General features: G+C 39.6%; 3 protein-coding genes and 2 long non-coding RNA genes across 9 annotated transcripts; 2 read left to right on the top strand and 3 right to left on the bottom strand.

Annotated features, from left to right (window-relative positions):
• Positions 1-18,649: 18,649 nt before the first annotated feature.
• LOC119897249 lies at positions 18,650-26,220 on the bottom strand. Of its 2 annotated transcripts, none has more exons than XR_005443383.1 (3): positions 26,098-26,220; positions 21,146-21,254; positions 18,650-19,757 (listed from the first exon to the last, which is right to left on the bottom strand). It is a non-coding gene; the product is annotated as an uncharacterized LOC119897249 (long non-coding RNA). The 2 variants fall into 2 exon arrangements; XR_005443384.1 differs by lacking the exon at positions 26,098-26,220 and adding an exon at positions 22,308-22,551.
• A 3,763-nt stretch (positions 26,221-29,983) lies between these two features.
• Positions 29,984-33,726, bottom strand: LOC119897248. Its single transcript, XR_005443382.1, has 6 exons — positions 33,551-33,726; positions 32,272-32,289; positions 32,019-32,048; positions 31,643-31,687; positions 31,328-31,384; positions 29,984-30,629 (listed from the first exon to the last, which is right to left on the bottom strand). It is a non-coding gene; the product is annotated as an uncharacterized LOC119897248 (long non-coding RNA).
• A 1,338-nt stretch (positions 33,727-35,064) lies between these two features.
• On the bottom strand, positions 35,065-42,980 carry dhdds (dehydrodolichyl diphosphate synthase). Of its 3 annotated transcripts, none has more exons than XM_038710837.1 (9): positions 42,913-42,980; positions 42,441-42,520; positions 41,100-41,216; positions 40,864-41,006; positions 37,759-37,875; positions 37,517-37,618; positions 37,301-37,415; positions 36,588-36,695; positions 35,065-35,794 (listed from the first exon to the last, which is right to left on the bottom strand). In XM_038710837.1, exons 2-9 carry the CDS (start codon positions 42,501-42,503, stop codon positions 35,552-35,554), a joined length of 1,008 nt encoding a protein of 335 aa, XP_038566765.1. In that variant the 5' UTR covers positions 42,504-42,520; positions 42,913-42,980; the 3' UTR covers positions 35,065-35,551. The 3 variants fall into 3 exon arrangements, with proteins under 3 accessions (XP_038566765.1, XP_038566767.1, XP_038566766.1); XM_038710839.1 differs by having other exon boundaries at positions 42,780-42,921; XM_038710838.1 differs by lacking the exon at positions 42,913-42,980 and adding an exon at positions 42,687-42,904.
• Positions 42,981-44,943: 1,963 nt separating this feature from the next.
• ago1 (argonaute RISC component 1) lies at positions 44,944-68,880 on the top strand. The gene is made up of 19 exons (XM_038710836.1): positions 44,944-45,399; positions 48,478-48,664; positions 51,043-51,163; positions 53,009-53,190; positions 53,799-53,935; positions 54,285-54,419; positions 54,724-54,811; positions 56,567-56,714; positions 56,861-56,980; positions 57,076-57,198; positions 57,374-57,507; positions 57,860-58,044; positions 58,279-58,438; positions 59,308-59,398; positions 64,753-64,947; positions 65,156-65,290; positions 65,391-65,492; positions 65,687-65,886; positions 66,220-68,880. Exons 1-19 carry the CDS (start codon positions 45,375-45,377, stop codon positions 66,326-66,328), a joined length of 2,577 nt encoding a protein of 858 aa, XP_038566764.1. The 5' UTR covers positions 44,944-45,374; the 3' UTR covers positions 66,329-68,880.
• A 609-nt stretch (positions 68,881-69,489) lies between these two features.
• On the top strand, positions 69,490-108,281 carry LOC119897244 (protein argonaute-3). Of its 2 annotated transcripts, none has more exons than XM_038710834.1 (19): positions 69,490-70,432; positions 84,591-84,762; positions 85,110-85,230; positions 85,456-85,664; positions 86,692-86,828; positions 90,364-90,498; positions 90,660-90,747; positions 91,249-91,396; positions 91,614-91,733; positions 93,618-93,761; positions 95,252-95,385; positions 96,084-96,268; positions 96,570-96,729; positions 97,521-97,611; positions 97,734-97,928; positions 98,279-98,413; positions 99,016-99,117; positions 100,049-100,248; positions 100,460-108,281. In XM_038710834.1, exons 1-19 carry the CDS (start codon positions 70,414-70,416, stop codon positions 100,566-100,568), a joined length of 2,604 nt encoding a protein of 867 aa, XP_038566762.1. In that variant the 5' UTR covers positions 69,490-70,413; the 3' UTR covers positions 100,569-108,281. The 2 variants fall into 2 exon arrangements, with proteins under 2 accessions (XP_038566762.1, XP_038566763.1); XM_038710835.1 differs by having other exon boundaries at positions 69,492-70,432; positions 93,618-93,740.
• The last annotated feature ends 1,578 nt before the right edge of the window (positions 108,282-109,859 follow it).

Below are 109,859 nucleotides of genomic sequence, written 5' to 3'. Positions count from 1 at the left end.
GGCATTAAACATACAATAATGTGTATATATTTCCCTCTCAAATCTAGTAGAAGAGTAGAAGTATGAATTAGCAAGAAATGATAATGGTGATGTAAAGTAAAAGTGCTTCAATCATGTTTTTATGTACAGTACTTCAAAAATGTTCAGTACTTGAGTGAATGCACTTCACTTACTTTCCATCACTACTTTACAAGGTGTGTGAATGATCGTGGACATAGTATGTGAGATATTTACACAAGCCAAATTCTATCTCTAATTTAAATGGTGTCCATCGAAATATCCGTAGATACTTGACAAAATTCTTGTCATCGGAGGGAGTTTTCTTCATGTGAAATAAAAGCTCAGATGTGGCTGTAAGCTTCATAAAAATAAGTGGACTTTCAGATAATTTTTTTTAATAAACCAAACTGCTGTTTTCAATGTTAAGAATTAACCTTCGAGCTCAGTATAAATTGCAGAAAAGGTCATGTTCACAATATGTGAGCATATTTTAAAATCTGTTATACCAAAACAGTTTTTTGCCATGTTATACAAACAGAACTGACATTACGTTTCTGCTCAGTTAGAAGTATTTGATACATAATATTATCAGAGAGTAGAACTACTACATTGGAGGGTAGCACTTTATAATAACTACACACTATAAAGCATTAGTAAATAAGGAATTCATCATTTATAAAGCATTATTCATACATTAATACACATTAGTAAGTCATTCATAAACACAGTTATAAATGTTTAATTCTTTATTAATAGGCTCATCTATCATACTTTATACATGATCGGTTCACTATTTATAAATTAAGTATTATTTTAATGACAAACCATTTATATATGAGTTGTTAATGGTTAATAAGATCATTTGGAAAGTGTAAGAAAAAGAACAGTGCGTGTTCATAGATGTTTTATGACACTTAATAATACTGCAATTCATGATTAATTCTGGTAGTTACTAATGGTTAGTAAAGTATTTTGCATGAGCTCATCTAAAGATCTATGACTATGACTCATTAACAATTTACCAATGAAATTTAAAGGCAATAGATATTCTCTAAACATTTGTTAATAAAGTATTTCATGATTAATTAGGTATTTACAAAGCATTTACTAGTTGTTAATAAGTACTTTGTGTGAGCTCATCTAAAGTGAGGACTATCTATGCCTTACAAAGCATTTACAAATTATATTGTAACACTCAAGAATCAGTTTTCTTCTGAACAGAAAAAGGAAATGACACAACACAAAGGGATCCAGAACATATTATTTATTACATAATGCCTTTCACCCATTCATTCACAAAAAAACACAACAACACGAGAGACTATTGCTGCATAAACTGTACAACTGTTGATATAAAATTAACAATCTACAACCCAAACCGTTCTCAATCCCAAGTCGTCACATATGGACCAATGGTCAAGACCCCTTGTTGTCACTCTATAACACACTTGGGAGCCCCTTAGCATCATAGTTCAGCGTACTGGGGAAAGCCCTGTGGCATAGTTTTTGAATGCTAAAGAAAGGTCTAGAATATTTAACACTAGTGTAGCACTTTAGCTAACTTACCAACCTAGGTTCAGAGGAGTAGTGTTGGGGATTAAAGAACAGTGGGTAGGTTTATTACAGAGACTTTAACACTCTCATAGTGCACCAACCATGTTTGAAACAATCCCCAGAATAAGAAGAGCTCTTTCATAAAAAATACAATTTTAAAAAGTGTCCAGTGTCTTTCAGTTATTTGTACCTCTACCTGGGCAGGATAATGAACGTGTGGTGGATCTTTCTTATCTGCCACTGTCCTGTAATCTGATGTGTCAGTCCTGTTGAATGGGATCTGAAGCAGCTGGGTGCATCATCTCTGGGACTCGCTCGCCATCTGCATCCAGCGAAGAGTTGACCTCTAAGCTACAATCCGGGGTCTCAAAAACCAGTCTGCACGTATAGTGCAGAATAAATCAGATAAATCATCACAGTCAATGTTCTTCAAATAAGATCTCATCCCGTTTGTCAAAACTCAATATCATCACCCTGTTGTCTAGGGACTCTTCTTAAGTTTTACATTGTTATAACGTTACCAAAGATTTATAACTTTACCAGGTAGCATTTAAGCAAGACATCACCAACTTTACTATGAATTAATTAAATTTCTCCATATCTTTACATTATATTACATTAAATTAAAACCAAAAAATACTGAACAGAGTTTACACATTTTAGTCAAGGAAATTATCTTTAACATGTATTATCATAAATACTGTAAATAAAAATACCTCTGAAGGTACTACATGTGCTTACACATCCAAAAGTACCTCCAGAGATTAGTCTGAAACCACGACACCACAAAATACTATAAATAAATAAAAACAGTTCACGACATCGTGTTCACAACATCCTCCGACTGCTTTAACTTACAGTAATATGGTTTTAACCCATTTAAGCTGCATCACGCTGCACTTTTAATAGCTCTTCCCTAAAGGTTAAAAACTTTAGTCACCGGAGTTTCCAGGGGGGAAAACTCCTTCGGCAAATGACGGCATTCAAAAATTCCGAGTGATGGTGTCTTTACACTTAAGACCCGCTTCTGGGCCCGTGTGATCGCGTTTTTCCAACTGCGTCTTCGCCCGCTTCTCTCTGTTCTTCCTCTGTCTGCGCTAAAGGGTTTTCCCTGTCTAAAGTGAGCGCACACGGCAGAGACTACTGGATGCGCCAAGGGTCAAAACAGAGCTGCTTTAAGGCCCATATTTTTTAAGTGGGCTACCGTCTATGGTAAGGAGGAGACATGGTTGAGAAGGGCGGCTTGACCAGAAACCATCCTTTCACTTTTTTCCTGTGTTAAACACAAAGTCAATATTGAGTTTTTTCTTCGGTTGCGTATGGAACGCAAGTAAAGTTCTGTTTCAAAACGTTAGTCACTAGTTTTATTTTGAAATTTATTGTTGCTAACTTGCCCCCCGAGACGTCCAAAAACGACACTATAAGGGTGTTGAGGTGTTAACCCAGGCCGTAATAAAGCTGAGACTTAAGAGGCCTAACTGAGACTTTTTTCAATCTCATTTGTAATGTTTTGTATGGCCTAGATAGTCCTTACTTTAGAGAGAAAATACTTATTAAATAATTTCCTTAAATGTTCTACACGATCGTATGAACCATATATGTTTTTTTTTTTAATGAAATACAATCATTAAGCACATCATTGATGAGCTGGTAGTGATAGATGATCTGTCTTAGAGAAACGGTACTAGGCCTGTAACGGTGAGGCTTTTACCCAGTAACGTTAGCTGGGGCATCTTTCAGGTAGTCTCAGTAGCATCCTTTGGGCTTTGCCACTGGTAGATTTACGAGTTATGCTGAGATTGTTTATATTCTTTCCCGGGAAGTATCAAAAAACAGGCAGTTAACCTATGTCATAATTTTTTTAAACTTTCCAAATGATCTTATGAACCATTAACAACTGATATATAAATGGTTTGTCATTAAAATAATACAACATGTATAACTATGTTTATAAATGACTTACTAATGTGTATTAACGTAAGAACAATGGTTTATAAATGATGAATTAAAAATGTACTAATACTTAACAACTGCTTCATAGTGTGTAGATAATAAAGAATAAAACATTTATGTTATGTTATGTTTATTCATGTGTTTATGAATGACTTACTAATGTGTATTGAAGTGTGAACAATGCTTTATAAATGATGAATTCCTTATTTACTAATGCTTTATAGTGTGTAGTTATTATAAAGTGCTACCCATCAGAGCATATTATTTTATTACCTTTTTCACTTCATACTTCTGCGTTCAAACTAATTGTCCAACCTTGAGGCTGCCATCACTTACTTGTTTATATCATTATTCACATTGTGCTCTTTTTAATGAAAAAATTCAGTAAATTGATGTATTTTTAAATCTTTGCTAAAAGTGCATCTGAATCTGGATGTGACAGAAACAGCAGCAAGCTGCATTGCACCTCACAAAGGCAGTGTCAGTGCTCAAATAAAGATCATGTACCAGTGAATCCTTCTTTCCTGGATCCTGTTCACTTTCACTGGTATTTGCTCATTGGTTGCTTGCTGGATGTTTTCCAGATAAAAAGACAAACATTTACCATTACAGGTCATAGCCTTAGATTACCACAAGGTGGCTCAAGGGTCAACATCCGGTTTTGGACAATGCAAGCATGTCATGTCTAATATTTCAAATGTGCAGTGATTATTAATTAAGATTATTTTTATTATCACGTTGCAATCTGCTAATGGCGATACAAAGTAGTGTGGTAAAGATGTCATCATTTAAATAATCAATGACACAACACAATATCAACAAAATGGTACATTGGTCCATTGTAGCAAACAGATAAGAAATAAAACAGTGGTCTTTGAGTGCTTAACTGATCATATAGGTGTCACCGTAAATTAAATTTGAAAATGTATTATTATATAATGTATTATACATGTAGCTGCTGAAGTAATCTGAATTGTGACTACTTCGTTTGACCTGATTATCTGATTATAAACATCACTGCAGATCCATATCACCCCGGACACAACAGTTCCAGCTCCTCCCCTCTGGTGGCGCTATAGAGCACAAAAACCAACAGACTTATGAACAACTTCTTCTCACAAGCCATCACTCTGATGAACAGCTGATTTATGACTCAGGGTGTCAGGAACAATTGTTGTGCAATAACCCAGTAACTCTGCCTCTAATCAGCCACCTGTTTACTGTTTTTTTATTCACCATTATTTATTTCAGTGCTGCTCATACTATATTGTCATATTGTAGATACTGTATACCAATCCACCTACCTCAAGTCATAACTCCTGCAAAAAATACTTATACATCCACCTCCCACATGTAGGCCTACTCCTGCATATATATATATATATATATTGTTTTTATTTCATAGTGTGTATATTTGTGTTGTCTACACAGTCTGTGTCTGATTTTATTTTATTTTTATTATTGTGATTTTGTATTTTTGTATAAGTAAGCACATCGTGAGCAATGTACAATCCTGAGTCAAATTTCTCGTATGTGTACACATGACTGGCAATAAAAGCTGATTCTGATTAGTTTTTTTGAAAGCTAATTATTATTTTTTTTGCCACAGTTGTCTTCTGTCTGACAGTCCGACTGTTTTAGTTTTGTTTTACAGTATCCAGCAAAGATGTGTCATTGTTTAAATCCAAAAGGTTTCTGTGACTGTTGGTCAATGTCTTCATAATATTTATAAATGAGCAAACTATTTCCATGAGTACTTTCATATGTACCTTTTTTGCTTGTCCTCCTCAACGGGGGTCAAAGTGGCACTCCAGGAATGCAGACAGCACACACTGAAGCACCCTGCCGCATTATTATCAGCCAAGGAAGGTTTGATTGCAGTTTCTTGGCTATGGTTTCCAATGCTTGCCCTGCATGACTGTTAATGACACCTGGTGAGACAAAAACATGATTTCATTACAACCAAGAAGGATTTATCTTTAGTGCTTACTTATGTGAAGCTGAACAAACCATTCCCTATTTTTCCACTATTAGTATTATACAAATGAGAAAGGCCATGCTTATGTCTCTGGGTGTTCAAGTCCATATATGTGCATTGTTCTTTTTTGGTGTTGTTTTATTACCCATGCCTCCCTTTCTTGACCACTAGGGGTTGATAGTGAAACAGCCAGCTCTGTGCTTGACAGATATGGAACATATTGTACAGAACACAGTGTACTAATGCATCACTCCACGGTGTTTATCATATACATGCACACCTGCCACAGTGCCAACATGCAGACCTGTTGAAAGTCATTGGAGAGATCGAGAGCTGCTGAACATTCTCTGAGGCGCACCTGTGTTACATGATTTGAATGTAAAGGCATTTGTGGTTTTTGAGCAGATTCTGTTGTGCTGCATTTTCCTTTGCCAGGAATATGATCACTCCAAACAGAAATAAGGAAGATTTTGGTTAAGTAAAAGCTAATCCTTTGGACAAAAGGCAAGTGTCTCACACAAGAAGGTTGAAGCAAACATAGACTGTATATAAAAAGCAAATCAATTTAACCTCTATGAGCTATGTGGGAGATATGGATGGAGGGGAGAAGATCTTTGCTGACCTTTCTTTTGGGAGGTGGTGTCTCCTCGCCAATAAATTTAGACTAGCAGCCAGGAATATAGGAATGTAGATAAACCAGGACATTGTCACCATGAATGTTAAACAGACGAGTCATCAGTAATTGAATTGAGCTTTGGCTGCTGATCAGCAAAGGCTGAGATCCATGTGAAATGCTGAATCATACACAGATACTTTTTACATTCAAAGTACATTCTCAACGGAAACCTGTTGTCAATAATATTTTGATCTTTTGTAGAAGAAACAAAATAGTGTAGCGATGCTGCATTACAAGTAAGTCCTGCAATCCTAATTTTACTTGAAAAAATATGTAACTGTTATCAGCAAAATATACTTTAAGCATGAAAAAGTATGTAAATATTTCTATGCACTTATGGTGCATAGAAATATTATTACATATTATTTTAGCCTGTGTTAGGCCTACTTTTGTTTTTTTTTATTGATGTATTTCTATGGCGGGTGAAGTGTTTATATAAATTACATAAGCTAATTGACAATACCAAAGTGTAAGTAAAATTCTGGCATTGTAAATAAAATCTTAATATAAAAATAAAAAGTAACTGCTGTTAACAAATTGTAGTGGAGTAAAAAGTACAATATTTCCCCTCTGAATTGCAGTGGAGTAGAACTACAAAGCAACATGAAATGGAAATATTAAAATTATACTTAATTACTGTAATACATTTACAGTAAATGTACTCAGTTACTTTCCACCATTACAGTGCATTTACAATCTGTGGAAGTAGCATTTTATTGTTGTTGGTCAAAGCAAAGCTAATTTTAACTTCTTGTGTGTTGGGTAATTTAATGTGTAACAATGCATTTTATTTTATTAGTTCATCATTGGTTGTGTGTGTAAAATAGTGGATTTATGTTAGAATTAGTGGAGTACAAGTATAAAGTAGCACAGAATGGAGATACTCAAGTAAGGTACAAGTAGCTCATAACTGTACTTGTAAATGTCGTTACATTCCACCATTGCCTGGGTGTAGTGTAAGCCTGATTTACTACAGGAACTCAGAGGTCAGCGGACGAGAACCAGGTGATCCTCCTTCAAAAAGCATTACACTCTTTGCTAATTTGGAGTCAAAGACCTTTGCAGTAAGCAACAACTCATATCTGTGAACATCCTATTTCTCAGCTCCCGATCCATAGTATCTTATAACCCCCCCCCTGCACCACCAGCTCATGTCCACTGGTGTCCACGTAACACTTGTCCATTTAAGAACCTGTTGTTCAACCTCCTGTGGCGACTTGGATTGGATGGTGAAATTCCACTGGTGTGTGTGGGCCTGACTTTATAAGGCTGATGCACGTGTATTGCTCACCTGTCAGAATGTTTCCATCCCTAAATAGACCAGAATGTAAAGACAGAACCATGGGAAGATGATCTTCAAACACAGCATGGGCAACTGAACTGGTAAAGGGGTTTGACATGGAGCCTGCTGAACTTTGCTTTATTTACTCTGCAGTGTGTAGTGTCAGAAAAACCTGAGTGAAATAATTTTGTGTTGAAGGTCAAGGCAAACATGACACCTCTGCTCGCTAATGAAGGTAAAATATCATGTCATTCTCACCATATATAATATTCAGTACATAGTGGAACGATATTACGTTTCTTCAGTGCTAGGGTTTAAAAAAGACATAAGACAAGTATAAGGTAGGCTACAGTAAAGTGCAAGTAGCATTAAATTAATTAAAGTGCAATGAATGCAAAGAACTAATGGTAATCTCATTTGTTAAAAAAAAATGTATAAATGGCAGGTTGTGGTTTGAGAAGTGGTTGTGCTGCACTATTTCAGGGCCAATTGCATTTTGTTGAGGACAGAGCCAGGCTACCTGTTAAAAGGTAAAACTTTCCAGTATTACAGCACATAAGAAATAAGAAAATATTAGACAAAAGTCAAACTTTTTTTAAATTAAAGGAGCATGGAATAATTTCCTTCTTTCTAACAACTATTTCACCTTTTCATTTTTTTGTTAAAATTACATCATGTCTTAAAATGTAAGTCAGGTGAAAGTTGAACCAGATGCAGTTTGTTTATGTAAATAAAAACAATGCCTAAATGTAAATGCATTTTGGTAAGGTGAGGTGATCTGCATCAATTTAAAAAGAAAAGAATAAACAATAGTCCCACTCAAAAAGTAAACACATTTTAATCACCACAGACTTATAAAGACATTAGATCTGTGGATTTTCGTGAACCCATATTTGACTCATGTGTTGATCCCCTTTATTCCATCCATCCATACATCGTCAGCCGCTTATCCTGCGTACAGGGTCACGGGGGGGCTGGAGCCTATCCCAGCTGACATTGGGCGAAAGGCGGGGTACACCCTGGACAGGTCGCCGGTCCATCGCAGGGCCACACATAGACAGACAACCACTCACATCTAAGACACGGGGACACGGGGAGAACTAGCAAACTCCACACAGAGAGGCCGGGGGTTCGAACCCATGACCTTCTTGCTGTGAGGCAACAGTGCTAAACGCACCACCCGATCCCCTTTATTGTGCCGGAAAAACAGTTCGATAAAGTCACCCATAAAATGAATAATACACACATGACTTTTGAAAAATGTCAGATTAGTAGGACAACAGAGGTACATTTGTACTTATGTAAATGCATGTGGCATGCACATATCACACGTGTTGGGTTCTTCCATGTATAAAAGTTCTTCTCATGTTTTACAAGGCCCTGCAGAGGTGTGAGTTTTGGCACAAGCACTTCTTATCATACCAGCGGTTATGTAATGCACAATAAAATTCCCATTCACAGTTCCTCTTACCTTCCAAACTGGATTTTACAGTTGTTATGTTTCCATCAGCATCTTGGCTTCAGAGGTTTTACATAAGAACTCTCAAACTTATTAGTCCTCATCCAGTTTGCATCTATGCACTCATACTGGGGAAAACATTACCAATCATTCACTCATAATAACAGCACTTGAAGTGTGGAAACAGTGAACACTTTGTGGAGCACAATGTAGAACACAGCAACTCCAATAACAATGCAGGAACACAAATAATACTAGACTTATGTCCTTATCTATCCATCCATTACACATCTGCTTAAGATCTCATTGTCGTGTTGAGGCACGGCAAGGTAAGTTTATTTGTATAGCACATTTCAACAACAAAGTAATTCAAAGTACTTTACATAAAGCATAAAAGCAACAGGGAAATATAAAAAATAAAAACAGGCAGGTCTCTCACCTTTGCTTATTTTACTCCTTTGATTCCCCATCTCTCACTCTAAGGGGACTCTAACCCTTATTACTTAGATACAGTCGTCACTGTAAATCCAGATTGTCCACGCTACAAACTCTGGTAAAAGCGGTTGACAGCGGGCCCTGTCAACAAGTTAACAGTGGAAAAAACAGGGACTCTAACCTTTGTAATTCTACTTGGCCCTGTTAACTGAGGATCAGCCGTGTGAAATGGTAAATCAAAAGAGCACTCAAGGCTTTTTAAATAGTGTTCTAAAAACAAAGAAAAAGAAAACAGGTCATTTAAAGTTACAGTACAGTGAAAGTTATCAATCTACAGCTTTAAATTTGATTAATTAAAGGTAGTGGTAAAAAAGTAAAGTCTTAAATATTTAATTAAAAGTCTTCAGTCTTGATTTAAAAGAACTGAAAGTTTCAGCACACCAGCAGTTTTCTGGGAGTTTGTTCCAGATAAAGTATATGGAGCATTAAAACTGAATGCTGCTTCATGTTTAGTTTTGACTCTGGGGACAGAAAGCAGACGTGTCCCAGACGACCTGAGAGGTCTAGTTGGTTCATAACGAAGCAGAAGATCAGAAATGTATTTTGGCCCTAAACCATTCAGTGCTTTATAAACCACCAGCAGTACTTTGAAATCAATTCTTTGACATACAGGAAGCCAATGTAAAGACCTCAGAACTGGAGTGACGTGGGCCACTTTTTTGGTCTTAGTGAGGACTCGAGCAGCAGCATTCTGAATCAGCTGCAGCTGTTTGATCGATTTTTTAGTGAGAGAAATTTAGTGAGTTTTCAAGTTTGTCTAGTAATATGTTGTGGTCGACCATGTCGAATGCAGCACTGAGATCCAATAATACCAAGACTGAAATTCTGTCAGGTTGAAAACCTGACTGGAAAAAATCAAAACAGTTATTTAGTGCCAAGAAAGCACTAAGCTGTTGAAAAACAGCTTTTTCAATGATTTTACTTTAAAACGATTTGATATGGGCCTGTAACTGCTCATTAGTGACGTGTCTAAATTGCTTTTTTAAGAGTGGTTTTCAGGGCACCTGAGAGCAGAGACATGTTGACAATTTGTAGTAGATCTGAGGCCATGCACATCTACATTTTTGAAAAAACCTGTTGGCAGAATATCAAGGCAGCATGAGGAGGATTTCAGATATTGTATTATGTCCACCAGGTTGTAATGGTTAATAAAATCAAATTGTGTCATGCTATATGAATTGTTTTTAAGTGGACACAGGGACAACATATATCCTGTACCTGACATGGAGGCACTGATTGCTTGTCCAATTGTTTGAAATCAGTCTGTGAAGAAGGAGGCAAATTCATTGCAGGCCCTGGTGGATAGAAGTTTCAGAGGCTACAGACAAAGGAGGGTTGGTTAGCCTGTCGACAGTAGCAAACAGGACACGTGCATTATTAGTGTTTTTGGTGATGATGACAGAATAAGAAAGGCCTTGCAAGTTATAAATGCAAAGTCTCATAATGAAACTGGCCTCAATATGTCTTTTGTATCATTTCCCCAAGAACACTATGACAAGATAATTGTTTCACAAACACATGCTAATACACGTGTTTATTATGATCAATGGACATCAGCCAAGCTGTAATTTTATACATGCAGATTACTATATAGTTACTGGGAAACACTAGTAACCGCAAGCATCACTTCAGTCTTTGTTTTGAGCTACAGAGTTTCTTTACCTCTGTGATGTGTTTGAACTCTCATGTTATCCTTTCAAAACAGGCCATGACAAAAGGTTGATCTCCCAATAAGTAGTGAAATGTTCCAATGACTGACTGGAGACACCGAGGTCTAAGACAGGTTAAAAGAAAGACCACTGACCAGTTGAACTCAGCCAAAAGGTTTTTAACAGTAGGGTGAAACATAAATGGCTGTCTGCTAGCAATGTGGCTCTAGGGATGGCAATGTTCACCACTTTGGTGAACTTCAGACTGAAACATCTCAACAACTACTGGATGGATGCTATGAAATTCTATAGTCTACATTCATGTTCCCGAGAAGATGAATCTTACTGCTTTTGCTGATCCCCTGACTTTTCCTCTAGTGCCACCATAAGGTTCACTTTTTAGGTTTGGACTGAAATGTTTCGACAACTATTGGATGAATAGTGAAATTTGGTGCACATAGTCATTCGTAAGATCAACATTTTAATTTGTTCAATATTTTGGTAATGACCAAATACATGCAAAGTCAATGACATTCCCATTGATCTAAGCTGTACTTTGTGTTTAGTGCTAATTAGCTAATGTTATCATGCTAACCTGCCAAACTCAGATGGTGAATATAGTAAACATTATACCTGCTAAAAAATTAGCATGTTGCAAATCAACATATTAGCATTGTCACTGTAAGAACTGTCACGGTTTTGTGGTGAAGGCAGGGTTGAGCAGGTTGGAGGACCCAAACGCAGGACACGAAGGCTAGCAGGTGCAGTTCAGTGAATGGTTTTAATATGACAAAAAGGCGAGTACACTTACAAACAGAGTGGCTGATGGACAGCTTTTGTTTTTGGACTCAGTCTAACAGAAATCCAAAAGGGTGAAAACCAGAATCCAAAACTGAGCAGGGTAACAGGAAGACACGAGAACAAACTGCAACACTGAGTGACAATAAACAATGACCCGACAAAGACAAGACAGAAACACCAAGTATATATACACAGGGACTAACGAGCAGGGCGGGAGCAACACAGGTAAAAGACATGAGGCTAACGAGGCACAGGTAGGGAGAGAGAGAGAGAGAGAGAGCAGGGGAAAACAGAGACAGACATGCAGAGGGATCACTAGGGTAACAGACATGACAAGGGTTACCGAACACTAGACAAAAGACAAGACAGACCCCCAAAACCCAACAGACCAAAATAACGCTAACTAAACACAAAAGTGCAAAACACCGCATGGCAGACAGGCAAGAACGTTAGCCTGCTGACGTTAGCTGCCTAAGTACAGCCTGACAGATATACTAGCATGGCTGTATACATGCTGTGATACAAAAGCTGTGTTGATCTGTGATTGTGATCTGTTTTGACTGCATTCAAATAAGAAAAGGTCTACTGCCTTGCTTTCTCGGACCAAGCTATGTCTGAGAACAGAAAGCAGCATGGTGTCAGCGTCTACGTGCCAGGACAGTTCTATTGCAATATAATACTTGCATTTGGGTGGGAACATTTTAACAACATGACAGAAGGGAGTTATTTTGGTGGGGAGAATGGGTCACACAGGTTTACAGGTAAGCAAGAAATTCTTACTAAAGCTGCTTGTTGGACAATACAAGAGACAAATAATGCATTTGCATTCACGTGTGTTGCCTATGTTTGGTTGCAGTTTGTATAATTACAGAGTCACAAGGTTCACTGAGGACTCTACGAACTTCTTTTTAAGGAGATGCCCCTTCCCAACCTCCAAATCAAGATCCAAATCCCAACCCCCTTCCGTAAACTCTATATGTGGTTGTGCGCTCTTTCTTGTGTGCATTTTCTTTTCTGGATATAACCAGTTCAAACTGGCTGTGAAGCAATAAGCTGGTTTTTACTAAGAGCTCGAGGCAGTTCCCAAACAGGCCTCCTGTTTCACTCAAAAGGAATTTAAAGTTCACAGAAAAGAGTTTAAAGATTTCAAGCAGATATGAATCTCAAATGAAACACACACATCTCCATATAAACAGATTGCAAAACAATCTAGGAAAGAGTGCACAGAAGCATATGTACAGTCAACACAGGTAAATGTTATAGTACCTGCACTAAAAAGTTACCAATGTGGGGTTTTGGTTATGATCAAGTCGGTGCCGACTGTTTTAAAGCTCATTAAAAAAACATGAACTCCAAGAAAGAAATTGTCTTCATTCTTATTCTATAAACAACACAGACCTTGTGGTGTTGACTTTGACTCTCTTGTGGTGTCGACTTTCTAAAAAACCCAGAATAATGTACCATAAAACACCACACTGAGCATAATCCGCAACAGCACAATGCAAAGACTAAGAATAACAGAGAAAGAAAGACAAGTATAACACACAATCTACATCATAGATGAGCATACTCTGTGTCATGTCATACATGTATGTAAAGTATCTGTACTTAGCAGGCTAACATGTGAAGTCTACGTGTCAGAGCCGTGCATCATGTTATGCAACAGAGCCAAATGACCCTCAGTCGTCCAATCACAATCTTGCCTTCCTGCTTTGTAGCATCAACTGTTGCTGCCATTATGGCGGGTTTACAACTACTTCCCCTCATCCTTGCCAATCCTCGAGGTTTGACCTTAATATATCAGTTAAATGACAATTGTTTTGACCAACTAGGAGCCACTTTGGCTAGAACAACATTTACAAGCCTGGCTTTTTTTTTTCTGGTGCTCAAAGTCCTGCCGGTTCCAACTGGACCTGTTTACGATCAGCATCCATATGAAGCACCACGTGCCTCAGCAGCCTCTCTTGCAAAACAGTCTCTCAGATATCCATCCACACCTGTCTTCAAATGTTCCCTCCAAAATTAACCTGCACCGTCCTGATTTGTATCAGTGGAGAACAGAAAGGGATGCTGCCAAGGGAAGATTAGATGGATGCATTCAGGGGGACGGATGGATGAGATGAGAGGATCAAAAGTATCATTGAGCTCTGCATTCTCTCTAAAGCAGTCTGGGGTGTGGAGCTCTGGAACAGCTTCTGGTGTTAAGTGAAACATTATCAGGTGCCAGACGAGTTTTACATACAGCATTGACAGCAGTGGAAAAGCAAATAGGAAAGGGGTGTAGATAGAGAGAGTACATTTCATGTGGACACCAGCAACATACGTAGCAAGACATTTGTTTAACGTAAGCCAATTTACAGCTTGTTTTTGAATTTGCAATTAAGGTAACTGCAAATGTTTCTTGTTTTTGACAGCTTGTAACAGATGTCCTATGCTACATGAGGTAATAACATTTAATTGAATATCGGGACAATAATATCTGAGAAGATAACTTGCAGGAGCAATCAAAGTATATCTTAGCTATTATATCTAAATTATATGTGCTAGCCTAGTGATAAGATTAAAGGTATTTCAGTTAGGTCTAGTTTTGACCTGAGAAAAATTTATTAGTCAGGTTGGCTTGAATGAGTGAAGACTGTGTCACCGGTCACCAGTTACAGGGTGGGAAAACAGTATACCTGTATAGGTGAGTGTACGTGAGTACTGTGTCAAGTCACAACTTATTTAAGATCCTGTTTACTGCTGTAAAGTAGGCCACCTGGCCCACAGGCAAACCCATGGAGTTAGATATGTCAAGGCCTGACAATGACATTTAGCTGGGAAAGGTGATCTATTCCCAACAAGGTGGTGCTTCGTTCAAAAATGTTTAGGTCAGATATCTTCTAACTGAGCAAAGTAGTGATTACTGCACTGCAGTGGAAGAAGAGGCAAAGGTGTGTGTGAATACTGGGGACGTAAAGTAAAATGCAAAGAAGAGACAAAACTGAACAGAGATTAAAAAAGAGGAGACCAACAGAATCAATGAATGTCAACACTTGAAGCTCTCAAACAGACCGAGGCATGAATCTTGAAGTAACTCTACAGTAACAGTGAAAATAGGCAAAAAACTGAAGGACAGAGACTCTGTTATTCCAAAACCACTGCCTATTTCCAGCTCTGGCTCCCACAGCCGCTGCTATTCTCACAAACATTCCCCATCAATATAGACAGGAAATCCGCAGCTCTCTGCCCCTGCTCCTCTCATACAGCTGCTCAGCAAAATCATGTGAGGTGTTGAAACAACATTCTCAGGATGATTTGCAAAAACAATGGTCTGAACTCAGATTGAGTGATTTTAAAAAGAAATAAATGAATGCAGGAAATATACTGAGATCACTTTTAATCTTTTATGTAAAATTATGTAGACTGGTGACTGTTGTTCCACCACTATACCACTTGTTGGGGGTTTACTATTTTTAACAGCTGAAGGTGATTTCTTCAGATAGCTGAATTACACTGGAAAGAACTGAAACTACTGTACCCAATCAACAAGTTTGTTAACTTATTGTTAAATAAAAAGCACATTTCAAGACAAAATTTGAGACAAAATGATGCTCCCATACAATCTAGCAGTCAAAACACTCAACATCTGCCCTGAAATGAAATGTAGTATGGACAGCCTAGAGTCTTGCATCATATTTTTTCATGACAATGCAGGCACTAACTTGCATGACAATAACCAATAGTTGTGGTTTACCAAGTTACTGCTTCCTCCTCCACTGATTTCCATTTTGCAACAGGTTCTGCAAATAATTCCCTTATGTGTTTCCTCATGGCACGCAGAAAGATGAACCAAAGGCGGTTTTAGGTTGTGCGACAGAGCAGGAATTGTTGTAAGACTTGACATTAAACTACTTTCAGCTTAACGCTAATGTCAGCATGCTAACATGCTCACAATGTTGATGTTCACCATTTCAGATTAACTTGTTGCTAAACTAAAATGCATTTTAATTGTGTAATTTTGTTTATGTCTGGAGTGGCAATACATTATTTTGAGAATATTCATAAAATAACTGATTCTACATTGTTCTTACATTAAACTGTTTGTTACAATAGTTAACATTCTATCTAAGAGACAAGCAGTCAAAGTTTAAAACATGTTAAAAAAATAATTGATGATTTATATCATCCCACACTTTTTCTGTTAGCCCTGAAAGAATGATGTCAACTAGCAACAGTCACAAAGCAAAACACTCACCAAACCTTTGGGGGGAAAACATTTGAGCCCATAAATAAAGAAATAAACAGCCTCCCAGTCGAGAGATAAGCCGCTTTTCAGTAAATCCTAATGAAAGGGGAGCCATTGGGAGATAGAAAAAAAAATCTGAGATTAGGAGAAAGAACAGGCCGTCCTACATCATTGACATGGCAGGTTAAAGGGCTGAGATATAGAAGTGCAACAAGCTGTAAGCTATCAAACCTATAAACTACCGCTCTTCAATTGTCAGGCTAACATATATAGTATAACTTATATAGCAGATTGGAGGCTTTGATGCAGCAAATAAAGGCAGATGCTGCTGATTGTGCTGCAGGGCAGGGATGTCTGGGATCTGAGAGACATTGTGTTCTCTGCAGTCTGCACGTTGGACGCCAGTCACAACAGCAGCTCCCCAGGCAGAGGCCACCACAGAGTGAACCTCCATTCAGCACATGCTCCAGCCATGGGCACGTGCACGCTGCCGTCTCCTCAGTGTGACTCTGCCAGGCATCCTAAGACGTGACCTGATGTGGTCTGTGCACATGAACAGGACTGTGATCTGCTGGTGCTTGTACATTTTGTGTGTTTAAGACATTTCTGGAGGATGACTGAACTAATTTGTGAATTTTCAGCAGTATGCTCATGTCAAGATAATAGTTCATAAAAATACACAAAGAAAATATGATATGTTTAAGTCTTTATTGAATACAAGACAGCAGCAAAACATGTTCACAGGTGGGAGGGAATGCCTTATGAGGCTCAAACACTACACCCCCTGCATGAAAAGGGTTACATACAGCTACTTCATAAGTTGTACAGCCCATGAAATATGCAAGTATGCTTCTAATGGAGTTTTTAAATCAGTTCAAATGTCCAAAACAACATTTTTTGTTATTATAAAACCTGTCCAGAATAAGATCATATTTCTCCCAATGCCATAAATATTTTTCATGCACACACAAGTTTGCAGATATCTTATAATTGCTCTTGTTGTGAACTCAGTGATTGGAAAATTAAAGGTGACAGTCAGAGAGTCAGAGAATGAGCCTCAGTCTTGTTTGTATCTCTTGTTCACACCTGCAGCTCCAAATTCCACCCATTCCTGAATATATATATATATTTCTTTAAAGAAACCCATCTCATCTACAGAACTTTACTCATTTCTCTCTCTCTGAATGTAATATCATGCCCCTCTGTGGGAATTGATTAGATGTTAAAACTAATAGAAAGGGAATGGAGATGTCCAAAATAATAATCATCTCACCCACATTCCCCACCAATGACCTTATCCCCATCCTTTTGTTTCTGGGGCTCACAACCAGGCTGATTTTGGTGACGCATCACCGGTTAGCCAATGGGCGCCCTTCGTTAAGGGTTATGTTCTTGGCTTAGCATCACTGAGACGGCAAAGTGAGATTTTTGCCCAGTGATGTGCGAGGGGGACGGGATGGGAAGGGCGATGGGGAGGAGCTTGTGGCGAAGGCAACGGGGCACGTGGCGCCCAACGAGGTCTCAGCCTGTCACAGGGCATCGCATCAGACAGTGAGCAGGCATGCGCACTTTCTAAACTCCACGCCCTGCAAAAGAAAGGCAGAACGTGCAGAAAGGCAGTCCCCAATCTGCCTCAAACCAGTATCTGCAGCAGAAGAAGATGGGAATCAAGTGTGCAAACATCAGGGAATCAGTTTTGGCTGGCAAACATGAAGTTCTCTCACACCTAATAGTGTACCCAATGTTACTGAAGAAATACATATCTATAAAACATGAAGAATGCTCCAAGAATATTCTGAGGAAAATGGCTGCCACTTAATAATCAACTCTTCGCAAGAACTACGTTTTTGTTCCTTCACATGCCATAAATCACATTAAGGCATGTTATCTAGCTAGCCAACCGACCCCTGAGCTCTTCTAACATCCGTTTTGCTTGAGTCATCCTCATCTCATTATTTGCTTAAAGATCTTTTATGTGGAACATTTGTCATCAACGATCCCTTTGAACACAGCTTCCATCCAAGGGTTTTCCTCAAAGCACACAGAATCTATAATCTAAGCTCCAGTATAGAAGACAACATGTTTACAGAAAACTTGACATTTAAGGTCTGCTAAGGAACTAAGAAGTAAAAGACTCTAGCAGCCTTACACTTTAATGTTAAATAAAATCAAATACCTATTGCCATAAGAAAAGGTCAAATGCCTTTTTTGCATGGGCTCCCTACTCTGACATTCAAGCAAAGCCATCCTTCCACAACTACATCTTGCAAATTCACTATAAATTTGGGTTTGCGTGTGCAGAGGGTACACTAGTGTAGAAAAAAACAAAAAAAAACAAATAAAACACTGCCTCACTCTCAAGAACCATAACGTGTGCCTCAGCCTGACCACTTCCTATTGCATGCAGATGAGACAACAGATTCTCTGATACAGGAAACACTGTAGCTCTGCAGCTTCCAGTGCCAACTAAGGAACTATTCTTCAAACTCTGCTCAAGAAAGTTTCTCCACAAATTAAAACCAGAGTTTTTGACTTGGAGTCATCTTTTAAAGTTTAACAATATGACTAAACATCCACTGTATATCTCATTTAATATTCACAGCTTTATTAAATCATTACAAAAATACATTCATCAATAAAAACATGATTTTGCTTTGATTAAAAGTCTGCACACTCATGCAATGTTTGGTGAAATGTTTGCATTAACACGTAGTAGATACTGCAGGAAAGGTTCTTAACCAAGATGCTTATCAAGTTAGTCACATCTTATTACAGGACATTGATTAATATTAAAACAGTGTCAAATCACAGAAAATAGCCATTATTTTTTTTGTTTTAAGTCCCTTTGTAGTATCTCTGCTCTTTTGTGCAAATATTCACTGAATGGCTGACAGATACATTTCACAAGTGTATATATTGACAGTTTGTGAATACGGCTCCCGATCTGTTCACAAGGCTCTGCAAGGTTCTCTCATGAAGGAGAAAAAAAGACAAATACAGAAAAGGGTTGAGCTAACTTTTCATCCCCATGTTTTGGGCCTGCCATCACTTTGTTACAAGGCACATCTCAAATTGCAGTCAGCATTCCCTTAAAAGGGGTATTACTGTTCATGTTATTTAATACTATTTTCTGCAATAGCAAATTTCACAGTTTAGAGCTCCTCACCCCAGTAGCTCAGAACAGTATTGACAGCATCTTGCAAGCATGTACCTTTGTAACAACTAACGGTAAGACCCAGTTGGCAGACGGCTAGTTTTGATCGCCCACCCAAACCAGCTCATAAAACCAATCCTATCCATGACCCCAAGTAAGTGATCCCCACAAGACACTCAAGGTCCAGACAACAGAAAGTATAGTAAACACTTTGCAGCAGCCCTGAAACCTCCGGGCATGGTGAGGGAGGGATCACAGAAATCCAGTGTCTAGTGTGACTGTGGTGAGAAAAGTGCGGCCCTGCGTCTGCCTTCTTGCTCCACCTCCTTCATTTCTCATTGGTTCATCCATTATCTCCATGATCAGAGTAGTCAACTTTCTTCAGGGTGCAGGCGGGGCCTGGACCTTCTCTGTCATCTGTTTGGCACTGTAGTAGGACAAACTCAGGCCCATGATGGCCAGCATCATGGCTATCTGGTTGACGGTACGGTCTTGTGGTTGCGTCTGCACCTCACCGGCAACTTGCCTCTGCAGAGACAAAAAAAAAAAAAAAAAGTCAAACGTCAACCAACAGTGGAAACAATGAGCCATTCAAAACATGTTTCTTGTCAACAAGGATTTTAAAGTCCGACTTGTAAAAATAAAAAATAGCAAACAATGACTAAATATTTTGTCCTTAGAGGCTTCTTCCTTCAAGGGTAAGTTTGATCTTTTGCAACCTGGACGTATTTTTCAGGTTTTTGCGTCATCCATTAAAGTTCTTGTTTTTGGCCTGTACATTGACAGGGCACAGTTACGTTGCAACCCTGTTTCACTGCTGCCAGCTGCAGCGCGCTCGCTCAATACTGGACCAACTTTAATAAATGTTGTCCCCATTAGTCACAAAAACATGGGAAAACGGGGTCAAGCTTGAAAAATACCAAACTTAGCCTTTAAAAGATTTAACATCTGCAACTTTAGTTCTACCATATGACCAAACCTTTGGCCAGAACAGTTATTAAGACATTTAGGAAGGGGGAGAGACTTTAGCAAAAGGGGAACACAATGTTCTAGGCACAAAGCAGACAATAATGTGCACCCATAACCAGTTTGTGTTGTATAGAATAACTGTGTACATTAGACACCAACAGTGGGATGTTTTCAGAGCCAGTGGTAGGTTTGCAGATCATTAATAGGCATTTTTTAAACATTTTTAAAATTATTATTATTTCTTCTTCAGATTGTCTACAAGGAAACATTTGCAGACAACCTATTCATACATTATAAATTCTTTAACATTATCAGACTTTTTTATAGCAAACATTTATCTCTTTGGTCCATGCCAACTCCTTGAAGTTTCCAGGAAATATTACTTGACAAAATGTGAAACACAGATGTACAACAACACACAGTCAAGCTGCATGTTGAAATCTTTGTCTATTCAAACCAAAGAGCTACCTGTCAGCATTAACAACAAAAAAAGTGCTGTTGTGCCAATGTGTCAAATCTTATATGATGCCAGTCACTTTTCTTCGGTTGGTTAAGCTTTTGAATCAGTGTAAAGCCATATAGGGGCGACTTTTGTTTCCAAATTAGTGGAAATGCGACCTAGACTTTACACAATAGTCGAGACATATGGAGGGTCACTACTGATGAATGGATTATAATGACAGAGGGGAAGAACAAAAGAAACAGAGCAAATGATATCGCAATGATTAGTGTCACCCCTAATTACAATGGTGATGAAAGCGGATTGTGGGTCAGAGAACAGCCCTGGGCCCCTCGCATGAAAGCGGTTCAGATTAGAACCAGTGTTAATGCCTATATAAGCTAAAAGGATAAAAACAAACTGATGGACATGTTGACCGAAGAAAAATTACAATTTTGTTTAAGGAGTTCAGTGTTCATTTGTACACTATGGATGAAGCTGCAAATACCTGGAGGAGGCGGAAGTATCCGGGTGTCAGCCTGCCCAGTCTGATGATCATGTCTGCCTCTGTGGTGTGAGGTAGAATCGGAGGGAAGAGCTAGAGTGGCCCTGAAGACCTGCAGAGAATACAGAATTAGCTAAGCGACTGCGCAACAATCAGACAGAAAAACGCGAACCAATGATAAAGTTACCAACGTCGAAATACAGTTGGAAAACTAAAATACCCACTAGAAATGGCCATGAGTTGCGTCTATAAAACATACATATTACGTCAATAAAGAAACAAGTAAATCTAGTATTCCTAGTGATGCTTTGAGGGAGACACACCCAGGCATTACTCAACATTTATAGAAGACCAAATAAAAATCAACTTTCCATGAGGTTTTGAGAAGTATTGCTGCCCAATGAGAAGGAGAACTGGCTTGCTAATAAACCAAAACCATCTGAACAATACATGAGGAAGAACATCTCTCACATGCAGCCATGGCGCACAACTTCTATGTGCTTATCCTAGACTGCAGATCCAATAGGAACGCCATGCAGAGTAACCCAACCTTGTGCCCAGGTCATCTAGAATTATTTTTGATCTGACCTACTTGGCATCATTTCTACTGAGAGTGCCCCTAACCCCTTCCGTTATTAAATTCTCCTGTTAGAACCAAACGCCTTGACCAAAGCAACAGAGCCTCTATTCATGCTGCGTCACAAACTGATGCAGCAAAGAAAAAAAGATCAAATTTCATTCATTTACATGGTCAATCCCATTTGTAACTGATTATGAAAGTGGCGTTTTACATCACTGTTGGACACTAATTGAGTGCACCAAAGATTTTTTTAAAAGGCATATGGAAGGATGGAGGTCCGTCTAACTGCAATTTAAGAACAAAAAGTACCCGACAGAGACAAGCTGAGATCTAATGTCATTTTTACTGATGCAAGGGTGGGGAAAAAAGGTAATCTAAAAAGGCATCCTACAAAAAGACAAGATGAAGAAGAAGAGATTGTGCATCACACCCCAAGGTGTTAGCTTCATAAAACAACCACCACCACCACCAGGGAAGTCACTTTCTGCTGGGTTTGACCACTGTGTTTGTGATCGAGGTTCCAGGGAAGATGAGGAAGAGGATTGTGGCGCAGGTAAAACATATGTGAAGCATTAATGTGCCAACCTGGTTGGAGTTACACCCCCTTACAAGAAAAAAAAAAAAAAAATTAATCCAAGCTTTCAAAGTGGCTCAAAGCCTGCCTTATTCGTGAAAACCAACAAATTGCTCAAATTCCTCACTTCCCAGAGGCCATCGGATGGCAAAAAAAACAACAAAACACAAGCCTGACACTGAGCAGTGCGACTCTATACTTCCCAGCCACACTGAAAATGAAAAAAAACAGATGCCAAAACACAGTGATCAACTTTAACGACTGAGCGCTTCAGTGCTGCTCCGCCTTTTTATACAGCCCCGCTCTCACCCAACCAGATCTGTAAGCTCTCCTATGACACACGCCCACTCATGAACACATACACACCGCTGTCAAAATGCATTACTATCAACTGCAGGACTCTCTCCCAAAACACACCCCTTCCCAACAACAAAAACCCTTTGTGAACTGTCAGATGATTTGCAGCTCAAGGTAAATAGGAAAATATAAAAGAACAGAGCATGACAATGACTTCTTAAAGCAGTATGCATGTTAAAGTGTAGAGTTATATAACCAGCTTGATGTGTCCATTTAATCTCAAACTGGACTGTCCATCAAGAACCTGACAAACCTACAGATTAGAAACATGGCACAATAAGTTCCTCTTTTATAAACATATTTGTTTTAGTTGCAAGTTTTATTTGATCTAGTCAGTGGCTGTCTGCGTTACATAATAGGTTTCCATTTCACTGAGCAAATGCAGTTACTCTCCAGGCCAATGTTTACATCATGCAATGCGAATTTTCAGAGTTTTGACTAAAATCCACTGGGCCTTATGCTTTGTTTGAGTACTGCAACCGAAACACAGCATCAAACAAGGTCATAACAGGATATCTGCGCTTCTGACAGTGAAGAGATTGGTTGAACAAACCCTACAAAAAAATTGGAATCTGCATCAAATCTTTGTAACTCCAAGCAAGTCTACAGGGGACACAATAATCTGACTACAAGTAAAGATGATTGTGTGTCAAAGATTTCACCTGCATTTGTGGAGGCCCAGAAAATAGGACTTACCCAAATTCTTAAAAAACATTTTCAAGTCATGAATAATGAGTATTAGGTTGGATACCTAATGTGCCACACTGCCAGAAACCTTTAGAACATAATGTAATGTGTGCTCGTTGCCAACCAAGTTGCCATATGACAGGAGCAGCTCTGGGAATGGTGTTGCTTCATCCACATAAGCGCTTTTATCTCTTTTATGTTAAAATTGAAAATTGGCTGCTGTGTAATGTACGAGTTGCTGTCAGTTAGACATTTGGTTTACTTCTGTAAACCAAATGTCTAACTGTATGTTCACCTAACAAATACAAGCTTCAGACTTTTTACGCCTTGAATAGATAGAAAAGAAAAATAATTAGGTAGCTCGATACTGTAGATGGTTTAAATGGGTGTGCTTACACAGGTATTAAGTTTAAAAAAATAACTGAGGCTTAAGAATTAAAGTTTTAAACAGACATACTGTTAAAAACTAGAGGTGTGGGAGTTGTAGATTCCAGTACTTTTGGAGCTAGACCCATACTTGAGACTAAAAGGTCAATATATCTTGGCCTCTGCTGCTTCAATTTTGGATGTGCAACAGGTCTACTAAATTGCTGGATTTGTAAACGGTACAATTTACTTTGGATTTTCTGTGATTGCCTTTCTTCATTTACCATTCAACCATGTTGGGCATCACAGGTAAAATAAATAAATACATTGTTTTAAAGTACCCAGCTTTTCTATTATACATGTATTTCTGAATCAAAACAAGATGGGACTGTACACTCTGACATCTAGGACCGACGTTTGCTTTTTGGCAAAACTACTTCCTACTTATCTCACCTGTCTCATACAAGCGAGCACTGCTTTTCCATCAGGAAAAGCTTTGAACAGAAAGGGGGGTGGGAGTCCTGAATCAATTAACTTCATCTCTCCCATGGAGATTGTTTAGTATGCCAGTCTGCATTAAGAACCACCCGTGCAGCCCAAAATATTTACTGGGTACACTGTGTACTTAACTGCAAACAGCCAATGAAATATCAGCTTTCTTGGTCCCGCCTTCTCATGTCACTTTTTTCTCCTGTCTGCAGCCCATCTGCCTACAGCAGGGGGATCCCCTGTGAGTCAGCATGGACAAAAGCTGTGTGAAAGACAGCAGCATCAATAGCTGCTGCAGAGCTATCGACTAAAGTAAAACATCACATCAACCTGACTAGCCTGTCTAGTCATGCAATGGCGCCATCTGTGTCTGGGCATCCTTCACATTGACTAACTAACTAACTTTTATTATTAACTAATCCTTTCAGCACTAAAAATAATGTGCAAGACCTGTTTCCATAACGTCGCAGCAATGTTAAAAAGCCTTGGGTTTGAAGATCACTTATTACAAGCTTCAGTGGCTGGAACAAGCAGATAGAAGTATTTGGTGTCCAGTGAGGGCAAATAACCCACCCACACCCCCATTAGCGGCTCACAGACTCAATATGAACATGACAGTGAAACACAAGACACGGCATCCATTTTGGGCCCAAGCTGTGAAGGTGTCAACATGGCTGTAACAGGTAAAGAAGGAGGAAATGAGCCAGATATCAAACTTAATTAATTAGCATTAAGCTACACTGTCTGACGACTTATTGTTAAAAGGCCATCCGCTAAGATGACGTGTGAATCTAATGAAGGTGGAAAGTGACCCAAAAATCCAATCCTACCTCTGATGTGCAGATGACAACAGCTGACCTATCATTTGAAATACTTTCATGCTAATTCAAAAAGGAGTCAAATATCTTTATCCACATCAGATAAAAAATCTGAATTGAAACTGGCTGCACTTCCAAGAAAGTGCCATTAAAAAAATAAATAAATAAAAAAAGGAGGAGCAGTCTGTTTTCTAGTTTAAACTGCCAGGGTACAAAATGTACAGAGGATATGCCATGTACACATGGCTCCCTCCACAAGGTAAGATAAAATAGCAGTAGCCTACAGACAAAGTGAATACAAATGGTAAAGCATTTTAAATCCGTCAGGTGTTGAAATTTGCAGGATTTGTAGGTGCAAAAACCAACAAACCGCAAGCTTTTAAAGAAGTGTAGCTCACACTTGCAACTGTCACAATTATTTGATTACACATAGAAAAATGTCCCTACTATACATTTTAAATCACTGTACTGGGAGCAAATGAACAGAAACACTGCCAGATTAAAAAACAAAGATGCCCAGGTTTTATCTGTGAGGGTAGTTTCTGTACAAAAAAACTTGTTCAAGAAAATTGAAGAAAAAAGGACAATGCTAATCTTAATTTGGTCCCAGACAGCTTCAGAATAAACAAAAATCAAACTCAGTCAATATGAAGTGTTTACTTTTTAAAAATGTCCATTAATACAATTATTTGTCAGTGAAAACCCTTTTACATGGGCCAACACATTTGTAATTTCCCGATCCCAAAAAGATCTCTCCCACAAAAAAACCCACCAAAACTATTGGCGACCACACAAAACATATCTGACGTTTAACCCCCCCCCCCAAAAAAAGTAGCATTGGCTTTAACATATCCTTTATTTGTGATCACATAATCAAACATATTTGATCAGGTTTTAAATAAAAAATAAAGCGAACAAACAAGCCACACCAACATATCTATAGGTTACCACACAGACACTTTAAAAATCCTGGCCAGCTGTAGACGCTTGTTCCCCGCAAAACTTCTTTCTTTCTTCTTTCTTTCTTTCTTTCTTTCTTTATTAAATCTTCCATAAAAGTACCAAAGCTGAGTAGGCTACTTACCTGCAGCTGTACCGGGAGGTTTTAGGACAGTTTTAGGGACGTTCAGCCTGTATCGTGTTAGTTAGTACACGGTGTTCATATTGTAAAGACTTTATAGGAACCTGGGGCATGTTGTATATGGAAGGGGGTGGGGCACTCTGAGTCCCACGCCACACAAGGCATGTCTGTGTGCATGTGAAATACACAGATCCCTACAGCTGGGAGGAATGAGCTCGTCCACCCTCATGCGCTGTCACGTTGTATAGGTTTTTTGTTGCTCACACATCGTCAAGTACCAACACATAAACACACTACCCTTACATGTCACGTGAACACTGGAAATATGGCCTGAAATAAATGAAAAAATAGGCCTAGGCAATAAAATAATTAAAAACGCATTCATTAAAATAAACAGTCAAAGCGGTTGTGGAAAACGTAGGTGCTCATTATGAGATGCAATTGGACTACAAATGCATGTTGCGCACTCCAGTTGACTCAGGTTGGTTATAATTGCAGATGTAGCCTACAGATGTGTTTGTTGCCCACATGCGATCAAAGGAAAATGTCATAAAGCCATGAAATATTTGCATCAGTTGAGATTGAAAGTTCATTCTCGACCTTGTAAAGCTTGTCATCTTAAAAGGTCAGTTTTGCAAATGATGCGGGGCTTTCAGGTGACACGGTCATGTTCAAATTTTCTACATGGACCTCTCATCCATGCTGGCGCAAAAACAGTTCCTTTCAAACTCAACTTTCAAGTGAAAAGTGATCAGAAAAGAAGGAAATGATATGTTTACAATCCATTTATTCATCCTGATTGTCCATACTGTCATTTGACTATGTCAGTCTATTCTGTACACACTGATCCCTCCTCTTCCTGAGTCAAAGACTTTTTTGGGAGTTTTTCCTTATCCGGACCAAGGATCTAAGAACAGAGTGTGTCATATGCTGTGCAGAATGCAAAAGCCCCTTGAGGCAAATTTGTGATTGGGCTACACAAATAAAACTGACTTGAGTTGAAGTTAAGATTGGCAGTTCATTCTTGACCTTGTAAAATAGCAGAGAAACCAGGTCCACTCTGAACCTGCCATGGATCATATCATACAATCCTCATCCTTGATGGAGTTAGCCTGTTGTCATGGAAGTACAGATGCTCAAAATGTTTTTTTTTTCTGAGCACCTTGACTTCTTGCCCATGGATACTAGCTTAATCTTGGCTTAAAACAGGTTTCTACTTGAAAATACCACACTTATCCTCCAGAGACGGATTACTAAATTAGCAACTAGAGGGGCTCCACTCAGTTGGGGGTTTGATCTCCGGCAACCCCTGTCCACATGTGTTGTAGCACTAATCTACCTAAACTTACCACTTTTTAAAATGAAGTTTCTGCTGTCAATCAGCTTGGTAGGGATAGTATTGAAACAAAAAGGTATATTTTACAGTAGGAACACACCCTATCCTCATATGCATTGCTAACCGGAGAGAGAAAGGATGGTGTCCTTCACACTGAAGCTACACATACTGTAGAAACAACACATACTTTAAATCAATGAACTGTTAGGTCACTCCACATGTGATAAATTTGGAGCGGAGAGGTGCTACTAGGAGGATTTCTCCTCTGCGTTGGCTCTCTTTTAATCTCAACGTGTGAGGAAGATCCAGAACAATCACTAAGTGCACCCTGTGGTTAGTTTATTTTTGTAAACTATATCTAAATGAATTTGACCCATACATTTAAAATTGTCCCTGCAGTTTCAACACATGAATTGACCTATATGTCTTGGTTGTGTTGCGTTGCAGCTCCCTTTCAGCCTTTATAAACCTTGACATGCTTTCCCTCCCTCCCCCACTGGCTTTACCACATGTGGAGTGACATAACAGTTAGTTAAAGCATGTGTTCCCTCTACAGTATGTGTTGTGCTTTTCCTTTCTCACCTAATTTAGGAATGCATATGAACTCACTGACCCCAACCAACAGAAATGGAGGGTGTTCCTACAGTCACCTTGGCACATCATTTATCCATGGCATTTAGATGTTTTCCTGTTTGGTTTATTTACATTACATTTACTTTGGCTTTTATCCAAAGCGACTTACATTTGAGGAACAACATATAAGCATCAGTAAAGTAAATAAAATGGTTCAAATATTCTATCAACCTCTGATGACACTGTTTTCTCGACCATAGTCCCACTAACCTTATATTTCAATACTATACCTTAATTGAAAAAAGTCAACAAACATGATGCTCACTAAGCTGATTTACAGTAGGGAACTTCAATTTAAAAAGTTCTAAGTTTAGTTTTGGTGCTGTCTGACATCTCATCAATCTGTTTTTGATTTTATCACCTGTCTTTGGAGGATTAATGTGACATTTTCAAGCAGAAACTGATTTGCTGTTTCTAAGATCAGGAATGAACTTTGAATCATTGTTTTTGATAGAACTTGAATAAGTCAAAAATGTCTTTGCTTCTTGAAAAATTATAGGGTTAACATACAGGAGCCCGTGATGAGATGTTTTTGTCAACAGCAATGTGTTGCCAAAGTTGACAAAGTATAACAAGAATGGAAAAAGAGAAGAATAGTGCATGTTTTGTCACATAGTGCGTGTTTTGTCACAACTTAACAAAACAAATGTACAACAGAAACATTAAACAACAGTTTAAACATAAAAAGGGGGATTAATTGCCAGATTAATATACCAAAATATATATAAAAAGGAAATTGTATCAACTAAAAAATGCATGAACTGTGGAAGAGACTTTTTGTAACATTTCCCATGTCAGACAATCTTGACCTTTGTTGGCTTCAAGAATAGCCTAATCTTTACAAAATATTTGAGGACTTCTTGACAGATCCTTATAAATGATTCAAGTACCTGGACCTACCCATGCGTAATTTTGTATTGCTTACTTTATATTTTAAAGAGACCCATATCTAAACATTAATGTCACTGCCAAGTCTTTATGGCAGCGCACAGGACGTATAAATAAACCAATACACTATAAAACAAAAGTGATGAACAAACTATCAGTCTAGTCAGAGGTTTCAAAACAAATCGCATCATATTTGACCAAGTTTAACAGGCTGTTAAAGGACAGGGAGCCCCCTGCTGGAATAAAGACAAGTACTACGATGATGTGCCACCTCCCTCTACTGGTACAACTGAGCAAAGACACTCAGGGTATCCCAGAGCTGGAAAGTCAACAAAGCACTTTTAATTCAAGTAATTGTAATTATTGAGATATTTACACCAGGTAATTTTCACATATATATTTGAAGGGAAATAGATATATAATATGATATAATATATCATATTATGGCACATGCAGAATATAAAAATTGGGAAGATAAGTGATTGAGTCCATTAAATGTGATGCATTTATACTGACTACTAAGCAGCACCAGAACAAATTACAATACGAACATTTTACTTTATGAATGAGTAAATTAAAGACAGTTCTCAAGCATATATATCCATTGCTTAACTCACACTACTGTAGCTTTACCAAAGTCATGTTTCAAATGCAGGGCCTTCTTACAGGTATTGTTTTACAATGTGGCTACTTTTATGTGGTTTCAAGTCAACCAACCTCCAATCAAGTACATTTATATGAATATAGAAGAAACCCTCTTTTAAAAAAAAGGATGTTGTCAAAATATAGTATCAACACATCAGCAGCTCGAAAATAAAGGCTGAGCCTAGAGCAACTAACCTCAGCAGTGATGAAGAAAAAAAAACACACCATGGGTGACAATAATTTTAAAATGGATGTTCTGCCAAGATGGAGCCTGCAGTTGGTTTGAGATGACAGTTGTGATGGTCACTATGTCTATATAAAAACAAGGATACTTCCACCTTTTTCTACCACTGATGACGTTTTCACATCACAATAAGAAAACACCAAGACATTTTGAAAAATTTTAATCAAGAACATTTAGATCAACCATTTAAGTCAGAAAAGCTTCCTTTTCCCCCCCTAACAGAAACATAACTTAACATAACTTTTCATCAGATGACCAGGTTCACATCATACGTGTTTTTGGGATGTACCAAGCCTTTGACCTAATAACATGTTTTTTTTTTGTGGCATTTTCAATGACTAGATTTCATGTCAACATACAGTGTTTCAATGCATTTGGTAAGCAATTTTTTTTATTAGTTCAACATTAAAATACAAGGAGATGAAAGGCAAAATTCCTATTCTCCCTAAAGATTTTAACAATATGCTGTAGCTGCCTTATAATGTTTAAAATTAGATTTAAATTCCAACTTGTTGGAAATTATCTATTACTCAGCAGTTTAAAAAAATGAATTAGACAAACTAAAAATGCCACTTCTACAAGATATGGACGGTAATCATTTTTAAATGGATATGAATGTGACAACAAGTTTTGTTACATCAAGTGCAAGCCCAAAACAAACCTATAAATGACATTTGTAATATAAAACTTGGTAAAAAATACTTATTTAAAACTGTACAATCACCAAGTACACAGAGTGAGCACATCAACTGTTATTCATTTGGCTTCAGTGGCTTCGGCCTTTGGCTCCTGGTGACAAAATAAGAAAGCAGCATGTTATATACATTACTTATTTTGTCAGTACGACAGTATATTCCCCTCTACTGTGATCCTCATGTTATGATTTCCTCAATTTCATCTCAGTTAGTATATTGCAGGGCGCCTGCAACTTTTTAATACCAAATAAAATGGAAAACAATTTACCAACATCATAGATGTTATCAAGATGTATAAATATTTTTCAGAATTTGCAGACATCTTGTGTTAATTTTCCTGAGCCAATATTTGGCAGTGGGGCTTTTTGTTCATAAGATAATTTGTTCACATATGTAGATTCATATTATCCAAATCTCTCTCTCTCTCTCTAGATATCTTCTTACAAAGCCTTGCAGATATTAGGGAAAATGTGTATAACTTTAATAAACAATTGAAACATTTTAGTAATGTGTGTTCTTCAATTATGCTAAATTGCTGTAAGAAAAGCAATAAAGTTCGGCAGGCTATCAGCTGTGTTGTGTTGCAAGAACTACTACTAGACTACAAATACTGAAATAACTCCTTCATATTAATATTGTTAGCTTATCGCATTTATAATAATGGTTCTTATCTCCTTGAAACTTTAAAGATAGGTAACAAATGTTGTGCTAATTTGCCCACATGAATTATTAGTTAAACACCACAAGTCACCTTCAAAAAATAAATATGTTAGATTTGTAGTAAAAACAAACCTCAGCCTTGGTGTTCCCATTTTCAGCTTGTTTGGTCTTCTTTGCTTTGGGTGCCTTCTACAAATGACATGACACTTGATTACTAACAGCTTACAGCTCTCTAGCTAGTTTACAATAATCACATTCTTCAGAAAGTTCAACAAAAGTGTACTAAAACATTTAAATTGTTTCTCAAAGTTGTTTCCCCAGTTACCCTAGGACTAGGGCAAATCTAATTTCCCTTTAAGTAACTGAATCCTATGAATCAGTTTCACATGTGACAGAGCACTCCGATGTTATTTTTAGTTCAGCTTGTGTTATCAATCAATTTCATACTTTTGCAGCAGGTTTTTTCTTCTCCACTATTGCAGCTTTAGGTTTCTGCAAAACAAGATGAAATATATTTCAAATAGTATGTAACAGCAGATTTCACAACAGAAGAGCATGGAAAATCCTATATTTTACATCACAAACAATAATCGTAAAAATAAGCATGAGATTTTGATAAATTGATAGAGACTGTAGCATGTATGTGCAATGCAAATATATTATGGGTTTATGCAGATTTCAATTTCAAGGTTCAAGTTAATTCCCAGAGAAAGCAGGTGTTAAGAAACAACTAACTTTTGAATGAGGAACAAGCATAGTCATGAAGCAAAATATCAGTCCTTTATATATATTTTTTGATTGACTGTACTTGTAAGAAGCTTACCAGTGCCAGCCGCTGGGAGCTTCTTCTGCTCTATAGAGGTAGAAGGAAGAAAATCTTTAGTTATAATTGCAAATGTAACAAAGTACAGTATTCACAGTTCTATAATGGGTATCGGATGGCTTTTCCTGTCAAAACTGAAACTAAAAAATAAAAGTAAAACGACATTAAAAGAAGCATTAAACCAACCAAAAAAAATAGTGTGTAGATGTGTGATATGTATATATATATATATATATTTTTTTTTTTTACAAACCTCAGGGGGGACCGTTTTCTGAAAGACAAATGAAAAAAATAACACAAAATTACAATGTGAATGTGTTAAACGTACAATTCATAACAGGACAATGTTAAATTTAATTATAAGTATAACCATTTCTGCATATATAATCTTTTCCTTGCAGAAAAATAAACACAAGACCTAAAACTGTTTTTGAACATCTTCCCGCCTATTTTTGAATTCAAATTTGGGCTGTTCTGTCACCATGACACCGCCTTGGCGCCCTGACAGCTTCCTTTGTTTTGTATCCCTGCGCGCCGACAGACAGCTGTTGGGAAACTGATAAGATTACTTCTTTACTAATCTGCAGCTTCCGCCGAATAATAAATGCAGCCAAACGCAGGCCTGCAGAGATTAAAAAAAAATTAAATAGAATTTCAGTTTTCATAAAAGAAAGTTATTTTCTTTAAATAAATACAAAATGTAATGTAAAATAGCACAAGCTGCTAACGTTACAGGATGTGTAATTGCGACACGCAAAATGAATTAAGTCTTTTTAAGAAAATTCAAAAGCCATGTTAAAACATTTCAAGTGGCTGCATTTGTACGTTTAATGCTACTAATAAATATTTTAAGGCCATCGCTGATTAAATTCCAACTGGATGACTAAATGTTAAGCCTGTTTTTTTTGAATCAACATGCATCAACAAGCCGGACTTTTCTTATTCAAAACAGAGAGGGGGGAAAAAAATCGCCACCACCCCTCCCCCAACTCCTTCCTCAAATTTGCAGGTTGTGCTTAAAACTTATTTTGAATTGCTACATAACCTCTCACATTTAATTTAGGTCACGAGTTATGCATTCATATTAACCCAATAGCTAATGTTAAACATTTAACTACAGCGTGTGTCTAAAGTTTGTTGTTGCGTTCACCCTGTCAAGCTTTCCCTCCAACCTCCTGTCAAAGAGGGAAAAGACAAACCGTGCCAGAAATGTTGCACAGCGCTATTTCAACGGCTGCACTTGCCAGGGTTTTGGCGCAGGATGTGCAAATATAATCATATACGTTATCAACCGTGTTTAACGGATTAGGAGATATTTTACGTTACTATCTATTGTATAAAGTTTTATTTTCCGACGAATGGGAGGATGCCTTAACAGGTCTCTCCCGTCTGACCGCCATGGCTGAAACGTTTGTTGGGGATGATGACGTTCCTCTGATGCAGAAATATCAAGCAGCCCAACGACTAACCTCGAGTCAACAACACGACCCTAATGCACTTAGTTAAAAAATAAAATTTAACAAAAATCTTACCTTCGTTTTGCCCATGTTGTTGATAGGTAATGAGGAGAACGCTCACAAAAATATAAGCGTAAAAACGGGCTTTTTGACGGAGAGACTACAGACAACAACCGACCAGTTGCTGGGGAAAATGGCGAATGTATAATGCAAACGAATGTTTTTGTAGTTTATACACTGAAATATAAGAACGAAACCGGTTTGAACCAGTTTAGTATTTCGATGTCTGTCATTGGATGCAAATACGTCACGTGATTCCAGGCACCACCCATTTGTTAAAGCGGCAGGAAGCAGCCTGGAAAATACTACCCAGTGCCGCACGGGGGCGCTGTACCGAAGGATTCCGATTGATTATGGTTACTCTCGATAAAAGGCAGTTCATTTTAGACTATGGCAAGGGCAGTTGAACGCCATTTCTTTCAGTGGTGGAGGTAACCATACACTGTATGGAGTTAACCAAGAATATTTACATATGTACTTTACCTAAGTACAGATATTTGTACTTTACTTGAGCATTAACATTTTTTGGCACTTTATTGGCTACTTCTACTCCACCACATTTCAGACTGAAATTGTAGTTTGTACTCCACTATATCTTCAGTTACTAGTTACTTTTTAATAATGTGAATCATTATTAATACAAAATAAAATCAACAAATATGATAATAATTTTATTATTAAAATTCAATTAATTAATATTCAATCTGATGATGTTACTTTGAACTTCTATTCCACTACCCTAAACTAAGTTTATTTCTCAAATAGTTACTAGTTACTTTTCACATCACAATCAAAACAGGTGATCAGTTTTATTCAGTGATGCAATGTGACAGATTAAACTATCCAGTATATAAAATTAGCTCCACCTTGACGATAATATGCTGCTTACATTAGTAATAATATTCCAATCATTTATACATGATAAATTTAACACTCTAAATGGGGCCATTTTGCATTTTAGTAAAAGCTATTACTATTAGTTATTATTAGTTACTAATAGTTAGTTTGTATTTTTACTGTGGTATTGCCACTTTTCCTCCATTGTATAAGAGTGACACCAGTTATATGAAGATTGCCTCTCATGTATAAATTACTTATGTAAATATTAGCATTTCCCATGGAAGGGCATTCAAAGAACTCCGAGGATGTCTTACAGTTTGAACTTAAAAATTAATTTTTTTATAAGAAATGGCCACCTGTTTATATTTCATGACACACCTGATTGTGTAGATGCTTATGATCAGACAAAGACTGGTGCTACAGGTTTCACTCCATGGTTGCTTGCCTATTACAGCAAGAGTAACACATAAACTGTGTATTTCCAGCTTTGGAACAGCCTCAGTAATCTATTCAGAAACCAAATACAGTAATTTGGTTTCCCATGATATGCTACACACCAGAAACATGGGACTTAAGTGATATTTTTCTGCTGCACAATGTATATTGGTATCTAATGCCAATGTCATGTACAAGCCAGATGGAGGCAACTGGTCATAGACATTGACATGTGGTAGGTAAGTATACAAGGATTGAATCGCACATCATTTAATCATATCTGACATACAGTAATCACTTTATTCTGTTTAAGAAAGCTGGTCAAAATCTAGTTATGTCATCAACATCACACTCAAAAACGACACTTTCTTCAGGCCTCAACAAAAACGCAAAACTGGACAGAATTATATTAATCTGGATGACTGTTTTAGAAACATTTCTAAAACAGAGTCCCTTCCAAACAATGGCATGCATTTGACAGACAATGTACACAATTATTTAACTAAATCTTGACCAGACATTTCCAGGTATTAGACTTTTTTTAAAATCTACGATCATAAATATCAATTATTCTACAGCCCCATAGGGGTAAAATTGCCTTCTCATCTTATACAAATCAGTAACACAATGAAACCGTTCCCAGTTACTGTTCACTCTTTCCCCCACAAAAGCCCTTTTGGGAAGAGGACAGGGAGAGGTTTCATCCCCACTTCAACATGAGGTTTGTTCTTCGGAGCTTTGCTAGGCCAAGACAGCTTCGCTACATAAGTCATTAAAGAAAGAGTCTCTCTTTTGCTTCAGTGCTTCTAGGAAGTCCTGAATTCGTTCTTCCCGGCAGGTGGTGTAGTGCAGCAGTGCCTCTTGTCTTCTCTGAGCGTCGGCAGGCTTTCCATTCCCATGATGCTGCAGGTGCTCTGCTACACAGGCACGATCCGCTTCTAGCTGCAGTAAGGCCTGATGTTCTCGATGAAGTTCTCTCGCTTTCTAAAATACAACACACGTTAAAACTCCAATTGGTAATGTATAAGTAGGAATTGCTTTAATTATCAAGCAAAAAAAGATTTCCTTTGCTGCTTTCCACACATGCAACGGTGTTAATAAAATTTTCCTAATTTACATTTTGTGCCAGAAGAACTGATAATGTGACATACAGTGGTTGGAAACAATAATATAAACATCTTAAAATACAATAAGTCTACAGTAAAATATTTATTTGAAAAAGCTGGCAATGTTTGGTGTTTGTTGAGATCTGTTGTCTGAGTTGTTTATTTTTGAGGCAATACTTTGATATAGTAAATATCCCATTAAGTATCAATAATAATAATAATAATAATAATAATATTGATGAATACTGTATACATATGATCAGTTATTCCATTTGCCAAAACAGTTTTCCTGCATTTGGAATGGGTTCTCATGCTTTCTGATGTTTGCCCTGCCACATTGCATACTTTTGTGAGTGACCCTACTGTCTGCTTTATTACTGGCTGCCTAAATTTCTGGTGCATCACTTGTAAACAATGCAAAATTTTAAAACGTGGCAAGGGCAAAAAAGGGCAAAAAAAGCTGAAGTCACACACACAGATCACCTGTCAGGAAATTTTCTTTATAACACTCAAAAATGGATGTGGAGTGGAGTTAAATCGATACCTTTGAACAAAAACAAACATTAAGACCCCCTCCAAACCTTTACTCACTGCAAGACCACTGTATTCTGAGATATTTTTATTTAGCCAATCTCCCTGTATGCCCTTATATGTCTCAATATCAGCCTTACCTGAATGGATTTGTGATTTAATTGATATTGGAGAATGGCATCACACAGGTTCCAGAAGGAGTACTCCGGCCACAGAACTGACTGAAACACTAGACAGGAGTGGGATGTCTGCAGAATGAAAGATAAAGTGTTTGATAATATTATCAAATCATTACAGATTTTGCCTATTTGGATAACACTGTCTAGCCCAGATTGCACCCCTAATTTGGTTGATAATACTGTTGTTACAGGCATAAGAGAAATGATCAAAAAAATCTAATGTGAAAACAGATATCTTATGTTTCTTTGAAGTCCTATTATCTAGACATGTGTGGCTGATATTAAAGAGAAATTAAAAATAAGAAAGAATAAAAAAAATAAAATAAAAAAAATTCCATTACTGTCTTAATAAGGTAAGACAGCAGAGTCATAGATATTTTTTGTTGGCATCAAAGATAAATTTAGGGCAATGTCTACATAAACTAAAAGCCTTGTTTAAAAGCTTGTTTGGGTGAATACTTTAAGCAACATAACCTGAAATACAAGTCTAAATGCCAGAAACACACCTACTGCGCCCTTTTCCCCCCAAAGAAAACTGTAATTATTCTTAACCAAGCTTGGAAGTCATTATCTCCAATCTTAGTTTAGTGTTAAGTAATATCTCTCAAGGAGCACATTAAAGCCTCTCATCTTCAATTGCTGTCATTCCCCTATGCGGTCACTGTCATCCTCACCTGCCAGAGAAGGAAATCACTGAGGCGCACCTCTCCAGAGGTGCGGATGAGCAGGTCAGGGTTGGGAGAATTATAGCTGTACAAACACTCACTTAGCAACGCCTCTGAAACATCACTGGGCATGACAGAACAACACAAACACGGCTTGTTACAGCAATATCTTCTCGGCTTATCTTTTTCAAAAACAAGACCAACTGCCAATTTATTTGTTTTTACCTTGCTTTGATCAAGCCCTTCTCCACTCCCCAAGCCATTTCTCTGACCGCATTGGTAATTTCATATCTTGACGTGTAGGCAAAACACACATTCAGGAAACATCTGCAAAACAAGCATTTGTAAATCTGTGGTCATTTACACTGTATTGTAAAAAATCTGTCATTTGGCTAGTTCAGAGGTAAAGTTAAGTAACTAATAATGAGGGTCACAGAAGCAGAGGTACAAATTAATAAAACACATACTTATTGTGCGCCTTGGTTGTGATCACAGCTTTGGCAATAAGCTGCTGAAGGTCGAGTGGCAGCATATTCAAGTCGCCCAGCACCCGGATGCACACACCATGCTTCTCCAGATTGTCTCTAAAGAATGAGAGAGACAAGAGGTGTGTGGAAGAGTACAATAATCAAGAATAGCATGAAGAAGAACAGGGAGAACAAGAACACTACTCCATTTATAAGGCTGTTAAAACGTGTCTGTCTGCATTTCCCACCCGAAGATACACAAAAGGTGCCTACATCTTGGAATTTCCACTGACAACTCAATGAATACAGTTTCTCTGAAGCAGACTGCAGACTCCAGTGACTTGGGTAAAGGTGGTTTGTCAAGTGACACTAACTACCGTATATAATTAACCATCCCCTAGGTGGTAGCAGCCTTGTAGTTATACTAACAAGGGTTGCAAGACATCTTAACGGTTCGATTTAGTGGCATCTAGGGGTAAGGTTGAGAATTGCAACCAACCTTCCAGTCTACCACTGCCCCTACCCTTTCAAAGAGCGAAGGACAGCTACGGTGGCTGACATTGCACAAAAGGTGTCTCTTCTGAGAAAGCACAGAGTAGCCTGTCAAGAAATAAGGTTTCTTTAGGTAGATATATTAAGAAATTAAATTTACTTAATTATTCAGTAAAACCACATGGTACTGTGACTTGGCCACTGACACATAACGTGGAAAATGTAAGCAAAGAGTGTGAAACATTGTCACTGCTTCTGCACCACAGTCCATTATAAACCACATAATAGATTAAGTTTATACAAACATTGACAAGGGAAACATGTTAATTCTCTCTCCAAGCAATTCATAGTTTTCAGTCACATAACATGCGCGATGACCTGAAGGGCAAAACAACAGACCAACATAGCAGCTCACACAGTGACTCCCCTGCAGAGACGCTGCAAAAGCAGTCAAACTTTTTTTGGATTACCTTTCAACTTAAGAAAAAGAAAGATATGAACACAAACTGCAAGTGTTGGGCACTTCCGATCCACATAACATTACAGCACCTGCCGCTCGACTGCGGTAATGTTTACATTTACCTTCTGGGGAATCCTCACCTAATACAGCCCGGACTTGTCTCCTCCTTGATTAGTGGATCCGAAAGCACAACAACCATCCAGCATTTTGGCAAAGCAAAAGTAACAAACTCAAAGTAATAGTGTATCACTTTCTTCCAGGCTGGCGGTCAGCGGAAAATAACGTCTTTTTTGCCCTGCAAACCCCCGAGGTGTGAGTCCTACACTTTACTGACTGAGCTAACCAAACACAGTGTAAGCATCTTCCAATATTACGCCTTATATTCTCACCCACCATGTAATGGTGGAAAAAATTGCTCTGATTCAAAATCCGACCCCTGATGTATATTATTACTTCTTCTTCTGCTAACGTACGTATTCAACGTAGTGATGAGCGTCTACACTGCCTAAATTCTACAAGAAGTGGAACAAGAAGAACGTAGTGATGAAACTCGCTCAGTAACAATGCAACGTGGTGATGTCCATGGAAGGGGGGACCAGCGGTTATGTAGATTTAAATGGTTCATTCTAAGGTAATAGAAACATAACGGTTTAATATATATAGGTCTTTATACACCTCTGAAAACATGGTTATGGATCTTATACTGCATTTCTGTCAATAGATCCTCAGAAATATTACACACTGAACCTTTAATACACAGTTTGAAAATGTGGAGTTGTTGCATAAAATGTTATTGTATCAGGGCTAATCAAGATTACATCCAATATATCACACCAATATGATGAAATACTCTGATCAGCCATAATATTATGACCATATGATTTTTCATTTATTCTGTATGTCCCCCTTTTGCTGCCAAAACAGTCTTGACTGGTCGAGGCATGGATACCACTACAACTCTGAAGGTGAGCTGTGGTATCTGGCAATACCGTTTCCATGAAAGGGTGTACATGGTCTGCAACACTGCTTAAGTGTGTGTCAAAGTAACATCCACATGAACAAAAGGACCCAAGGTTTCCAAGGTGCCATGTGTTCTCTAGGTAAGCGGCACACACGTGTCACATGTTCACCGCTTTTCCTTCCTTGGGCCACTTTTGATACTTGGTACTGCTTGACCGGGAACACCACACAAGAGCTGCAGATTTGGAGCTGCGCTGACCCAGTTCTCTTGCCATTACAATTTGGCCCTTGTCAAAGTGGCTCAAATCCTTCTGCTTGCCCATTTTTCCTGCTTCTAACATCATTGTAACGAGATAATCAGTGTATTCACTTCACCTGTCAGTACTCATAATGTTCTGGCTGGTATATTTGCTACAGTGTTACTGTCATAGGGAGTTTGACCTACAACTTACCTACTGATATTTTTAACAAGGAACCATAAGTGATCGGCTTAGCTAACAAGCTACATACTATAGCTTTATTTCTCAAAAGGTAATAAATAAATCATCTGTAAAATATTCCTCATTGTGGAAAAAGATGAAAAAATGTAACCAATGCCAATCCAAGACTAAATTTCTCTTCGGCCAACATCTAGTGGCCATTTGTGACACTGCAGCTTCATATTGGCTTGTTGATTGGTTTAAAGTGTTTTGGACATTTATATTTGCACAAAGGACCAGCAATAAAGTATAATTATAATCAACATATACGGCTGCAAGCTAGATACTCTGGTGTAACACAGTCAGTATCATCTAAAATAGCGATGGAAATAACTGATATTGTGCACTCCTATTTATAAGTCAGCCTTTCTTCATCTTGCCCACTCTGGCATCAGTCCACAGTATATCTTACTCAATGGCAGTGGGAGGTGTTCCCATGTCAGTGTTGTCAACTGTTGTAGTATCCAGTTGCAACAAACCAATCCATTTTTTCTCAGTCTAGATGTTTTGAAATTCAACTATGAACTAGTTATTTGAAAATGTCCTTGTTCTGAATCCGAGTTCATTTTTGCAAAGATAGCACTGCTTTTTGTTCCTCTCGACTTTAAGGAAGTTGTGAATCATATGTATATGTATAAAATGGGACTTGTTCCACAAGCAACACAAACGTGAAAAGCTACTTTAAATCTTTAGAATCCTTAACTTGAAACTCACCGTTCCTCCAACAGCCTCTCAAATTTCTGCTTGGCCAGCTCAATCAGCCCATCCACCTCGTCTTTAGTGCGCTTGAAGTTCTCAATGCTGAAGGCGTACACCGTAACCTCTTGGATGTTCAGATGCTTACACCAACGTAATGTCTTGTGTGGAAAGGACAAGGGGTTACACATCCTGTACATGACCAACCTGTTTTAAGCCCAGATGACACGTGTACAACCCCAACGCAACCTCACCTCAGCCAGCTTGTTGAAGCCCTGCATATGCCCTTCCTGGCGCTCCATGTTTTTTTTACGTGCAAAGCGGCGGTTACCGTCCATGATGAAGGCCACATGTTTAGGCATGGGTCCTGCCTGCGAGACACGATGCAGATTAGGGGAGTCAGGAGAGATTTTACTGACAGAGACATTAAGTAATGGTAATTATACAGTTTATAAAGCTGAAACAATTAGTTGATCAAGAGAAAAGTAACAGGGCAACAACTGTGGTAATCAATCAATCATTTTAGTATCTTTTAAAGCAAACATCCCAAATATTTTGTGGTTCTAGCTTCTAAAATGTGAACATTTCCCTGTATTTATGATGACGCTTAACAATGACAGTGTGCTAAGTTTCATTCTTGACCTCAGAAATATTATGTTTGGTTTTTTTTAAATCTTAACTTAAAGTGCAGCTTTCAACTCCATCTCACACTCTTCATTAGTGAATGACATGAGTAACCTCCATTCGCCGATGAAGATCGTAAGATGCAGTTGAAAGCTGTGATAAAAAGTAATTGTTTTTTCAAAATGAATATTTTGGTGTTTTGGGTTGAAAACAGCACAAGGAGCAATAAAAAACCATTGAGACTATGATCAGCAGATTAATCAATAATAAAATCTTTGGTTGTAGCTTTTCAGTGAGCTGGTTGTTTTTATGTGACAGAATTTCATCTTATTGTAGAAGTTGTTATTATTTTGAAAAATAAATAGCTGGCAATCCCCCCAAATGTTGTTTAACACCACTTTACACTGCTCTGGAGGTATTTTCAGAAACCTTAAAGACTCTTCTGACTATTTAGATGAAAAACGATCTGTCTGCAGCATTATAAAAAAAAGATTTTCAACTATCCAGGTAGCCAGAAATGACATTGTGTTACTCATAATGCATGACACGAGAAAAATAAAACCCATTATCATATGACAAAATAAAATACTACAATGTTACATCAATAGAGACAAATATAACTAATCCTAAGAACATTTTTATTTTGTTTCAGGTCGCACAGATTGAGCGAGATTTACTTCTCAGCTAGTTCAGATTTGGGAAGCATTAACATACACATAAAAATCTTTGTTATTGTGCAGTGAATTGAATATTTCGTCATCTAGATGGTTAGAAGAGTCTTTCCACATTCTGGAAATACTTACAAAACTACTGTAAGTGTTGTTTAATGACTCTGGATTTTTCATATCTTGGTATTTCTTTTTCGAAACAAAAGATGTTTAGCTCTATGACCCAAATGTAACGTTTATGGGACGCAAACTGGGGCTAGAAAAAGAGGTAAATAATAACATAATGTACAGATTTAGGCTTACCTTCAGGATATTGGCGGAAATCTTTTCAAGCAGGTTTAATTCACCTTCCCGTATCCACGACATTTTCGGCTTTAAACGGTCTGAAAATAAGCGATTAAAACGTTTTCTGTAAAAGGTGTATGGCTGTCAAACCTTAACCCTAATCCTACACCAGACAAAAAAAAAAACAAGTTACTGTTTGCACAACAAGAAAAGTATTCTGAATGTCTAATTAACGTGTCTTTTAAAAACAACATTTCATCTTACTTGCAGCAAGTGATGGATCTATCCGTTAACTGCCAATGTGGCTCACGAGACATGCAATGAACTTAACTGCTAAGAGGCTATAAAAACACGAACCTAGTCACACGACGTCCGGCAAAGACCTATCGTTAATGGAAACCGCTTCATTCATTCAAACTATTGAACCACACGATGTTCTCCTCGCAAAATCACAATAATTTTATCACATATCAGAGATCTTCCAACTCACAGCTTTTACGATGACGACCTCTTCCGCATTGGAGTAAAGTGACGTACCCTCACAGTGACGACTTCCTGTCAGAGGTTAGTAGATATTTAAACTATCTGGATAGACCGATGGACTGTTCTTTATAGCACATATAATAAAATAAAATTAATTAATTAATATATATATGTATATGTATGTTATCTGTTATCTCATTTTTGTGTATTCATTTTTTGTGCAAAAATAAAATAAATAAGACTAAACTCAAATTATTATGTATATTGCATTATCTTTACTGAGTAGCATTTTATTGTGAACTAGTCGAGGTTGGTGTAATTTTAACAACTTTATATTTTGCTGGGTGGTTTCATCTAAATATGATGTGTTTTTTTATGTAATACTTGTAGCAGTAAACTAACTAGTAGTCACACATGTCAAGGTAAAACGCTACGATATTTCCTTCTGAAATGTAATGTAATGGAAATACTACTCTCAAGTACTCTGTACTCAGCTGTTTAAATAATGTACGCAGACAAATTTAAGGTGAAGGCTGAATGTTTATGGTGACCAAAAGTGTTCAAAATAAACAGATAAATTAGACGTTGTGAAATATACAATAATATGAATTAATGAAATTATTACTCGATTAATCGATTGATGGGAAATTTGTCTGCAACTAATTTGATAATGAATTAAACATTGACAAAAACAAGTATTTATTTTGTCAAGCAGTTTGAGCTTTAGGTAATTGTGATGGACATTTTTCACCATTTCGTAAATTTTTTGGACCAGACAATGATTCGAGTGATCAAGAAAATAATCAGCTGATTAATCGATGATGAATTATGAAAAAACAATAATATAAACATAGTACAAGGTAGATTTATTTGTAATACATCAGGTTGTAAAGTGAATTGAGTTTGTGACTCCATCTGCTACGCAGCAGACAATATACAGTAATGTATATATCCTTGTATCCACCAAATTGTGAAACAATCCAGTACACTTAAAAAAAAAAACAGATCATTATCATAAAATGAAATTCCCTTCTGCTTGTTTTTAGAAGAACAGAGATTGTTGCATTTATGTATTTTACTGGAGAAAGTTGTTTTAGGTCTATTAGTTTGTTGTAATTGTTAAATCCTAGGTGAAGAATTATCCCCTATAAGATCCCCCTATTATACCCCACAGAATAAAAGAGTGTCATTAGCATAACAACAAAAAAGAGAGGTTGTGTTTTGGGATAATGTGACGTAACGTGAGCATATGGATGAGACTTAGGGGAACAGGAGATGAAGGGAAGGATCTGTTAGATGAAGAAAACCAGTTTACCACCTATGGAGGTCAAGGGCTGCGCTGTGCTTAGGTCTAAAACAATGTTTAATTTAGTTAATTTATTTGCACAGGTGATGGAACACACAGAAAATGTAATACATTAAAGGATGTAAGGATTTACTAGAGATAAAAACAAACAAAAACAAAACAAACAAATGGGCAACTAAAGACAAAAAAAAAGTAATCAAAAAGATAAACAAAACTAAAAAACGTTTTTTTTTAATCTCTTTACTTTTTACATTTATAGCCTATTTATATATTTATGTTCACGTAATTACGAAAGTCGATTCCTCGTATGTGAAAATGTACCTGTCAATAATCCTGATTCTGATTCTGAAACCTATTGGTAGAACAAACAGACAGAAATAGAAAATACAAAGAACAATATTTCTATGTTAAAAATAAACGAATTGCTGCTAACAGACATGTTATACAAGTAGTTAGGTCCATCAAATAAGATTTAAGCCTGAATTTAAACTCTTTTGTAGTGCAAAATCAAACAAAACATTTCCTAATCATACATTTTTATCATACATTTTATTTCATGGCTGCATGTTTTGCGTGTAGTTGTGTGATTATTAATATCGTCTCATAATGTCTATATCTGCAATGTAGTTCCGCCTTTAACCTCTGGGGTGTGACAGTAAGTTCATCAACAGTTCCTTTGCACTATTTAATGGCAAAGAAGAAGTTTCAGATTTCTTTTGGGGGGGGGTGAGGGGCTGGCCTTTTTTGTTCCGCTGGAGAATCCTGCTTGAACGGTGAGCAGGAGCACAACAGACCGAGAAGAAATCACAACGCCGCGGATCATCGGCGAAATCAAGGCGCAAGGAGGGACCACGCTGCCCCGCGAAGGAAGAGTGGTTAGAAATAAGACGGTATCTCCCTCCAGCGCTGCCGTTACCAGCTCCTGGGTCAACGGATAGACGAGCAGCTGGCAGCTATAGCCGTTAGCCTCAACTCCTCTGCGGGTCTGGGGGGTTCTGGTAGGGGCAGGGGGCAGGGGGCGGGGGTACACCGCGAAAAGGAGAAGACTACACGCCGAGAGGAGGGGGCTGGAAGTCTGAGACGCTTCCAGCCTGAAGGGGCCGGTGGTTTGGCCACAGCACCCCGGACTAGCTAGCTTGTACCCGCGCGGCTAAGTGAATGGGATGGAGCCGGGACCGTCTGGCGCTGGTAGGTTTATTTTTACTTTAGTGATTTAACGTGCTATCAATCCGGATTCCTGAGTTATGGCTGCAGATATAGACTGCAGTTTAAAAATTGGGGGCACCGTAGCCTGGCCTTAGCGTCAGGGGGATGTACAAGGAGGCTTGGTGACAAGCCCGTCTGTTGCATCGCAACGTTTACAGAAGAGAGAGATGGAGATGGAGGGGGCTCTGTGGGAGTCTGAATGCACAACACTGTGCAGGGAACGTTATTATTTATCCAGATTTATAGCTATAGACAAGCCCTTTCGAGCGCTGACAATATCATCAGCCATGCGCGGGGGCAGGGAGGTCGTGGGAATCTGTGTGAGGAGGGACGAGGTGAAGCCCGCCTTCAAGCAGCAGCAGCAGCTGGCTGCCCCCGACACAGCAGACCAGCCTCCCCTTTCACTAGCAGGTTATGGTTGATCCCACTGTTGATCACTTGTCTGAAGAGTGTTTAACACCTGTACTTTACATGCGCACATTAGGGACACAAGCACCGGCCTAACATCTGCAGAGACAGATGAATTATTTATGTGGAACCAACCAAAATAATCATCACTTGTGATGTCTGCACATCTGCTGTCAGAGGTGACAGAAACTCTTTTTAGACTTGGAAAGAGTGAGATGCAGTTTGTATGTGTGGTTTCGCTCTCCATGCTTCACTTTCAGATTTACAGCTATTGCTTATCAGTGCCAGTCATTTTCTATATTTGGCAATTTCCTTGATGACACTGAGGTGTGGAGGCAGCCAATTAAAACACAAACTAGGTAGTGTTTGACTTTATGCTCAGGTCTGAAGTCCACCTATTGAGCAAACTGTTGAATCATGGCATTTATATCCCACCCTTGATTCTGTCTCATACTTTTGGAAGGCGGGATTTATAAATTGAGCTGATTGCCATGTTTAGCTCCTGGTCAACTGCCAATTATTCAGAGAGCCAACTAGTTAGCCAAAACAACTGATGCATAATTGGCTGTTCCTTTTCATTCATGTAATCTGCCTCTCTTAGGTAAACATCCAATACTGTCCTTATTTTGAGATCTTAAAGACTCATTTCACTGTAATAGATTTTTTAGATTTCAGTGTGTCCTTTAATTTAAGCTCAGTCGCCATCATCCTTCATCATTAGTTACACTGAAGATCTGCTATTACTGTCACAGCTGAATTATTTGAAACCTAACCTACTGAACTCAGAATGTAAAAAGTTCGTTGTCTATTTCTGTTCTGAAAATGTGCTAAAATTTGTTGTACCGCAGGTCTCACCAAAACAGGAATATTTGCCAACTGGCCATTAATGAACCAAAATAAAGTGTGCAAAAAACGTACACGCTTCCCTTCGGATATAACTTTAAAGTAGTCACTCCCGTACGACTTGGGGTTATTGCTTGTTACGTCATTGTAAAGACAGTAAGTAGTGAAAGTGTTGATGTTGTGATGCAGCACCAAAGCTCTGCTTTAAGTCTTACCGCCCGGGAAAGACTGCTATTGTCTTGGGATATGTGAGAGTGCTGGCTCCGCTTCTCACCATCTGCCTTCACTGGCATGAGGGCGAAGTGTGTGTCATTGTGTGAGTGTGCGACAATCACAACACACTCCACATTTCACACTTCACACACATACGTGCTTTCCTGCACATAGTGTATGCGTGGTCAACACATGCCTGGTGTCTGTGTTTAATAATGTTTGTTAGATGTGAACTGCAATTCTACACGTAGATACACACTATACAGCATCTTTCTCTGTTTAGTGGCTAGTGTTACTTTTCTCGTCAGCATTTTCTGAAGGATTAGTGAACATATGATTCAGTGGTATGTTTGACTCAAGGATTCCCATAGCAGCTATTTAAAGCAGGGCTTTTCCAGTTTTGGATACACAGGCGCCTTGGCCCGATGTGGGAACATGCTCAGTGCAGGACTAGAAAGGCCAAGGTCTCTGCAGCATGACCACGGCGGCACCCTGCCTCCTCCAACACCCTACACACACACACACACACAGGTCCCCTGATATCCATGACAATGCTGTGTTGCCGTGGTGTCTCCATGGTGAGGCTGGGAATGTAGAGGGGGCCCCCTGTGTTTGTGTGTTGTGGGTGTGTGTGTTCGTTGGTAGCGAGGGCGCTCCCTCTGTCATACACCCGTGTATTTTTGTGTGTGAGTGTGAGACAGAGGAGCAGGGCAGCTGGGGTCTTTGTTGTGGTGGAGGAGGGCTGTTCTCTGGGGACCCAGAAGTTAAGGCATGGGGCCCCTCTCAGGCAGGAGTCACAGCTAGCCTCACACCAACACCCAATCTAGGACCCCCTCTGTATTAGACCTCCTGATCGGCTCTGACTTGTTTTTAACACACAATGCTAGCGTGGACACTGAAGTTGTGTTCTGTGGGTTACTGATGTAATAACTGACATATGAAGTGTATGTTGGAGGAAGATATTAGGCTTATTTTTAAAGTACAAACTTTGCTACATAAAGAAGCATTTTTTTTTATGTGTTCCTTTTCTTGCCCGCCATAATTTCCCTTTCCGTTGTCTCCCCCTTCTCTCCCATGTCCATTTTCATCTAACCTAATCTGTCTGTTCCGCATCTTCTTGTAAATATTCTCCTCCATCACCTTTTATCTTACCACTTATATAACATACCTCTCTTCTTTTCCCTGGCCCCAAATGTACATTTTTCTGCTTAACTGTTCTATTCTTATTGTTTCTCTCCTTTCCTTTCTCTCTTTTGCTATCTTCACTCTTCACTCTGTTTTCCTGTTCCCGCCACTACTCTGGTGTCCACTTATCATGTCCTCTTGGCCTCTGCCTACTCTTCCTTTCCGGCTTATACCACATTTCATGCCCTTTTTGCCTCATCCTCTGCTGCTCGCAACCACTTCCTTTGCCATCTCCTAACCTAACCGTCCTTCATCTCTGGTGTGCCTGCTTCGCCTATGCCCTTCCTCTGCTTTGACTTATTCTATTTTTGTTCTCGTTCTTGAAACACTTTTCTTATTCCTACATTCTTTGCTCTGAACCCCCTCTGTCACCTGTCCATGTCGATGGCTCCCTATCCCCCGTCTGTCCAGTGCCCATGGGGGTCTTCCCCCCACCCCTGCAGCAGGTGTTCCATGCCCCCCGCCGGCCAGGAATGGGTACCGTGGGCAAGCCCATCAAGCTGCTGGCCAACTACTTCGAGGTGGAGATCCCAAAGATGGACGTCTATCACTATGAGGTGGACATTAAGCCCGACAAGTGCCCACGGAGAGTCAACAGGTAATAGAATACATGAGGAGTGTGGATACACCTTCATCTGATCACAGTCACAGTGTTCCTTGTATTTCTTGTCTGTGATGTCCCACATTCATTTGAAAGATCAGTACTTGTCATGTCTCGTAAGCAGTTATTAACATTTGAAAACAAGGCTCACATTTTAAGAAGTCAACAATCAGTTGAAATGTCTGAAGTGTGAAACGGTTTGAAATTGGATAAAGAAATCCCAGCAGTTACTTGTAATTACTGTGTTTTCAGCCTTTTTGGTGGCAGGAGTAATAGCTACTTTCAACATGACCAAACACAACTGAGATTTAAATGTAATTCTAACAACTATTATTTATTTTATGTGCGGGAGACACACATTGTCCAAACTTCAGATCACATTATATGCTCCGCTTTGTATTGAAAGGTCTCTTGTAGAATCACACCTAGTGTGAGTCCTCGTCAGGTCTTGACTTGCAAAAAGCAGTGTAAGAAAAGTACATGCGTAATCTTTGCAGAATTGGGCAAAAAAGTAGGGTCTCAGATAATATTAACCAGCAGGAAGCTTTCTCCTCATGCAGTCGCTGTGCCCTTGTGACTGGACTGGACAGATGGTGGAGTCAAAAGTGAATCTAACTTAACTGACCCTTTCACCTTGGTTGGTGTCCATGCTGCAGAGTGTGCATTAAGATAACCCTTGTATTGGATGGTTGAATTGTTTGTTGTCTGATGCAGGTTAAATTAGAATGGTTGTGCCAAAATCTAGATGAAGTCACTGATTTTAGGGAGGATCTATAGGATATTATTGCATAAAATAAGTACCAATCAACCCTGTGATGTCTTAAAAGAGTTGTATTACAAAAAAGGTGATTCATCATTATTCTATTTGTGGTGATAACAATGAAGAGTCTTCTTTGAGTTCACTGTAGAAATATACAAGCTAGCATGGATTGCTGTTGTAGTTTTTATGTGTTCCATTCAATATTTTTTAAAATGGAGCCATTAGTCCCTCGGCAGTTTTTAGTGTCCATATCCAACTAATTTTACTTTTATTTATTACTTTAAGCCAACCAACAAATAATATATACTCATTAAAAACTCAGCGAAGAAATGTGCTGTCTGTCTGCCTTGTAGACTTTTGTTATGGTTCCCTCCAGAGAGGCAGTTCCTTTTTAAAAAGGGGGAAAAAAATGAAACAAGTGTTTTGTCTGCCTTTGAGCGGAAATGGCAACACGGCACACAATACATAAGTTTTGCTTCATCATGCATGAATGTCATTTTCCCTTTGATTCAGCTTTCTCCGCTTCTAATTCCTGACAAAAATTGTAGTGTCACCCTTGACGTGACTATGAGGGGACAAAATATGATTGGCTATCATGTTCCACAGTTGTCTTTTGTGTGAAGTCATGTGTCAGGTATCAGGGACAGGCTAGAAACAGGAATATAATATAATAGACTAAATCTGTTGTCTGTTCTAGTGTGGCTTACTAACAACCTTGGGCATTTGGTAAATTGCGAATATCATAATTTAGAAAGATCGGGTTTAACATGGACAAAAAGTGGTATCATGCTATTTGAAGATGTTATTATACAAACATGGGGTAGCCATTATTGTTGACAATTGTATTTAGACTTTAACATCTTAAATTAATTTACTGAATTAGTTCATATGTTATAATCATTACTTTTCTCTGGAAGTAATAACTTGACATGATTTACTGTATTTCTGGCTAGTAAAACAGCCCTGACCCAATACTAGTGTCATCATTTAGCATTCTGTTTTTGATTAAACAAACTATCCTTTGTTCAAATCCTTGAATCTCAGCAGAAAGACAAGGTTGTCCAGAGAACACTCTGGGAGAGGCCTTGAGCATTGTTGCCTTTCTAATTAACAAGAATGTGGTCAGAAACAAAGTAACACAGTATCTCCTATTTGTAATTAAACAGAGTTGTTTGCTCTGATTAAAGAAGAATCCTTCATGTGTTATTACCAGCTCCTCTAACATTCAGAGAGCTTTGAGCTTAAGTCTCTTTTTGGTTTTAGGGTTTGAGACAAAGGTTTCAAGAAGGCATGCAAAGGTCAAGCCCTTTGACCTTTTTCTTTTCAGAACAACTCTTCATCCCCCACACTAATATGAAGGCCAAGACACCATGAATTGAAAGGTGGCCCCCGGCCACACCCTCACTCTTTTTGTCCTTGCCTCTACCCCGTGACCGTGAGGTATTACACCCACCAGCTGTATCCTGCTTGATCAATATTCTGTCATCTTGAAACTGCCCCTTCCCAATAGACAATAGAGCATCCTAATCAGGCGATGGGTTTAATTGGCAGAGCAGGGTCTCTTTTCTGTTTCTGGTGCATGTTAATCCCATATTGTGTGTGTCGCTTCCTACAGGGAGGTGGTGGAATACATGGTGCAACACTTCAAGCCCCAGCTCTTTGGTGATAGAAAGCCAGTGTATGACGGCAAGAAGAACATCTACACGGTGCTAGCGCTTCCTATTGGGAGTGAGAAGGTAGATGTTTGCAGTGGTTTTGCCATAATAACCAACTCATTTCTCCTCAGGGATCAATAAAGTAAATTTTAAGCCCATGTTGAAACAGGAATTACAGTATTTCTCTAGGGGATAAAGTGTTATCTACACAGAAGTATTTTATCTCCTGTAGAGCATATATGTCTATCCATTCATAAAAACCACAAACACCTACTGTTTTATGGAACACTGTTACTGTCAGGTTGGATGCTGGAGTATTTGAGTACTGTGCTGGCAATCCGAGGTTTTCAAATAAATAGCTCAGGCAAACACTTGTCTTTCTGTGAATTTTAGTCAAGTCTTCTGCAGAAGGACTAACGGCAACACACATACGCCATATACATGTGTGCTCGAATGAGTGAGGACAGCTGAGTGAGCCTGTTATTTATCCAACTTTAGGGTCAATCATATCAACCCACAGTGACACGTAGTTCCATTGAAGTCTGTATAACAAAGAGAACGAGATATTTGGACTGTTACGTTTACACAGATTCAGTGCCACATCACACATTAGTCTCCTTGAGTCCAGGGTTACATGCAAAATGTTTGGAATTCCCATTACAGTACAAAGAGTTCTGCTTTCTGTAGTTGTAATCTTAAAGGAATAGTTTGACAGAAAACGCGCCTATTTGCTTTTTTGCGGAGAGTTGACGATAAGATCAGTACCATTCTTATATCTTTCTGGTAACATAAGGCCACAGCCAGTTAGCTTAGCATAGCATAACATAAGTACTGGAAACGGGGAAATGGCTAGCCTGGCTCTGTCCGAACAAGTCTCCGCTGTAAGCCTGGCAACCTCACGGTGATGGCAAGACTGTAGGAAGTCACTTCTCCTGGCCAAGAAATAGTCTAGCATGTAACCTCTTCTAAAACAGCAACTTTTACGCTTTTGTTTTTGTACAGATCAAACAAACAAGATATTATGTGTTAATAAGTGTTAAGATATACCTTTAATGTCCTGCAGTTTCACAGAAGATACAATCATACATATTGCGTAACCTTAACACATAGCGTCCAGCTGTTTGCACATAACACATATACCCTTCTGACAATGGCGACATGTTGCACAACCCCCGTGGCCAATATATACAACATTACCTGTTTGTGTTAAGTAAGTGAATGTTTATAACGGTGAGCCTGCTCTGGGGAACCCTGAATCTTTTACCAGAGTGTAAGAGCTGCAACTCTGGGTGGAGAGTGTAGGTGCCCTGTATTACAAGTGCAAAAAAAAAAGAGAATACACTTAAAACTAGACAACCATTTTAAAATAAAATACATTCAAAAAGTACAATACTCTGTAAAATGTTCAATCAGACACTTCTTAAACTGTGTTGTGGACACTATGTTTTAATCTAAGGTCATTCTGTAGATAATTATTATGCTAAGCTAACTCGTTGTTTGTTGTATCTTCACAATGCAATGACAATAAAGACTATTCTATTCTCGTATTTACTGTACACATTTGAGAGTGGTATCAATCTTCTCATCTAACTCTTGGCAAGAAAGTGAAGAAGTGTATGTCAAACAACTTCTTCAAGGATTCAGAACCATTTACTTTATGGCATACAATCTATTTGGGAGCCAACACAGCAATGGAAACAAAAACATTAAGAAAGCAAAACCATGTAAGATCATGGGTTGTTGTAGTTGTAATCAGGCTGTAAGCTGGCTTCTTGTAAGTGATGTGCAATAGGCACAGTGTTTTTGAATCGCCCTCTGTAATGTGAAATACCTTCTCCAGTATACTGCACAGCCTAAACTAGATTTTCAGCCTTGTTCTTTACCTCTCCTCTCCTTTTCTGTCCTTTCTGTCCTCTATTTCTCCAGGTGGATTTTGAGGTAACCATCCCAGGTGAGGGTAAGGACCGAATCTTCAAGGTGTCCATCCGTTGGCTGGCCAAAGTGTCATGGCGCCTGTTGCAGGAGACGCTGGTCAGTGGCCGGCTGCAGGTACCCCTCGACTCGGTTCAAGCCTTGGATGTGGCTATGCGCCACCTGGCCTCTATGAGGTACATCATAGGAACTTCTCTCTTAGTTATACCGGTATAGACACAAATACACATACTGCAACACCCCTGCTTCTGTCAGATTGTTTGTTTAAGTTAAATGCACGTACATCTCGAAGATTGGAAAGTCATGTTTTTTGCCAATTTCATTTTTTGTTGATATTGTAACCATGCAGGTTAACTGGGTTGTTCCTTTCACTTGCATCAGACCATCATAGCTCCAGGGGTCAGAGTCACTGAACAAAAGATGCTTGTTAGCTGAGACCTGTGTGAACGTGTCCACTGAACAATACTGAGCAGGAATAATAGTCTTTAATCCACTGCTGTTTGTGGAAAAAGTCAGTTCAGTGATGATGTTTTACATATATTTTTTTCTGTTTCAAAAAAAAGCTTTTCTAAAAAATACAGTACTGTTCTTATATAAGTAATACTATATACTACTATACATATTTTTTATAGCTACAAATCGCTCTAAGAGTTGACTTCTTCTGAAACCTCTTGCATGAGACGACAACTTTACTGGACATGAAGTCACACTGAGGTCATACTTTGAAATCAGTCAAGTCATTTTGCACATTCATCATTTTCCCCTCCCCACGTCCTCCAATTAGGTACACTCCTGTGGGCCGCTCATTTTTCTCCCCACCTGAAGGATACTACCATCCACTGGGTGGGGGGAGGGAAGTTTGGTTTGGCTTCCACCAGTCTGTGCGCCCTGCCATGTGGAAGATGATGCTTAATATTGATGGTGAGTCACTGAAGACATGCTCACCAGAATGTGTGTAGTCAGTCAATGATCTAATGTTTTTACTGACATTGCATGACTAGGCAGAAACAGTGGGACAGAAATGGTGAAAAGTAAAAATTACTCTGGGACCAAAGAAGATATGAATCACCAAGCATTATATTTTTAGAATTGCGATATCGTAAGTATAGGTTGATGGTCTCCTTTTGTATTGGCTGCTTGTAACATTAATTTGGCTCAGATAAATGCCTTAAATGGTGATATACAGGCTCATTAAAGTTGTGGACATCCACACACCTTTTGTTAAATTGCTCTTTTCTGATTTGTAAGGCTGCTCCCTGTCTCCCTCTAGTGTCCGCCACGGCCTTCTACAAAGCCCAGCCTGTGATTGAATTCATGTGTGAGGTTTTGGACATTCGCAATATCGATGAGCAGCCCAAGACTCTCACTGACTCGCAAAGGGTCCGCTTCACCAAGGAGATTAAAGGTGGGCCATGATTAGCCCTGAGCAAGAAAATAAATTTACACATTCATGCCTGTCTAAAGATTTTTTGCTCACTTTACCCCTGGCAACTCGTTTTCAAAACTCTCCCTCGGCTATTTAAAGTTACTGCCATTTATTATCAGGGAAGTTTAAACCTTTAACTTGTTAACGTGGTTAACATTGTTATGGTGCTTTTGTTATTTCATGAAAAGCTCTTTTAATTACTTTGCTTTTAATGATCATGCTTGTCTTTCTGTGTCTGTTTCTGTAAATGCTTGTGTACCCCACTTATTGGTGTCATTATCAGGACTGAAGGTGGAGGTGACCCACTGTGGCCAAATGAAGAGGAAATATCGTGTATGCAATGTCACACGAAGGCCTGCCAGCCACCAGACGTAAGTATGCAGACAGCTTTAAATGACATAATATATTCATTTGACAGACACATTTGTAAGTGGTAATAAGCAGGCAACCACATGTATGACTGCTATGGATATTAGATCAACTGTTTATCTATATGTATACATCTACATTATTGGGATGCTCAAACTGAACCTGAGTAATCTATGTAGATGAAGAACCAGTCTGCCGTAGCTTGTTTCGATCAAATTGTGCCATGTACTAAAGAGCCACAGGAACTAAACTAGGAGCTATGGATTCCCCTTTGCACACAGGCACATTCCGTTTGTGTTTCTGTCGCAGCTGTAGACGCATGAAGATAAGGCATATTAGATCAGTGACACATTTCACATGAGGAAATAGTCACCCTGTTGTTCTCTGTAGTTACTGTTGCATGATTCTGTTTGAATGAATGAATGAAAAGGAGACTTGCAGAGATGGAAAAGGATACTGAGAACTCCAGAACGCCTGTCTCCACAGTTGACGCTCTGCTGAGTGTTTTATGGTTTTGCTAAAGCTTTTTATCTCTTGTTCACTCTATTTATTCATTGCCACTCCCTCTCTTTTTGTGCACTTTCTTGGCACGTGGACCTCTCCTAGAGGAACTATATTAATCTGTAGTTCCTGCAGTTGAAACACAGGTAAAGTTCCTGATTTCCTCAAAAGATTATTGGTCCCCTGGGAAGGTTTCTTCATTGGAAACACTCCATTATCTAGTAACAAAGGTTCCTCTGATATTAACAAGTATTCATCAGTACTGGATCCAAGTAATTTATTTTTAGTGCTGAAATATTGTGTCTAATGAATAAGTCGCAGACATATTAGTTTGGTTAACAAATGTTGTTTACAGCCCGACAGAAAGTAAGAATTGCATACTCCTCTTTTCTCTATTTAATATCAAACTGGGTGTGTTATTAACATTACTTTGGAGTCTGATAAGTTGTAATTGTCATTACTTTTAATAACCAGTTTTTCCCACAGAATGACAGTGTAGCTGGCGGGGGGTAGGGAGGTGGTTAGCAGGGTATATTTCTATTTTTCAACTTCATTCTCCACCTTATTATAGTGTTTACTCACTACTTGAATCTGCTCCCTTTCTCTTTTCCCCACACTCACACACCTACACCTCTGTCTCTTACTGCAGAAACACACGACTTGCCCCGCCTCTTTCTGTTTCTCTCTCTTTGTATGTGTCTGCACTGTTGACTTTATCCATCAGCAATACATTCTGTAAAGTCGCCGAAAAGACAGAACTACTTGTCTTTTGTATTTTTCCACACACTGTTCTGTTTTTACAGCAACAGTATACCACAAAATGATCGAAAACAACATGGCACTGAATGACATCTTGACTGATGTGTTCACTGTTGCTCTACCTGTAAAATATCCACCGTGTCCATGTCTTGTAACGTAGTAATAGCCTACCAGATAACATCTCCTCTGTTTCTCTGCAAAATGCTAAAATGGGTTACCAAATTAGCTAGGCGGCCGTTAATGTACCTGGCCCAAGTAAAGTCTATATGTGGGAAACACTGAAAACATTTTAACATCAACCTAAATGAATTGGCAATCAGGAGCTGGTGAGTGATGCATTGCGATGACAATGACATTTGTCACTGATGTGCCACACACTCATGACCACGCAGAGGTGTATCCACTCGAAAATCAAAGGCAATGTTTCATCTTTTTACCCGATCTTACAGTGGTGCATGTGTTTTTTTTTGTTTGTTTTTTTTTGTCTTTTCTGCCAGGTTTCCCCTTCAGCTCGAAAGTGGGCAGACAGTAGAATGTACAGTAGCCCAGTACTTCAAGCAGAAGTACAACCTGCAGCTAAAATACCCCCACCTACCTTGTCTACAGGTGGGGCAGGAGCAGAAGCATACCTACCTGCCCCTGGAGGTGAGAAAGGGTTCAAGGATGAGTTTATTTTCATTTAAAGATTTAACCAATGTAGACAACACTGGCTATTTTGAGAAACATCCAGTATTTACATCCTAACACCCCCAATGTTTACACCCTAATGACTCTAGATGTAATTGTTCCAGGTTTGTAACATTGTAGCAGGTCAACGATGCATCAAGAAACTGACAGATAATCAGACCTCCACTATGATCAAAGCCACAGCTCGCTCCGCACCCGACAGACAAGAGGAGATCAGCAGACTAGTGAGTTGTAGAGACAACTGATGTAACAACAGTGTATAGGAATGTATGACTGTGATTTTTTGTGAGATGTGATGGATGTCCTTCACTGTCCACAGATGAAGAACGCTAACTTCAACCTGGACCCGTACATCCAGGAGTTTGGGATCAAGGTGAAAGATGACATGGCTGAGGTGACAGGCAGGGTGCTTCCAGCCCCTATCCTGCAGTATGGAGGACGGGTAATGGTTCATTTATTTTAAAAAATCAGTTTTTGAGTTATAATGGGAGATTCTGGAAGTAGCTACTCTCTAAAAAAAAGTTGCAGTTTCTCACAGACAGTACTGTACATATTTTTTGCTGTAGATTTGACCTGATTTGGTTTACACTTTATCTCCTCTGGTGTCTCTTACACAGAACCGTGCCATAGCAACCCCCAACCAGGGAGTGTGGGACATGAGGGGGAAGCAGTTTTATAATGGCATCGAGATCAAAGTGTGGGCAATTGCCTGCTTTGCCCCCCAGAAACAGTGCAGAGAAGAGGTGCTCAAGTAAGTAGTAACAGTGGAAAAACTGCGGAACAGTTTCCCCCTTAACATTCATTGGCAGTTTTGCATTTGATAGTCATTAGATCCCCTTTTAATTTAGCTGCTACCAAGAGATCCACAACACCATATTTAGCCTACATTTGGTATCTCAAACACTGATTAATTTCTGTATAATAATATAAATTATAATTCCTAATGTTTACTTTTTTGTGAAGTGTGACTGTTTAATTGGGGGGGGGGGGTTGTCCTGCACCCGCTACTGAAAAAAATACTGGACAGGGCAGGGATACAATGCAAGACAACAGGTATGAAAAACCGTAGCTTGCTGAATTGTACTTCTCTGGTTTCCTCTCAGGAACTTCACAGACCAGCTGCGTAAAATCTCTAAGGATGCTGGCATGCCAATTCAGGGCCAGCCATGCTTCTGTAAATATGCCCAGGGAGCGGACAGCGTGGAGCCCATGTTCAGACACCTGAAGAACACCTACTCTGGACTCCAGCTCATCATCGTCATTCTGCCGGGAAAGACTCCTGTCTATGGTAGGCTATGTTATATTTTTCTTAGATATACTGTCTGTCTGTCATGATGTGAATCTGTTATTGTTTTTGCACAAACAAATAAGTTGTACAAGAAAGAAGCATCTAAAACAGGTCATCAACCACCTAAAGACATACTCTACTGAAAGATAAGACAAACTGAACTTCACAAAATGCTACCTCAGCCCTATAGCATCATGGTGTTCTCAAGGCCCATTTCCAAACTGTCCCCTTTAGCGGAGGTAAAGCGCGTGGGAGACACCCTCTTGGGCATGGCCACGCAGTGTGTCCAGGTGAAGAACGTAGTGAAGACGTCACCTCAGACCCTCTCCAACCTCTGCCTCAAGATCAACGTGAAGCTGGGAGGCATCAACAACATCCTGGTACCTCACCAACGGTGAGCTTTTGTTCGGACTGCTTTTTGAATTAGAGGACAGGGAGAAATCGACTGTCGCAAATGAACAAGTGTTGGACCGATGTGTCTGCAGCTAATCTCGCATACTACTGGACCCATGCTTTTTTTTGTCCACATTTATGACTGGATGCTCAAGGACCTCTTGTGGTTGCAGTGATTCACAATTTTAAAAAACCCGTTTTATTGACTGCTCTCTACTCCTCTCTCCTCTTAATCATAGACTGTATATAAAGTCTATGCTCTGAACTGGCCGGTAGGTAAGGAAGGTTGTTACATCAGTTAAGTTACATACATATTCTTTAACAATGGCGGAGAGTACTTATTAACGTATTAAAAATTGTTGCTGGATTGTAAAAATATTCTGTCTGAATTACTTTAAAGTACTTGATGTAGTATAAAGAGCAACAAAGTCCACAGAGGGAGGCAGTCATGGTGAATGAATCTGTTTCACACTGTGTGAACCGAACCAAAAGTCAAATGACACGCCGTCTCTGCACAATATAAGTTTGTACAAATGACGTGAGATAAACGCAAAAAGTAGATAAGGCTTGTAAATATCACACAAAATGAGTTAAGACATTGATATTCATATGACATTTGGTGATACCAGGCACGGTGGAGATCTGCAGTCTAAGTGCACTCTCTCCCCTCTATTTAAAAAACATCTCCTATTGCAACAACCCACACATTATGCTTAAGAACTGGCTAGCTTTAAGTCCAGCTGGATTACATACTGTATATTGACCTGTCGCAGCATTTCAGCCTGTAATGATAATACTCCTCAAAAGCAACCCTGGACTGCCTTTATGAGCAAGTGTAATTTGCATTTCTTCCTCCCTTCACCCTCTCAGATCAGCAGTGTTTCAGCAGCCGGTTATCTTCCTGGGAGCTGACGTCACACACCCCCCTGCTGGAGATGGCAAGAAGCCCTCCATTACTGCTGTAAGTCTCAGAAATAACACGTTCATTAAACAACACAAGCTGACCTTCAACACAAAGTCAGGAAAGGAAGGGAATATGCAACTATTGCATGTCACACAAAGTCAGGCCACTTGTCAAATCCGGGCGTGCAGGTTAAGCCCATGAGTGGAGCACCCAAGTGCTTTTGGCTCTGGTAATGTGATGGGCATTTGTCAGTATTACTTGTCATTTGGAGAATAAATGACACTGTCCAGATTATCTGATAATGGAAATGGAAAGTGTTAGTTGCAACAATAGATTTTAATTATTGTCTGTCTATTTAAAGATCACAGGCTGTAGAAAAACAGGTTTGACATTACATTCTGCAGGGATGTTTTAACTGGATGGGTTGGCTGTTTATCTTTCTGGAGCCAGAAAATCCAGACTTGGTCTAAGTGGACAGGCTGAGACACATTTTTTTTAAACATACTTTTTGTTGTGAAACTCTAAAACTGCCACCATGACATATATTAGAAAAAGAGAAATGAGCCTTTGAAGCCATAATTTCTAGTTAAAAAAATTCACTTTCTAGTTTAAGAGAAGGATTTTTCTTCAGGGGTTTTTTCGAGTTTATAGTATTGGCCATTATAAGAGGAACATCAGCTTAAGGCACTAGGCTGCCACTTGGTATAGATAAGCCTACAAGTCAAAGTAATTAATTTATACTTTTCACAGAACTGATCGGCATGAATGTCATGCAGGTTCTGTCCACGTGTTCGTGTTGGACACAGCAGCAGTAAATACAGCAGCCTTTTAAGATCGGATTGTTGCCAACACAGGGATTTGAACCTTGTTCTCTCTTTTGCAATCATTTTCAAAGCAATAAAAAATTATCTATTAATTAATTAACGCCGACAGTTTTTTTTTTTTATCGCACGTTAACGCAGTTTTAAAAAAATATTATTTTGAAAGTCCGTTGCTCACTGGCTCTGAATACACATAGGCGTTACAGTCAAACTATGGGTCACAGGAGAGGTGGGATGTTGATCAGCCTGCAAATAACCCTCCCAAACAAGCAGCGGAGAGAGGCTTCAGCAGGGATACAGATACCATGGCAACAGCTTCTGCGCGCTACACAGCCGTAGCCTTTTTAACTTGAATTAAAATTATACATAGGCTAACTTTACCTGATAGGCCTGCATTTAATTTTGCGCGGATTTTGTGAATTCCCTCCTGTTGATGTCCTGATAACTTTTTAGATTCTGGAAACTCACAAAAGGCGAGGATCAGTCTCTCTTCCAATGATTTGTGCTGCGCGTCGTGTACAAAAAGTTCAAGACAATTCAACTTCGGCAGCAGGAGGGCGTGTGCGTGAGGCGAGCACGACCGCGACAGTTTCACGGGAACGCACCCGCTTGTCGATACACCTTGTGCTCGACCACTGTAACAGGGACACTTGCTACTGAACATAGACTGTTTCTGCTGCTCCCTGATTAAAAAAATAAATAAAATGTTTCTGCTGATCAGGGGCATAGGAGCGACTTTGAACCTGGGGGGGATGCTGAAATGCTAGGGGGGTTCGGGGTATGCTTCCTTGTATTTATTTATTTATTTTTAAATAAAGCACTTAAATGCTCGTTTCTTATGACTTTTGAAAACAGAATGTACTTATTAGTGTGGCTGAAACAGGGTCTTTGTAGTGACAGAAGATGGAGAAAAACTTGGAAAGGGAGAGGGTCAGAGAGACGAAGTATAATATACTATAACTAGAAAAAAAACGACTACATACCATGAAAACCATGGAACAGCTGCTGGTTAATGTAGCTAGCCACAGTACAAATTTATTTAGTTATCCTAATGTTACACTTGTGAGCTGTCTGTGATATTTCCTGTGTCTCACTTGGCCCTGACTCTTCCTGCAACATGTTTGTGAACACAGAACTGTCTTTAATGCAAACTCTGTTGACATGCCGTTGGAATAACAAAGTCTTTTACTATGTGAGTTTTAGAATTTGTTTAGTAGCTATCCATACAACTTACAAGCTCCTCCTCCTCAGTTTGTTCTACTCCTGTTCCTGTGACCTCTGTCCTCTTCCTCTTAAAATACTGCAGGACGCTCATCTCTGTGTGAACACTGACTACTTTTCAATTGTTTATGGACACGTGGCAGAGACACATACACACTTCAGGAGACAAGTTTTTAAAAAAGTGGCCAAGGAGTTTGTCCCTGGTCAGCCCACTCTCCAAATAAAGCATTTGTTGGGGCCTCCTGGTCTTTAGAGACATTTATTCCTGCATTCTTGAGAATTTAATGCAAGTAGAGTACATCACTAAATGAGCCTTTAAAATACATTTTCAAAACTAGAAACTCCTCTCTAACTCTCCTAAAGTAATGTAATCACATCAGCTGAGCCCTTGAGTAGATAAGTAGGCCTAAATAAGTCATATCATCATCAGTCTTACAATAAACTGGTGCTTTGGCCTGTGCTGGCTTTGACTCTGTTCTGCTCTTGCCCTCATCTCTGCTGTCTGTCTCATGTTCACCATGTCAGCACTAGTACTGCTGCGGCTGCCCAGTGGCGGGTGGAGTACTCAAAATATATAATAATATATTTCATCTGCTGTTCATCAGGTTAGAAACAGCTGCAACATGGTTATTTCTAGGGAATGCAATTTGCTTTGCTGGTTGATTATCTTTAGCTATTTCTGTTTAATACAATTATTTTCCTTTTTAAATCTCCATTAAGGTATTGATAAGATCACTTTAAAATATCAGCTTGCTGCCCAGCCACTATTGTTGCCTATATCTTTTCTTATGGACATGTAGCCAACCAAACCACTTGCTTTGCAGTAACACAGGAAGCCAATACAATCAGATTATTCCTAAAGCATCAAAATAGTCTTTATAACGCAAATAATTATTGTGGCAGTAACACGGAGCAGCTCGTTGTTGAAGCAGGTAGCCTAAACCGGCATACATGCGTAAAGCCCAACAGGACTGTTTTATCCACCATATTTTCTCTCTCTGTGCATCTCAAAAATTATTGTTTCCTGAATAAATAACAGGTGGTAGCTGCTGAGTAAAAGCCAAGATTGGTTTCACCGGCGACATTCTGTTTATGGACACACTGCCGTCCATCGCTATAAAACAAATGGTAACCAATATAAAATAAACAGGCTAATGTCCATCAAAAGAAAGCGATGCTCTTTTAAACAACAGGATACTGTTAATATATCAGAATCAATCTAGTGATCATCTAACTTATGTTACAGTGTGAAGTCTACGTTTGCTCTGCAGAGAGTGAATACGCTTTTAATGCGGCGTTAATGGAAAGTGAAAGTATTTATTTGCCGGCTTGTTAAAGAGCGATGCAGGCTGCTTTCCAACACGGCCAGCAGTGCCATGGTGTGTACTCACTGGATTTCAGTTGTATTAAAAGAACAATAAAGCCTCAAACAGAAAAAGGTTTTGCCTGATTTTCTAAATGTTTGCATCTGCCCAGCTCTGTGACTGTGGCAAGCGCCGACACCAGGCGCTCTTCTGCGTAACTGCGCGCACACAGACTGGATCATTTCGGTTAATGAAGCAAAATGATTAAATTACAGACTGGTTAAGTTATGAAGGTATGAATGGAAAATGTAGCCAAATTAAAAGTAGATTACTGGCCTAAAGAGTAAAAGTACAGTTTTTTTAAAAAAGGAACATGAAAAGGTGCCAATTATTTATTTATTTTGCAAATGTGCGTTATTTTATTATTATTTATTACAAGTTAGCCTACTTCCCACCCTGCAGCAGGAGTCCTCACTACTGTCTGCAGGTTGGCTATAAGTAACAGCAGCACAAAATAAAGGTAATATTGAGGCACTTTGCTTCACCTGCCTCAAGCAACACTTTTTTTTTTTTTTTTTTTTCTCCCTCAAGTTTTCAGCACTACCTTTGCCTTGTGTCACATTTGTCGCGTTTCAACCGTTTAATCATGTGTGATGCGAAGTGTGTGATTGATTGATTGACTCACTAGTCATTCAAACTAATCAGCCAACTCCGAAATCGCTGGAAAAAGGTGGGGGGACAAAACACAGATTTTGAAATGTAGGGGGGACATGTTTAGTCGTTGCCCAGCACTAATTTATAAGTATATAGTTATGTAAAGTAAAGCATCTGATTGCGGTACAGATGCTAAGTTGGCAGGGACACTTTTAAATTTTTTTATAGGCAAATCAAAAAAAACAACAACAAAGGCATATAAATAATGCAAATGACCTTAAGATGTCATAGAAAAGCAAATGAACATGGTTGTGGTTGCTTAGTGACAGTGGCAGTAGGTGGCTATGGCACACAGCAATGCTGGAAAGAAGAATGCCACTGACATAAATAGTATGTTTGAGGCAGAAGAACACCTTTTTAAATCTTGAACACAGATGGAAACACTTTAAACGTCACTACGATCAGCTCATTCAGTATTTGTTATACATTTTAACTGGTAACATGAATGCACTTGTAGAAATGGGGAAATACTATTATGTTTATACGCTAGATGAGATGCATTCATCACCTTGGGCTCTGTTAACTTGGGGTGGGCATTTGTACTGTATTTTGACATTTTCATTAAAACCATCATTAGTTTCAGCCCTTATTTACGTAGTTTTTGTACTCTTATGCCATTCATAACGATTAACAAGACTGACACCAACTTGTTTGTAAATTAGTGGTAATTGCCCAGATGCGCTCTGCTTTGTGTCGAGTCCAGTTCATGCGAAATGTCTGCGATCAATCTGACTTTTTGTTTAGACTCACAATACACAATAAATGAGGCTGAACAAATAAAAAAAGTGGTAACAGAGGAGTTGGTGAGGGAAACATATGGCATCACTGACTCACGTTCAAAAAGGAAATGACGTCAACCCTCGTCCGCCCTTGACCTCAGCTTGGCTGTGGTTGGCTGTGGTGTTGCCTAGCAATTATGACAAGCGCTTGAGTCACACACACACAGAGGATGGGAGAGGCGAAGAGGGTTCGTCTTGTTCCTCCTGACTGAGGTGAAAACTAGTGGAAAAACTATGATTGTGGTTTGGTGTAAGGAATAGAGGAGGAAAAAAAAGGTGGACCATGAGCCTCCCACATATCCCAGTGGCAGCCAGGCGATGCTATTGTACAAATATACACATTGGGACAAATATGAGCCTGTTGCAGTGTGAAACATCTTGAGTCCTACTCAGAGACACCAAGTAGATTGAGATGTAATCTACTATCATGACTTTTCTTGTGTCTCCATCATACATTTGATGAATGCCGTTATGCAAAGCACCTTACAATACCCAGTGGAACATTTTTCTTTGCGTATGTGTTACCAGTGCCCTGTACAACTCTGTCACACCCTTCCTCACCTCTCTTCCAGGTGGTAGGCAGTATGGATGCTCATCCCAGCAGATATTGTGCCACAGTGCGAGTCCAGAGACCCAGGCAGGAGATCATTGAAGATCTGTCTTACATGGTGCGTGAACTGCTAATTCAGTTCTACAAATCGACCCGGTTCAAGCCCACCAGGATCATTTTCTACAGAGATGGAGTTCCTGAGGGACAGTTGCCACAGGTAATAGGATGTCATGGTAGTAGAAACTGATAGGAGTTGTTTGAAGGTTTATAAACATGACTCCACTGGATTGTCCAATATTGTAAAAATACATAATTTTGTATTACTTCATTTGCATAATGTGCTGTTGGCAAAGTGCATTTCAGCATTTGTCCATAAAAGTAGCTGTATCAACTTGAGTGCTAATAATAAATATTCTTGTGTGTAGATTCTGCACTATGAGCTCTTGGCTATCAGAGATGCATGCATCAAGTTGGAGAAAGACTATCAGCCAGGCATCACCTATATTGTGGTGCAGAAACGCCATCACACACGCCTCTTCTGTGCTGACAAGTCTGAAAGGGTGAGCTCTCTGTTTATTTTAAAAAGTGTTCTCTTTTTATACTTACATACTTGTTTTCATATGTTTTAATAATTATTGTGTTGTGTTTTTCTCTTGATAGATTGGGAAGAGTGGGAATATTCCTGCAGGGACTACAGTGGACACCAGCATCACTCATCCCTTTGAGTTTGACTTCTACCTGTGCAGCCATGCAGGCATACAGGTATTAATAACAGAAACAGGATGTTTTGTGCAATATGTACTATGTAATTAAGTTTTTGAAATCTCTGAAAAGATTATAAGACTGAATGCCATTGACCTCAAAACCCCATATATCACATTTGGTTGGTTTACATAGCCAGTTTTTTTGCTTGAGAGATGTTTCATGTTTTTTTCATGCCATCTCGCTGTCTCCAGGGTACCAGCCGGCCGTCTCATTACTACGTTTTATGGGACGACAATCGTTTCACGGCTGATGAGTTACAGATTCTAACTTACCAGTTGTGCCACACTTACGTGCGTTGTACCCGCTCAGTCTCCATCCCTGCGCCAGCCTACTATGCTCGTCTTGTGGCCTTCCGTGCCCGCTACCATTTGGTGGACAAAGAACATGACAGGTTAGTGTGGTTATGAAAGATGTGACATGTAGATTTCTCAGACTTTTAAAGCTTGTTTTTGATTCCCAAAATTGTGATAACCAACAGCCAGTGGAAATGTTTAATTGTGTAATGTAGATGTATGACATAGGCTGTATACCACGTAAAGTCCATCAGTCTTTATATAACTGCTCTGCCACACTGTCTGCATATGAAGTGACCTCATATGGAGTTTGGACCTCAAATTTGAGAGATGGTGCTAATGGTGACTTTATTCCGATGAATAAAGTGTGAATAACATGAAGTGTCACTGATCTTTGTTCTGCAACTTCTCTTCCGGTCATCTCTCTACAGTGGAGAGGGTAGCCACGTGTCGGGTCAGAGTAACGGTCGGGACCCCCAGGCTCTGGCTAAAGCTGTTCAGATTCACCACGACACCCTGAGGACCATGTACTTTGCCTGAGCTACACCAAACATCACCACCATCGATCCCTCCCACCTTATTTCTACCTGAGTGGGCACATGGCCCACCACCACCTCATCCCCATCCCTTATTCCCAATGACTTCCCACCACACATAACTTCACTTGCCAGTCATTTACCCAAATCCAAGAATCATAAGGCCCTTCACCTGTAAAACACAGGCAGACTCTACAGCCTCATGCACTCAAAAGGTTTTGAATATTATTATTATTATTATTGTTGTTGTTATTATTATTATTGTCATTTTGTTGTTTTTACTTTACCAGGACTATTTCTCTTTTTATGTTGAATTTTTAAAACGTGGGTATTATGTAATAGTATTGAACCCTACCTTCACTCTCCTGTGTATGTAAGTATGCAATATGGATGGGAGGAAAATAGGCGATAAAAAGAAAAAAAAATCTCAAAAAACTTTTTTAACTGCCACCACGATGCTGCCTCTTTACCCAGCCGAATGCTGGATGCTGGTGTTCCAAGCCCCTTTAGTATGGGGATCCTCCAGAGGGGTGGTACTGGGCACGCACACTTACATGCATCATTTTATCGTTGTCATGAACTACATTCATGTTTTCAATGTTTTTGAATAATGTTATTTTTTTAAACAGCCTTGAGGTGTCTGAGGTATGGTACATTAGCACTTAGTGTTAGCATGTAGGTGCCACCAGTCCTGCACATAAGGGTTTGTTAGTACATGTAAGACTAGCACTCTGGTCTTTATTAGACAGAAGGAGCAGGCGTAGCATATCGTAGATCCAGGAGAGAAGTCCTGCCGCACTCTTTGTGCTGGTTGGCCCGTCCCTGAGAGATTTAGCCTATAGAGGCAAGCTTAGCATAACAATAGAGGGACCATTTACATAGAGTGTATCAAATATACTTGCACCCCATGCACCTGAACCAGCATTATTAACCAGCCAAAAGTGATGCCAACCAATGAAAAAGGCACACTTAAACAGGAAGATAATCTGTTATTCCTGTATGTGTTGCTCTTTTAGGACTTACAAGGCACTTTTAAAAAAATGTACTTATTGATTTATTTTACTTGGTGAGACTTGTCTGTGCTGAGACTTGACACAGACTACTCTGATGTTTTCTCACACACACACACTTGCATAGCTGTCAGAACTAAGAGGTAACTAAGGCAATAGGCAAGGTAAACACTCCGAAGATTTGAATGCAGGCAAAAAAATAAAGTCTGCGATCACTCAAGTGCTGCAAAGCTGAACTCTCATTCAGCAATTGACCTTGCTCCGATCATTCTGCACATTCCAACATGTATCAGTGGAGACGTGGACACGCTTCTTTGCATACCTATACACACACCTATCCCCATTTTTACACAAAGCTCTTCCCTTGCAGGCATTTACAACTCAAAGCCTGGATAGCAGAAGCACACATCTCTACCCACTCAGTCTCTTTCTTAGCATGTAGAGACCAACTTCTTCAAATGCACTTGTCCCCTTACTTCCTTCCAAGCCAAACTATCACACAGCACCCTTTCCATCATCACATTGTATCCTTCCTGTTCTCACTTTTAACATCACATACCTGCAGCATCCCCTGCCCCAATCCCCTAGCTTGTGTTAGCCAATCCCTTTTGGTGCTCTGTGTGCATGGGCGGCACAGATAGGGGATTGCTACATTGGACAGGGTGGGCCATTATTACTACTACTAAATATGCCCTGCCTTTGACATCTAGTCACTTTCTGGATTTAGGAAAAAATGCATGTAATTATTTTTTATGACTGGATATTCTGAGCCACCTTATTTTGGTTTCCTTAGAGGTAGGAGCTTTGCGCTCACCACTGCCTGTCAGTTGTTTTGCCTCGATTGTGTAATGGTTATACAGACTGCTTTTTCCTTTTGTCATTATTAATATGAAAATTGTGACTAGTGTCAGAGTGTATCCTCAAGAGGGCACTGTGGAGACTGTCTCAAAATTCCACCTCAGTTGCCCTTTAAGCGCCTCAAATCTTGTCTGATGGTCAGAGCCCCTTTGAGCTGAAAGGGATCAAAAAATAAGAGATCAGATGAGTTTGATTTTTAAATCATGTTTATTAACTTGCATAATCAATATGCCTTTGTACACCGTTTTACTGATCCTTCATTGTGTCCAAGGTGATTTGTATATATAAATATATAATATTAACCTGTTATGTATTTTGGCTCACCGTCTGCCGGGCCTTTCACAGTTGGGGCCAGTGTTTAATCCCTCATTCTGTGCTAAAAAAAAGGAGAAAAAAAAAAAAACTCACTGAAGCCACAAAGCACCTTGCAAAGGGGGAAGACGAAATGGCAGTCACCCTGGAAATGCATCATGTGGACAAGGGAGAGTCCACTCCTCTCCACACAGCCTCACTGTCTGACTAAGCAATATTGAAGCCACTGATCAAGAACAGTCCTTGTCATAGCACTTCCCAGTAGATTTGAATGAAAGGACATGGAAGCATATTAATTTGGCTCTGTATGTGATAGAATGGGAACTCTGTTGGGGAGGGTTATTTTTTAAAGAAAATAAAATTGTTTTTTATTACCCCTGTTGTTGATGGGTTTTTTTTACTTGTAAATGTAATAATAGCCCGGGCTTTTATTTGCTTAAGTCACTGAACTCCACTTGTTTATATTGGGACAGGTGTCTATATGGGACAACCCTATATACACAAAACATTTGCGTGTGAAATTGTTTATTTCAAACGCTATGAACATTACTGGTATAAAAGAAATTTGGCTTTTTGATCTCTCTTCTTTACCATACCAGTTAGTTTGAATTGTGTGTGTGTGTGTATATATATATATATAAATTAACGGAATAATGAATTCTGTAGAATCAAACTGATTCTACAGAATCGATACAAACCAAACCAGGTGTCTAATTGGGACCTGGCTGTGTTTATTTGTAAAAATGTGTAGCCACCAGGTCAGTAAAAGGGACAGGGGACTAATTGGGACTAGGTCTTCAATTGAAGTTTTATGGTACTTGGATTATGGTTTAAGCCACAGTCTCAAAAACTAATGAACAACTCCGAAGGGAAAAAAATAAAATGGGACTTGGCTAGGTTTACACATTTTTAATTTTAACACGAAAGCCCAGAGTCTTAACTCTTAACACACGTAGCCAATAATTCATATATTCTGACGCAGGAATGCCTTTAAAAATACATATTTTATCTACTAATTTATTCACAGTATTGAATTATTGTTGGGCTACCTATGAGTGAAGGCGGAGTTGATTCTTCTGACGTCTGGTGACACAGCCCACCTCTTCCTGTCGGTGTCAGAAAGACAACTTCACCATATTTAGCTGGCTTGCCGAAGCCCCGCTGAGTTGATCTGTCAACCAGACTGAACATCTCTACACTTCACGGCGGACACGGCCCGGTTTTGACAGCTTTATGTTAGCAACGGGATACAAACTGTAGAAGACGACGTCCTTGGGATATAGTGCTTCGGGAACGGGGCTGTGTCAGCGGCTGTTTTAACGCGATAAAAAGTAACGTTAGCCATCGTCTGTCAGAATTCCAACTGTCCAACAGCAGACCTAGCCAGGTAGCTTATTACTGTAGCTACTTCGTCGCTCGCTGTGCCATACAAACGAATTTATGTCGTCTCTGTTATTGTTTTGTTATCGGTAAGGATTCATTTGGACTCAGTGACCCCGCTGTGACCATGTCCTGACAGCTCCTCTCCTTCGTTCCAGCCACTTTCCTAAGCCTGCCTAGCGAGCTAACTTGGCTAACGTTAACTAGCAGGCTTTCACTGCCACAGCGTCGTGTCGAGCAACCAGTAGCTTTCGCCGTGGCAGTGACATCTGATTGGATACGTTTACCGTGTGCGAACGGCGGTGTGCTGGGGGTGTCGAAGACCCCCGGCCCGGCGAAACGACTGTACCCAGGGCCCCCCTTTTTTGACAGTCCGCAGAGAGAGAGGAGCTAGCAGAGACCAGGGCACTTGCCATTCGGCGCTGCAGAGGCGGTGCACTGCCGAAGGAGACACCGGATTGAACGGAGGAAGAGTCCCAAACGTTTGACACCTGTGATCCGGGAAGTGAACCGGGCAGAGACCTCATGAATGGAAATCGGAACTACAGGTAAATTATTCCATATAGCCTCTTTACTAAGCGGTTGACTACTTTTCAGTGTATGTGTCAGTTGAAGTTAGCAATGAGTCTGTCACCCTCTGTTCTTATTTTGCCTAAACATGAGTCACAATTGAAAGGCTTTCATTGAATAACACCCCCTCCCCGTCATGTCAGACTGACTTAAACTACTTATTTGAACTCAAAAGCAAGATATGTAGCTGTTGTAATCATTTTACAAGTTATTCCCCAAGGGTACTGATAAGTTAGTTCTCTCTCTTCCACTGTACACTCATTAGCATCCAGGTGTGAGGGCTTTATTAAGCATGTGCTGAGGTAAAGCCTGGTATTCCCCTGCATCATCAGAAAGATTCCCACACTATTAAGTTATTTCTTTGTTTAGTAGTCATGGTGCAGAATGACATGTTGTGTTCAGCTCAAACCTAACATGGCTAGCTACTTGAGAACTTAATACAGTAGGTATACTCTGCCCTTTCAAGGCCCAAGATCTTGGTCACCAACTGATCCCAGACTGATCTCAATATATTTAGCAGTAGCCTTCTCGCACAACAAATACAGTCTGAGAGTTAACCTGTTTTGCCATGGCCATGCTTTGTGCATAAAACATTCAGCCAATGCTGGTTGTTTTTGGAACAAGTTGGCAGTAAGTTTAACCTGTCAAGTTGAGCTAGTTATTTGCTTTTCCAACTACACACTAGCCTGAGTATACCAACTACCAAACATTACTGAAAATGTTTATCTACAGCAATAACCTCATGCAATCTTGCATATTGCTGTCTAGTCCTGGAAATAACAAATGTCAACCTAGTCCATGGCTGTTAGATGTTTTTTTTTTTTCTTGGTCATAGTGGCAGTTAAACAGTCTGGACCGCCTGTCTTTGTCTCATCTGTAACGGAAGCTTACCACTTACATGACCATAAACTGAACACCAGGTACTCTTGATCAGCCAGTGACACATGATACAGCAGTCAGTTCTTAATCCCCTCCTCCCCAAGAGGAGATCCCTCTCTGCTGTCTCATTAGCCTCCCTGCTTCTCCCAGTTGGGAAGCTTCCCATTGCTGGTAAGCATAAGGGAACATGAGGTGTTTTCCCAGTAACCAAGCACCTGCAGCAATGTCAAACAGACTTAAGCAGTTATATTGTGGCAGGTGTGCAAGTTAAGCTTAACAGTATACTCTCTAAATAGATTTAATTTGGTAGGTTATCACAGGCAAAATGACCAATACAAGCATCCGATTTGGCTTTGCTCTTCCAAGTGTGAAAAGGATGTCTTAAACTCAAAATTGTGGCATAGCCATTGGCTTGGGACTCGCCATGAATGTATGGGTCTGAACACATCAAATGCAATTTCATGCAGAGTATACTGCTAGCCAGCCTTACCTTAGGTGCGTTAAGGAGTGTGGTCGATGCTTTCACTTTGGAAAATGCATTAACACAGTGGATCATTTTACTGTGTATCTTTGTGGCTTGTCCATGTAGGGCATTGATATTGTGTGTTGGTGTTGATACACAATCACATTAACCACCACAGGTCAACCAGTGAGCCCTGTGCCTGTGTGAATGATTAGAAGGGGGCCCTTCATCAGTCAGTCAGTGGCCCGGAGAACCCGCTTAGAAAATGACTCACTCTTTTCCCTCAGTACATTTACTTTTATTCATTTAGCTGACTCTTTTATCCAAAACGACTTAGAATTGCTACATATGTCAGAGGTCACACCCCTCTGGAGCAACTAGGGGTTAAGTGCCTTGCTCAGGGACACATTGGTGGATGTGTCACAGTGAGGAATTGAACCCGGGTCTCACCAAAGGCATGTGTCTTATCCACTGCTCCATCACCACCACCCCCCCGCAGCATGTGGCATGATCATGACTCTGGAGAGCTTAGCACTTGGGATATAATGAGTGCAAGCCTTAAGCAAGTCAAATCCATTTTTGATGTGCTAACCCAAAGGTATGCCCAGAAACAGCTTGTCACTTGATGTTGATATTACATTATGGCTGAGCTGTAAAGGCAGGAATTTCAAATTATGGGTATCATCTTGCTAACATTATGTTAACGGTAAATATTTTTTTACATAGAATGCAGTTTTTGTTAAGTCATGCTGGTTTTAGGTGGATGTTTATTTTACAGAAACGAGTGGGGTTGATCTTCTCATGTAACTCTTGCAAATGTCGAACAATTTAAATTACACTATTACCCATATGAAGGTGTTCCTCATGGATGGGTATAAGCTGTGACTGACTGTATAAGAGGCTAGGCGTTTCTTATTGTCAAAGAAGCCTGTCCTGGTGGTGGCAACAACTGTACACATAAACATACTTTTCTTATCAAGTGATGCACTTTACTGGAACACAATGAGAGGGCAGATCTACATTACAGTAAGGGGGGGGGGGGGGGGCTCCCCCACCCTCTTCGTAACCAGGTGGGATTTGAGTTGGCTGGAGATGACTCAGCTTGGTACAAAAGGGAGCCCTTGTAGAAGTGGGTTTGCAGGGGGTTAACACTACAATTAAGTTAGTAGTACTAGTTTCACTGAGGATATTTTGAGGCCATCAGATATTAGCTTACTTACCGATGTTTGTTCTGTTGATGTCTTACTCATGGTCTTCAGCCAGTCTCTCCCCATTTCTTACTCCCTTTCTTTCTCACACTGTTGTTTCCCGCTCTTTTTTGATTCACTGACAGTCCCCCCTTCGTTGGTTGCTGCTTCTGTTTCCCTCTCTGTGCCTCAGTGGGAAACTCTGCCTTCCCTGTCATTCTTCTTGTAGGTTGGTTCTATGTTGATTTTGTACAAACAGTGGAGTCGGCTTTGAGGGGAGGGCTTAGAACTTGATTTGCAGTCTCTCCCCATAATACTCAGTTCATTCAAGCAGCTCGTTGACAATAGTCAACCCCCATCCTCAACCCAGCCTCCCATAAGGCTAACCATTGACATATTGTTGTAGGTTTCTATGGAGAATGCAGTTTGCCGTTGCTCTTTAGGCTCATTGTATTAGAGAGCGTTTTACCCTTGCCTTTACTTTTCTGAAGAAAAGTCTTAGAATTTGGTATAATGGTATAATTAAGATCTGGTCAATGTCGGCAATAATAATAAGTAATAATAAGTATTAGGGACCAGAATCTAAAGGGAGGTGCTGATACAATACTCAAGTTTCAATGTGAGATCATTTTAAGTATTCCTTATATTACATCTTGTTTAGTAAATTCTAATTACTGGTGCCCCCGCCCCCCTTTGTTTTAAAAGTTAACGAATGCGGCAGAGTTCCTTCAAGTTAAGGTTGGGCGATTTGGCCAAAAATATTATCACGATAAAACATTTCATATTATTCAGTATCAATAATTATCACGATAAATGTCAAGTTATTGTTTCTTTCAAATTTATTGGCTGATTTTTGCTCCTGAGTGAAAGTTGAAGAAACCAGATGGTTAATTGTGGTTAAAGTATTCTTTATGGTCAGAACATGGCAAACACAACCAAACAGTGGATCACTTAACAAAGCTGAAGTAGAACATTCAAAACAATTATAATGAAATCTTTTTTCAACAAATGTGCATGAGAAAAATTAAGTAAAATCTTTTTTCAGTCACTTTTCCTCAACAAAATGGATATCTTAATAGAAAAATTAAATGCCAAGCCCTAACCCTATTTAATTATTCCTGAATAATGAGAGTATCCCTGTTCCCAGACTTTCTTGGTAAGGTAACTTTTGTAACCTTTTGGTGTCCTCACTTCATTTGATGTTGAGTCAGATGTGCTTGCTAGTTGTATTACCACAAAATGTGACTTGGTTTTGAAGGTATTTACTAATAGCTTAAATAATCAAGCTTCATTTAGTCTTTTTGTTGTTGTTTTTAATTTTTAATGGCTGCAGGCTCTAACCTAGTCAGTTGCTGTATGACGATCTCCACTGTTGCATTATCATTCTTGCTGTTTCTCCGTTTTCTGATTTACGTGTACATGTTCTTTAAATAGGAAGAAATGGTGTTGTTTCAGCTCAACCCTTTCAGTATAGTTTTACCAAAGTGGTCAGTTAACAGTAAATACTAAGTACATGCTGTTTAAAAGCCTTTTCTGTATTGTGAATCTCATGCCTGCTATAAAGTCTTAATCATGTGTAGATGTAGTAGACTGAGAGGCAACTCTGCGGGCTGACACATGCTGTTGTCAGAGTGTACATCTGATGGCAAACTCCTGCAAGTGGACTGGGTAGACAGAGGGGAAAGTCAAGGGATGGAGTGTATGTGTGGGTGATGGGGTGGATGTAGAGGAGGAGGGGGAGGAAGGCTGGAGGTTGTGATGTGTCACAGAGATTAGAAGCCAGAGCAGCCAGCCCACACTTCTTTTCCACCTCCTCCTCCTGCTTTCCCCTTCCTGAGATCTTTTTTTGGGGGGAACTGCAAGAGGCTCATTTTAGGGGGAGGTTGTGGACAGGAAGAAAGGGAATTTGAAGGGGAAGTCTGTGTGTTTTGTTGAGGGGCTCACTGGAGGACAGAAGTCGGTCTGTTTATAAGTGGCAGAGAAAGATTGCAAATGTTTCTACATTATTCCATACAGTCTTGAAATGAGGATTGTTAGTATTCAATAGATACTTTAATATCTCACATTTAAAAGGATGGGACTTCAGTGTTTCTCAGCTGTTTGTGAATAAAAATGTAGACTTGTTTTTACTCTTATGTTTAAGAGACAAAGTTTTAACAGCATGGACTACGCCAATACATAATCAGACATGAGCTGTCTCTTTGCTAAAATAAGCTATTTTTGGGACAGTTTCTTGTATGGAAAATAGTCTCCATGAACCTGTATGCAGCCAGGGATGAGGGCTGTCCAGAGAAATAGAAAGAGCTGGAAAGACCTGTTGTTGTTGTTCAACATTGTGAGCATCACAATTGAATTGTTACCTCCATTGTTTCAGGGTGGTGACTGAGATGTCAGCAGATACCTCAGAACCTCTGCAAATGAACCTGCATTGCTAATATACACTTTATCTGATTTGGGCAGACAAATGCAAGAAAGACATTCTCGTTAAGACGTTGACATGACTGTTGCAGTAATGAGTATCACCTTCTTTTGGTTCTAATAATTTTTTTAAGAGTATATGTAAACTCTTAGAGTGACAGAGCAGTCATCCTGCCCAAGTCAACATAAAAAGTCAACAACCCTGGCCCCCATCCACTGTTTCAGTCAGGCTGGGCTAGCAAAACTCTGAGGACAGAAGGCTCCATTTAACCTGCCCGAGTAGAATCTCCTGGTCAGTTTAAAAGAGCGTGTGTGTGTGTGTGTGTGTGTGTGTGTGTGTGTGTGTCCATCCATCACCTACCTGTAAGACTGTTGTGCCATCTCAGCTTCTCAGTACAGAGGATTCTTAACTCCCTCCAACCCCCGCCCCCCACCCCCCCTTTCAATTTTGCTCGCTGAAAACATTTCTGTCTTGTACTCTTATTCGCTGTCTTCTTTCTCACATGTGCACTGTGCCTCAAGTGTGTCCTGAGGGGGATTTCAACATTTTTGCATGTTGTTGTGACTGACCAGGCGCTCGTCAGCCTGTCAGTATGTGGCTGCCTGCTGGTGTTTATCTGAGGCAGAGAGTGGCATTGACTCCCATGGGTGCCAGATGCAACACTCTTGAGGTTGGTGAGGGGAACAGGGGGGAGGTTACTGTGTGTGACGTGCATCAATCCTTTCTCTGCCAGCCATCAGACTTTCTGTGTATATGTGTGCGTGTGTGTCTAGGTTCTGCCTGCTGTGACTGACGCCATTGTGCCTCGCCACTGAGCACTCACCCTGTTCCCACAACTCGGCCTCTCTGGATTAGAAACACAACAGCTGTATTGTGTGTATTGGTGTGTGGGCCTGTGGTATATGCGTGGACATACGAACCCGCTAACATCGTGGACGTTTGTGTACTGGGGGTATGTGGCAGAGGGGGTTAGCAGGGACTGTATGTCAGCCTAGCTTCTCACTATCCAGTTAGTCTGGTTTCCAGCCCGCAGCGTGTTGTGCAGAGTGAAACAAATTCACAATTGCTGAGATGTTTCTGCAAAAATATTTAGATGCTAAAACCTCTCACACTCAGCTTTGTTTACAATTAATTAACTAAATTCAATCCTTGTGCTTGCTACACTTTCCATTATTGTTGTTAGTGTACAAACCATAGATTTGTGAGTTATGTGACTCTATTTGGTCCTGATGTGACTACTGAAGAATGGATCAAGTCTTAGTGAGACTTTCAAACTATTTGTAATATTAGTGTTCCATAGTGCACAATACCGCTGCACTTGGATCAAATTGAACAAATTCAGAAAAATGCATTAATAAACTGCCCAACAGGGTTGTAACTGTGTGTGTGTGTGTGTGTGTGTGTGTGTGTGTGTGTGTACGCATGTTGGAAGATTGAGGTCTGCTTAATGCAAAAGGTGCCAGCAACTCTTCACCTAGTTAGTTGGCATAAAAAACCTCCAGAAAAAAGTGACAGAATATGTCCAAAAGTAGGGTTGCCAGCTTAACCACACAAGCGACACACAAAATCAGCCCAGTGCACAAGTAGCAAACTGAAGCTGTGTATTCAGCAAAAAAATTGGCACAACTATGAGTTTTTGGAGCATATTGGGCATGCTGTTGGACAGCGGGAATGTGGATTATGTTGCAGGACTCGTAGGAGTAGTTTGAGAACTTTATATGGATGCTTTTGATAGTGTATTTCTGCCATGAAACCATGTTACTCTTGGAGTACAGTGTATGTGACAAAAATTCAAGATGGCCACATAATCGCGGCCGTTCTCTGAAAGTACAAGCATTTAAGAGCCATCTTTCAAGCCGGCAGGGTTAAAGCTTATTAAAGCATAGATTTTAGCTGTCATATCCACATTTTAGATTAAAATATGTAATTTTATTACAATATTACTATTGTTAATACAGCTTTACTGGAAAATACTGTATTTGGAAAATATAGAAAAATAAAGAAACAGTTATTCCAAATATTAAGTGGAGCACATAACTAACACAGTTTCATGAATATTTACATGGATTACTTATGATATGATTGTGCCTCTCTCATTAAGTGATAATTCCTTTCTAAGGGGAAAACCCACACTTGCTTTTAAGCCTGAGATGTTTTTATTTTTAGAACCACACCCTGTAACAGGGATTTTTCAGTGGCAGTAAAAGAAATATAAATATAGAATTTTAACTTAAAGAGAAAACCTCAGACTGTTGCTGAAAGAATCGTAAAATGCGTATCTTTATTTAACAACATCTAAAGGGTAACAAGGACGCTGAAGCTACTCTTTCAGCAGGATGCAATAGGCCCAAGGCTTGCGTGGCAATTTCCATCAACACCATGAGACAGACTTGTTGCAGTTTCACAGAAATACACTAATGGAGTTAATTGTATTCATGATCAAGAAGGTTTATCCCTCCTTTTTCGCTTCTCACCGTCCAAATGTACATGCTCAGGAAACGAGACTTACTTAGACAGGGGGAGGATTAAATCTACTCCCCTCTGTTTGTTAAAACATGTCCTTCCTGTAATTATCTGAAAGCGCAAACACACACACACACACACTCATTGCAGCATTTTTCAACTTAACCAGGGGAGGATTCCTTGAACCCTTACACTCGCTGTTCAAAGAGTCAGTAAGCCTTTGATGTGTCTGTGTAGATTTGTGGCTGAATTTTCACTATTTGTCATAGCTAACTATAATGCGTCACCTACCAAGAGCAGAGGTCATTGTATCCCCTGACATGTTCTCTCATAGTATTCTGTGTTTAGTGTTGCAGAATTCAGATGTTCCTGTAAACTCATGCAGTGTTAGGGATTGTACAACATCCCACACCCCCTAACAAGCCCAGAGAAAGGCCATTTTGACAGACAAGCTCGTAGTCATCACGAGACAGTAACATTGCTTACATGTACACGAACATGCAGTTTTCAGTAAACCCGTTGCCTAAATCTGTAGAAGGCTTGAGTTAAACCTCCCTCTGTTACCCCCTTGCTCCCGCCTGTGGACAAGCACATTTGTTTTGTCTGTTGGTGGAGGGAACAGAGACGCACAGTTCCCAAGAAGGGTAGATGGGAGGGAGGTATCTGACGTGTTGCTGAGTGATCAGGATCGAATCGGCTATTCAGAAAATGCAGCAAAACACATCTGTGTGACATGCAGGGTTGATTTTCAACAAGCTGTCTGCCATGTGCGTGATATTGTGAGGTCCCATCTGTGTTTACAGCTTGCAGTAATCACTGTAGATGAATGCTGAGATCAGAGTGAATTTTCTTATGTTGCAGGTTGCACCAGTGGCTGCTATATGCTGGTTGGAAAAAATTAGAGATGCACCGATTGTAATTTTTTCTTGGCCGTTTCGGAGATATCGAGAGATATCGAGAGATATATAATTTTTTTTCTTTTTTTAATTTTAATATCTGACCTGCAGAATCTCATTTTGTTGTAATTATATCATATATAATTGTCTGTTTGTCTTTATTTATTTTGATCCGCATTAACACCAGCATAAGCATTGGCTATTCTCTTTGGGGTCCAGTCAACTGTATGTTAGTAATATAACATTGACTATTAAATAACTTTTACATTTTCTCCAAAACTGCACCAGGTTACAGGACCTTTTCTCATTCCAACACATTTCAAAATCAAAAGTGCTTCAGGTGAGGCTACTTGACAGAGCTTTTTTGTACAAACGCACAGCTCACTGTTTCCCACATAATGACGGAGATGGGGGTATATTTGTATGTTTTTATATGAAAATATTTAAAAGAATACATTACCCTATTTCTAGTGGGTTATTTTTTATCGCGCCATTTTAATTCTTCTCAATTCTCCTCCACACACACTTAATCTGTCTCTCTCTGTTTCTATCTCCCATTCTCTGTCTTCTCCGTGATTCCGTATATATTTCTTGTAACACAATACCAGAACACCTGTCTGTCTCTCTCTGTTTCAAAATATGTGTTGGTGACCGTTAATATACAAGTAAAGTCTCTGTGAGGGGAAACATGGCTGGTTTTGGCCTGACCGGCTGATTCTAGTCACCAGCTGATCGATCAGCGCATCTCTGAAGAAAATCAAACTGTTCTACATGAATGAAAAATCCTCCAACTTCTTGGGTCTCATGTCTTTTCTACAAGTCATAACAGCACAAGTCATGTTCAATAAAATTTAAACCTATTAAATTTCTGTAACATTTCACCACATGGAGAAACATTGGCCCTACAGCTTCTTTACAACCACTAGCAGGAACATCACAATATCTCAAAGCATTTCTGCATGCGACATAATTACCCAGAGGTCTGTTCTAATTGCAAGAAGCCAAAGAATGCTGAGGCAGGCTAGCCAGATATCGTGGTGACGGGCCCAGTGTTTGGTTTAAACCCACACAACGTTTTTGTTTTGATGCTTGTTGGCATCTTGCCATATACCCACCAGCCGCACACAAGTCATGACTGTGGGCGGTGGGTTAGTCTGTGCAATCAGGCAGTTTCAGAGGTTTAGCCTTTGAAGATTACGCTGTCACATCAGCAAGCACGTGCGCTTGTGTTTTGTGTAATATGGGAAATATTAACCCATTTTGTGTGTGTGTGTGTGTGTGTGTGTGTGTGTGTGTGTGTGTGTATAAATTACTACTGTGTGGGTTTCATACTCAAACTAAACCAACTGGCTGCATCTGTTTTGTGTAAGTGTGCAAGTGGGTGGAATACCAAAACTTAAACGTGTCTGTGGTATGTTTTTACCTTTTTCTTTCATTGTAAGATCTTGTCATTACTGCTATAGTTCATTTACTACTGAATCCCGAAGCGTGGACTCAAGGATGTTCCGCTGTGTGTTTCTCTGCCTGTGGTGGCTCTGTGACTCATGCTGAAAGGAAGCCAGGTCTGAGAGGCAGATGAAAGCCGGAAAACGCCAACCCTGCCCACCCTCTAATCCACCCACCTCCCTATTATCCTCCTTCTACTGGATGACTTCACCAAGACCATGATAATACAGCAAAAAATGCTCTCAGTAAAGAAAGAACCTCTTAAAGTTTGTTTCAATGACTTCTTGAGTGACATCTGTCCTAAAATTGACTGAATTAGGACACATTTTAATCTGTGGTAGACTGGCTTATTTATGTAGCCTTAATTTACTAGAATATCTGTCTTCCTTCTTTTGTCACTCTTGTGTGTGTGTGTGTGTGTGTGTGTGTGTGTGTGTGTGAAATTGGGATTACCTCACAAGTTTCACTGAGGGCCCCGAAGGAATTACCATAACAAACGCATAGTTTTGTGAAGGAGGGACAGCCGTGGCAGGAATTCCAGACTTTCCTCTCTTTTTCATCATTTTATCCCAGCAGGCACTTTGAAACGCGAGGCCTCCACCCTCTGTCAACCCTGTTAACCCACAGTCCACAGCCCACCAGATGAGAAACAGAGAAAACGGTGTTGCTCAAATTGTCTGCTGTTTCTGTACTGTTGTCGTAGAGATTTTTATGAACTTCCCCTCAGCGGGGCTTTTAACCTCAACATCACCCACACATATGAGCCTATGAGTCAAATTGTAATGAATCACACTTAGCTATGACTTATTTATCAATGACACATTTGGGGCAGTTTTTTTGATGGACGTACTGTGTAGGCAGAATGATACAGATGGACAAACAAAATCTCATCTAGATTTTATGTCAAGATGGCTATTGCATAACTACGGAAGCCCTAAGCGGCCATCCATTCAAATATTTTGTTTAGGCCTACTCCGTTTTCCCGTGATAACTGGATAATTAGCTTGTGATCTCGAGATAACGACTGTTGTTTTTCTCCTTATAACGGGATTATTTTCTCGTGATCTCGAGATAACAAAACAGGGGTCGGCAGGAACGTTTCTCAACTGTAATTTCAGAGTGATTTTCAATGTCGCTGGTTAGCTCAGTTGGTAGAGCTTAGGACTCATAGGCTACATTCAGACTGCAGGCCAATGTGACCCAAATCCGATGTTTTCATGACAGTGTGAACAGGCCCAGTCACATGGAATCTGATCTTTTCCAGTTCCATTTGGGCCACTTCCATATATGTATATTTTTAAATGCGACCTGTCTGGACACTCAGGTCGCATTTGATGCGACTTTGATGTCACTCTAGAGCAGCTGTTCTGCTGTAGATGGAGCCGCGCTGAACGAAAAAGCTCCACAAAAAGCCATAATTAAAGACGTGGCTCTCTTCCTCCTCTACCTCGCTATCATCTGCTCACAAATTCCCTTTCTTACACCTGAAATCCACCAGACCGCAAGCTCTCTTCTGAGTTACGTGCATGCTACTTGTCTGAGTGGACTCAGTGGGGGGAGAGAGAGAGAGACAGGGAGGGAGTGAGTTGTGGGGTAGTTGCGTTGTACAGCGCCAGAAACCGTAAAGAAAAGAACAGAAAGTTGTGAACACTTGTCATAATTCGGGAGAAATGTGACCCGTGAGAGGACAATGAAATAGTCCCGTGAGCTAACGGGAGTCTCTCGTGAGCAGGGTCCGAAATTAACTTTTTGACTCACCTGCCACGGGGACTGGTAGATGGAAAAATCCACCAGCCAAGCTATTTTTTACCGGCCAAATCACATATACATTAATTTCAGTACATTTAATTGATATGGTATTTTTAATGAATAAGTGTACATAGAAGTCAAAACAGAGCAACAAATAGTAAGACATGGAAGAGGTGGAACTAGCGCTCATAACAGTACATCTGCCCGTGAGCTTTCGGGCCACGGACAGTTCACACTTGAGTCTGATATGGGCCACATTTAAACAGTAATGTGAACTGTCAAACAAAACAAATCACTTCTGGGGGAAAAATTGGAATTGAGCATTAAGGCCTGCAGTCTGAACGTAGTCATAGTTGCAGGATTGTGAGTTCTTTCCTCACAGTAGGCCAATTTAAAAAAAAAAAGGGAAATGTGTGATTGGATTCCCCTGAATCTCTTCATAACAACTTTGTTGAAGAGGATGATAAAACAAGAAAAGTATCATGTTATCACGTGAAAACAACAGTTGTATCTCGAGATCACAAGATGGTTATCCCTTTATCACGGCAAAATGGGGTAAAAATAATATTTGAATGGATGGCCGCTCAGGGCTTCCGTACATAACAATAGCAAAATGCATAATACCATAAGTTTAATCCAAACATTTTATTGGCATGTCAGCAAAGCAATTTGTTTTGTCATGTGTGATGTAGAAGGCACAGCCTCAGCAGTCCCAAAAATAGTACTGATATGAGTGTGGCATTATATTGAACAGAACTCGCTTTTTGGATCAAAGTGACTCATGTCTTAGAAATCTCAGATTTTTGTGTGAGTGTGTGTGCATGCAGAGTGATACCATTTTTTTTAGAACACGTGATCGTTCAACACATGTTCGGTCATGAGTAGCACTAGACAAATAAGACGCATACATGGATGGATGGATGGATGGATATTACGTCTGCACAAACCGGAGTAATGCACATGTAAATTTCTGCCACAGTGTTCTTTCTCTGTTCTTGTATAACTTGCATTTGTTTATTCCATATTTATATTTATACATCTGTTTATGTCAACGTCTAGCACCTTATCACCAAATTAAATTCCTTGTATGTGTAAAACTCTACTTTGCAATAAAACTCCTTCTGATTCTACTGATTAGGGCTGGGCACGTTAAGGCGTTATTATCGTGTTAATTCATTAATTAATTAACGCTGACAATTATTTTATCGCTCATTCAGTTTGGCTCTGAATACACATACAGTCAAATCATGGGTAACAGGAGGGGTGGGATGTTGATCAGCGTGCAAATCACCCACCCAAACAAGCAGTGGAGCTTCGGCAGACTACGTTGGATGCAGCGTGTGGGAGAAGTAGGCTAGATAAAAGCAAGACAAGCCATCAAATGACATAGCGAAGTGGATAGCTCTACACTGCATACTGATTAGTATTGGGGAAGATGTCGATATTAGGAACGTTCTTAAAATCACAACCTAGTCGCTTGGCCACGCGGGGTTGCTCTTTGCTCCGATGATCAGACAGACAGTGGTCCGCGAGTAAACGGCAGGCGCTCTATGGAGAGTAAACATGGCAACGGCTTCTGTGCGCTACGCAACTTAAGTAAAATTATAGGCCACATTACCTGATAGGCCTACATCTAGTTTTGCGGGGATGCTCTGCCATGTGAATACCCTCCTGTTGATGTCCTATTTAGTAAACTGCAATAGATTCTGGAAACTCACAAACAGCGAGGATCAGGGTCATGTACAAAAAGTTCAAGACAATTCAACTTCTGCAGCTGCCGGGCGTGTGCGTGAGGCGACCACTTCACCTCACCAAACAGGGAAACTACTGAACATAGATTGTTTATGCTGGTCCCTGATAAAAGAAAAATGTTTCTGCTGATACCTGCTCAGAAAAAAACAACAAGAAAACAGATTTATATATGTTATGACGTTATGATCGTGGTTCTGGACTCTATCTAGTTTTAACAAGCTATAAAAGGTAATGCCCTGGCAGTGGCAAATAGCTTTGGTTTTATATTTGATTGAATGCGCATCGTGCTTAAGACTCTGAGTGCGACTCATTGTGCTTACGACTCTGTGTGTGTGCCGCTGCCCAGCAAAAGTACTTCTTAAATGACGCATCGATGAAATAGAGTACTAAAATCATCGTTAGCTGCAGCCCTAATGTGATAGTAAACCACTGGCAGTGTAGTTGAAAGACAGAGAAATAGTACAGTACCCTTTTAAACAGTCTGCATCATTTAGTTCTAACTTTTTTTGTATAATTTTATATTATATTGCACATTGTTTTGGGAAGGATACTTCAAATTTGGGTTATAAATTGTGCGTACAAATATCTATTCATTCAACATAATTAAACATATCAGTCAATTTTTAACTGTAAAATTCACTGGAAATTAAATTTAAAATGTTACACTTGAGTTAAAAAAGCAATGTATATTAAATAAACAAACTGATAGAGAGCAATACAGTTATCTGTGATAAGTCAGTATCTGTTGATGTATTTTGTTCACTATAACATTCCTGCTCACAGTGTGCATACATTCAGCACATCCTCACCCAGAATGACCCAAATCTGATCTACACTTAAGTTTTATTTCCTTTAATCCTCCCCTTTTTGTTCTCCTCTCAGGAGCCGTTGGGGCCCAGTCCCTGTTCTCCATGCCACGGCGGCCTGGCTATGGCACCATGGGGAAGCCCATCAAGCTGCTGGCCAACTGCTTCCAGGTGGAAATCCCCAAGATAGATGTCTATCTCTATGAGGTGGACATCAAGCCTGACAAGTGCCCACGGCGAGTCAACAGGTAGGCTTGGCCCTCTGAACACTGTCTTAAACTACTCAGATACAGTATTTACATCTAGATTAAATACTAGGCAACTATTAACTGATATCTAATGTAGAACATCTTGCAGTGAGTAATTACACAGTCGTGTCAAAGGATAAATAGCTATTGATGGACATTTTGTTTAGATTGAATCTGTGACCTTTTGATTCTGAGGTGGTCTCACTTGATTTATTTGATGTTAATTGTTGATTTGACAGTTTTAACATTATTAATGAAGTCTCAAACATGTCAGCATTTTTCTACATACAGTATAACTGAAACTCAGTTTTTGTGTGTGTGTGTGTGTGTGTGTGTGTGTTGTGCAGGGAGGTGGTTGACTCTATGGTGCAGCATTTTAAGGTGACAATCTTTGGGGATCGCAGGCCAGTATATGATGGAAAGAAGAGCTTGTACACAGCCAACCCACTGCCTGTGGCACCTGCAGGGGTGAGCTGGAAAAAAGACACACATGAAAACACACACATTTTTCTTCATTGCAACCTGAATGTAAACCATGTGTGATATCTAGTGAGAATACTTACAGACACACAATCTCAGCAGCTCACCATTACCTGAACCAAAAATGACAAAGTGTATGCATACACAAAATTGACACCTACCCTCACTAAATGCACTCTGCCTTGATCTAACCTTCTTTGTTTCCCCACTCAGGTGGACCTGGATGTCACTCTACCAGGTGAGGGAGGTAAAGATCGGCCCTTCAAAGTTTCCATCAAGTTTGTATCTCTGGTCAGCTGGCACATGCTACACGAGGTGCTCACTGGTCGCAGCATGCCTGAGCCCCTGGAGCTGGACAAGCCCATCAGCACCAACCCTGTGCATGCAGTGGATGTGGTGCTGCGACACCTGCCCTCCATGAAGTGAGCTGAAGATTTTATGCTACCTGTTTTTTCAAAAAGGTTCAGACTTATGGGTTTACTTCTGGGACAGCTGGAGATCTAAATAGATCATTAATTGTTAAGGAGTGTTCTTATACAGTAGACTCAGCCAGTTTGAGTCCAGCACGGACCATTGCCTAAGGTGCAAGGCCCTGAACCCCTGACTGCTCACTGCTGGGTTAAGTGCAGAGGATTAACAAATTTCCCCTCAGAGTTGAATGAAGTATAATAAATAAATAAGGAGACAGCACATTTACCCTTGCTAAATCTCCCAACCTTTATCTTCAGTCAGCATACATAGAGGCAAAACACAGAGATACACATTAGAATTTTTTTCCCCCTCTGATACTGATAGTAAATGTTATATATTATATTAGTTTTGTCACAGTGGCACCAATATCAGTACTCTGATCCCAACGGAAATAAAAGAAAGCTTAAATGTGCTCTCACGAGGCGTAATATTTGACCTCAAACCATCTTCCACTCTATCACTTTCCTAAGCCCCAGCAAAGCACTGTCCAGCTGAACACAATATCACCACTGCATTTAATTAAAATCATTTTCAAAGCATTATTAAAAAATGGGTATCGACACCTTTCATTGAGCTCTGTCCACAGCCCCCACGGGCCCTGTACTGGCAACGGCATCATGACACATTGTCGGTCCAGGATTCACCAAGACATGTGCAATTATTAATGTGTCTCCTGGGTAAAGTAAAATGTCGACGGGTCCAGGCAGTGTCACCACCCTCTCATTTCACTGAGTTTCAGGCCATATTGAATAGCAGCTGTATAAACACATATTGACCTACATTATAAATTCAGGATGTGTGAACTAAATCTTACATTTCCTGTCATCTCCTGCACCCTTTCCTTCTTGCCCCTTACTTGTTCTTCTCTTTTTCATCCTGTCCTTTTTTCGTGACCTTTGATTGTTTTTACCTCCTGTTATATTTCATTCCTTCAATCTCTTTGCTCTTTTCTTATAATTGCTACTTTTCTTCATCTAGGTACACTCCAGTGGGTCGATCCTTTTTCTCGGCTCCAGAAGACTATGACCATCCCCTGGGAGGTGGGAGGGAGGTTTGGTTTGGCTTCCATCAATCTGTGCGCCCTGCCATGTGGAAGATGATGCTTAACATTGATGGTGAGAACCAAATTCCACCTTGCATTTATTTTGCTCCAATTGTACCTCAGGGCTATATGGCCTCACATCTACAACAATGTAAATGCTGTTTTTATTGCTAACACAGTAAGAACTCTGGCTGATACTGCTGTCCATATTTCAAAATATTCAAATACAAAGATTTGATCTTTCTTTTAAAAAAGAAAAATTCAATTGTCTTCTTTTGTGCAGGCGCACAGAATTTGTTTTCTCTGTGTCTCTTTCACAGCAGGGGAAATGAGATTTTAATAATTAAACAGATAGATTACAGTAGACTGACATTGAGCCCCCATGATACAGGCTATTTTTAGTGATTTGTGCATGATCAATTTACTTTCACTGATGTTATGTTTGAGGAAATGTAATAGCTGTATTTAACATAAATCTAACTTGACAATGTCATGCTCATGAGAAAGCTCTTTCACTGGAGCTGAATGAGGTCTGCAAGATATACTCAAGGCTTTTTCCTCATCGTGGAGGCTGAAACTGTTGTGCTGTGCTGTGGAACAAAATATTTTTTTTATGAAGTGGAACACTTCCCATGGCCCAGAGAGTGAAACTATCTCGCTCTTCGTATATGCTTGCATGGTCTTCCTTCTGTTCAGTATTACCCTGTTATGAGTAAACTTTACTCTCCACTACGTTTGTTTATACTGAATGCAAATTTCTTTTCTAACAATAGATGTCGTCATATCGCACAGCCCTAGCGTCGCTCCTGCTCAACTCACTACTTCTCAGAAAGGAGCCAGTTCTGCTTCCTCAGAAACAGTTTTTTGTAAATGAATGGAATAGTTGAAGATGTAGTTTGGTAATTGGCTTTAGCACTGGACTCTTGTCAGTAGAGAAACTCTGTTTGAAGACCTGAAATAGTGAGCTACAATTTAAGTCCATTATTATTTGTAGAAAATAAGTGCCACAAAGGATGGTGGAGAATGCAGGAGACTGCGGGAGGTTGCTTGAGACCAACGAACTTGGAGAAAGTTGGGTTCTTGGCTGGATGGGAACGGACTAGTCGGTTGCTGTGGAAACAGAGGGCAGCTAGTTTGTGTGTGTGTTTGTGTGTGTGGCTGTGCCTGCGTGAGTGAGACGGTGGGTGTTGCTGGGGTCAGGAGGTTAACCGTGTGGAGCATTTCCTTGAGACAGCTTTTGTTTTGCTCCAAGTGCTTGAAGCCTCCGTCTGTATTTGAATCTTTCCCTCCCTACTCTCTTTTGTTTCATTTTCCCGCCCTCTCATCCTTGGAAACCGGTCAAGTCAATTGGTCGACTGAAGTCTCTTGTTAGCTGTCCAGCAAGAAAGTAGAACTCAGTGTTTTGCAAAGCATTTGTTTTCTAACTCATCCGTATTGCATTGTATATTGGCAAAGCAAAATATTATGCCTGTTTGAATACATGCGCATAAAGGCAACAAACCCTGCTTCCCACACTCTGTGTAATGTGTTAAATATACCAAATCATCAATCAACAAATTTAGGTTGTCCCTGGTAGAATTATTCCTGATGCTTTTCTTTCAGTTACTTATTTAAATTAATTGTTATTATTCCAGCTCTCGTGGCTGTGCTGTGTTGCTTATTTAGTGTGCATGACTGTTTCTTGTTTTCATTTTTCTCTTAGTAGTCATACTATGTCAGCTGTTTATTGCTGCTGTTCGGCTGGTTGTCTTTTACTATTATTATTATTTTTATTGTTTGTTTGTTTGTTGTTGGTTTTTCTCCTCCCCAAGCCCCCCTCTCTGTTCTATTGCAGGTTTCATTGCTTTCTGCAACTGGTGTTTCCCACTGCTTTTCCCTGTTGTCCCCACCTTCCATTCCCCTTCTCTTACAGGTCTTGTCCTTTCTCTGTGCTGTCTGTTTGTGCCCCCTGTCTGACCCGGTGACATATCAATACATAATTAAATAAATAATAAAACAGACAAAGGAGTATATTAATACTCTCTTGTTAAAGTAAAATCTGTCTGGCACAATATGGTATCCAGGTCATCATACTCTATACCAGGCTGCTGGGCAGGACAGGTTTAAAATAAATAAAAAAAATAAAAATATACCAAATCATTGTAATCATAGAGAAATGAGACCATTAAATTTCATTTGCATGAATGACTCATAATGCTTCCAAACACACAGAAGTTAAATGACAATGCGTGGGGAAGACAATTAGGTGTGATGTCACTTTCTACTAGTGGTGAAAGGCTCTCACGTCTCTCAGTGCAAACCAGAGGTGTAAGAGAATGTGTGTACAATTCGGTCATCTGCCGTCTTGTTAGGATGTGCGCTTGCAGAGCAAAGGGAACTTTGTGCTGCTTGAATTGCACTATCCGTGTCAAATGAGTGATACATTTATTTAGCATAGTGGGCTGACTACATAAACATTATGTGATAAGCCTCTACAAGGGCTTCATAATAGCTACAATGTGTGTCCCTGTGTCACTTTGTTGTGTGAAAACTCCAAAAGCAGGTACCATTTTGAACATATAGTTTACATTTCTGTTCGGTTTCTATTTTCAGGCATGCACCCATCATGTATACCATCCAATTTAAACTGTGATGTAACTGCAGCCAGTGGTATAACAGTGTTGCTTTATAGACTTTCAAGTTCAGTGAGTCTTATATCTGGGCTGCCAGCTCTCACGCATTGATCATGAGGCTCACTCTCTCACACCACACGACCACTGTTTAACACAGTGAAAAAATCTTTTTTAAAACTGATAACATTAATCACCTTTGCCCCACTGATTGAGTCGCAGACAGTTTGTGACTAGAGTGGTTTTAAAATATGAAAGTTAAGTTTGGATACATGAAGGTAAAAAAAATTATGTACCTATCTAAGCCATTAAATTGTGTGCCATAGAACTACCAGTCCTGTCTGATGCACATTTACCACTTTTCTGACAGAATGATTAAACTAAGCATTTTTTCAGGGGGAGGCCCCCCAAACCCCAAATGTCATATCCTTGAGATGAAAATTTGAAAAATTAAATCACCAAAAGCACCCATTTACAATTTATATAATTCAGTCATACCTGCTCATATATTTAACCCTCCATATTCTCCTGAGGGTCCCATTTTTCAATGCCACTTCGCCCCTATCCTTATGACCACATTTAAATGATTCCATGAATTCACTACAATGCAGGAAAACGGTCTCTGAAATTAACAATTTTCTGGAGAGAGATCTCCAGATACCCTGATTATTAGGTTTGGTCTCCCGATTTAGGTTATAATGTCTGGAGGTCCAGAAAGTATGCTGATCAACCATACTTATTTGTCGTTGACCATGATTATTGATATGGCTTTTCATCTATACATATTTCAAAATTGTGTTTTGTCTGCTGAACTGAACAAAATTCCTGGGGGTTGAGGAGTGAAGGCCCCCAACCCCTGAGGTATACTCTTAGACTGCAACTTCAGCGATACAGAATCTCATTCCAAACTAAATTGAAAAGTTGGCAGCCCTGATTATAATATATTGTTGTTGTTGTTTTTGTGTCTTAAATTACTCTTGTCCTTGCTTTATATTGCAGTGTCTGCCACCGCCTTCTACAAGGCCCAGCCAGTCATCCAGTTCATGTGTGAAGTGCTGGACATCCACAACATAGACGAGCAGCCCCGCCCTCTCACAGACTCACACCGGGTCAAATTCACCAAAGAAATCAAAGGTGAAGATGGGGTGTAAAATGTGCTTGCATGTGAGAAAGAGTGTTAAATAAGACAAATATTATTTCATTATGTGTGGTCTAGAGTTTGAGCAGGAACAGTGAGAGCACACGTTGCAGCCGACACTTCCTTAATGCTGCTCCGACACTTTATTATTCACCAGGTTTGAAGGTGGAGGTGACACACTGTGGAACCATGCGGAGGAAGTACCGCGTCTGCAACGTGACCCGTCGGCCTGCCAGCCATCAAACGTGAGTCAGCCTCCAGGCAGGCGAGGGAACAGGACACTGGGCAGAGTGTGTGGATGGGGTGAGGGTGGGGAACACAGACCACAGAGGATGCGATCACCAATTCACCACCAAACAAACCAGATAATGGCTGACTCATCTGACAACCATGCATTCAACATTAGTCATAGTGAAGTAGCCGTTGTGTGGCTGCTGATCTTCAGTGTTTTTCATCCAGAGGAGAATACCTTGCCGTGTGTTATCCTTCACATGGCGTATTAATCCCCATATAGCCATCAAAAAGGATGGTCCATACATATATGCCAACGTGCTTTTTATCAATATGCTGTTCTCTTATAATACTAATTTAATGATATTTGTTCAGTGATTGCTACTCTCTTTTAAAGTGTTGTTAAAAGGTGCTATGGCTATATTTTATAGCGACTGACTTACATTCAGTTCAATCAGTCTAATTTACTTTGCCTAAGTGGCAGTGTAGTTTTTGACATTTCTCTTTCTCTGCAGGTTCCCTCTACAGTTGGAAAATGGCCAGACTGTAGAGCGTACCGTAGCACAGTACTTCAGGGAGAAGTACAACCTGCAGCTTAAGTACCCACATTTGCCCTGTCTACAGGTGGGCCAGGAGCAAAAACACACCTACCTTCCCCTGGAGGTGAGAGAAAACAAGTTGCTATTCCTTATTTTTCAATTTAAACACAACTCCAAGTATTAAATCTGCAGTTTATGGTGTATTGGACAGCTCCCAGGTGTGCTTATATATAAAATGTAGAAATAACCTGTAGAAAAAGCTTAAGTATGCCCAGAAAATCATGACAAAAATATGATGAAAAATACATGTCACCACCACGTTTGCCTTTGTTTTCTTGCAGGTGTGTAACATTGTAGCTGGTCAAAGGTGCATAAAGAAACTGACAGATAATCAGACCTCCACTATGATCAAAGCCACAGCTCGCTCTGCACCTGACAGGCAGGAGGAGATCAGCAGGCTGGTGAGTTGATGAATCAGGAACTCACCTTTCACTTCATAGACACCATGTTTAATATACTATACATTCAAAGCTATGACACTTGCATACTTCATCAACTTTTTTGAATAAGCAGGCTCTTGAAAAAAGTAACAGTCGTTAAAATTGTTACATTTATATATATATATATATATATATATTTTTTTTTTATTGATAGTAAACAATAGAGTGACTAATAGTAACAAATAGTATTGCATCGTATAATAGTCTGCATCATATACTTATCATACTGTCCTTTTTCCGCTGAAATGTGTCTAGTCGGCACACAGGCATTTTTTTCTTATGTTGTACAGTGCTCCAAGCATGCACCATCATTCAGATGGTTAGGTGTAATTTATACTGTACATTGTTGACCGTTAGAACCATCGTTCAAGCTCTAACTTTAAAGGAGGTGGGTGTGGAAAGAGACAAAGCAAAATACTGCCTGGATTGCTAAATTAGGGCAAAACACTCTCTGTACCTAGAAATGATCTCATATGCAGAAACATAGCTTATTATTTAGAATTTCTGAGCCTTTAACAAGTTATGTTGACTTCAGCATGTTAGCTTTTGATAGCCATTTAGTTGGACATCTCTATTAAATGCCTGCGTTGCTAAGCTTGTCAACACTTGGTTGCCATGCTGTTCATCTTGATGTCAAATTGTTTGTTTTGTAATCACCTCTCCCAGATTCTCATTTTATATTGTTAACGGAGGCATGTCTGCCTGCATGTCCATTGCATTTGGCAATTACTAGGCCGGGTCAAAAAATTCCAGAGCCGTAATGGCTTTAACATGTGCATTTGGCTGCTGCAATGTCTACAGCGTTTTGTTTATGGCAAGATTGACACACTGTACGCTCCCTCAGGCAATGATAGATTTGCAATGCACATTTAGTACCTGGTGTTACCTTATTAAACCATGTCTCCCTATCTCTTCACTCGAAATTACTGGACTTGCTTAGGAAATCATTTTAGACATCACTGTGGTGGGGTTTTCATTTAGATACACAGTTGCTTGAAAGTGTGGGTGGAATAGCAGAGGTTGAGAGACAGACAAGGACAAAACAAGCAGTTAAGCAGTGTCTGTCAGATGGACATAATTAATTCTATAATAAATTTGGATATCGTGCCAGCTGGGCTGATCATGTACCCTGTGCTTACAGCCACTTTGGATTAGGATGCTGGCACATGACATTTTGTTGCATATTACTGATTCAAATTTTTCCTATCCACAAACCTCTTGTAAAATAATGAAAACAGTAAAAATGCTCACTGCAGAAGAAGGATAAAGGAAAATGAATACCCACACATACACCTGCAAGTACCCTAATGAGGCATTTTCTGTAGCAAGCATTGGCATAAGGTATAAAACAATGAGGCAAGCATCATAGACATCACATTTTTGTAATATAATGCCCAGTGAACCAACTGCTGCACTTCATTCTTTAAGAGGAATCAGAGCTGTGTCACAATACACAAATTTTGTTGTACTGTACAACATCCGAAAAATAATTGTCCATACTGATTTTTGTATGAATTAAACAAACGAGATATAATGTAGAGTTGAACAACTAATCTAAATTGTATCAAACTCGCAAAATGGCCTTCTACAAATTGCAGTATGTGCATTATTTGTTATCGTAAATGTCAGTCAAAATTCCATTTTACGTTAAATAGCTACCTTACCTTTTAAGCAAAATAAACCACACAATGAATGAGCAGGTAAAGGAAGAAAGTAGAACACATGGCTACATACATACACACGCACACTGCTAATGGTATATACTATAACCTTTCAGTACTGCAATTGTCTCTAGTCATTAACAACTGTGTTGTATCCAATTTTCTCACCCCCTTTTCCCTGCAGGTGCGCAGTGCCAACTACGAAGCAGATCCTTTTGTACAGGAATTCCAGTTCAAGGTGCGAGACGAGATGGCCCACGTGACGGGGCGAGTGCTACCCGCCCCCATGCTGCAGTACGGCGGCAGGGTGAGCACAGAGCACTTTATGGTACCCTTCCTTTAAATCACGCCCATTCTCTGTTTGTCTGACACGCTCTCCCCTTCCTCAGTTGTTATTCCACTGTCTCTAAGGGGAACTAACTCACTCGCTTCGATTTGTACTTCATAGTGTCAGTCTGTATGGCTTATTTCGTTGTGGTTTAGTCTCAGTAATGAAAGATAATATAAAAATAAATAAATAGATAAAGCAGATTGCTTTATAAATTTTGATGTGTTTTGAGAGAGAAAACAGGGCAGGAAACATTGTTGTCCATCTGCCACAACATTTGCCTAATTGTTAATTTTCTTTGGTGAAGTAAAGAAGAGGTTTCTGACAACTGGACAAAGAAGCAACTTATTGAGACTGAACCACGGTGTTCATTAACATCTGTCTGTTTATCTTCTCTGAGGAGACATGCCTTTACTATTGTACATTTCGGTGTGTTTTACTGGGAATTATGACACCTTTATGCACTGTATGTTGTGCGCAATACACACCAAATTGCATCTTATTACTATAGATTCCATCACACAGTGCATCATGCTATCTTCACATGAAAACCCACTTGATAATGTTTGCTATTCGATTTAGAGCCTGACCGATTGCCTGATATGGGCCTATGACCGGTATCTGCGTGCACCGGGGGGGGGGAGGGTTCTGATTCAATCCACTAAAATGGTAGCTGTAGCATGAATCTCATAGCTGGCTTGACAGAGTAGAGAATACGTGGTTTAGTAGAGAGCAGTATTAGAATGTAATTAAGTAAATTTAGTCAAGGACTGTACTTTGCACGGTTTAAAGGTATCTGTACTTTACTTCCAAGGCATTTTCTGCTTCTTTATACTTCCACTCCTACAGTTCAAAGGGAAATACTGTACCTTTTACTCCACTGCAGTTATTATTTTGCAGCTGTAGTTACTAGTAGTAGTACAGTACTCCTGTTCTCTGTCTCTATCTAATCTCTACATTTAAAAATGGCCATCTTAAAAATAAAATGTTAACATGTTAAAGAATATTTAACCTAAATATTCTTTCAATAAAATTATTTGTTCAAGAAAGCAGACCTTGGAGTACCTCTGCATAATCACAATCCACACAGATAAGGTCTATTTTAATTTTCAAAAATTCAATATATCTGCCGCCATATTGGTAATCAGTGAATCTTTCCCCTCTAAAATGAGTATTGGTCTCAAAAAATCCCGTCATAACGGTCAGACTCTAATTCAGTTTGAAAGTTAAATGTTTCTCTGGTGCAAGTGCTTATTTCTTTAACTGACAAGTCTGATTTTCTGTAAACAATTGTTTATACATTTTGGTATGGATGAAGAGTGTGTATGGGTTCTGTGCGTTTTTAGAAAGTGTGTGTTTGTATCTGTATGCGAGTGTGTGCACACTTGTGTTTCTGCCAATTCAAATGTGAGTCCGTATGAACAGTATGAATGTGAATGTTTGCCCACATAATCGTGAGTACATGTGGTGAGACTGCAATGTTGTTTCAGAACCGCACTGTAGCCACACCCAGCCATGGGGTGTGGGACATGAGAGGGAAGCAGTTCCACACCGGGGTGGAGATCAAGATGTGGGCCATTGCCTGCTTTGCCACACAGAGGCAGTGTCGGGAAGAAATCCTAAAGTATGATTATTTACATGTGTCTGTTTTCCTGAAAAATGTTTTTAATTCCTTTTCTGGGATTCTGTCATCATTTTGCCTGCAGTGATGATGCTCATTAAAGTTTTTTATTTGCATATATGTGTATCTATAAATTGTAATCTGGCATGAATTAATAAATTCTGTTTCCAGTGATTACTAAAAGAAGCATAATATCTCTTATATCAGCAATTTGTAGATGGCCATGGTGTTTCTCCATCGAGCCAGACCATTATAATATTTTATACCTGTACTTTACCAGTTAATACCAGGGGAACAGTGCACATTTATGATCACCATAACTGTGTCAGAGGTAGATAAAAAAATAGTTTTCATCTGTAGTCCCTGGTCAGATGTTAAGTGTCCACTAAAAATTGCAAACTGCTTTATGCTTTGCATTGCAGAGATGTCAAAAAGAAAAGTTCTGTAACCTGCATGGGCAAATAAAATGATACACTTGGCACTGTAGGACAATAAAAACATGGTTAAACATATTCACTTAACATTTTAAACCATTAGTTAAGCCAACAGCTTAATGTCAAACATCATACCATCTGCTGTTACACAAGGAACAATATTTTTTATGTTATGCGTCATTAGTGCAGGTGTCTGTGCTTTGATTGTAGTTGACGTCACCATTATAATTACTCTTCATTCATCCCTCCTACTTTTTCCTCTTGTAGGGGTTTCACAGACCAGTTGCGTAAAATCTCTAAGGATGCTGGGATGCCCATACAGGGCCAGCCATGCTTCTGTAAATATGCCCAGGGAGCGGACAGCGTGGAGCCCATGTTCAGACACCTAAAGAACACCTACGCTGGACTGCAGCTCATCATCGTCATTTTGCCGGGAAAGACTCCTGTCTATGGTTAGAAAACTACTTAAAAATAAAATAAACATTAGGTTAAAGTCCAGAGATGATGCCTGTGGTAAAAGCTTTGTGGAAATACTAATGCTATTCTGGGACTGAGGGCTGGTGTTGTATTGTGCTGTATTCAGAAAAGAACCCTGTTAAGGAGAGTGTACTTTGAGTGTAATTAGAAAATATTATTTCCATTGATTTATATATTTTGTTATCATTGTAGCTTGTGTGTATGTGCTGCTTTTGTAAGGATGACATATTTTAAGATTTTGTAAACTTTTCTTGATGCTCTATATTTCACCCATAGCGGAGGTAAAGCGTGTGGGAGACACCCTTTTGGGCATGGCCACGCAGTGTGTTCAGGTGAAGAACGTGGTGAAGACGTCACCTCAGACGCTTTCCAACCTCTGTCTCAAGATCAACGTGAAGTTGGGAGGCATCAACAACATCCTGGTACCTCACCAACGGTCAGTCATGCTCTCCTTCTCCTCATATATGACCGTGCGATACTGAAGTGATGCTGATTTTAAATGGCTTCTTGTAGCTTGGACTGTTCAACTATTGTAACTACTGTTTTACATAGGGCTGGGCGATATAGCCATAAATGTTATCACGACAAAAACATTTCATATCATTTGATATCGATAATTATCAAGATATGTGTCAAATCATTATTTCTTTCAAGTTTAAAGGCAGATTTTTGCTCCTGAGTGGAAATTGTAGAGACCAAATGGTTAATTATGTGGTTAAACTTTTCTTTATGGTCAGAATGTGACAAACACTTGATGCCAAACAGTGGATCACTTCACAAATTTGAGGTAGAACATTCAAAACTATTATCTTTTTCAACAAATATGATTAGTGAATCTTTTTTCAGGCTTCTTTTTTCAACAAAATAAATATTTTAATAGGAAAAACTAAGTGCTAATTTGTTTGTGATTTAAATAAATTACAGCAAATATTTATTAATGATATATTGAACATTTGTTATATTGTTATTGAGGAAAATTATATTGTGATAATTATCATTATTGTTTCATTGCCCAGCCCTAGTTTTACATTTTTTATTTATTTTTTTCCAAAATTTAACTATTTGTCACACGTGCACACATTTGTACAGATGTAAAAACAAAACAACCCACTCCCCCCCACACACACATGCCACAGTAATAAACATTGTACCATGGGAGGTCTATGAATTGTCAATATAACTCAATGTAATGAATGTCTTTGTCTGTCTTATGTCTTCAATCAATAGACCATCAGTGTTTCAGCAGCCAGTTATTTTCTTGGGAGCAGATGTTACACACCCACCTGCTGGAGATGGGAAGAAGCCTTCAATTGCAGCTGTGAGTTTGTTCAACACTCACTCATTCATGTTCCACCTGATCTACTGGGTGAATTTATTAACTTATCACCCCCACCTCCCCATCCGCTCATGCTCCTTCTGCTCCTCCCTTCTCACTTCCAGGTGGTAGGCAGTATGGATGCCCACCCCAGCAGGTACTGTGCCACTGTGCGGGTCCAGAGGCCCAGGCAAGAGGTTATCCAGGACCTGGCCTCCATGGTGCGGGAATTGCTCATTCAGTTCTACAAGTCAACCCGCTACAAGCCAACCAGGATCATTTTCTACAGGGATGGAGTTTCAGAAGGCCAGTTCAGACAGGTCAGCTCCCACAAAAAGATTGGTTGGAATTTCTGTTTTATAGGTCTTGATGTAGATGTGTTAGATAGAGACAGAACTTTGTGTAGTTTTTGGCTACAGTTTTTGGTGTTTGACCGGACTGATGGTTCCCTTCAAAATATTCCCAAATATTTTCACAATGGAGGACAACAAGTTTTGTTGTATTTGAACTATGAAGTTAATATAATTGGTTGCACAGAGGGCTTGTAAAGAAACGTAGGTAAACATCCATATCATCCATGTATGTCAAGACACCATGAAACTATATACTGTAATACAGGGGTAGTTTTTGCAAACATTTGAAGCTATTCTTAAACCTTCTCCTTTCTCAGGTGCTGTATTATGAGCTGCTGGCCATTCGTGAGGCCTGTATAAGCCTGGAGAAGGAGTACCAGCCAGGCATCACCTACATTGTTGTGCAAAAACGCCACCATACACGCCTCTTCTGTGCTGACCGCAACGAGAGAGTGAGTCCCGACCATTTAAACACAGCACAAGCACAGACACACTCTTTGAGTATGACACAGCGATGGTACTATTATAGTCAGTACAGTGTGTTATGTGTCCATATTCTTTATTATGCTCTGTGCCAGCACATTAAGTACTCAAAATAGGTCTCCTTAATTACCTTTTGTTGTCAGTTGGACTGTTCACCCTCCTAACCCCTGTAATTACCTTTGATTATAGCATTAGGGCCCAATGCAACCCCAGAGCTCTGGAGTGGCACTCAAGGCCCCAGAAGTAAGACTCCGCTAGTAACAACATAATTTTCAGTGCAGGCACTCCCATACAGAGCATTAGGCCCTCTAGAGCATTAGGCTTATAATTGGTTGATTGGGAAGCACTTGATTAACCCCTTTGGCTGGGTTGGCCCATCAACTCCTTTTTTCAATTATTAGAATTTTTACTTCCTGACATTATAGGTTTGTTTAAAAACTTTGTTTTCTGCTGTTCTTTTCCTGCATCTTCCATTTGCTTTTCCAATTGTTTTTGTTTTCATGGTGAAATGTGGGGAAAAAGTCAAAAGGCATTAGTAGGGACTAACCAACCTTAACTTTGCTTTCGTCAGGTTGGACGTAGTGGAAACATTCCTGCTGGTACTACCGTGGATACGGACATCACGCATCCCTACGAGTTTGACTTTTACCTCTGCAGTCACGCTGGAATACAGGTCAGACCAACCTCTTGTCTTCTCTGCCCAGCCTGCTGCCTTTTTCTGTAGTATTTCATCACACTTTCTTCAATTGAAATCTTAAAGTCTGAAGATGTGTGCTTTTACAGAGTCATGCATTGTTGCAAATACATAGTAAGCAGGCCACAAGAGAAAAGAAGGAAATACTGTTTTTCATTTGTCTTGCCCCTAAGAAAAATATGTCTGTAAACAAAATCTGGCTGTTTCTCATTCCGGACATCATATTCAGGTGTCTTAAAAATACTTTTCTTTTTTTTCAAAATTTTTATTTATTTATTTATTTAATAGCTGAAAACGTTTCTAGATCATGGGAAGATATGATTTTATCATGACAATTTTATCCAACTGTTATCGTGAGCATTCTCACTTTTGCAATAACTGTGTGGAATGGCAGCACCATAGCATGATACAGTAAATGGCTGGACAAAGTAAAAAATGATATGCCAGGAGCTATCATCCTTTGTACATCATTAGGCTACAGAAAAAGGGACACAAGACTCTTTCCTGTCTTCTAGCTATCCATTTTTTTTCACTTCTGCCCTTCTTTTTAAGGACTGAAAACTATTAGAACTAGGGTAGCGAGGTTGTTCAACAGCACTTATTCAGAGGCTGTTTGCTTCTTTTTACTCCTAAATCACCAATGTATTTTTGTTATTCTTGTCAATAAGACAGTATAATGTTATGTATATAGTGATATACATCATAGTTGGTTGTGGCGCTAATTATTTATTTATGCGAGGGTTTGATTAGTTGACTGTGGTTATTTTATGCTGTTTCCTGAGGTTTCTTGTTTTCTTTCTGTTTAGTCCAGCAAAGAAAATTGCTATCGACCATGTTGAAATAACGTATTGCATCTTAAATTTGAATCTGAAAATAGACCAAACGTGTCATTATAATTCCCTTCTCCCAGGGCACCAGTCGGCCCTCCCACTACCATGTACTGTGGGATGACAATTGTTTTACCGCTGATGAGTTCCAGCTGCTCACTTACCAGTTGTGCCACACCTACGTGCGCTGTACCCGCTCAGTCTCCATCCCTGCGCCAGCCTACTACGCACACCTGGTGGCCTTCCGTGCTCGCTACCATCTGGTGGACAAAGAACATGACAGGTGATGAAGGGTGATAGTTTGGAGAGTAAACAAGAGGTTCTCCTTTTTTGACTGGATGTAAATGTCCAGAACTCTGAATTGTGATTTTTATAGATAAGTGTTTTGATAGCAGTTGTCTTGTTTTGCTTGAAAAATGTGCCCAATTGTCCTGCATGCATGCCAGTATTGTTTGTCATCCATCATAACGGGTCCTCTGCTCCTCACTCTGCAGCGCTGAGGGCAGTCATGTGTCTGGTCAGAGTAACGGTCGGGACCCCCAGGCGCTGGCCAAAGCTGTTCAGATTCACCACGACACCCTGAGGACCATGTACTTCGCCTGAGCTACAACAACCCTCCCTAACCATTGCCACTCTTAACACATACAGAAGCATACACAGACAGTCAAAGGAGTCCTCATATGTGCAAGTCCCGCCCCCCAATATGCCTAGTCAATCCGGACCTGACACTGTGCAGAGGAAAGAGGGGAGGAGGCACCCCACACTGGACTGAGGATGCAAACGCTGCTTTAAAAACAAACAAGAGAGAAACTCAGCACTATTATGCAATATTAAACCAGCCAACTAGTATATTTTCACCCTTATCGGGCCCTCTTTATATTGTCCCCATCCCCCACCCCCCCTCGGATTTCTTCTTCCCTGTTTGTCATCTTTACTTGTGGCCTAGTGGGTGTTTTTCTAGTTTGTTTTTACTTTGCTTTACCCTTTGGCACAATCGTTGTTTATAGTCTACTAATCTGCTCCTTTGCCATCTACAGTACCTCAAGTCCGTATGAGCAGCAGCACTTTTACATTCTGTCAGTTTTACTGTAGTTTGTTGTTGATTCTCTCCAGTGTTCAAAATGAGGGAGTAGAGATAGAAGGATCTGATGCTGGAGTTGATAAGTGGTGTTTGATTTATTTTAGAATATAGTCATTTCATTTGACCGGAGGTCTTCCCAGCTGTCACTTTTTTTCCCTTGTTCCTCTTGTTTCCTGGGTTCTGTCACTTTTCACTCGTGTGTGAAACCACCAGTTACTTGTATGGAGCAACATGTTCTTTTGAGCACACTGCCACCTGATGGCGACGAGGTATAAATGCCCCCTTACAAGGTTTTAGATAGTTTCCATTTATCTTTTGCAGTCACCTGTCACATTTAAACGGGAAGTTTATATTGGTTCATATATCCGTTGCTCAATTGCAGCCGTCTATGAATTTCATTTTAAGTATAACACTTATTTAATTCTGGTTTTTGTTTTTCTTCTACATTATGTGAACCATTTTATGATTCTGACAGTTTTTTAATCATTTAAATCATGTAGTCGTCATGCATTCATTTCCCTCAGTGCTTTATCTCACATTTCCCTCTCTTGACTTGGTGGGTAAATAGAGAACACGTCGATGGTTTCCTCTAGTGCAATAATCAGTTAAAATGAAGGGAAGAAGATTTTAGGGGACTTAAAAGGACTCAAAAGAACAGTTACACATTTCATTTGAAAGTGAATGTCCCCAAAAAGACAAATGTTTGCCACTTGGTAGGCACTTTCATGTATTGCTCCTCTGTGAGACGATTGTTCAGCAAACTTTTACGAGTTTGCCCTTGCTGTCGGGCAAAAATGGTGCAACTGCAGTTTTGGCGATTTAGACGTTTTTACTTGAATTGAAGGATGTTATGCGCCTCTGTGGTTTGAGAATACTTCATCATCAGTGGGCATCATTTCATAATCCCTGATCATCAGTTTGCTAATGAGGCTGATTTTCTCAATTCGTAAGAATAACGAAGCTTTTCACCTGACCGCAGAAAAGTGGAGTGTAAAGGCCATAAAGAGATAGTATTCAAGTGCCTGGTTGAAGTTATGTGTTGAATGGTCAAACGCTGCATAACTCATTATAGAGATCCTATTTCAGTGGGGTCAAATAATAAAAAAGCATATTCCGACAAACGGACAGCACAAGATGGTTTAAAGCAAGAAAGTTTCACCCGATGCCTCTTATTCTTCTCAACAATGTCTACTGACTTTTCTATACATCTCATTCAAATCATCCTAAGATCAATATATTTATTGTTGTTGTGTTGGCCTATACAGCAGTGTTAGCGGTTGACTTTGCTTCTGAGCAGCGTTCAAGCAAAGCAGGCTGAGTCGTTTATTTTGCTTAATCTTCACCAGACACGGATCTAGCTGCTACATGTTTGTACCTAAAAGGCTGGGTTCATGGGCATGGAGTCACCCATGTTATAAACAAATTCTTTCAATGAATTGTTTCTTTCAGTGGAAATCCTAAGTCCAGGACTAGGTTTAATTCCTGTCCATGTAACCGGCCCAAAGTTGCGACTGGCTTCAGAACAATTCTAAGGAGTTAAGATGGTGACCAATATTTGCAGCAAAAGTACAGCTGATATCTTATGTAATGTGTATCTGGATTAGAGTCACCACTTAGCTCCGTGCCACTGATGAACTGAAGCTTGTCCGGGGGGGGGGTATTTTTAAAAGTTATCTGCACTAAAAGAAGCTGTGTTTCGTGAGTGAACACAGGCGTGGTGCTACTATGTGAGAATTAGAATCAGAAGCTGAACCTCTGTATGAGACTTTAGATGAGCAGGTTGGTAGGGTAGGAGAAAAAAAACATAGAGTAAACCTCACTCACTTAAGGACAGGAGAAGGTCCCACTGAGGTTGCTGGTGCGGGGAGCTCTAGATTTAGGATGTCACTTTGTAGTTGATCAGCATTGAGACGGTACAATGGCAGATGTTCCTTTGGACAGTGAGGTATAATGTAGGGTCCTGCCTCCACTGTTGCGTTTAACTGCCCTTCATAGGCTAGCTTTCCAGTTGGAAGCCAGTGGGTTTGAGCCTTCATGATTTCACTAGTGTCTGAAAGCCTTTTTAAAAGCCAGAACGAAAGTATATTTGTACATTTTAAATTATGTAATGCACACCACTTATTTTTTCTAACAGAAATAACATGTATTCTAAATATTAATCTTAGTAATAAATGTATCATAATAAGTAATGGTTTAAAAAGATAAAATAACAAGTTTTATTATTGCAATAGACTGTTGACTTGTTCCTGTTTCACTATAACGTATAGTGTATGTGTGAACAGTGGTGGGGTTGTTGAACTAGTGACGTGTGTTTGGACTGTCATACTGTTATTGATTGGGATGTGGACTTAAACCGCCTCTTGCTTTGATGTTTGGGGGGAAAAAACGCTGCAAGATGTTGAATGCTTATTTCTGTCCCTTTTTTTGTTTTTATAGATGTCTGTACAGTCCGAGGTTTACCATAGAGGAGAGAATCTTGAGAAAGAGAAAATATTTCATACTGTACTCTGAAAGGCTTTCTATTAAGACATAACATCACTATTCTGATGACAAACGGTAAAATAGAAGAAGAGTCAGTTGTTGTATTGGGCAGTTTCTGCTCTTAAATGTTCTCTGGTTTTCTTCAAGTGGTGCTGATGCCTCATGTGTGATCAAACAGTATCCTAACAAGGGGTAGTAGTTCTCCAATCCTTTGTGTTTAAAGTCCCGGATTTATGTTGAATACAACCTCTGTTGCTTTCCTCAGACTCCTCTCCTCCTTACTTGAGCACCTTCATCTGCTCACAATACAAAGAGTTAGCGTGCCGGTAAATCTGCGGTGTGACAAAGCCTTAATCTTATTGTTGCCCTCTTTCCCCTTTGCTCTGAACATTTACTCCTTGTGCCAGAGGACTACATTCCACAGCCGTACAGTCCCATCCGATCCCCCTGGGAGGCATACGAATGACTAGAGCTGAAGGATAATAGTGAGGTCCAGTCAGTGAGATATAGTGTGGTGTTATTCAAGTATGTGTGATTTGGAAGGAATCGAAGCTGAGCAATTATCTTTATGCGGCAGGGTTTGTTGGAAGTTGAACAAGTCTGGAGGTTGATTGCAAGACTTAGAATCCATTAATAACTCACTATATCTGCTGTCTGTAATGGATGCTCAGTTTGTGTATAAGTACACTCTTGAGGGCAGTTGAACACATGTTTACATAGCAGATGTGTTTGCCTTGCTTACAACTGAAATGTCATCAGCTCCGCTTTGCAAATATTAGCTAGTAGAGAAGTGACCTAACATGAGCAAGACCATTTGGGGCCCGTGGAAGTGAACGCCTGAAGGGATACGTGATTAAGACATTATTTATTTGGTCAGTTTTTCCTCAACGGACAATTGTTACACCGCAGGGGAATAGATTTATTTGTCCTTCCAGTTCTATTAAAATGACTTAACTGAAATAAAAGGGTACATGCAGCTCACAGCCTGCAGCTCAGTGATTCCGAACAATACAACAAAACAGACGAGTCTTTTTGTGGAAGAACAAACTTCTTACCCACAAACTCTGTCTGGTGAAGAAAAGTAGCGAAATTAATTTATAAAAATGTCAAGTCTCTCCCTTTTTTAAATGGAAGTAAATGTGTATTCCATTTTAAGTAATCGATCAATTTCCCTGATTTTGGTTGCTCTCTATTTGAAGTGGAAGGTAGCAACGGAGTGAGAAAAGTCCACAGAAAGTGCCTTTCCTTTTGATGGTGCTTTAAATTGAAAGAGAAAATGTAAAAATCAAAACAAGTAGAATCTCCTTTTCAAGAACACATTGCAAGGCAGGAAGTGGCTGCATTTACACACACACACTCACTGTACACGTTTGATTTTTAGTTTCATGTGTTTAGATATTAGACCTACATAGAAATAGGATATATGCCAAGTATATGGTTGTGGTTGAGCTTTCGCTTCCTAGTGCATTTACTGTCTTGGACCAATGGTGTCGTTGGTACAGTGGAATGTGCGTTTGGGTGGGGTGGGGTTGTTGGGGTCTTAGCTGACACTGTGTGATGTGACACAGCCCAGTCCACGAATGACAAACATAGCACAGCACTTTAGAGACTGCCACTCTCACTCAGACACATAGCCAAGAGGTTTTCGATCTGTCCCTCCAGTCCCCTTCTTCCTCCTGAACAGGAGAAGGAGAGGATCCAAACCTCAATGTAAACGAGGAGTCGAAGGGATGTGTTACCAAACAAAGCAGTCGGTCGTTAAGTGTGCCTCATGCTCTCGTGACTTTGTTGGTGGCTCTGTTGAGTCAGCCTGCTCTCAGGTGGTGGTTTTCCTTCTGGAACTGCCACTCGACACTTTGTTACAGCTAGGGCTGGGTGTCAGAACATGATATCAATACCTCCCCAGATTTTGGCATCAACATTTTAAGGCATCCCAAACTGTTTTTACAATAGCAGATTCTTGCACTAAGGAGTCAGTGTTTTCTTCTTGAAGGGCATTTTAAGTAAATCAACAAAACATTACATTTAGCTGACACTTTTATCCAAAGCGACTTACAATTGCTATACATGTCAGAGGTCGCACGCCTCTGGAGCAACTAGGGGTTAAGTTCAGGGGCACAGTGGTGGATAGGTCACAGTGGGGGATTGAACCCGGGTCTCTCACACCAAAGGCATGTGTCTTATCCATTGTGCCATTGCCACCCCAAAGTCAGATCTAAAACTTCTTGAAAATGCAGGAAGACAAAGCATGAATGAAAATAGTCTTTTGCACAGTGAAGGATGCTTTCATTCAAGTGTGATTTCACAACAGGTATAGAGATGAAATTCACAAGAACCCATATCAGTATTGAAATTGTTCTCATGATGCCCAGCCCTAGTAGCAGCCCATGGCGCTCTTTCCTCTTAGTGCAATGTGTCTTGTCCCTGATGGAGGGAATTTGTGCCCAGCAGTATCCTTGTCTAGAGCCTTTATAGGGTGCCGATTGACAACCAAGGGCGGTCTGTAGTTCTGTGGGTACCTTTTCAGTCCAGGGGGTGAAATCTTTCTATTTCAAGAGATCTCTAAAAACACTGCACCTCACTTACCTTGGTATGCTGCATATGTTATACTACATGAAAGAAAGAAAGAAAACTGCAAATTGCTTTTATTATGACATATAATGCTTGAGTAATGCCTGATTGCGATATTCTTATACAGTAACTATTTTAGAGTCAATAAGTATAACTGTAAAAAAAATATTCTCTGTTTTGTCTTAACATTTATCCAATTTTGAAAAATTGCTCTTGAGCCGACTTTTGTTTTGTTGTCCTATTTAAATGTGTCGTTCTTTAAATTTATATATGAAATATATATATGCGGAATATTTTATGGTGTATTTATTGAGTGCGTTCAAGCGGCTGGAGTCTCCGCATCATATTGCAGCATGGTGGGGGCGGAGCCAGGAGCATGAGGCCTCTAGCCCCTCCCCCTCCATGTTGACGCCTTATTCTCCTAGACATGCAAGCACAACAATATGGAGGGGGGTGCGCGGTAGAGGAAGGGGATGAGGTGGATTTGACCTGAAGATACAGAGTTGTATATCAGGTTGTGGTTGATATTTACACGTCAACTGTCCCTTCTCATTTTCTTAATACTCATATTTACCTCCACTCTTACCACCTGAGAAGGCCGAATGCCAACCCCCACATGTTGCAGCTCATCTCTGACGAAGGGAACCATTTCTGAACCACACTGACTTGAGAGTCGAATAGCTGACTTTTATTCATCCCAAGCTGCTAATTGGTACGTTAGCCATGTAAATTTCCCAAGCCGGTAAAGGGCAGGTGGGAGAGCGTAAAAACAAAAAGCGCCGTGGGAAAGCAAGGAAAGATGTCGTATTGGCAGAACTCTTTGATCATGGTGAAATTTTGGCGTAGGCGTTGCTTCATTTCTCTAAATTGTCTTCTTGTGCCAGAACATTTTACAGCAGGAACAGGTCTCATTCCACAAGAAAAGACATGCCTCAGCCTTAAGTGCGTTCTTATATAATGGTCAGACTTTTAGGTGACTTTGCCATGCCTGTGTCGGGTGGCCTACCAAGAAAACAAGCCTACATACTTGATCTGCCCTGATTTCCCAACCGGCATCCTCATCTCTTCTCATTTCTCATATAAACCACTAACATTGCTACCAAACTTAGTGAACTCTGATTTACCAACAAGTGTAAGCGTTCAAAAATTGCTCTGTCCCGCTTGTACTGATGTCGGAACAGAAGCCAGGTCTCTGTGTTGAAGACATTTGGAATCAGTTCTTGGTGTTTGTTTTCACCAGGTGAGCAGTGCTTACTGCCTCAGGACAATTCAGATATCATCATATAAATTCCAAATGACATGAAAACATATGATTATTTGACTTTTATACACTTCCTTGTGTTTGTGTAAACTTTCTGGTTGTCATTGATGTCAAATCCAAAGAACAGTATTTTCAGATACAGTTTGACCCTGGGCCTGACAGAAACTAGGAGGTTCCTCGAGTGCTGGATTACAGAGACCTGTGCCTGTATAATGAACCAAGGATGAATTGTGTTGTGATGAATTGCTGTTCTTTTCTTATTTTCTGTTTTTATGGTGGTTGTCCCTCACCCCACCGGAGGATCAGCGACATGGAGCTTTTGAGTGTTATCCATCACGTTCCAAACTTTATAAGCCATCTGTCCTTATTTTAATAATTTCAGTTGAATACATGTTTCCTGTGATGTTTACTTCCATGGCTATCAGATGTTTAACCTGTTTTCATCCCATTTGCATTCCAATAATGACTGAACCAAATATTGCAATAGAGATTAGGCTCCAGATGCCGTTTTTCCCTTGTATACACATAGTGGTTTTGAAGACAGATCTTTGACAGTGGCCATGGATTAAAAAAAAAATCTGTGTTCACTGATTGTTCTGATTGTCATGATTTTGTCAATGTAGCATCACCCTCTTGTCAGTTTTGATTCAAACTAACTAGATCTTGGGCTCTGATACCTCTGAGTGAGGCACCAGCAAACGGATGTACACATTGAACAGTGAACTGTCACCACCAGATGATCCATGTCTAAGCCTCTCTGAATGTTGCAAAGGCTCTGTTGTAACAACAGCTCTATTCCTTTCAGTTTTAAATGTCTTTCTTTTGTTACTCTCTCTTATAGGTTGTTGGCCTTTTAGTGTTGCTTTGCTTCAGTTTGAAGTGTATCTTTGACTAATACTTGCAATAAAATGCTTTGCTTTACCTTGGTTGTCTTGATAGTGTTGGAAATATAAATAAGTTGTTTTGTATGTATAGCCCATAAAGTGAAACTATAGGAAATGTTTCAGGTTATGAGAATTAGCTGAAAGTAACCAAATATTTAGGAATACACTAAAAAAATTTAATCATACTGTGTACTGCTCATGTTTTGTATAGTTCAGTCATAGTTCTATGAATATAGTCTGAGACCTGGCTCTTGCTTTTCCTGGTGTTTGTCTTAGAAGTTCACATCCAGCGAAATTTACTTAAACTGAAGATCTGGACTAAGATTTTATTTCAATTAAACATCATTCTTTATACCCGCACTACAGCAGGTCTGTGAGGCTGCACTTTGCTTTGAGCTAAATGCTAACATCAGCATGCTAACATGCTCACTGTGCTAATGAATGAACATGCTGATGTTTCTCAGGTATACGTTATCTTAATTTCATACCACATACTAATTATACAAAGTATGTACAACATGCCAATTGACAGTGATAATGTTGACCATGTTCATAATCTTAGTTTATCATGTTAGCATGCAATAAATGTACATCTGATGGTAATGCCATTTGTTTTGCAGTTATTTGGTCATAAACTAAAGTCATATTGACCTTATTGGTGGCACTATAAGGAACGTCAGGATCACTAACTTCATTAGGATTTCTCATTAGTGGACCAGGAATGTCTATAAAATAAAATAAAAAAAAATATGAAGATTCTTTGACACAGTCCCTTTCAACACAAATCTTAACAAAAGGAGAGCGAAACAAGTTATTACTGACTGTTATAGGCGTTTCATTAGAGGAGGTTTCACTACGCACGCACACACAGCATTCAAGTGAAGATGGAGAGGACCACACCCAAACAGGCGACCACTGTCAGCAATTGCTAAATTGTTGGGGGGTATGGTAAACTTACACAGGTGTTTTCACTTATTTTGCCTGGTTTAACCTCTTCGAATGTGCTGATGTGTAAAAACTGTCATTGATCAACATGTCCTTCCCTTGTGGTACCTGAGCAGGACAAGTTATACCTATTTTTCTTGTTGGTACATGAAATTGGATTTCACATAATTCCCCATAATTCTGAGGTTTAATTAGCTACAATAACCGAGACCACCTGTTTGGGCTTGTGGGGCAAGATGCTATGCAGATTCTGAAATTCACACTTAGAGGAAGAATTTTTTTATTTGAAAGTCCCAGTTTGGTCAGTGTCTGTTTACATTACATTTTTTTAGGTTATATACCAAGTGCTCAAAATAAGTAAATTGTATAGTATTTTTGAAGTGTGGAATTGTTGTGAGTGCTGTATCCATAGCCACTCTTGTATCAGTATAGTTTACTAATTAACTCACTTGAAGCAGCATTAAACCTGTTTTTTATTGGGGGTTTTTGTGTCAAACCGTCACTTCATTATAATGCAAATATGTAAATAGTGATGAAATACTTTCATCAGTGGGCCATAGGCTCAATCACCATAGTGTTACCTCATTTGGCAATAGATAATAAGTTAATAACAGCAATTTATTTAAATGAAAATCTTCAAGATTGACACTTTAAGTTACGGATTGTAATGC

This window comes from Micropterus salmoides, unplaced genomic scaffold, assembly GCF_014851395.1.
Source record: "Micropterus salmoides isolate LMB-PRFRI ecotype aquatic unplaced genomic scaffold, ASM1485139v1 Ms_hic_scaffold_11, whole genome shotgun sequence".
In the NCBI taxonomy this organism is placed as follows: domain Eukaryota; kingdom Metazoa; phylum Chordata; class Actinopteri; order Centrarchiformes; family Centrarchidae; genus Micropterus; species Micropterus salmoides.
Note: the sequence above shows the minus strand (reverse complement) of the source record. Positions and strands in the feature narration are given on the sequence as shown.

Bases quoted from the DNA above. Each gene is read 5' to 3' on its own strand.
- dhdds (XM_038710837.1), bottom strand. From the start codon at position 42,503: ATGTCGTGGATACGGGAAGGTGAATTAAACCTGCTTGAAAAGATTTCC. The intron at 37,619-37,758 runs GTATGTGTTTTA...CTTGTTTTGCAG, and splicing joins ACAACCAAGGCGCACAATAA to ATGTTTCCTGAATGTGTGTT. The intron at 37,416-37,516 runs GTAAAAACAAAT...TGTCATGCCCAG, and splicing joins AAGGGCTTGATCAAAGCAAG to TGATGTTTCAGAGGCGTTGC.
- ago1 (XM_038710836.1), top strand. From the start codon at position 45,375: ATGGAGCCGGGACCGTCTGGCGCTG. The intron at 53,191-53,798 runs GTACATCATAGG...TCCTCCAATTAG, and splicing joins CGCCACCTGGCCTCTATGAG to GTACACTCCTGTGGGCCGCT. The intron at 65,887-66,219 runs GTTAGTGTGGTT...ATCTCTCTACAG, and splicing joins GTGGACAAAGAACATGACAG to TGGAGAGGGTAGCCACGTGT.
- LOC119897244 (XM_038710834.1), top strand. The intron at 84,763-85,109 runs GTAGGCTTGGCC...TGTGTTGTGCAG, and splicing joins TGCCCACGGCGAGTCAACAG to GGAGGTGGTTGACTCTATGG. The intron at 90,748-91,248 runs GTGAGTCAGCCT...CTTTCTCTGCAG, and splicing joins CGGCCTGCCAGCCATCAAAC to GTTCCCTCTACAGTTGGAAA.